The sequence below is a fragment of the Oncorhynchus masou genome, chromosome 13 (genome assembly GCF_036934945.1).
Source record: "Oncorhynchus masou masou isolate Uvic2021 chromosome 13, UVic_Omas_1.1, whole genome shotgun sequence".
Lineage (NCBI taxonomy): Eukaryota > Metazoa > Chordata > Actinopteri > Salmoniformes > Salmonidae > Oncorhynchus > Oncorhynchus masou.
In genome coordinates this window covers 60,174,560-60,307,691 of record NC_088224.1, presented here as the reverse complement: position 1 = coordinate 60,307,691, position 133,132 = coordinate 60,174,560, and the positions used below count along the sequence as shown (strand labels likewise).

General features: G+C 43.0%; 5 protein-coding genes across 6 annotated transcripts; 3 read left to right on the top strand and 2 right to left on the bottom strand.

The window, feature by feature from the left end:
- Nucleotides 1–18,741: 18,741 nt before the first annotated feature.
- On the bottom strand, nt 18,742–22,006 carry LOC135553363 (sericin-1-like). The gene is made up of 3 exons (XM_064985510.1): nt 21,961–22,006; nt 19,324–19,554; nt 18,742–18,890 (listed from the first exon to the last, which is right to left on the bottom strand). Exons 1-3 carry the CDS (start codon nt 22,004–22,006, stop codon nt 18,742–18,744), a joined length of 426 nt encoding a protein of 141 aa, XP_064841582.1.
- A 5,971-nt stretch (nt 22,007–27,977) lies between these two features.
- Nucleotides 27,978–41,433, top strand: LOC135552741 (coiled-coil domain-containing protein 9-like). Its single transcript, XM_064984553.1, has 15 exons — nt 27,978–28,079; nt 28,576–28,669; nt 29,053–29,157; nt 29,523–29,684; nt 30,798–31,163; nt 31,499–31,582; nt 31,704–31,871; nt 32,129–32,313; nt 33,320–33,378; nt 34,232–34,337; nt 34,423–34,534; nt 34,816–35,314; nt 35,497–35,652; nt 36,466–36,570; nt 39,783–41,433. Exons 2-15 carry the CDS (start codon nt 28,667–28,669, stop codon nt 39,785–39,787), a joined length of 2,115 nt encoding a protein of 704 aa, XP_064840625.1. The 5' UTR covers nt 27,978–28,079; nt 28,576–28,666; the 3' UTR covers nt 39,788–41,433.
- Nucleotides 41,434–51,666: 10,233 nt separating this feature from the next.
- On the top strand, nt 51,667–86,571 carry LOC135552742 (serine/threonine-protein kinase PAK 4-like). The gene is given in 11 exon segments (XM_064984554.1): nt 51,667–51,806; nt 76,378–76,599; nt 77,057–77,277; nt 77,400–77,832; nt 77,975–78,418; nt 78,753–78,886; nt 79,428–79,554; nt 82,235–82,360; nt 82,458–82,530; nt 82,533–82,591; nt 82,720–86,571. Coding segments are annotated over 10 exon segments (1,974 nt in total). The 5' UTR covers nt 51,667–51,806; nt 76,378–76,398; the 3' UTR covers nt 82,876–86,571.
- A 3,233-nt stretch (nt 86,572–89,804) lies between these two features.
- Nucleotides 89,805–96,466, top strand: LOC135552748 (sushi domain-containing protein 6-like). Of its 2 annotated transcripts, none has more exons than XM_064984560.1 (5): nt 89,805–90,044; nt 91,863–91,969; nt 92,575–92,781; nt 94,306–94,447; nt 94,930–96,466. In XM_064984560.1, the coding sequence occupies exons 2-5, from the start codon at nt 91,876–91,878 to the stop codon at nt 95,252–95,254; spliced, it is 768 nt and encodes a 255-aa protein (XP_064840632.1). In that variant the 5' UTR covers nt 89,805–90,044; nt 91,863–91,875; the 3' UTR covers nt 95,255–96,466. The 2 variants fall into 2 exon arrangements, with proteins under 2 accessions (XP_064840632.1, XP_064840633.1); XM_064984561.1 differs by having other exon boundaries at nt 89,806–90,044; nt 94,933–96,466.
- Nucleotides 96,467–98,967: 2,501 nt separating this feature from the next.
- Nucleotides 98,968–122,712, bottom strand: LOC135552743 (hypoxia-inducible factor 1-alpha-like). Its single transcript, XM_064984555.1, has 15 exons — nt 122,561–122,712; nt 115,528–115,715; nt 113,602–113,756; nt 112,251–112,335; nt 112,022–112,137; nt 109,129–109,316; nt 106,006–106,112; nt 102,621–102,768; nt 102,273–102,478; nt 101,861–101,997; nt 101,668–101,760; nt 101,348–101,478; nt 100,675–100,786; nt 100,421–100,544; nt 98,968–100,235 (listed from the first exon to the last, which is right to left on the bottom strand). The coding sequence occupies exons 1-15, from the start codon at nt 122,590–122,592 to the stop codon at nt 100,174–100,176; spliced, it is 1,884 nt and encodes a 627-aa protein (XP_064840627.1). The 5' UTR covers nt 122,593–122,712; the 3' UTR covers nt 98,968–100,173.
- Nucleotides 122,713–133,132: the final 10,420 nt, after the last annotated feature.

The following is a 133,132-nucleotide window of genomic DNA, read 5'->3' as shown; positions in this document are numbered from 1 at the left end:
GAAAAAAAGGTGCTAACTAGAACCTAAAAGGGTTCTTCGGCTGTGCCAATAGGAGAACCCTTTCGAAGAACCCTTTTTGGTTCCAGGTAGAACTCTACCTGGAACCAAAAAGGGTTCTCCTATGGGGACAGCTGGATAACTTTTTTGGAACCGTTTTTACTAAGAGTGTACTGGCTCTGTTTACCAAGTTGGTCCTTTCTGAAACTATAGGCCAACCTCTACAGCAGATCCCATATAGTATATCGCTATAACTTATCCCAGCAGTAAGCTTGGCTCATCCAGCGATATAAACTGATTCGTATTAACCATAGTGTGACTTACAGGGGATTCTACACAGGCCCCTCAGTACCCGCATCAAGCCATGCTGTCGAGCAGTTGAATTGCTCATTCTACTCTACCATGACCTTAATTGGAAGAAGTTGTACACACACATACAGGAGCCATAGCCTCTCCGCCAGGTAAAGCCCTCACGTCGCCACCACACCACACATCAGTGTGCTTCACAGTTTACAAGAAAGGACAGGAACACACACAAGCCCACACGGTCTGGGAGACCAGCCTGGGTCAGAATGCTTCATCAGGAGCTGTCCCAAAGAGAGATTGGAAAAAAAAAAATATATATATATACATATATATATATACAAGATGTACAAAAGAGACTAAACAAAAGGGGTTCGTCCGATCCAGCGGACTGAGTCCATTCTGAAGCAGTCTGTGATTGGTCCAGTAGGGATCTCCGGCATGTCCAATCCCTAGGGTCAGTCTATCTCAGTCGGTACAGAATGCTGAGGGTATCCGAGAGGAAGTTGAGGACTCCTAGACATAGGCCTCTCCAGTCCTGCCGTTGGGGGATGCCACCCTGAGAGAGAGCGAGAGAGAGAGAGAGGGGAAATTAGTCCTCAGCCCCAAAATAATTGTGGCCTTTCAGTCTTGACACTTGTTCAAATGATCATTTGTGGACAAAGTGACCTTGGCAAACCATGGATATAATGAAGAGTCTGACTATGAGACAGTAAATAAGGGATAGAGGTTACATTGTTGATGATTGCAGTGTAACGCCACACGGACATAAGTGACCTAACACTGAATTGACTTAGCTCTCAAGATATATTTAGAATAGCTTGGGTCTTTACAAACATCTGCAATTTCACCAAAAAATAAATTTAGAAATGCCATAGGATAGCATCCACTGTCCCCTGCTTTAAAAGAAAGCCTATATTATAATGATAGGATGTTGTGGCTATGTGCAACCACTATTACACAGTTTATTACTTTCTAGATCCCATACTTTTTAATGGCTTTAATATCCACTTGCTGGAACAGCTGAGATGTTATCGCGTGCGAGTCTATCTGTGTGGGTGTGTCTGTCTGTGTGTATATGGTGCACCTGGGTGGAGTTAGGCAGTCTCAGAAAGACACTGTCTGCAAAACAGAGCCAGGAGAGGCGACACATCGCCCGTCAACAGCAGCTTTGAGTCACTCACTAAAAATAACCCTGCTCTTTAGTAGGAGAGAGAGAGTGTGTGTGAATGTGGGAAAGAGACAGAGAGAAGTAGTGAAAACCAGACACTGACAGACAGAGAGAAGTAATGAAAACCAGACACTGACAGACAGAGAGAAGTAATGAAAACCAGACACTGACAGACAGAGAGATGCTAGCAGAGAGCTTAAAATACACAAAGGAATAGAGGAGAGTTACAGCTCAGACTCAGAGAGGGAGGGAGAAAGAGAGGAGAGTTACATCTCAGACTCATAGAGAGGGAGGGAGAAAGAGAGGAGAGTTACATCTCAGACTCAGAGAGAAGGAGGGAGAAAGAGAGGAGAGTTACAGCTCAGACTCAGAGAGAGGGAGGGAGAAAGAGAGGATAGTTACAGCTCAGACTCAGAGAGAGGGAGGGAGAAAGAGAGGAGAGTTACATCTCAGACTCAGAGAGAGGGAGGGAGAAAGAGAGGAGAGTTACAGCTCAGACTCAGAGAGAGGGAGGGAGAAAGAGAGGAGAGTTACATCTCAGACTCAGAGAGAGGGAGGGAGAAAGAGAGGAGAGTTACAGCTCAGACTCAGAGAGAGGGAGGGAGAAAGAGAGGATAGTTACAGCTCAGACTAAGAGAGAGGGAGTGAGAAAGAGAGGAGAGTTACAGCTCAGACTCAGAGAGAGGGAGGGAGAAAGAGAGGATAGTTACAGCTCAGACTCAGAGAGAGGGAGGGAGAAAGAGAGGAGAGTTACAGCTCAGACTCAGAGAGAGAGAGATGGAGAAAGAGAGGATAGTTATAGCTCAGACTCAAAAAGAGGGAGGGAGAAAGAGAGGAGAGATACTGCTCAGACTCAGAGAGAGAGGGAGGGAGAAAGAGAGGAGAGTTACATCTCAGACTCAGAGAGAGGGAGGGAGAAAGAGAGGAGAGTTACAGCTCAGACTCAGAGAGAGGGAGGGAGAAAGAGAGGATAGTTACAGCTCAGACTCAGAGAGAGGGAGGGAGAAAGAGAGGAGAGTTACAGCTCAGACTCAGAGAGAGGGAGGGAGAAAGAGAGGAGAGTTACAGCTCAGACTCAGAGAGAGAGAGATGGAGAAAGAGAGGATAGTTATAGCTCAGACTCAAAAAGAGGGAGGGAGAAAGAGAGGAGAGATGCTGCTCAGACTCAGAGAGAGAGATGGGGAGAAAAAGAGGAGAGTTACAGCTCAGACTCAGAGAGAGGGAGGGAGAAAGAGAGGAGAGATACAGCTCAGACTCAGAGAGGGAGCGAGAAAGAGAGGAGAGTTACAGCTCAGACTCAGAGAGAGAGAGGGAGGGAGAAAGAGAGGAGAATTACAGCTCAGACTCAGAGAGAGGGGGGAGAAAGAGAGGAGAGATACAGCTCACTCAGAGAGAGAGGGAGGGAGAAAGAGAGGAGAGATACAGCTCAGACTCAGAGAGAAGGGGGAGAAAGAGAGGAGAGATACAGCTCAGACTCAGAGGGAGGGAGAAACAGAGGAGAGTTACAGCTCAGACTCAGAGAGAGGGGGGAGAAAGAGAGGAGAGATACAGCTCAGACTCAGAGAGGGGGAGAGAGAAGGGGGGAGAAAGAGAGGAGAGATACAGCTCAGACTCAGAGAGAGGGAGGGAGAAAGAGAGGAGAGTTACAGCTCAGACTCAGAGAGAGGGAGGGAGAAAGAGAGGAGAATTACAGCTCAGACTCAGAGAGGGGGGGAGAAAGAGAGGAGAGATACAGCTCAGACTCAGAGAGAGGGAGGGAGAAAGAGAGGAGAGTTACAGCTCAGACTCAGACAGAGGGAGAAAGAGAGGAGAGATACAGCTCAGACTCAGAGAGAGAGATGGGGGAGAAAGAGAGGAGAGTTACAGCTCAGACTCAGATAGAGGGAGGGAGAAAGAGAGGAGAATTACAGCTCAGTCTCAGAGAGGGGGGGAGAGAGGAGAGTTACAGTGCAGACTCAGAGAGAGAAATGGGGGAGAAAGAGAGGAGAGATACAGCTCAGACTCAGAGAGAGGGGGGGAGAAAGAGAGGAGAGATACAGCTCAGACTCAGAGAGAAGGGGGGAGAAAGAGAGGAGAGATACAGCTCAGACTCAGAGAGAGGGAGGGAGAAAGAGAGGAGAGTTACAGCTCAGACTCAGAGAGAGGGAGGGAGAAAGAGAGGAGAATTACAGCTCAGACTCAGAGAGGGGGGGAGAAAGAGAGGAGAGATACAGCTCAGACTCATAGAGAGGGAGGGAGAAAGAGAGGAGAGTTACAGCTCAGACTCAGAGAGAGGGAGGGAGAAAGAGAGGAGAATTACAGCTCAGACTCAGAGAGAGAGATGGGGGAGAAAGAGAGGAGAGTTACAGCTCAGACTCAGAGAGAGGGAGGGAGAAAAAGAGGAGAATTACAGCTCAGTCTCAGAGAGGGGGGAGAGAGGAGAGTTACAGCTCAGACTCAGAGAGAGAGATGGGGGAGAAAGAGAGGAGAGATACAGCTCAGACTCAGAGAGGGGGGGAGAAAGAGAGGAGAGTTACAGCTCAGACTCAGACAGAGGGAGAAAGAGAGGAGAGATACAGCTCAGACTCAGAGAGAGAGATTGGGGAGAAAGAGAGGAGAGTTACAGCTCAGACTCAGATAGAGGGAGGGAGAAAGAGAGGAGAATTACAGCTCAGTCTCAGAGAGGGGGGGAGAGAGGAGAGTTACAGCGCAGACTCAGAGAGAGAGATGGGGGAGAAAGAGAGGAGAGATACAGCTCAGACTCAGAGAGAGGGGGGGAGAAAGAGAGGAGAGATACAGCTCAGACTCAGAGAGAAGGGGGAGAAAGAGAGGAGAGATACAGCTCAGACTCAGAGAGAGGGAGGGAGAAAGAGAGGAGAGTTACAGCTCAGACTCAGAGAGAGGGAGGGAGAAAGAGAGGAGAATTACAGCTCAGACTCAGAGAGGGGGAGAAAGAGAGGAGAGATACAGCTCAGACTCATAGAGAGGGAGGGAGAAAGAGAGGAGAGTTACAGCTCAGACTCAGAGAGAGGGAGGGAGAAAGAGAGGAGAATTACAGCTCAGACTCAGAGAGAGAGATGGGGAGAAAGAGAGGAGAGTTACAGCTCAGACTCAGAGAGAGGGAGGGAGAAAAAGAGGAGAATTACAGCTCAGTCTCAGAGAGGGGGGAGAGAGGAGAGTTACAGCTCAGACTCAGAGAGAGAGATGGGGGAGAAAGAGAGGAGAGATACAGCTCAGACTCAGAGAGGGGGGGAGAAAGAGAGGAGAGATACAGCTCAGACTCATAGAGAGGGAGGGAGAAAGAGAGGAGAGTTACAGCTCAGACTCAGAGAGAGGGAGGGAGAAAGAGAGGAGAATTACAGCTCAGACTCAGAGAGAGAGATGGGGGAGAAAGAGAGGAGAGTTACAGCTCAGACTCAGAGAGAGATGGGGGAGAAAGAGAGGGGAGATACAGCTCAGACTCAGAGAGAGAGATGGGGGAGAAAGAGAGGAGAGTTACAGCTCAGACTCAGAGAGAGAGAGGGAGAAAGAGAGGAGAATTACAGCTCAGTCTCAGAGAGGGGGGGAGAGGAGAGTTACAGCTCAGACTCAGAGAGAGAGATGGGGGAGAAAGAGAGGAGAGATACAGCTCAGACTCAGAGAGTGAGAGGGAGCGAGAAAGAGAGGAGAGATACAGCTCAGACTCAGAGAGAGGGGGGGAGAAAGAGAGGAGAGATACAGCTCAGACTCAGAGAGAAGGGGGGAGAAAGAGAGGAGAGATACAGCTCAGACTCAGAGAGAGGGAGGGAGAAAGAGAGGAGAGTTACAGCTCAGACTCAGAGAGAGGGAGGGAGAAAGAGAGGAGAATTACAGCTCAGACTCAGAGAGGGGGGGAGAAAGAGAGGAGAGATACAGCTCAGACTCATAGAGAGGGGGGAGAAAGAGAGGAGAGTTACAGCTCAGACTCAGACTCAGAGAGAGAGGGAGGGAGAAAGAGAGGAGAGATACAGCTCAGACTCAGAGAGAGAGATGGGGGAGAAAGAGAGGAGAGATACAGCTCAGACTCAGAGAGAGGGAGGGAGAAAGAGAGGAGAGTTACAGCTCAGACTCAGAGAGAGGGAGGGAGAAAAAGAGGAGAATTACAGCTCAGACTCAGAGAGAAGGGGGGAGAAATAGAGGAGAGATACAGCTCAGACTCAGAGAGAGGGAGAAAGAGAGGAGAGTTACAGCTCAGACTCAGAGAGAGGGAGGGAGAAAGAGAGGAGAATTACAGCTCAGACTCAGAGAGAGGGGGGGAGAGAGGAGAGATACAGCTCAGACTCAGAGAGAGATGAGGGAGAAAGAGAGGAGAGTTACAGCTCAGACTCAGAGAGAGGGAGGGAGAAAGAGAGGAGAGTTACTGCTCAGACTCAGAGAGAGATGAGGGAGAAAGAGAGGAGAGTTACAGCTCAGACTCAGAGAGAGGCGAGTGAGAAAGAGAGGAGAGATACAGCTCAGACTCAGAGAGAGATGAGGGAGAAAGAGAGGAGAGTTACAGCTCAGACTCAGAGAGAGTCGAGGGAGAAAGAGAGGAGAGTTACTGCTCAGACTCAGAGAGAGATGGGGGAGAAAGAGAGGAGAGTTACAGCTCAGACTCAGAGAGAGGGAGGGAGAAAGAGAGGAGAGTTACAGCTCAGACTCAGAGAGAGGGAGGGAGAAAGAGAGGAGAATTACAGCTCAGACTCAGAGAGAGGGAGGGAGAAAGAAAGGAGAGATACAGCTCAGACTCAGAGAGGGGGGGAGAAAGAGAGGAGAGATACAGCTCAGACTCAGAGAGAGAGGGAGGGAGAAAGAGAGGAGAGATACAGCTCAGACTCAGAGAGAGGGAGGGAGAAAGAGGAGAGGTGGGGAGAGAGAAAAACAGAGTAGAGGAGGACACGGGGTAAGAGAAGATAGAGAACCACTGACCACACAGAGAAAGAGGGGCACAGTAGGAGAGGTCACAACACAAGATACAGGGAAAAAAAGCCCTGAACAAGAGAAACAGTAGAATGGTGGTGAGTGAATGTGTGTGTGAGTGATTGTAGTGTGTTTGTAGTGGACTATGACCCTCAGGTGTCTGTGGTTTAGTCACCCCTCCCCAACCCCCACCCCCTCCTAAGCAGGCCTTTTGTTGTTACTTGCGCTAAGGAAGTCCTTTTAGCTAGCCTGCCTGTAAACAACATTTCCCAAAATCCCCTGTCCTTCCACCGTTACCAGACAGCAGGGCAAGAGCCAGTTTAACCAGGGCAAACAAAACATTACCAACCTGATCCACAGACCAAGGGCTTTATTATACTGGAATAAACCTGACAGTTTATTGTGTGTGTGTGTGTGTGTGTGTGTGTGTGTGTGTGTGTGTGTGTGTGTGTGTGTGTGTGTGTGTGTGTGTGTGTGTGTGTCTGTGTCTGTGTGTGTGTCTGTGTGTGTGTGTGTGTGTCTGTGTGTGTGTGTGTGTGCGAGCAAGCGTTTGTGTCTGCGTCACGCGGAAAGGGAATGTTCGGCTCGGCAGAGGCATGTGAGTGAGTGAGCGCTGGAGTAGGGTGAGGTCAGCTGTGTTTGTCTGCAGAGGGGGAGGCAGGTTGCCGGGTGCCGGGGGGGGGGGGATTACCCTGTGTTTACTCCTGCGGCTGCCTCACTGACTGGCTCCTCACGCGATACAGCCCAGCAGGGGGAGGGGGGGAGGACGGGGGAGGGGCAACTGGAAACTGAACTTCAGTCACAACACTCCCAGCTCATGGATATCAGATTGATCCATTTACACCACTGACACACACACGCCGACTTACACATGCACATTTAAATTGAAAACAACTAAACATTTATCAGAACTCACCAAACAATACACCATCTCATAAATGGATCATTCGTGTGGTCATTCGTCCTTACCATTCTCTGGAGGATCGTAGCGTTCAAGTCGTCGCCGATTCTCTTGAGCTGGTTGGCCACTCTTTCCACCACCTCGTTGTCCAACCGCGGGTCCGCTACTCCAGGGCCTCTGTGCTGGGGAGAAGCCTGGGGAGAGCGCTCTCTCTGGGGCAGCAGGTCAGGCAGGGGATCCCTGGCTGTAGTGTCCTGGAGCTCTCTGTCTGGGCCTGGGGAGAAAGAACAACACGCGCCATTACTGCCTCTGGCAGACAGCCGGACCTCCATAGCCCACCACGACCATCTCTGAAACACAATATCAACTAGACTATATCAAAGGCAGTGCAAACCAGGCTGAATCAGGTCAAGTTTCGGTAGGAGGCAGATTGTGGATAGTCTGCCGGCACATAAAACATGTCTCCTGTATATTGTTGTTAGTCTAGTAACAAGAATATGATCCAGAACATCCGCTCCGTCACCCCAAAATGTGATCCCCCCCCGTCCTCACTTCTCTGGCTCCATAAGAGTCTTAGGTGTCTAGAAACAAGCATGTCCTCTGGTCTAAACCATATAGACTACAGTCTTAATGGTGGCTAGGCTGCTTAGCAACACAGACCCATTGTTTACTGGGTAAACATGTACCCCCCCCCCTCCCCTGTCCCCCAAAGCACCCCTCTTTTGAAAATCAAACTAACAATGCAACCCCCCACCCCTGTCAGACTGTTCAGACTAGTCTTGAAGAGTTTTTTAAATCTTGGGGGTTGCCACCATCAACCCTGTATTTTCCCCTTTAAAAATTAGAATGTAATCTCCTAATCTGTTTAATAAGTCTAGAATACTTGTGTTTGTGTACTACAGTGTTTGTTAGAAGGAGGAGCTCCTGTCTACTCTGTATAGATTCAGAATAGGATAAAGCTTATTTGCATAGAGGTAAAAAAAATGCAATTTTATTACCCTCTGATTACTGCAACGCAAACCGACGACACTGAAAGTACTGTGCGCATCACTGCCACTACCGACCGTCATCGAGAAAATACATTTAAATCAATTCAAGTCAAGTTTATTTGTCATATGCACAGTATACATGGGTGTACACAGTACAATAAAATGCTTTAGTGACCTTATACAAACTGTTTTGCTGTGTCAAGATTCGAAGACACTTCAAATTAAGTGGAGGGAAAAAACTCTGTGCATCCTATGAACGGGTTCCGTCCAATTTCCTCCCAAACCCCACTGTGTTTGTTCACAACCCTGACAGAGAGCTCCACAGGAAGCAAGGCTCCTGGCTACAGCGGGATTTGTGTCGCTGTCATGAGTCTTTTCTGATCCTTAAGATGCAGGTGACTAGACAGCGAGAGGAGAGAGAGACAGACAGACAGAGAGAGAGCGAACAGAGCCTGACAGAGAGCTCCACAGGAAGCAAGGCTCCTGGCAGAAGTGGGATTTGAGTCGCTGTCATGAGTATTTTCTGAGACAGAGAGAGAGAGAGAGAGAGAGAGAACAGAGGAACTCTGGCTTGTTGCCAGGGTAACTATAAAATGGTGCTCCCAGAGATGGAATCAAGCTATTGGTGGACAGATTCAGTGGCTAGGCTGGGATAGGGTGGACAGGCTGGGGGGCGGGGTGGGGCCAGTCTGCCCGGGGACTGGGGAAGAGGCAGTGAGAGCCAGAGAGCGCAAAGGTGGGAAACACAAGGAAGGGGAGTGGCTGAAAGAGGGATTACAGAGGAAACAGAAATGGTTGAGTAGAAACAGCGGCGGGTCTAATAGAAGGAAACGGGGAGAGAGAGGGTAGGTTATACCAAGGAGGGGAACAGACTGCTCACTCTATGGGAAGCTGTGAGCAGGAGACAAGTCTCGACATGCCACAGAATTTGACTTACAGGCAGAAAGAGAGAGTACCAGAGAGAGATACTATTCCAAACTATTCCTTTCAGTTGCAAAGCCATGTGCTCAAAATGCTTCCCTCGCCCCCCAAGTAGCTCCGTAGCCCAAAGCCTGCAGCCCTAAAATCCTCACATGCACACCAATACCACACCACACCAGTACAACCTTGAACTCTTCTCTGACAAGATTCAGAGAAATAGCCTAATCCACACTTACCATTGCAATACATTACCGTGACAATACCCCACATACTGTAGCTTGTGTCCGTTAAAACATAGGCTAAACTTTCCACTCCTGTCAATGGACGTGAAGCTCCTATTCCAGATGCAATACTCTGACTGCCTTCTTCCAGGCCCCTCCCCTCATTGGTTTCCATCTCAATTGTTTAGGTTTGTTTACTCTTTCACAAGCATGGACACAGCAGATCAAAGGAAGTGCATAAAACAGCAGCAAATGTGTAACATTCGGTTGAGAGCTTTCTATCTGGGTTCCAAGGGCAAGCTTCTTAGGTCATACTAAAGGCAATCTAGGTAAAGCATCAATAGGTTAAGGCTATATAAGGGAGGATGCTTAAAGGGCGCATTTTCTGCACTGCTTGTATTTACATCCTACGGTGATGTACTTGGTGGAAAATTAACAGGTGAGGAACTTCACTTAGATGTACAAGCATCAATGAGTCGTACAAGTACAATAACAATCACATCACGTCTATTGCTTCATATGCAAAATGCATCTCTATTTCATCTACTTTCTACTTTCTACTTTCCTTTTCGATCGACTCACACATTCCATCACACAGTTGAGGGGGGAACTTTCCCATCCAATGCCACTGCACTGGCGTGCGAGCATGGTGTCCTTTGATTCTAGTATTTCCTCATAGCAGTAAGCTATTCACAGATACCACTTGTAATCCTATTCTAACATGACCATGGTTTCTGCCTCAGTGGTTTACCATTTAGGCCTATGCCTAAGAACTGTGTATTAGCAGCAACACACACTACATGAAACATCACAGTATCCAGCAACTAGTAGTAATAACCTACCTGTGCTTGCTCTTGTGGGGGTGTCCAGTGGATGGGTACTGGGGGGTGGGGAGGCTTCTCTCTGTGGCTGGGGGAGCAGAGAGCCCTGCCTGGGCTGGGTGTCCATGTTGGGGAGCAGTTGGCAGGACTGGTGGTATGCAGCCTGGAGAGGGTTGTTGCTGCCACCAGGCCAGGTGTCTGGCCGCTGGACCTCCATGCGGCAGCTGTGTTGTCTGCCCCGGCCATGGTGGTCCACTCCACTCTCCGTCTGGGGGCGGGCCATACCAGGTGCAGTCTGTTGATGTTTACAAATGCATAACAAAATTGTAATAGACATTGACTGATTGCCCCTTTTACAAACCGTTGACACCTGGTTACTATGAGCGGTGAATGTCTGTGTGTAAAGGCATTAAGCTGTAAGATAAGGCATCAACATTCTAAATGGTCATTCTAGCCCCAAGGTTTGCCAAAGTATACATCGTCTGGTCTTTTGCCTCCCGAAGTAAATAGCGTAGCCGACAATACACTCCTATGGTAAATGTGTTGTGTACAGCGTTCAGCCAAACAGGTTGCACCTGTCTGTTTTTACCCCTGCTGTACACAATGTCCAGAAGTGGCTAGCCACCCTGGCATGGTAGTGGAAAATTGTGTTTTATTAAGACCGTATACATATTTTTCTGGGGGGTGGGGGGGGGGGGGGGGGGGGGGGGGGGGGGGGGGGGGGGGGTTCGGCAGCCCTCATATTAAATGGAGTTGAGGAAACCGACGCCTTTGCAGCCTGATAAGAGTATGTTTATGTACGAACCGGTCACTGGGGACATGAGTGCATTACCAGCTGGGCTGATTGCTGTGACTGAAGGTAATACCAGTGATTTATATATACACTAGATGACTGATAGGGTGCGCTGTTTTAAAGCCACCATGTCTCCATCTTGGCACGCCCACATCGTTGTAATAATATATTTTGGAAGATATAGAAATGCATTTATTAATGTCTACATTCATTTTTTGCCACATGTATTCTATTACATACACCTTAATGCATACTTTAAATTGTATGAAGTGGGCTAAATATAAAATCAAAAAAATAAATATATATATATTTTTTTCGAGATTACTAATGTTACTGACTCTACTACAACAAAAAAAGACTTAAATAGATGTACTTTTGTTCTTGATGCATTTAATTGAAATACTGTAGAATTCCATTCATTCCTAAGGACTGTGGTGTGTATTCACAGATGCCATGCCAAGGGAAGGCAGGCTTCACCCAAAAATGTTAAAAAAAAAAAAGATAAAAACATATCTCTGTCTTCATAATTTTCCTTCAATCCGCAAGAGGCTGACTGTATCTCACCAGAGAAAGCACCCGAGCAAGTGAAACAGCGCCCCTCTGACTCTGTATGTGTTGGCCATCTATCTGATTCTGTCTGGTCATAAAGAGTATGACATTGTTATAGAGCAAACAACGCAATTATCACAACACATAGGTTTTAATAAATTCTGGCTTTTTTTCAGACTTGGTTTCACCAGTGATTTTTACTCATGCACCGCTACTGATGGAGGGCCAATATGGCAGACCGGTGTCTTCAAAGCCTCTCAATGACCAATACATAGGATCAGCAACCTAGGGTTTATATACAGCATTGGGTATGACACCACTCCAGGAACAACTATGCCCTAGGGGTTTCGGTGCTAGGGTCATTCAACATTTTACATTACATTGGGTTTAAAGGTATAAGCTTAAAATACCTAGTTCCACTGGAAATATAGGTTGCCTTAGCATATATATATATGGAGGTCCAGCGGCCAGACACCTGGCCTGGCGCCAGCAACAACCCTCTCCAGGCTGCATACCACCAGTCCTGCCAACTGCTCCCCAACATGGACACCCAGCCCAGGCAGGGCTCTCTGCTCCCCCAGCCACAGAGAGAAGCCTCCCCACCCCCCAGTACCCATCCACTGGACACCCCCACAAGAGCAAGCACAGGTAGGTTATTACTACTAGTTGCTGGATACTGTGATGTTTCATGTAGTGTGTGTTGCTGCTAATACACAGTTCTTAGGCATAGGCCTAAATGGTAAACCACTGAGGCAGAAACCATGGTCATGTTAGAATAGGATTACAAGTGGTAGCTCTGAATAGCTTACTGCTATGAGGAAATATTAGCATCAAAGGACACCATGCTCGCACGCCAGTGCAGTGGCATTGGATGGGAAAGTTCCCCCCTCAACTGTGTGATGGAATATATATATATATATATATATATATATATATATATATATATATATATATATATATATGTATGTATATATATATATATGTATGTATGTTTTCAAACAGTGACCCAAGGGTGGGCTACCTCTCAAAACATCGGTTTTTTCCTTCCCTCCTCGACAGACAGTTGGACCTACCTACCCATGTTAGTTATGTGTCCGCTAGATGGCAGCCGCTACGCCCTCGTGAGCACAACGGTTGTTTATAAACAAATCCAGCAGCCGATTGACACGCGCTCCTTCACACTACAGCGCGCGCCAAACTCTGTCAGTGGTAACACACAAAAATGTTTGTCCGCTTGTCATCCTCACTATTGCAACGCTTGATATATTTTTTTTGCTCAACTAATATTTGTATTTACGTTGCAACACGCAAATCGTATCATTTCTATCCGACTCAAAATACATACAACGTTTCACACGGAAATGATGAAGTATGGAGAAAAAAAAACATTGAAGGCGGATTGTGATTGCGCAGGAGAAACAGTTCCACGCAACACGGGCCTGCTTCGGTCTAAACTTGTTAAAATACTGCCTGTGACTGTCATGTAATTGAAGATGAAAAAACGCTCAACATGGAATAAAAAACATGTGAATTCCATATCTCTAAGTTGAACGTGGAAATGCATCACTGGGCTTCTGTCATGTGTTATCTTATCTGTTCCTCTCCTCCACACAACCACCAAAGTTCACACATCAAACTCATGACCGCCAAGTGTGTAAAACAAGACACCACAAAGGATTTTGCGAAAGCAGCAACCAACAAGAAGATGCCTCTTGCATATCACACCAACACACGTTTTACCTTACAGGAAAACCCCATCCGTACCGCTAACTCCTACCACGTCAATCATTTATTTTCAAAATATTATGAAATAGCTACAGTGATTGCGTCGAAAACTATCTTCTGAAACTACTACGATTACAATGTAGCATGCTAGCTATAATATCCTAATTTGACGTGTCAAGTTATTTTGACAGCTAGCTAAATCCACAGCCGAAGAACCCTTTTAGGTTTTTAGCATATTTTTGTCTAAGAGTGTGCTATAGCTAGCTATACATAACAGCTCTATCTTGATACGGTAGCTAACGTTAGAAGCCTGTCAAAAAATCCGCTGTGCTGTAGCCAAGTCCTGCAGCATAACCAAAACATTTGCTCATTTTTAAGACTTACTTGATGTATCTGATGATTCGTGATTACTGTAAATCTGTCTGTAGTTGAGGCACTGTCGATTGCTTGTTGACATCAGAATATGTGTCCAACAAGCTGTTTGACTCGCGACTTGTCCTTGCGTTAGATGTTGAAGAAACTCCACTTGTAGTTTGTGACATTCCACGTCTCCCACTACGATTGTCAAAACAGTCAGCACATACAAACCGTCTAGTCTTCTTTTATTCCACGGAAATCGATGCTTATCCAACCCGTTTTCACCGAGCTATGGTCCAAATGTTGATTACAGGGGAGACTGTTTCATAGTGGTATCACTTTGCTTTCACTCCCGCGGTTGCCTGTTTCGCCACGCCCTCTCCACCATGCATGACAACATGTCCTGACATGCACATCGACTAGAGAAATGCTGCTGCTCTGTTTCAATACCCCGGACAAGACTATAAAGGAAGAAACAAAACACCTTTTTGCCCAACCCTGCCCCCTTCCCGCCCCTTTTGCTTTCCTGTGAGTGTACCACATCTGTTGCAGCTGTTGTGTTATCGGTAAACAAAGTCTGGTTGTATAGTTGCTGGTGCCTCGAGCCTATGGGTGCAAGAATCTGTAATACATTTTAGCCTGTTTTATGCATACATTGGATTGTCAACAGCATATCAGTAAATCAGCAGCATCATTATCAATGCATGCCTTTGTCAAACCATCAAATTATTGTTTGTCTCTTTTGGTGTGTTGTGAATTTGAGATGAGGTATGAGGACAATTGACTGTATATGACAAGGGTTCAAAGTGCCTCTGCATTGCATGTTAATACCCGTTATACATGACATAAGTTATAACCTCGTTATAACCATGGGCTGAAAAGTACAATGACACAGAAGCATACATGAACAATTGTGGAGTGGACCTATTGGACAGTTGGTTGAATGACACTCATAACCTGTCACATTGTTAGGAGAGGTCACCCATTGAACACCTTTTCTTTATCAATTGCATGTTTGTTATTCGAGATTAGATATTTTTATGATCACACATAGGGGAACAATATACTTTTTTGTTTTTCTTACATCATGTTTTTTCTCTCTCAATTAATCTGATTTAAATGTGTATTTTTGTGTGGGGAAAAACTATGTTTTAGGGGAAGATTTACCACCAAAATGTATTTTTTTCCATTTCCCATTTGGATAACTGCATTGATGCAAAATGATGACTAGGCCTATACAGCTAATGCTTTGATGTTTTAAATAAAATCCTTAAATCCCCCCTCCCCCCCAAATAAACAAATACATGCCCAAATTATAATATGGGATTAGGATATGTTTTGTGAAAAACACTGAAATCCAGTTATGACAAATCGCCTAATCCGGGGATATTCAACCTGCTTGTTGATACTGGATTAGAGATATTCAATTGTAATCTTTCTGTCATTTTCAAATGACACCACAATATACAATTTATATAATTGAAGGCCAATTTTTTGTGCGGTTGTTTTGGTTTGTTTTTAAACATTTTGCAGAATTAGGATCTAAGGGTTTGTAGCCTAGGCTTCATTGAATGTTCAATATCATAGCCTATGTCTCTATAGCCTAATGCATTAATTTAACACGTTTAATTATGATAATTGGCAAGACATTGTAGCCTATACCCGCAGTCAAAAGAACCATAAACTGAGTATTGGAAATCCCCTTGTCTTGTCCTTTAACCCCAGATGTGAAACATGTGACTGTGCGACCATTGTCCCCAAAGCTCAGCTGCGGGGCGCCCACTGTGAGGGTTTTGTTATGGTGCCTAATCAGATGGAAATGGCAGATTGTCTCGAGACCCCCCATAGCAGAGTGGAAATGCCCCTTCCACCAAAAGGGAAATCCCCTCACAGGTACATGTCCGGGCGAACATCCCATCATGGGCAAATTTGCTTGACATCTTGGCAGTTTGCACGACTCATGAGACATACCACCAGAACAGAAGACAATAGACGTGATTGTCGCCCAACTCTCCCCACATTGCCATACACCTCGTTAAATTAATTGAGACATTATCTGTATGCATATCCAGGAATGAAATGCAGACAGATCTTAGGTCATCTCATGTAATTAAACATCGTAATTAATTGAACGCTGAATGATTTATTAATTTTGCCCCTTCTTGGTCAGTCATAATCATTGTGTATTCACACATGAGTGAATCCTGCTCTAGGGCTCTATTCCACTGATACAGACACAATGTGAACATTTTGACTGTGATGCACACGGAATGCTTTTCGGGAACTGAGACCTCATAATTAAATGTGACAACAAGCTGTCAACAATGTAATTGTAGGCCTATATAATTCTGCTGTATTCTGTGCGGTGCCACACTGATGAAGCCCATACCGGTAGATGTGATTGGTGTTCTGTTACAGGCTGCATCATGTGTTAAGCGAGGGCACGTAACTTGAGTGAGGCCATGCAACTCAAATGAGGGCATGATAGCACCACAACCACATGCGCTCATTTATCTGCCCTGTCTGTTTACCTGCACATACACACTCCCTAATAGGTAATTTACACCTCTGTGATAGTGACAAGCATGCAAATGAGATCATTTGCTTGGTACTGAGTTATCTTCCTGTTGTTTTCCCCAGGCCCACTCTGTTCTGTGCTTCATCATTGGGTCATCTTGACCCCAAGTAGACCCCCATGTCTAGACGAGTTACAGTTTATGTCAAATTGACATCCAAAGTTGTCCTCTTTTTCCATTTGAGCTAACCCTAATCTTAACCCTTTCCCTAATCTTAACCAAATTCTTCAAAACTGCAACTTTAATTATCCTATCCTGATGCGCAAATTCTCCTAAACTGCTACGAAAAGTAAATTCTGACATAAACTGTATACCATCTAGCCAAAACTCTGTAGGAGGGCCAGCAGTAACAGGTGTCTTAATGCGTCTTTGGGTCGCGCTATATAAATCCCATGTATTATTATTATTATTATTATAGGTGTTACAGGTGCTGAGAAGAAGTCATAAACTTTCTCCGTTAGGTGGGAGGGTGTCAGGGGGCAGCCTGCTTGAATGTCACAGCAACCAGATCAAGTCTGCCAGTCCCATGAGGAGTGTGTGTGTGTGTGTGTGATTTGTGTGTATTTGTATCAGGCTGGTAGTAGTAACCAAAACAGAAGGCCCCAGCACGTCTCCCCACACATTGTAAGCCGAGCCAATGTTTGCGTTGCCACAATGACATCATCCATTATCCCCCCACCCCTTCACACACACCCTCCCCTTTTTTACCAACTCAGATGGGAGACTGCAGAACCCTCCACCCCCCTCCCTCCCACCTCCATTTCACAAATTACTTTTCATTGCTGCTGCCTTAATTGGCTGCTAAACAGGCACAGTTGGGGCCAATGGGATGCCACGGGGTAAACAGCTGCCTCCACACGTAATGTAATGGCAGGGTGCTGAGAGACAGACCTGAGACCTGAGCAAACCATCAGCAGGTAGCACCCCTACCATGGGGTCACTGTAGCAACCAAGGACTGCACTATTGTGTAGGAGACAGTGCATGATAAACAGGCTTGCATAACTATTTAAGCTGGTGTTCCATCAATTGAACAACATTATAACAAGGTAATAAGATATAAGCTACTTATGTACCACATTCACACTTTGATTCTTTATAGGAAATCTTTAGCACAGAGTGTCATTTGAACATAAATGGTAGAAACTGTAAATTGAAGATAATGCAACTCCGTGGAAGGTCAGTTCCACTCCAGAACACGCCTTCGTTCATTATTTTCCATAGAACGTATAGCTCCTCATTGATTATCCCGTACATATTGTGTGTACCAAATGTATATGTTTTAGTTTTACAGATGCATAAACCACCTTAACAAATTAAACGTGTAGGCTAACAGAAAGATCGACAGGACCAATGACATCCTCTCTCATCCCAAATTAAAATTGAAATGGTGCATATGTCTGTCTCTGCAGTAACTTCATCAAAATCTTATCTTATTGGATAAGGTTGAAGAAACCATGGCCCCCTTGACAGCAAATACCAAATTCAGTTAGGCCCTATCAGAAACAAAACAGCTAAATCTATTCTGAATTTCTGTGTGAATTCAGTATAGTTCATGAGTATCAAATATACAAATATATATATATATTATTATAAATATATACATATTTTCTCTCTTTAAAATTGTATATACACTGGCAAAATTAGCAAGTGCTTGATACGGTCTGACCTTAGTTCCTTTGTTTTGTCTTTTGTTTTAGTATTTTTTGTTTTCTGTTGTGTTTCTGCACCAGCCAGAACTGTTTTCGGTCGTTTCTCTTTGTTATTTTGTTATTTCCGTGTTCATATAATAAATATGGACACATACCATGCTGCACCTTGGTCCTCGCCTTCTTCCACCGACGACGGCCGTTACAGAACCACCCACTAAAAAAGGACCAAGCAGCGTGGTATTGGGCAGCAGCGATCTCAGGACTCCTGGACATGGGAGGGCGTTTTGGATGGCAAGGGTTGCTACACATGGGAGGAGATCCTGGCTGGAAGGGATCGCCACCCATGGGAACAGGTGGAGGCAGCCAGGAGAGTGGAGGCAGCAGGTAATGGGAGCCAGCGCTTCGAGGGAACACGGCTGGCAAGGAAGCCCGAGAGGCAGCCCCAAAAATGTATTGGGGGGGGGCACACGGGGAGTGTGGCTAAGTCAGGAAGGAGATCTGAGCCAACTCCCCGTGCTTACCGGAGAGCGAGAGGGACCGGGCAGGCACCGTGTTTTGCCATGAGGCGCACGGTGTCCCCGGTGCGTGTGCATAGCCCAGTGCGGTACATTGCAGCGTCTCGTATCGGCCAGGCTGGAGTGGGCATCCAGCCAGGTGCCATGAAGCCAGCTCAGCGCATCTGGTCTCCAGTGCGTCTCCTCGGGCCGGTGTACATGGCACCAGCCTTACGCATGGTGTCCCCGGTTCGCCAGCACTGCCCAGTGCGGGCTATTCCACCTCGCCGCACTGGCCTGGCTACGGGGAGCATTCAACCAGGCAAGGTTGGGCAGGCTCGGTGCTTAAGAGCTCCAGTGCACCTTCACGGTCCGGTCTATCCGGTGCCACCTCCACGCACCAGCTCTCCGATGGCAGGCCCCCGCACCAGGCTGTCTCTCCGTCTTCTCTCTACAGGTGTTCCCGCCTGTCCAGCGCTGCCAGAGCCTTCCTCCTGCCCAGTGCTGCCAGAGTCTCCCGTCTGTCCTAAGCTGCCAGAGTCTCCCATCTGTCCTGAGCCGCCAGAGTCTCCCGTCTGTCCTGAGATGCCAGAGTCTCCCGTCTGTCCTGAGCCGCCATAGTCTCCCATCTGTCCTGAGCCGCCAGAGTCTCCCGTCTGTCCTGAGCCACCAGAGTCTCCCGTCTGTCCTGAGGCGCCATAGCCACCAGTCTGTCCTGAGCCGCCAGAGTCGCCAGTCTGTCCTGAGCCGCCAGAGCCGCCAGGAGCTGCCAGAGCTGCCAGTCAGCCAGGAGCTGCCAGAGCCGTCAGTCAACCAGGAGCTGCCAGAGCCGTCAGTCAGCCAGGAGCTGCCAGAGCCGTCAGTCAGCCAGGAGCTGCCAGAGCCATCAGTCAGCCAGGAGCTGCCAGAGCCGTCAGTCAGCCAGGAGCTGCCAGAGCCATCAGTCAGCCAGGGGCTGCCAGAGCTGTCAGTCAGCCAGGAGCTGCCAGAGCCGTCAGTCAGCCAGGAGCTGCCAGAGCCGCCTGTCACGCCGGCGATGCCGGAATCGTCCTTCACTCCGGCGATGCCGGAGTCTCCCGCCTGTCCAGCGCTGCCGGAGTCGTCATTCACTCCAGCGCTGCTGGAATCTCCCGTCCATTCGGGACCCGTGGCTAGGGTCCCCAGTCCAAGGTCGGCGGCGAGGGTCGCCGCTTTTAAGAGGCCACGGAGGCAGTTAAGGAGGCGGAGAAAGACTATGGTGGAGTGGGGTCCACGTCCCGCGCCAGAGCCGCCACCGCGGACAGACACCCACCCAGACCCTCCCCTATAGGTTCAGCTTCTGCGGCCGGAGTCCGCACCTTTGGGGGGGAGTACTGTCACGTTCTGACCTTAGTTCCTTTGTTTTGTCTTTTGTTTTAGTATGGTCAGGGCGTGAGTTGAGTGGGTTGTCTATGTTAGTTTGTCTATGATTTTCTATTTCTGTGTTTGGCCTGGTATGGTTCTCAATCAGAGGCAGCTGTCAATCGTTGTTCCTGATTGAGAACCATATTTAGGTAGCCTGTTTTCTGTTTTCTGTTGTCTGCACCAGCCAGAACTGTTTTCGGTCGTTTCTCTTTGTTATTTTGTTATTTCCATGTTCATCTAATAAATATGACACATATCACGCTGCATCTTGGTCCTCACCTTCTTCCACCGACGACGACCGTTACAGTGCTCTAATGTTGCACCCCTCCTCTATAATGTATCTCCGAATAAATCTCTTGCATGTCACAAAAAGCAGTGACTGACTTTTTTATGACTGTTTGTGTAGGCTAACCCAGACATGACTTTATGTTGAGGGCCTGTTGCATTGTATGACAATTCATAAAATATGTAAAGTGATGCTCCTGTTTGAATAGGGCTTTAGTGATAAAGAGGTGTGATGCTTCAGGAACAACCATTACCTCATCATCTTCGCCCAGGGCTGGCTGGACAGATGGCTCGTGGCCGAGGGGGGTCAGCTGTTCCCATCGTACCCTCATGTGACTCCTTTAGTCCTACAATGCCTTGTTATCTTAAGGCTGTGGAACACAATGTGAAGGAATGCGCATCTTCAGCAATCCACATGAGATTCACAGACTGCTTCCCCATGCGCTAGTAAGGCTGAAACCCAGGATTAGCAATAGAAACTAAATTCAAATGTCATCTTGTTCATCATAAATGTTGGATTTTATGCCACAAATTGATCAATAAATGTGTTCTCTCATAGTAAATATGAGTATGCTATTTTAATTTATCCTAAAAATGTGTCAGACAATAAAGATGTAAGATTGTAATTTGAGCCAGTTTGTTACCACAGAAAAATTATCCTGCAGCAACAGAAAATGTGAATTATTATGTGGATTTTTGTAGGGGTTGATACATTGTTCGTTAGGGCAAATCAAATCTGACACTTTAAAGTGGAAATTTCAAACTTCAGGAGCATTTTTAAACCTTGAGTACACTACAAGTTTCTCAGAAAAATTAGTGATCAAATTAAGACCCTACATCTGTATAGGCCTTTTGCTTAGTGTAGAACAAGATTACCCTATTTCTTGGATACTCAGCATCAGCAGCCCAGCAATGCAAACCACTACACTTTTTCCTCCCTCCATAGACTCATGGGTTTCCATATGGACTCTCAAGGGCCTGTTGTTTGCCCATCACAACAATTAGGTCATCACCAGGTCTCTGTTGGGTTGCTCTGTTTACAGATCTCAGAGAGGTGGTAGCCATTGCACAGCAGTAATAGGACACCCTTTCGCCAGTGACAGGTCCAGGGTCTTGGATCGTGGGTGGACAGACAATATTACAGTCTGTAACAGAATTCGACCAAACGTCATTGTCTGTGTCAACAGATCGGTCAATACAAACCTGTAACTGATTCCTCTCCTCCTCACTCTCTTGAAGTATTGACGCAGTGATACCAGGATCAAGTTGCATGGTGCCCTTATAAAATGATTAATACACAAATCTTGCACGCAGTGTTTTTTTTTTGCTTAACAATGGGATTGTTTCTGTGTGTCACACAGGGCGCTCACAAAACTCCAATTCACAGTAGATGAAATGATCAACTCACTTTTTTTAGCACTGACTTTGCTAATAACTACTTTATTGAGGAAAAATCTACTTACTATGACTGAGATACGTGGTTGTCCCACCTAGCTATCTTAAGATGAAGGCACAAACTAAACTCAGCAAAAAAAGAAACGTCCTTTGCAGGACCCTGTCTTTCAAAGATAATTCGTACAAAATCCAAATAACTTAACAGATATCTTCATTGTAAAGGGTTTAAACACAGTTTCCCATGCTTGTCAATGAACCGTAAACAATTAATGAACATGTACCCGTGGAACAGTCGTTAAGACACTAACAACTTACAGATGGTAGGCAATTAAGGCAATTAAGTTATGAAAACTTAGGACACTAAAGAGGCCTTTCTACTCAATCTGAAAAACACCAAAAGAAAGATGCCCAGGGTCCCTGCTCATCTGTGTGAACAAGCCTTAGGCATGCTGCACGGAGGCATGAGGACTGCAGATGTGGCCAGGGCAATAAGTTGCAATGTCCGTACTGTGAGACGCCTAAGACAGCCCTACAGGGAGAAAGGACGGGCTGCTGATCGTCCTTGCTGTGGCAGACCATGTCTGTAACAACACCTGTACAGGATCGGTACATTCGAACATCACACCTGCGGGACAGGTACAAGATGGCAACAACAACTGCCCGAGTTACACCAGGAATGCACAATCCCTCCATCAGTGCTCAGACTGTCTGCAATAGGCTGAGAGAGGCTGGACTGAGGGCTTGTAGGCCTGTTGTAAGGCTGGTCCTCACCAGATATCACCGGCAACAACGTTGCCTATGGGCACAAGCCCATCGTCGCTGGGCTAGACAGGACAGGCAAAAAGGGCTCTTCATTGACGAGTCGCGGTTTTGTCTTACCAGGGGTGATGGTCGGATTCGCGTTTATCGACGAAGGAATGAGCGCTACACCGAGGTCTGTACTCTGGAGCGGGATCGATTTGGAGGTGGAGGGTTCGTCATGGTCTGGGGCGGTGTGTCACAGCATCATCGGACTGAGCTTGTTGTCATTGCAGCCAATCTCAATGCTGTGCGTTACAGGGAATACATCCTCCTCCCTCATGTGGTACCCTTCCTGCAGGTTCATCCTGACATGACCCCCCAACATGACAATGCCACCAGCCATACTGCTCGTTCTGTGAGTGATTTCCTGCAAGACAGGAATGTCTGTGTTCTGCCATGGCCAGCGAAGAGCCCAGATCTCAATCCCATTGAACACGTCTGGGACCTGTTGGATCGGAGGGTGAGGGCTAGGGTCATTCTCCCCAGAAATGTCCGGGAACTTGCAGATACCTTGGTGGAAGAGTGGTGTAACATCTCACAGCAAGAACGGGCAAATATGGTTTCGTCCATGAGGAGGAGATGCACGGCAGTACTTAATGTAGCTGGTGGCCACACCAGATACTTTTGATTTTGACCCCCCCTTTGTTCAGGGACACATTATTCAATTTCTGTTAGTCACATGTCTGTGGAACTTGTTCAGTTTATGTCTGTTGTTGAATCTATTTATATTCATACAAATATTTACATATGTTAAGTTTGCTGAAAATAAACACAGTTGACAGTGAGAGGACGTTTCTTTTTTTGCTGAGTTTATAATTATTGTAGCTATGGATAAGAGTGTCTGCTAAATCAGTGGTTACCAAATGTCCTCTTTTTTTAAAGGAACTCAGTCCGTCTTTCAATTTACTCTTGAAAGTTATAATAGTAGAATGCACAAGGTGCAATTTCTAAATTAGGTAGTGCATCATCAGTTTTCCTTTGATCATGTCAGTCATTGCAGACCTTAGAGAGCTATTTATAACTTTTCAGAAATGTCCAGATCAACTATCCCATGTCCACTAATGCTTTTTAGCTCGGTGTTTAGGCACATAGATTTTGTTGTAAGGTTTGAGTCACTCAAAATATCACATGAATACACATTAGACATGGCAAAATGTATAAAATTGCAAGAAAATTAACTTTAAAAGTGCAAAATATTCACTGCACACCATGACAAATGTGTAGAATTGCAGGAAATAAGCTTTAAACCTGCAATATTTTCTCTCCTCCAACAAGAGGGGTGTGAACAGTTTGTGTCATGAACAATTCTTGTGCCCATAGAAATAGACCTGGCACGTGTGCCTCCGGATGTTCCCCAATACTGGAAGGAGGGCTTGAGTGAAAAAGTTTGGGAACCCCTGTGCTAAATGACTAAAATGTAAATATAATATTGGCATACACCCTGGTGTTCAGTGCATCAGTGCATGTCGGGTAAGATGGTTGATATGTTGTTATTAGGGGATTAACTCATTGGTTTCTTTGTAGGCTACACTTTCTTGACAAACAACTCTCTAACATATTGCACCTGAGTCATAGTTTCTGCCATAGAAAAGACCAGAGGCGTCATGCCTGTAGGGGCATAAATTGATCAAGATTGGGTTTAGCTAGCCTAGACAGGTTCCCAATCTCCCAACCTCATAAATAGCTACCAAGAAGCCATGTCAGCCTACCAAGTTAAAGTAGCTAGCTTGGCTAACTATCTTAGCTGGCATGCCTGCTGGCAAGGTAGACTTCTGTAAAGCAAGCAATAACTAAATGTACTGAATAAGACTCACATTCCTTTCAATATTTTACTCAGATTTGAGCAGATATACAGAGTAGCATATTTTGTTTCAACCAGTCAGGAGGATACATACAGCTCAAGATGCTTAGATATGCTTAGATATGCAAACAAAATATACATGTTTTTTAACATAGAATTAAGCATAATGATTATGGCTAGAGATTGCATGAAAAAGCTGTTTCAGGTGTTTGAATGCAATAGGCTCCAATTTATGGCCTGGGCGTAGCACCCCTCCAGACCAGCCACCAGACGTTCTCATGTACTTTGTGCCCCCTCAGATTTGTGGGGTGCATGACACCCCTGAAAAAGACCTCTGCTGAATGAATCTGCTGAATGCATCGCATTATGATTGGTAATCTCGAATTATGCGCCCCCCACAACAGCAAGCGAGTGAGAGAAAGAGGTACCATATCTCACCACGGATTGTTTTCCTTTGATAAACTCTTCTGCCCAGAAACAGGGTATGGGCATCAGTGGCAGGGAATGAGCGATTGGTTGGATCTGAGCGCGGCGGCAGTCCCCGCGTCCCTTGCCATAGAAGCTGTCTGCAATTTAACATCAACCGACATCAAGGTTTTCCATTTGTCTGCCCGCATATTCAGGGGATAGTGACACATGCACCTATTCTTTAATTGTTAAGGACCAAGTGTTTCAATTGTCCAAATTATTTCCGTTCTTATAGACCTACACATTATTGTTATTTAAAAATCGTATATTCCCGTTTCACCACAATTACACATTTTGTTTCCATAATTAATATTTGGCAACATGTGGCCAGAAGATGATCTCATATGTTCATAGGATCTATTTGAAGGAAGTGACATGTTAAGGGGGTGTTATGTTGCCCTGTCCCTGACCCAGTTAAGTAGCTTAATTATAATGCCACTGACTCTAATAACTGAACATGTATAATAACCATAATAAACTGATGTAGACTACCAGACAACCCAGGAATAATTTATGTATTTTTTTTATTTGGTAGACATTGTCGCCTCCTTGTGGATTTGGCAGATGTAGGCAAACTATCTGCATTTTCAGTAATGTAAATCATTATCAAACATAAACTGCTATCCATTCATTTTTTTCCAAGATATATAGGCAATTTATAGGCAATTTTGTATCCGATAATATAGCCTACATTTCAGGTCTATAGATAAGTTATTTTCAAGATTATGGAGACAGATTTTAAACCGTATGATATGCTTACTGTCTCTTTTAAAACGGTGAAAGTTTCACATTTTGCAGGAAGTTTATTCATTTATTGTTTTACATTGAACCTTTATTTAATTAGGCAAGTCAGTTAAGAACAAATTCTTATTTACAATGTTGGCCTATACCAGCCAAACCCGGACATTTGTGAGCCGCCCTATGAGACTCCCAATCACGTCCGGTTTTGATACATCCTGGATTCAAACCAGGGTGTCTGTACTGATGCCTCTGGCTCTGAGACGCAGTGCCTTAGACTGCTGCGACACTCAGGAGCCCTGTTATTACAAGAAAGTAATATACAACAGAGTGGGGGAGGAGGCAGTAGTTGTACAAATCCAGGGAAGCCAGGGAAGGACCCAACGAGGCCAACAAGCGATCGGCCAACAGCTTTAACATCACATGTATGTGAGATTATGGAACGCATGATTACGGAGAGGCTAATTTACTTCCTGGAGAGCAGGGGGCTAGTATCACCACATCAGAGTGGGTTCAGAACGGGTAGGGGAACTACAGACCCAGTGCTCTGCTTGGAAGCAGTGTTCAGGAAGGCTCAGGTGAACAAGGAGTTTGTTGTAGCTGTCTTTTTGATGTGGAGAAGGCATATGATAGGATGTGGAAGGAGGGGTTGATATTGATATATATCAGCTTGATATTAGGGGGGTAGGAGGAAGAACGTACAACTAGATAAAGGATTTCCTGTTTGGAAGGTATATTCAGGTGAGGGTGGGTCTCTATCAGACCTGGGTCTCTACCTGGTGGATAACGGTACACCGCAGGGGAGCATGATCAATCCTCTGTTGTTCTCAATTATGTTTACCCTCAGGTACGGCAGGAAGGTAAAGGAAGCAATTGATGAGGTAGAGTGGTGGGCATAAATGTAGGGATTCAGGTTCTCTGTAGAGAAAACTCAGACAGTGTTCTTTACCAGGAGGAAGGTGGGAGATGAGGTATGTTTGAGGGTATATGGGAGAAACTTGGAGAGAGTGGGGGCCTTCAGGTTCCTTGGGGTATACTTTGACTCTAGACTGATCTGGGCAGAACACATTGAGAGAGTGGTGGGACCGTGTATGTTGCACTGGTCCAATTTGCAATAGACTATGGCAGTATAGCGTATGGTTCGGCAGCCCGCACCTCATTGGAAAGGCTAGATGTCATACAGGGGCAAGGACTCAGAATACGTAGTGGGGCGTTTCGGACCTCGCCAGTTACTGCACTACAGGTGGAGATGGGGATAGGCCATTGCAGATTAGGAGACCGCCGCTAGCAATGAATTATTGGGTCAACTTACAGGGACATGGGGAGACTTATCCTGGGAAAGGGATTTTACAGGCATGCTGGGAACATGAGCAAAGGCAGAACACAAGCTTTGGGTCGGGGGGGGGGGGGGGGTAATATCCAGGCGAAGGAGATGGAACTGTATGAAAGGGAGTTTAGTCCAACAGTAGCTATTCCTGTAAATCCACCATGGCTACTCCCACCTCCAGTAGTTTATCTGGAAGTGTTGGATTGACTACAGGAAGATAGGGAGGGTGTTGATCCATCCGGAGAGACTACAGGAAGATAGGGAGGTGTTGATCCATCTGGAGAGACTACAGAAAGAAAGGGAGGTGTTGATCCATCTGGAGAGACTACAGGAAGATAGGGAGGTGTTGATCCATCTGATTGGAGAGACTACAGAAAGATAAGGGGGTGTTGATCCATCTGATTGGAGAGACTACAGAAAGATAGGGAGGGTGTTGATCCATCTGATTGGTTTAAGAGATGTCTGGATACAGTCTATCAGGATTTTGTGGCCGTTTACACAGATGGTTAAAAAGATCCAAGGTTAGCATTTGTAGTGATGGAATGGGAGTTGGCAGTCAGGAAATGTATTACAGATCATCTGGCTATATACCATATATACAGTAGCAGGGCTGATGGATATACTGTTGGCCTTGCAGTAGTTGGAGGAAGTCAAGCCAGACAGAGTAGTTATTTGCTCTGATTCATGTGCAGTGTTGATGAGTCTCCAGTCCTTTAGCTCACGTAGCAGACAAGACCTGCTTTATGATGTACTACAAACCCATGGCAGGATTAGACAAATATACAGATCGGATTTACTTGGTTCCCAGCCCATGTGGGGGTGAAGGGAAACTGACTAAACAAGCACTTAGTAGTGGGATGTTGATGTTGTAGTTATAATTAGCAAGGCAGAGGTAAACCCTGATATGGACAGTTATGGTGCAGAAATGGCAGGAGCAATGGAATAGAGATACCAAGGGCAGGCATTTATTTCAAGTACAGAGGAAAGTCGGGAGAGGAGGACGAAAGGAAGGGACTGAAGAAAGGAAGACATTTTTTACAAGATTAAGGGTGGGACACAGCTGGTTGAATAAGACCTTACATGTGATAGGAAAGCATACAACAAGAAAGTGTGACTATTGCCAGGAAACAGAGACAGTGGAGCATGTACTGCTCCAGTGAGGGTGGGCAGTATCCGAGGGAAAGAGAGAGGCTGAGATCTAGTTTGAGGGAGAAGGGGATACAGGAAATTAGTTTGAAGAGTATATTGAGTAGAACGTCATTAGATATAGTCTGAAATATATATATTTTTTTTTTAAGAGCAACGGGGCTGCCAGGTAGGATTTAGTTTCCCCCTGTCACTAGCCCACACTCCAGTACAGTAGGTGGCGGTAATGCACCATAACGTTGGATGCCAACCGCTGATAAACCCCACTGAAGAAGAAGAAGGAAACGAATATCGGGACACATTGTCGCGGAACTGGAATTCATACATTGTATTGAGCACACTGTCTGTAACCACAACGCATTTTGATAAAGGTAATCAAGTTCGAATACATTGTGATACTTTGTAACTTTACCCCAACCTCGTAAACAATGTTGTATATTTTAATGCAGTTACTTCCAACAGGGGGCTACGACTCTTTACGGATAGCGTAGACATGGTCCGGTGTGGTGCGCTTCAAGTGTCTAAAGATAACTTTTAAAACCAATGTTATTTACTTATTTAATTTGTAAAGGTAGGCTAATGTGTAAGTAATTTGCTATAACGTGAATTTGCGTGTCATACTAAACTACTTTCTAGGTTATGTGCTTTAACTAATACCCTTAAGGCTTTCTCACAGAACGCAGCTGGACTCGTGAAGGAAGTTTGAATTAACTTAGGCTACAACACCTTCGCTTTATGTAGGCTAAATAATTATCCATAGCCTGGCCAATTCCATGCTGGTACTCCGTTCATGCTGCAAATACGGCTGTTTCACATTTCACACTCTTTTTCCAGTGGTTATTGTGTAATGTGTGTACAACCTTCCAGGCTGAATTTCTCAGACTTTTAAAAAACCCACATCGCCTGGAAGAAGCAGGATTTCAGTCCACCACCTGCGCATAAGGACAGGCTAGAGGCCATGGTGAGCTTCGGAAATGCAATTAAATATTATGTGTTGTAATTTTGCAGATTGACTGTAGTTTAGGATGATATATTACTTTAGTCTTACTTCAGACATTGCCAAAATCATACATACTAGCTTCTCTGAGAGTGTGATTATGCAAACCAAACCACAATGGGAATCAAGCGTGCTGATGCTAGAATCACAGTTGGTTAACCATGACATGCAATACTAAAGCAATTGTACACAAGAGGGTGTGTTAAATTACTACTTTTTTTTTGCACGCTGTGCTGCAGCTGTGCTGCAGTCATAGGTATGAGGCGGAGCCGAGTACCGTAGATCAGTTTTGAACAACCCCGTTGTAGAATCTTATTCTAAATGCATGTACACCTTAAATGTCTCAGTCTACAGTGGTGGATCTCAAGACAAAGGAGGAGAAGGATGCAGAGCTTGACAGACGGATCGAGGCTCTGCGCAAGAAGAATGAAGCTCTGGTCCGGAGGTACCAGGTGAGCTCCCAAAGGATCCGATTTATAGTTCTGGTGTAGCAGCATCTGGGTGGCTCAGTTGGTAGAGCATGGCACTTGCAATGTCAGGACCGTGGGCCTGATTTTCCCCGTTGGGGCCACCCATACGAGTGTGTATGCATGCCCTATAAGTTACTTTGGATAAAAGTGTCTGCTAAATAGTATAACCTATTGTATTATATTATTAGCTTATATCACACAGCTAAATTGATGGTCAAATGATCAAATGATGGTCATCAGTCTCTTTTCTGTTGACTCTCCCAGAATTAATGCATGATTTGTCAGGTTAGGGTGAGACACTGATGAGACGATCATCAGCCAACCTTTATTTTGTTATCTTTCCACAGGAAATAGAAGAGGACAAAAAGAAGGCGGAGCAGGAGGGTATTGCCGTGAAGACGCACCCGCCCAGGAAGGGCCGCCCTCACGATGGCCCACCAGAGGGAGACCGATGGAGGACAGAGAAAGAGAGCTTCACTGTCACCGTAGACCTCTCCAAACCTGCAGGGGTGAGATCAGGATGAGGGCTCTGTCTCAGCACATACTGTAGTACCAGGCTATATCAGACCAAGCTGACTAATGACCAAATCAGTCATGTTCATTAGGCACAAAAATTAGATATGGACTAGTTACTACCTGAACTTGTCCAATAAGAACACACAATTTCCATTTTAAAACTTTTTATTAAGTTTGTGCCAGCTGAACAAACATGATGTAAGAAGACCAAAAACATGACAGTGTCCACACTTAAACACTTGGCCTCGAGATAACCTCCTGAGCTCTGAAAGATGGCCTCTACCAGAACAAGTCTTATAGATGGGCGCCTGCAAAAGTCTATTTGCCCGCTCACATCCAATTTCCTGTCAGTCAAATCATACATTTCCCCCTGCTCTGGCAGCTTGATGAGATTAGGGATGCCTAATGGAGGACATTGACATGAGGTGGACCTGAGAGGGCCATATATCTTACAGCAGCTGGGTGAAGTTATGCTAGCTGAGTCTGGTACACCTGACACAGAGCAGGGAAGTGATGACGTACACCATGAACAGAGAGATGTTTTGTAAATCTGGTTCCAACTTTATAACCCTGCTTCGGCTTGATGATTATAAATCTATGTTCTGGTGGGTAAAAGTTATATAATTAAATTCTGCGTAGGTGGAGGTGAATGCAAATCCCTGGCTATGGTTTTGTCCCAAGTGGCACCCTATTCCCTTCATAGGCTCTGGTCAAAAGTAGTGCACTATGGGGGAATAGGGTGCAGTTTGGGTAGCGCCCTGTATTACTACCTGAAGGGGATGCTCTCAAGCCATTCCTGCTCTTGAAGGTAATTCCAGTACGTGCCACCTCCTATCAGACAGCATGTTTTTTTTAATCAGCCCCCGTGGAGAGACGGGCTGGAGTGCATTTTAATCAAAGCCTGTTGAGATCATGTCCGGTCCCAGATGGCCCCTACATCTGTGATCCACCCCACTCTTCACACACTAAAGGTCACTCATCCAGACAAGAAGGGACTTGTTTAGGGTGCTGTGGTATTGCCCTGAATGTACGTATGTATGCCATGGTTTTTCCGGTCTCTCAGTGGGATAAAGCGGACCTAATCAAAACGTATGTTCTCCCTGCAGGAGAAACGGGTGATCAATGACTGGAAACAAGGGCCACCGCGGGACTCTGAGGAGGTAGACTACCCCAGACCCCAAGGTGAAAGCCCCCCGCGGAGGGCTTTGCCCGGGCGGCTCAGCAGGGGTGGACAAAGACAGGGAGGATCACGGCAGGAGAGGAGAGAGCAACACCCTGACAGATCCCTAGCAGACTCACGCCAGTCCCATGACAGACCACCAAGAGAGGGGAGACCACCAAGAGAGGACAGGGGTCCAAGCATGGAGGGGCCAGGAGAGGGCCCCGGCCGCAGTGAACGTGCCCCACGCGGAGGAAGAAGAGGAAGGGGAGAAGGAGGAGGACCACTACATGGTAGTGACAGGAAGTCTAAGGTCTGTGAGCAAAACCATGTCAGCACTAACAAGCGAGGCAATGTTGCTGTAGATGTGCCAGGTTGAATAGTTTCAATAGCCTCAGGTTTTACCAGAGGTATAGTCTCCATAATGAAGGTTCGACCTTTTGGTTGTACAGCATATCTTTGTGATGATGATGTAGGTTACTTTGCAATGACATGAGTAACGGGGAAGATGAGTACATACTATAGTAATGGGAGAAAAAGACCAGATTTAGCTAAAACATATGGGTGTGAAATGAAGATAATTGGGATGGCATCACTTCTCTCTTTATTCTTTCTAAAATAGTGTGCCTCTGTTGTGCCTCTCTGTAGGAGTGGGAGGAGAAAAGGAGGCAGAACATTGAGACGATGAACGAGGAGATGGAGAAGATTGCAGAGTATGAAAGAGGACATAGGGTATGTACAGGATGCCATTTTGTAAAAATCCGATTACAATCGGATTATTTGGTGACAGTTCAGCGTTGAAGACGTGAAATAGATGGAGTGTAAGGTTGCTGTCTTTGGAATCCTTCTGCAGCCTGCCGAGGGAGACAAGCCCATCCGTAACTTCCTGGATGACCCGCGGCGCTCCGGCCCAGTCCCGGACATGGACCGCAAGGAGGGCAGCCGCCGACACGTTCGAAACTGGGGCGGTGTAGACTTTGACAACGTGAAGACGAGATCTGAGCTGGAGAAGGAGTGGACAGTGAGTGCTCTGTTCTGTTTTGTGGAAGGCATGATCGGTCAAATGTTCTGTGTGGTGTGTCTTTTGGTTGAAACGATTCCTTTATTGAAAATTAGAACAAGGTTTGATTTATCGGTTTATCATGTCTTTCCTTTCTCTCCTCTGCATCGTTATTAATTCCCTTATCTCTTAAATCGGGTTATCAATCGTGTTACTTTCCTTTCCCCTTCTCTATCTCTCTCATTCTCTCTCTCTCTCTCATTCTCTCTCTCACTCAGAGTCGGAGACCAGGAGGCCCTAAGGGCTCCATGGATATGACCATGTCTATGACGGGCCGGGAGCGTGCCGAGTACCTCCGCTGGAAGAAGGAGCGTGAGGAGATTGACGAGGAGCGTCTAGCCAGGCACAGGAACGCCACGGGCCAGTGGAGACGGGAATGGGACTCCCAGAAGACTGACTGCTTGTGAGTGACTGACTGGAGGAGGACCACTGACACACTGATCACACTTCGCTCACAAATGTCCTCTGAGACCGCCATGGCTTTATTCACAAAAATACCACAACAGCAGGCATTCAGTGAACCAAACCAGGCAGTGCATGCTGAATCCCCAAGATGACAAAACTGTATCAAAATATGAATTTACCAGATGCCACACTTTATGTTTTAGATGTTGTGTTCAATTTACTAGAAGAAAAAGAAACACACACCTATTTAGGCGAGGTGCTGGCTAGCGGAGTAGAAAACTTGAAAATAAAAGAGAGCCGCACACTCTAGGAGCTCAGATGCAAAAAATTGAATTACCAACGTTTCGACAGCCAAGCTGTCTTCATCGGGGTATTTACTGAACATCCTGAGATGCGGCCGAGAAAGAGAACCACAAGAGAACATATCTAAATAATAGTGGATTAACATGAACCACATTCAACATCCCCTCTTTAGTTCGTTCTTTCGCTGTAAGAGCGTGGAGGCAGTGTGAGATTAGGAGGTCCATACAGGTGCATGTTGGGGAGGCTTGGCTGGGGGCAGGGTTTTGAGTTTATTTGTATTTTGACAGGGACCGTGCACATTTTAATCAACGTTTCAGTGCCGGGTTTTAGCCAGCTGGCTAATTTTCAAACTCAGTCCCTGGGCAGGTTATTAAAAACGATTTCAATAATAACAGATCAACAATGAGCTGTGAGCACATGTAGAGCAACACATAGCAGACAGAGCAATAGCACAAAAAGCAACACAACAAAATGCATAAAAGCAACAGTGTTTCCACACCTCACAAACTACAAACAGATAACATGGACAGCGCGATACACAGCTAGGAATTATGTTCACAAGTCGGATTGTCCTTTAGCCATGTCTTTGTTTCTTGTGACTGTGCAATAGTCGTGGGGGTGGTGGCAGGGACGGGTTGACAGGTCCTGTGGTGATGCAGTGTGACAGGGTGAGGAGGTCTGACCCTGTGGTGCTTTCACAGGTTCAAGGAGGACCCAGCAGTGGCTGTGGAGGGCATGCTGCCAGCCCAGGGATGCAGAGGCAAGTCACCCCCCCCCCCAGACTCTGACAAGGCGTTGTTGGTTGCCACTGTTACAGACAAGGACGGCAGACTTTACTCAACTCTTTCTCCCTCTCTATCCCAAACAATCACATTCACCCATTTACAGCAGTGCTTACTCAAACAGATCTTCTGCTATCATAGTCACTACAAACCTTTCCATTAGGCACAGCACACTCTCATTGATGCTTTGGGAAGGTGATACCGAGTCAGCTGCATTTAACCCCTCAGGTGGCTGCCTTAATCGACACCACATTATCGGTGCCTGGGAAACAGTAGGTTAACTACCTTGCTCAGGGACAGAACGCCAGATTTTTACCTTCTCACCTCTGGGATTCGGTCCAGCAACCTTTTGGTTTTTGGTCCAACTCTCCTACCCGCCAGGCTACCTGCCGTCCCTGGAGCAACACTCTAATTTTAAGAACACTTTTATCTGAGCCACGTTAACATGGTGTATTGTCTGTGTATGGTGATGTTGTGGTTGCCCTGTGTGTAGTGATGTGAGTGACATCACTCTGTGTGTGTCCTCCCCACAGCCAGGAGGCGTGGCTCCCAACCACAGCCTCACGGCGGGGCCTCAGGTTAACCAATGGCATGGGACTGAATTTGTGTGTGTTCAGTGTGTCTCACCCCTCCTGTATTCTGCTGTGTGAGAGCCCTATGGGTCCTGGTCAAAAGTAGTTCACTATAAAGGGATTATGATGCCTTAAGAGCAGCACTGCTGTGTCAGTACTGGGGCTGACATTCATTTGTTTTCAAGGTCTTTAATCCTGTTCTTCCACCCCAACCCCTCTAATTTGAACTCTCCTCCTCCCTCGTCCTTCACTTCCACAGACGATGTGAAGGGTCCTCCCAAGGCGCCCACATTCGGAGACTTCCTGGGGCAGGGTAGAGGACCCAGGGAGGGGGGGAAGGGACGAGGACCAAGACAGAGCTACAGGTACAGCTCCTCCAAGGCTTTAGAACAACATCTGTGTTTTCTGCTTTCGTTCCTCACCATTCCAATGACCGGATCTCTTTGACAGCATGCACGATAACCGCTGGGAAAAGGAGGAGAAGGAGAAGGAAGACAAACCCAAGAAGGAGGAGAAGACTCAGAAGGAGGAACGGAAGCCAAAATCTCCCTCATCACAAAAGGTATGTCGTCTGCCACCACCATGCACTGGGATCTGTGTTTTGGCACATTATATATATAATCTAATAAATGCCATTTAGCAGACACTTATCCAAATCGGCTTAGTCATGCTTGTATACATTTTACGTATGGTTGGCCCCAGGCAACGAATCCATCACCTTGGCGGTACAAGAACCATGCTCTACCAGCCAGACAGGACAATGTATACCAGTGTTGATTTTGAACATGATCTCTTTACATGAACCACGTTAACAGGTGACTTGCCTGCTTCTTTCCCTCTTAGATGGAGAAGAGTGGTGATGCAGATGAGGATGAGTGGGAGGATGCCAGCGACGAAGAAGATGCGGACGGGGATGACGACTCCGAGGGAGACGATGAGGTGGAGGAGGAAGGGAAAGACGGGCAGTCCACAAAGGCACCTCGCCCAGAAACCACTGCATTGAAACCCGCCGCCACCTCACCCCTTCCCTCCACTCCCCCCTCCGCAACCAGTCCCAAAGACAAGTGCACCCCAAGGCCCAAAGTCTACATCCCCTCCCCACAGGAGGCTCAGAACTCCTCCGATGGCCTCAAACCCCTCAGTCCCTTTTCTCCCTTGGATGGCCACCAGCCGGTCAGAGACTGGGGGGAGGAGATGGAGATGCAGTCACCCCGGAGCAGTATGGGGGAAAGCCCCCCAAAACCCCCCAGCACTGATGAGGGCCCTGCCCAGGTTAAGGTCCAAGAAGACAGCCGCAACTCCAGCCCCAGTCCCAACGAGAAGAAGAGGGACAAACGAACAGGTACAGATATTTACATACTGGTTTGACCGTTGTATTATATTGCAAGATCATATCATACATTTGGCATACTGTTGAATGTGCTTCTATTTTATATCAGGATAAACCAGCAAAGTTGATCATAGGTTTCTTCATCCACACTCATATCTCCCCCCTCCCTCTATTGTTCTTTATATAATTCTCAGTTGTGGTCACTGCTGCACCACCAGAGGAGACTCTGATCCAGGAAAGAACTTCTGTATCATCATTAGATCCTGTCTCTACCCCCACTGACCCCTCAGAGAAAGAGGAGACCACAGCCATTCCACCAGCCCAGGAGACACCTGCTACCCCCACACAGGGTAACTATCACACTGCAAAGCAGACGTTTTTTAAAATCTCAATATCAAATAATTTCTAGGTAACAATTAAGTACCTAGAAATAAGTACCTGTGATTGTTTTCAATTAAAATGGCTAGCTTCTTGGCAAAGAGCAATTTCTCAAACAAGAATTTAGCTAGGACTGTCTGGCAGTGGTCTGAGTGGGGAGGGGAAAACTAGCTGTTATTAGTAGAAAGGTTTGGAACTTTCTTGTTGGTCTATTAACAAATTTAGCGCCTGGTGATGTCATCAAGAAGGCAAAAACTCCTTCCTACCAAACCAGGCTGACATTTTAGGCGGTCTTTTCAAACGGCTCTTGCACGAAAAGGGCAGTATCGTCATTTTCAACATTTCACAGCATTATTCCAACCTCATAGTGTGGAAATGTATATGTAACACAAGAATTTCACGTTTTTGACTGCACTGTGCCTTTAATACTAGAAGATCCTGTGAGGCTGAATTACACACAGAATAAAAATTCAGGCAAAGCAGTATTGTTTTGGGCGGCACTGTAGCCTAGTGGTTAGAGCATTGGACTATTAACCGGAAGGTTGCAAGTTCAAACCCCCGAGCTGACAAGGTACAAATCTGTCGTTCTGCCCCTGAACAGGCAGTTAACCCACTGTTCCTAGGGCATCATTGAAAATAAGAATTTGTTCTTAACTGACTTGCCTAGTTAAATAATGGTAAAACAAATTGTTACAAAACGTTTTATTTTTATGACGACCTGAAGGTGGTGGTAAAAATAGAGTGATATCTGACTCGTTCTTCCTTCCCTGAACCATCTGACCCAGATGAGGCCCCTGCCGCCGCTCCTATCCTGGAGGCTGACCAGGGCCTGTCTGAGCCGGCCACAGCCCCAGAGACGGCCCCAGACACCTCAGAGCAGCCATCTTCAGGTGCGGTTCACATCAATGACTTTGAGACTGGGTTTCTCTATAAAGTCTCTGACTCCCACCAAGCACTAACCACAAAACACAAACCAACCTACTTCCCTCTCTTAGCCTCCTTTTTTATATATGTTTCTTAATTCGCCGCTCACTGCTCTCCTGTGTGTCCTCTCCAGCTGTCTGTCTAAAGTTGGCTGGCATGACCCCACAACCAACGTCTATTGGGCACGATCAAGGCTTGTCTGTCGCTCACTGCATCACGCGGCATTTTCTGGCCAATGGGATCCCTCTCTTTCCTCAATCCTCTGAAACTCCTCAGCCTTGCCATTTCCTCCTGGGGAACTAAATGTACTAACCTCCACCCTCTTCACGATGGCTACAACACCTCACTGTGTGTACCCCTGCTGTTTTACCCTTTGAACACATTCCTTTGGGTTCTCCTTCTCATTTCCTTGTTTTACGGGTTAATGCATTTACTATACATGCTGCCCACCCTGTCCCCAACCTCAAATTAGCAAAATCGCATATTTTCTGTTTTTCATGGGTTTGTTAATCGCATGACTGACACATGGATGATTAGTGGCTTGAGAAGATTTAGAATCAAATTAGCTCTTCCATTAATTTCTCCTCGTCATGCTGTCTGCTTCTTAAATTGATGTCTGTTTGGCTAAGACGTATCACTAGGCCTGAAATGGAATGATGAAAATTGTGCTAACCAGAACCAGACACTCATTGGATGATAACAGAACATGTTTAAATGGCGCATTACTCATTTGAAACCACCAAACAAACATGTGTGTTTTATTGCCCTGTGTTTATGTATTTTGTCTCAATGTCATCAAAATGCATAATTTAGCCTTTCCTGTAGTCTCCACTTTGACATGCCAAGGAAGGTTGAATAGCACCTCTGTAAAGCTCTTCAACGACAAACACAAACGATTCCCATGTTTCTCACTTATTTGCTACATCCATTTTTGGATGTCTAAATTAATGATGTACAGTATACTCATTTGATTCTCGAAGAATATAACTCAAATGCCTCATGAACTTAGTTCAACTGTCGTACTGAACACCAAATATAAGCTTGTTAAAACTATCCTCTTGATATCATGGCTGGTCAGTCCTTGCATCCATAGCTCTGTCTATGAATTTTAGTGGTTACATTTCTCCAGGCCCCTCCCTTAGCTTTATTCCCAAACAGAAGCGGGGTGACCACTTTGTTATTGTTTCAATTAAGGATTCTAGCTTTAATGTTTTCAGAAACCATTTTATTGCTTTCTCATGAGCTTAGTTCAATTTTTTTTAAATATATATATATATATATATATATATATATATATATATATATATGGAACAGTACATTATAAAATGTGGCTAATTAGCACAGTGTAAAATGCACTCTAAATAATTTTTTAACGATGTGTAGGATAATGTGCATTCATTGCGCTCCCTTTGTCTCTGAGGGCAGAGTGCTAAGAATTAGCCCTGACATGCCTTTTTAGAAGTGGATCATTTATTTATGACTTTTTACATCAGTCGAGTTTGTCTGTAACAGCCCAGATGGTATATTTTTGGGATACACAGAACAAATTATTGAGCATTTCTGTGGTTGCTACAATGCACTGCACTTTGACAAGGCAGCTTAAATGCCCATTAAATTAACATTATGAAGGTGGGATTGTAGATGTTTAGTCGTGAGTACTAAATGTAGAATCCATCCCCCAACCCTTATGAGTGTTCTGTTGTAGACCGATTGCTTCAATGTGGATTTGTTGTTTTTTTTTTGTGTGAATTTGACCCCTTTTTCTCACCAATTTCGTGGTATCCAATTGTTTAGTAGCTACTATCTTGTCTCATCGCTACAACTCCCATACGAGCTCGGGAGAGACGAAGGTTGAAAGTCATGCGTCCTCCGATACACAACCCAACCAAGCCGCACTGCTTCTTAACACAGCGCGCACCCAACCCGGAAGCCAGCCGCTTCAATGTGTCGGAGGAAACACCGTGCACCTGGCAACCTTAGTTAGTGTGCACTGCGCCCGGCCCGCCACAGGAGTCACTGGTGCGCGATGAGACAAGGACATCCCTACCGGCCAAGCCCTCCCTAACCCGGACGACGCTAGGCCAATTGTGCGTCGCCCCACGGACCTCCCGGATGCGGCCGGTTACGACAGAGCCTGGGCGCGAACCCAGAGTCTCTGATGGCACTGCAGTACAGCGCCCTTAACCACTGCGCCACCCGGGAAGCCCAGATTTATGTTTTTGTAGGTTATTGCACCTTTGACGCCATGACTTCACATATGACGTGATTGACAGCTGTATCTCGGTATCACAACATACCGTTACGACTGTTTTTCTTATTGAAGCCCTGGCAGTGAAAACTCCCATATAGTCTGCAGAAGGCTCTTCTGAGTAGATAAATGTTTCCTTGTTGTCTAGTCCTTGTCATCATTATTAGGCGTCTCCTTACAACCTGGTAAGTGTGTTTCTCTGGTGGTAATCACCACAGCTAATGGCTGGGGTGCATCCCAAACAGCGTCCTTTTCCCTTGATGGTGCAATACTCTATAGGGCTCTGGTCACAAGTAGCGCACTAATAAAGGGAATAGGGTGCCATTTGGGACTCGACCGGTGTGTCTATGCTTTGGCTGAATGAAGACGCTCACTACACCAAATCCGATTAGTCTAGTGAGAGTGGAGATCGGTAAAGTACGGGAAGAAGAGGCACAATTAATGTTGAAAGGCTTTTATGAGGAAATTAGCCGCGGTCTGACCGACATGATGGTGTGGATGTAATGGAAACCCTTTTGAACTCTGAGCCTGATTGAATAAAACCACCTCTCTTCAAGTTCTTTGATGTTTATGAGACTAATATTGGTCCATGAGAGGACTGTTACCCAATCCCACATTGAATAGGCAATCAAATTATAATTTCAAAAAAGGCCTATTTGGCTGAGGACACATACTGTCAATGGTGAGTAGCTTGGGTTACGTTCATTTAAGCATATTCCATATATCGTAGTACTATAATATCATGTTTGAGCATAATATAAATGTTTGGACAACCATTGGTACTTATTTTTCCTGCTGAGAGCTAACACCAGTCTGGGGCCATACCATGCTGTCCCATGCATGTGGTGCTGTGTTGGAGACACAGAGGGCAGATTAATCCAGTTCGCAGCACAGTGACCCCCCCTCTCCTTCTCTGTTCTCTATCAACAGGCTGAGATCTGCTCTAGGAAACTGACTTTTCAGTACTAGCAGTTCACAGATGATGGAAGGATGAGGGGATAAAAGAATGACAAGAGGAAAGATAACTGGGCCTCGCGCACCATGACTGGAGCAGCCATCACAGACAACCTGGAGGGATGTGGTAGGGCAGGAGGCCTCCAAACCGCTCCCTCTCCTTAACAATCAGACCACGTAAGTTCTGTTCTGTTTGACTAGGAGCAGCACCTTGCATAGAACAGTGATACATACTGCCGTTCATTTGAGCCACGATGGTAAATGGCTTGGGTTTTATAGTAGCCAATCAAGATGTAACTGATGTCAAGTCAACAAAACCCTGACTTGTTTTTACCTTATTTTATATTTTGTTATTGTTTTGTGTGTGATTAACAAATCAAACTATTACATTTCGCAAAGACTGAAAAATATTAAATTCTCTTACCTCAATTTTTCAACCTTTAGCATTTTTTTAAACCACCTCTTTTGGAAGGTCAAAGAGACTTGTCCCCTTCAACATAGCTAAACTGGTAGTGTCCCAAATGTCATGATCTCTATATAGTGCACTTCTTTTGAGTCCTATGGGCCATGGTCAAAAGTAGTGCACTATAAAGGCTATAGGGTGCCATTTGCAATGCAAACCTCTTTGTGAAGTGTGCATGGATAAGGATTGGCTTAAAATGTAATACTTTTCAGTTGTATTTTGTCATGAAACTGATAATGTGAACAAATATAAGCCATGGCATTGAAAAATGTACATTCGTCTCCTGATAATGTAACAAAGTTGGTTTACATTTCAGACCCCAAGAGGAGAATAATTAAATGTTATTTGTTTATTTTTAAGTGGGGTACACTGTACTTAAATACAGGCATCATGTGATCCTGGCAATTATGTTTGTTGATAACCATGACAATCCAAAGCTTTCCTTTAATTTCTTATTTGCAATAGATCGCTAGTGGTGTTTCTAGTTTTAATTAAGAGGTATCAGAACATGTAGCTCAACAGACCAAGCTTTTGGTTAGATGTGTAATATTGTTGGCTTTTTTAGCCTACTCTTAGTCATGAACTCAAACTCTGGCTCACCTATAATGAACAGGAGCACAGATATTGAGCTATGCTTTAATTTTATTTCTCAAAGTAATAAGGTGAGATGAGAAGTCAAGAACCCAAGGAAATGCAGTATGTAGCCTATAGTATTTTGAGTTCAACAAAACATTCCAATGTTTTGTGTGGGGGGAAAAGGCATCTATTTTTGTCATTTGCATTAGTACATCCTCGTTTTCCGTTTCTGATGACTTAGTGATTGTATTATAAGCAACGAATTTACTGCAATTTATTCGTTTGAATATAAAACTGCGTTATTTGGGTTTGTTTTTGGAGTGGAATGTAACTGGCCTATCTAAACTATTTTGACCCGAAATCGAATATTTTTTTTTTCTTCTGTTCATCAGTTGATAAACATTATTTTTTTTATTTCCAAGATATTGACACTTCAATCAAGAAGGAGATTACAATTGATAGCTTTTTGATTTGTCAAGAAACTCATTGTTTCATATGCAACTGTCAAATTTTCAGCATGAAATGTATTCTGTTTTATTTTGCTTCTTAGTTTTCATATCAAATAAATGTATGGTGTTCCGGTCTCAATTATGTTTCTCGTGATTTACAATAAGTGCAACCTCAAACAGCAGACTGATATATTTTACGTCTCTTGTGCCTATTTGTAGGGATTATGTTTTTGCCAGTCGCACAAAGTGAATGGAGTGTCCAAGCTTTTAGTTTATGATTTTGCTCGAGCGAATATTTTTTTTGTGATGCTTTTATAGCTATTTCACCATCCACGAGACTATAATTATTAAATAAATATAACTAGATGTTTTATTTTTTAGATCAAACCTCATGGACGTAATTTTGATAGACGTCTGTGCGATAATCATAGGGACATGCACCGACCATATTTCTGAGACGTAGGCTAACTGTTAAACTATAATCCAATCTTTGTGCTTTTATAGTCTTTGACCCGCCCTATTTCATCCCATTAAATTGTAAACTGTTCTGTAGAGCTGGTGCGCTCTCGACGCCCCGTCCTGTTCATAGAGAGGGTTAATTAAAGCATCGTCCCATCAGGAGCAGTGACAGCGTTTCCACAATGCCCACCTGACTTGAAGGGGAAAGATAGAATTTGGAGGCTTTGGACACTGACAAAGAAACAGGCTACATTCGACGCCAGAAAAAGGATATAACAATTGCAGAATGAAAGCCAACAAACAAGTTACCACCGTGAAGCAGAACGGGAACATGAACAGAAGGCCGAGTTATCCGGGCGACCAGCGGGTGAAGCATGCCAACTTAACCACAAAGATTTGGGTTAAAGTGGCGATGGCGATTGCTTATTTTCTATGCGTGTCAATAGCTGCCTTTATTCTGGCAATCTACTATGTGTTCTTTTGGAGTCCGGATCCTGGCAATAGCCCGGCATCTGACAATGTCACCATCCCGTCAGTAACCAACAACACAACGTGCCAGCCGAGGTTATGACTGCGTGAGATCGGTAGGCTATCCTCCGCGGTGATAGCCCGCGCAATGGTTGAGACTTTTTGGATCCGCTGTAGGACAGACACCTGGAGAGAACACCGGCACACGCAGCAACGGTGTACCGCGACAGAGGGGATAGCATGACATTATTTGAAGAAGGATATTGGGATTTTTGCAGCAGTCCGCTGAACTATTCAGGTTAGCCTATCGAGGAATCAAATTATAGAGTTTGACAACCGAAACACTTGTGATTGCCTGTAGCTTTTCGGATGCAGGGGGATGGACATTTAATCAGTTAACCCATCCACTCAGATTCTCTCTGTTACGTTCTAAACTGTCTTTACATGTCTATCGTAACTCCAGACAAATAGTTAATCCACAGTCACCTGAAACAAACCCCTATAGATGATCTGTTTTCTATTATGTGGCACTGTACCCCCCCCCCCCCCACCCATTGTACTATTTAAATAGGTGGTATAACAACGTGACTGTTTTTCATTATAGACATTTCGTTTGTAAGTACATAATAAACATTCACAATGTATGTTTGAATTTAATGATTCTCTGTGTGTAATATGATATTCTCAAACGACAGTCATTTAGAATCGGGCAGATCCCTCGTGAAACTGACTATCCTACCGATCCTCGATTTATATCATCTACAAAAAAGCTTCCAATACTCTACTCACATCTACAAGTCCATGCTGGGTAAAGCTCCGCCTTATCTCAGTTCACTGGTCACGATGGCAACACCCACCCGTAGCACGCGCTCCAGCAGCTGTATCTCACTGATCATCCCTAAAGCCAACACCTCATTTGGCCGCCTTTCCTTCCAGTTCTCTGCTGCCTGTGACTGGAACGAATTGCAAAAATCGCTGAAGTTGGAGACTTATCTCCCTCACCAACTTCAAACATCTGCTATCTGAGCAGCTAACCGATCGCTGTACATAGTCCATCGGTAAATAGCCCACCCAATTTACCTACCTCATCCCCATACTGTTTTTATTTATTTACTTTTCTGCTCTTTTGCACACTCTACCTGTACATGACCATCTGATCATTTATCACTCCAGTGTTAATCTGCTAAATTGTAATTATTCGCCTACCTGCTCATGCCTTTTGCACTCAATGTATATAGACTATTTTTTTCCTACTGTGTTATTGACTTGTTTATTGTTTACTCCATGTGTAACTCTGTCTGTTCACACTGCAATGCTTTATCTTGGCCAGGTCGCAGTTGTAAATGAGAACTTGTTCAACTAGCCTACCTGGTTAAATAAAGGTGGAGGAAAAAAAGCTGCGTCCTTTTGTTACTGTTCCATGGAGAACAGGCACAGGAATTGGCACACTACATCTGCCTCTGTATTTTAATGAGGCAAGTGTCTCCTACGATCCTACATGCTTCATTGTTCACAATATTAATGAAAGAGTGCAATTTGTCCTAAGGGCCCCCGGTGTTTGTAAACTCATCTTGATGTCCAATTTTCCTATGTGTGTATATCTTTCTTTGTTTAGACAAACCTCAGTTGGTATATTGCCAAGAGAAGTAAACACTTAGTAACCTACTATCCCACTGCTATCAAACATCACAATTATTGTTACAATTGAACAGTCGCTGTACCTCGCTATACTCTCTCCCTATGTCTCTGGGGCATATGGGCGAAGCGGGAGAGAGCTGCAACACTCCATTCAATAATTAAATTGCAGAGGAAGTTGTCAGGACCCGTTCCTTCTCCCAAGCTGCCTTGCTTCCATCTCCTCTCTCTGAGGCGAGACCAATGTATGACTCAACATGTCATGCTTTTTCAGCAGCTGTGATGTGATTGCTCCTATAAAAACCTTTTAAATTAACAACTTTATTTTACCAAACTTTTGAATAAGCAAGGTGGGGACAATCCTGAAAGAAGATGAGAGGTAAGAAGGGAACTGAGGCACCCATCTGAGCTGGATCAGACTCCTACAAGGCTGTCTCCAGACATGCCCCCTCAGCTTCCTGCAATCAGGATCAGCTCTATTGGAGTTCTGCCTTCTGGGTAGGGATATCAATATTAACCACACTGCTGTACTTGATATTAAACAGTACACTACAGCACTGATTTGAAAATGACATTGGTGCTCTACAATGCCATGGTAGCGCTGTGCCCCAATGTTCTCTCAGTACATCCACTGCAAACAAGATTGGACATGTTCCCTGTCTCCATAGCTGCTATTGTTTAATATTTCCACAATAAATGGTATCATTTCCTTAAAGTTCGTAGTTTCATTTTAGGGAATTCTCTTGATAACAATATCCACTCCGGATTCAAGACTGTTGGACCAATGGAAATTCAGTAAATTCAAGTCATTAGAAAGGTAGAATTGTCTTTTCTATCATTTTGTTATCAATTAATAGAAGAACAGCATCAATAATAATACACATAATTGCATTTGTTGTGCTCTAATAGAACACTGTAAATGATGTGTAAAACGTGTGAAGTCAAAATTTTCAACCATTTCCCGTTCAAAACAATATAAATGAGGGAGAAGATACCTATTTCACCACTAGGGGTCATTGTTATATAGAAAGTACGTGAACTATCATATGCCAGTCTTCTGTTCCTATCTAGAACCACAGTATCTGTTGTCCTTGGTGACCTTCCAAAAGTAATTATATACTAATACATCCAGTTGCAAATGGACATTAATATTGTATTTTGACGTAACGGAAGCACACAAGTAACATTGTATACAGTTGAATTCGGAAGTTTACATACACTTGGGTTGGTCATTAAAACTAATTTTTCAACCACAAATTTCTTGTTAAACTATAGTTTTGGCAAGTTGGTTAGGACATCTATGTTGTTCATGACACGCGTAATTTTTCCAACAATTGTTTACAGACAGATTATTACACTTATAATTCACTGTATCACAATTCCAGTGGGTCAGAAGTTTACAAACACTAAATGTGCCTTTAAACAGCTTGGAAAATTCCAGAAAATGTCATGGCTTTAGAAGCTTCTGATAGGCTAAATGACATTATTTGAGTCAATTGGAGGTGTAGCTGTGGATGTATTTCAAGGCCTATCTTCAAACTCAGTGCCTCTTTGCTTGACATCATGGGAAAATCAAAAGAAATCAGCCAAGACTTCAGAAAAGAAATTGCAGACCTCCACAAGTCTGGTTCATCCTTGGGAGCAATTTCTAAACGCCTGAAGGTACCACGTTTATCTGTACAAACAATAGTACGCAAGTATAAACGCCATGGGACCACGCAGCCGTCATACCGCTCAGGAAGGAGGCGCATTCTGTCTCCTAGAGATTAACGTAACTTGGTGTGAAAAGTGTAAATCAATCCCAGAACAACAGCAAAGGACATTGTGAAGGTGCTGGAGGAAACGGGTACAAAAGTATCTATATCCACAGTAAAACAAGTCCTATATCAACATAACCTTAAAGGCTGCTCAGCAAGGAAGAAGCCACTGCTCCAAAACCGCCATAAAAAAGCCAGACTATGGTTTGCAACTGCACATGGGGACAAAGATCGTACCTTTTGGAGAAATGTCCTCTGGTCTGATGTAACAAAAATAGAACTATTTGGCCATCGTTATGTTTGGAGGAAAAAGGGGGAGGCTTGCAAGCCGAAGTACACCATCCCAACCGTGAAGCATCATGTTTACATACACTTAGGTTGCATCAGGAAACTTAGTGGTTAGAGCGTTGGACTAGTAACTGAAAGGTTGCAAGATCGAAACCTCGAGCTGACAAGGTAAAAATCTGTCATTCTGCCCATGAACAAGGCAGTTAGCCCACTGTTCCCAGGCCGTCATTGAGAATAAGAATTTGTTCTTAACTGACTTGTCTAGTTAAAGGTAAAAAAAATATATATAATAATAATAATAATAATGTTGTGGGGGTGCTTTGCTGCAGGAGGGACTGGTGCACTTCTCGAAATAGATGGCGTCACGAGGTAGGAAAATTATGTGGATATATTGAAGCAACATCTCAAGACATCAGTCAGGAAGTTAATGCTTGGTTGCAAATGTGTCTTCCAAATGGACAATGACCCCAAGCCTACTTACAAAGTTGTGGCAAAATGGCTTAAGGACAACAAAGTCAAGGTACTGGAGTGGCCATCACATAGCCCTGACCTCAATCTTATGGAACATTTGTGGGCAGAACTGAAAAAGCATGTGTGAGCAAGGAGGCCAACAAACCTGACTCAGTTACACCAGCTCTGTCAGGAGGAATGGGTCAAAATTCACCCAACTTATTGTGGGAAGCTTGTGGAAGGCTACATGAAACGTTTACCCCAAGTTAAACAATTTAAAGGCAATGCTACCAAATACTAATTGAGTGTATGTAAACTTCTGACCCACTGGGAATGTGATGAAAGAATTAAAAGCCTAAATAAATCATTCTCTCTACTATTATTCTGACATTTCACATTCTTAAAATAAAGTGTTGATCCTAACTGACCTAAGACAGGGAATTTGTACTTGGATTAAATGTCAGGAATTGTGAAAAACTGAGTTTAAATGTATTTGGCTAAGATGTATGTAAACTTCCGACCAACTGTATTTGCTAATTTTCAGCCATCAATATTTTCTTGCTAGTTTTAATAATTCTAACATTCTGTAAAGTACAAAACTAGATATTATAGTAACACAACTCAAAAATTCAACATGGACAACTCACATTATCTTGTTGGCATTCCAAAATCTCTTAGTCTCAGACTGGCTGACAACAATTCACTCTATCTCGGTCTAAGTGTATTCCTCAGAAACAGTCTCTTCCAGATCAGTGTCAGACCCTTCCCTTTGGTAGTTCAACTCCGGGGATATGTGGCAGCGGAGTCCTCGGAACTGTCTCTATCTCATTAGGCAGCCTGCATCGTTTGACCCTGTTCTGTCTCCCATACCCTGTTTGTAGAGAACCATCTGTCATCCTACTCCCAACATATCCCTCCTCTAGAAAGCACCAGTTTTGGAGCACGGTGGCTGCAGATGCTTAAAAAATACATTATTTCACCTTTATTTAACCAGGTAGGCTAGTTGAGAACAAGTTCTCATTTACAACTGAGACCTGGCCAAGATAAAGCAAAGCAGTGCGACACAAACAACAACACAGAGTTACACATGGAATAAACAAGCGTACTGACTGACTGCGTGTATTGGTTCCTGACTTACCTGAAAAGTTGCATATTGTGGGGACTATTCGATGCTAGTGCAGTCCGCCACAGGATTTTTTTGTGCTGGTCGAGGGCAGTCGGGTCTGGAGTGAACCAAGGGCTATATCTGTTCTTAGTTCTATATTTTTTGAAAGGGGCATGCTTATTTAAGATGGTGAGGAAATTACTTTGAAAGAATGACCAGGCATCCTCGACTGATGGGATGAGGTCAATATCCTTCCAGGATACCTGGGCCAAGTCGATGAGAAAGGCATGCTCGCAGAAGTGTTTTAGGGAGTGTTTGACAGTGATGAGGGGTGGTTGTTTGACCGCGGACCCATAGCGGATGCAGGCAATGAGGCAGTGATCGCTGAGATCCCGATTGAAAACAACAGAGGTGAGTTTGGACGGCAAGTTGGTCAGGATAATATAGGATAATATCTATGAGGGTGCCCATGTTTACGGATTTAGGGTTGTACAAAAGTGGGTTCCTTGATAATTTGTGTGAGATTGAGCGCAACTATCTTAGATTTTAGGACTGCCAGGGTGTTAAGCATATCCCAGTTTAGGTCACCTAACAGAACAAACTCAGAAGATAAATGGGGGGTCTATAACAGGCCGCAACAGAGAGAGACTTATTTCTGGAGAGATTAATTTTTTTAAATTAGAAGCTCGAACTGTTTGGGCATAGACCTGGAAAGTATGGCAGAACTTTGCAGACTATCTCCGGAATAGATTGCAACTCCTCCCGCTTTGGTAGTTCTATCTTGACGGAAAATGTTGTAGTTGGGTATGGAAAGTTGGGTATCAATTTTGGTGGCCTTCCCAAGCCAGGATTCAGACACGGCAAGGACATCTGGGTTGGCGGAGTGTGCTAACAAACTTAGGTAGGAGGCTTCTGATGTTAACATGCATGAAACCAAGGCTTTTTTGGTTACAGAAGTCATCAAATGAGAGTGCCTGGGGACACGCAGGGCCTGGGTTAACCTCCGAATCACCCGAGGAACAGAGGAGGAGTAGGAGGAGGGTACGGCTAAAGGCTATCAAAACTGGTCGTCTGGTGCGTTGGGGACAGAGAATAAAAGGAGCAGATTTCTGGGAGTAGTAGAATAGATTCAGGGCATAATGTACAGACAGGGGTATGGTGGGGTGCGGGTACAGTGGAGGTAAACCAAGGCACTGAGTGATGATGAGAGAGGTAGCATGGATGCACAAGTTATGCTGGGTGAGGTCACCACATGTGTGGGAGATGGGACAAAGGAGGTGTCTGAGGCATGTTGAGTGGGACTAGGGGCTCCGCAATAAACTAAAACAATGATAACTATCCTTAACAACAGTATACAAGGCATATTGGCATTTGAGAGAGACATTAAGCGAGGCATAAAGCAATCACCGGTGTTGATTGGGAGAGCTAGCTAAGACAACAACGGGTAAGACAACAACAGCTAATCAGCTAAGACAACAACAACAGATAAATGTGTAGTGGGACTCCAAGACTGAGGTGGTGGAGGAAGACACATCTTGTAGAGGATTGTAGTTTTCTGAGTGTGGCTCTGGAGAGGTGTCAGTCAGAGGGATGTGAAGTCCAGGCCTAGCAGTGCTCAGCAGCAATCGTCTGGGTGTCATCCATTTCCAGCAGCTACCAGGGGGTTTGGTGGAGTTGACCTCTGTGGGAGGCTGGTCAATAGGTGAATGTGTCCTCTCTTCAGCCAGCTAGAGATTCACCTACTCCTGGGCATTTCCCCTGAGCCCTGTGGTGATTGGTAGGTTGAGAGTGGCAGACATACTCCCCTCTGGCTCCTGACTGGCAGAGCAGAGAGTTCTGGATGACCTGGTCAGTCAGTGGCTGGAGGAGGAGTGTGGACATAGCTGAACAAGTGGAGCAGTGGCCACAGCTCATTCTACTAACACACCTATCCCCAGGCTCCTCATCCAGGGAATAGGGGTTGCAAATCACATTGTCAACCAGGAGCAGGTCACCCACAGTGTTCTCACAGAGAAAGTAACCCATGTCTTTTGGTGGAGCGCTCAGTCTGGTCTAGAAAGAGCCATTACCTGACCCTTCAACATCTGCAGTCTCCATAAGGGGGCGGAGGTGGAACGGAGGTGGAACATAGAGACAACAAACTTTCTCTGCCAACCCTGTGCTCCAACTGCTGAGGGTCCATCTTCTGAGGGTTCTCTAGGCCCTTCTGGACCCCCTCTACCCCTCCCTGGAGATCCTCCAGTGAGTGACCATCATATTCCTCTTCCTCTCCCAGCAGCCATGTCTCTTCCCCCATAGACTTCTCCCCCATCCCCTCCTCCCCTTGCTCTTCAGATCTTTCACTAGGAACTTGACCACGGCACTGTGGCGACAGCGGGCAGCATAGGCGAGAGGCATCCTCATCTGGCTGTCTGAGCTGCCTGGGTGTGCCCCATGCAGGACCAGGAGGCGGACAGCATCCAAATGACCGCATTCACTGGCCAGACTGAGGGCGGTGCGACCTTTGTTGTCTCTACGTTCCGCCTCCGCCCCCTAGCAAGGAGCAGCCTCAGGAAATGGGTGTTATCTGCGGTCCGTGGGAGTTTTGCGGCACACATCATTGGGCCCTGTCGTCATCCCATGCTGTTCCTCTATGGTGGCATTTACCGCAGCCTCACCCAGTGCAGCTAGGATGAAGTGGGCCATCTGGACCTTCCCTTCTTCCATGGACTGGAGGAAGATTCCCACGCCAGATCGCTGTTTGATCAGACCACCTGGTGCATCCATGGGCATCATGTCAGCAGGTGTGCCAAGGTGTGAAGAAGAGCTCAACACATTCACTCTCTTTCCATCAACACTCACTATAACATCCCATAATGTGGATTGAGTGTGCATGGTCAGTCTGTATTGCAATGTGCCCAATAATTGTTAGGAATTTTTATGAATAATGACTAAACAATATCTACATTTTAAATAGAACTATAACTAATGAAACTTATACTCTGTTTTATTATATCTGATTAATAATATTAATTCATAAGGGAGGGATTGTGGAGCATGAAACAGGGGGTAATTAAATAAAATAAATACCATTCCAGCCAGGTTGGAGAGGACTGGAATTGTGGGTTTTTAAGTAAGCAAAAAGGGTCATTAACCTATGGTTGAAGCGACTCAACTTAGCTCTGGGATGTTTAGATAAGGCAGAGAGTGTTTTCCTGGGTTTTCCATTATCTGGAACTGTCTTCTAAATAGTGATGGATGAAGGTGAAGATTCCAGAAGTTAATCTAGATAAGTGTGTGTCTGGAGTGAGCAAGCTAGTGGGTTGGAATAAGCTTTTGAACTGTTCGGTTGATAGGGGGAAGGGCATTTTATAACCTATGACGTCATATTTTGTATATAAACTGTTGTTTGTGGTTTCAATGCAGCACGCTCAGAGAATAAATACTATTATCTAATTTTGATAAGACTGGTCTCTGTCTATTTTATGCAAATAGGAATCTTACAAATTCTTATAAAATAGACTGAGTGATTAAAATAATGTACAATTATAGGAACTATGAAATTCCAATGACAATAACACATTGATTTGATGGAAAGACCCCCCAGCTGTCAACACTCTCCATTACTGTCCCTCCCTCCCTCTCTCTCTCCTTCTCTCTCTTTGTTCTCTCAAATATTTGATGCCAATGAGCCTTTAACCTTTTTTTTAACCCATGTAGATATATTTTAATACCATCATCCTTTTGTGGTGCTGATGCTCATTCAGTTTATTGGAGGTGGTATGTTGCTATGGTGACACTAAAAGCACATGACAGGTAGGCTCTTTGTATTTTGGTAAGGGGAACGTGAGGGGGAGTTAAAGGGCTCACCTTCCATTATGTTGAGATGTAACATACCCAGGGCATTATATTGAGGTTTGTAGCATACCCTGGACAAAAAAACATGTTCAGTGGTAATTCTCGATTGATCATGGTTTGCCCATAGAGTTGCATTTACGGGGTTACCCAGAGCTGTATATTTAGATACATAAATGGCTCTGGGGCAACCATGCTGAACTTCCAGTCATTACCCTCCTTTTAGTGTTAAGCCAACTGTGATTTTGGCAAAGTTAATAGTGAACGGTTCCTGATGTCATATCAGTCAAATCAAATATATCAATAATTCAATCAATCAGTATGATTGTATTTGTTGCTACGGAGCTCGAGCTTGTAGTCGTAGCAGTTCCCCGGATGTAGTGTTACCACCAGCAGCCTCAACATGGCGACAAGAAAGTGATACTTCGTCTAATGCTACTGAATTTTGGACAGCTTATTTTATTAAGCGAATCAATAAACTATCGTAATTTAAGCGGTGCGCGAAGGAAATTTAAGGTAATTATGACACTAATAATTTATTTCATTCATTCAGCTGCGCCTACTGTTAGCTAGCTATCTATCTTAGCTAGCCAGCCCAAACTAAGTTAAGCTAGCTGGTTGCTACCATTACTAATAGCTAACAAGTGGCTAGCTAAAGTGAAATTGTTTGGATAGTTTGGCTAGTGAACAAAAAACGGACTTTTCTAGAATAAGAGTACCTTTATGTAATAAAGTAATTGATGATGGACCGGGAAACCCAGCTAACCCAGTGAAATGAGTCACAAGAGATAACGTTAGGCTACTCTTATTGTAAAAATATACAGCTACCATAACTAACGTTAGGCTACTTTTTATTGTAAAAATATAGCAGCTACTATAACGTTAGGTTACTCTTATTGTAAAAATGTACAGTTACTATAACTAGCTAGCAGCCAATCACAACCTCTAAGCTAGTTTAGTGAGATGACATATCCAACTGGTAAACTATCATTACCTTGGTTAAAGTTAGTTATAGTAATCCACTGCTATAGCTAGAAACCTTGCACCTCAAAGTACTATAGCTGTAATGCTGAGAAACAATGATTTTGTTAGCTACCTCTAACGATTCAAACACGCCCTAAAGTCTAGGGGAGCTAAGTGATGTGCGTTGTCTCTGCTGTAACGTTAGTGTAGTAGGACTGGGAGGAGCAATTACTTTGTTTGGAAAGTCGAGATTTGAGGTTCTAAACTTTGTTAGATGCAGTCTATTCTAGCTATTTGCTCTACTGAAGAATTCAGGCCTTGTATTATGGCCTTATTTAATGTCTTGTAAGAAGAACAGGTCTGCAGGTAGCCTAGGGGTTCAGAGCGTACGGTGAACAATCTGTCTGTGCCCTTGAGCAAGGCACTTAACCTTCATTGCTCCAGGGTCGCCATCAATAATGGCTGTTCCCTGGCCGTGACCCCATACCCAGCCGTTGTCTCAGTGGGATATGCAAAACAAATGTCTAATTCACACACAATACACATTTGTACATGTGACATAGGACAAATGTAAGCACTCACCTAATTATTATTTATCTGATCTATGAAATCCTGAGCTCTAGCCCTGTACCGATCCTGTGCAGGGGTTGTTATGTGGTCTGCCACTGCGAGGACGATCAGCTGTCCGTCCTGTCTCCCTGTAGCGCTGTCTTAGGCGTCTCACAGTACTGACATTGCAATTTATTACCCTGGCCACATCTGCAGTCCTCATGCCTCCGTGCAGCATGCCTAAGGCATGTTCACACAGATGAGCAGGGACCCTGGGCATCTTTCTTTTGCTGTTTTTCAGAGTATGTAGAAAGGCCTCTGTAGTGTCCTACGTTTTCATAACTGACCTTAATTGCCTACTGTCTGTAAGCTGTTAGTGTCATAACGACCGTTCCACAGGTGCATGTTCATTAATTGTTTATGGTTCATTGAACAAGCATGGGAAACAGTGTTTAAACCCTTTACAATGAAGATCTGTGAAGTTATTTGGATTTTTCCGAATTATCTTTGAAAGACAGGGTCCTGAAAAGGGGACTTTTCTTTTTTTGCTGAGTTTATATTCAAATGCCAGTATGCATTCTACAAATGGTGGAATAGGCTAAATATGATAACATAACAACTGATGGCATTAGCTAACCTTTGTAGCTAGCTAGCAAGCAACGCTAAAGCGATTGCAAACCGGTTAACATAACTCTTGCCAAACACCTTTTTTCCCCTTCTAAATAATAGCTGCCTGGGTAGCATTTATGATGCCAGCATACACATTCCTCACATATTACAATGAAAAGGTGCCTCTCAGAGACTTGTGGGAGGAGTGCTGATGATGTTGCCCACAGTACGTGCTTTCGGGAAGCCTGATTTGCGTCTAGACTGAGGAGAAATCTGCACACAATGCATACCTGACTACCTCCTGAAATGGTCAGCCGGATCTGAACACAATCAGACCACTTAGCGCCTTTTTGAGTCTATACCAGTCTTTTCAACGGGATCTTCATATTCTGATAGCAGAAGTTGCATGTAAGTGTCAAGTGGAGACACACCCCCCCCGTCTTTTTTTTTCCATCCTTACTTTTAGAGACTTAGCAGCTGATAAGTGTATAGTGCTGGTGTGACAGGGTGCAAGTAAGCAGGGTTGTGCAACATTCCTGGCATGTCTGAGTACTGATGAGGGTCACACAGACGGAACCCCTGCACTCTACCCACTCAAAGACCTACACTACACCCAGTCACCCCCAATACCTCAATCTGTAGCACCAAGCCATCTCTGTTTGTTAGGGATGGGTGTTCGAGATCAACAGACACAGTAATAAGCTGTAAGGGGTTTTGGAATAGTCATGACTAGTGTGCTCCACCACCTAGGCTATGTGTCAAATTATTAAGCTCTTCAGTTTTGTGCTGTTAGGACATTGACAGGGTATCTACACAGTGCCCAGAAACAGACTGGCAGTTTTAGTTTGTTCACTGACAACCGCTGTGATAGGTGGCTATTTATCAGAACCAACACGTTTCTGATAAGCATTTTTGTGTGGCATAGGCTAATTTTGCCCCATGAATTTGGAGAGTTTGGCAAGGAAGAGAATAAAATAGGAAGCAAACTCTAGGATGCCTGGCCTATGCTTTCGCTGGTGGTCAGTAGAAAAGCTGTTTTATTACTGCTCTGTGCTCTCAGATGTATTTTTTTGGTGATGGTTATTCAGAGAACTCCATGTCCAGACCATTCAGGTAACCGATAGTTAGGCTTATAATTGTAACTCTCTAACAGGAGGCTTCAATTAGCCCCGTCTCTCATTTCCCTTTTTTTCTGCCTGCATAAATCCCCTTTTAGTAGAGAGCGGAGTGGTGCAGCAGCGTGGGGTTGTAGTGGAGACACCCTAGATCAGAGGCTGCAGCCACACTGGGTTCACATGATCACGGGCGGCATGTTGTCGTTCTTTTGATCTGAGCCCTACGGTTGCCTCCATAGGGGAGAAAAACACAGCTGAATAAATCAGACAGAGAAATAGGAGGCATCAGTTGCCTCTAGTGCTGATTTATAGAGGATTACTTACATGCTTTCATTGGTCACGTTTGTAGACCACTTACGAACGTGTGGATGAGTTAAACCTGAACATGTAGGGCATAGACTAGGCCCAAAACCAGACTTCCAGTGTATGTTCAGATGTTAATGCTCATTGTGTGATATCTTCTCATCATTTTAGCTACCAAAGTAATGTAGGCTAGCCGATAATGTGGTGTGTTTTTTTTCTCCCCCTACTCGCTAATCCAGACCCTGTAGGCCTACTTACAGTGCATTTGAAAAGTATTCAGACCCCTTGACTTTTCACATTTTCTTACGTTACAGCCTTATTCTAAAAGTATTTTTTCCTCATCAATCGATACACAGTACCCCATAATGCCAAAGCAAAAACAGATTTTTTACATACATTTTTTTAAATGAAATATCATATTTACATAAGTATTCAGACCCTTTACTCAGTACTTTGAAGCACCTTTGGCAGTGATTACAGCCTCTACTCTTCTTGGGTATGACTCTACAAGCTTGGCACACCTGTACTTGGGTGGGTGTACTTGGGGAGTTACTCCCATTCTTCTCTACAGATTCAAGCTCTGTAAGTTTGGCTGGGTAGTGTCGCTACACAGCTCTTTTCAGGTCCCTCCAGATATGTTCGATCAGGTTCAAGTCCAGGCTCTGGCTGGGCAACTCAAGGACATTGAGACTTGTCCTGAAGCCACTTTTGCATTGTTTTGGCTGTGTGCTTAGGGTCGTTGTCCTGTTGGAAGGGCAACCTTTTCCCCAGTCTGAGGACCTAAGCACTCTGGAGCAGGTTTTCATCAAGGATCTCTCTCTACTTTGCGCTGTTCAACTTTCCCTCGAGTCTGACTAGTCTCCCAGTCACTGCTGCTGAAAAACATCCCCACAGCATGATGCTGCAACCCATGCTTCACTGTATGGATGGCGCAAGGGTTTCCTCCAGACGTGATGCTTGGCATTCAGGCCAAAGAGTTCAATCTTGGTTTCATCAGACCAGAGAATCTTGTTTCTCATGGTCTAAGGGTCCTTTAGGTGCCTTTTGGCAAACTCAAAGCGGGCTGTCATTTGCTTTTTACTGAGGAGTAGCTTCCGCCTGGCCACTCTACCATAAAGGCCTGATTGGTGGAGTGCTGCAGAGATGGTTGTCCTTCTGGAAGGTTCTTCCATCTCCACAGTGGACCTCGAGCACTGTCAGGGACCACTCTGTTCTTGGTCACCTCCCTGACCAAGGCCCTTCTCCCCCGATTGCTCAGTTTGTCCGGGTGGCCAGCTCTAGGAAGAGTCTTGGTGGTTCCAAACTTCTTCCATTTAAAAATAATTGACACTTTGTTCTTGATTCCAACAATACTGCAGAAATGTTTTGTTATCCTTCTTCAGATCTGTGCCTCGACCCAATCCTGTCTCGGAACTCTACGGACAATTCCTTCGAGCCCATGGCTTGGTTTTTGCTCTGACATGCACTGTCAACTGTGGGACCTTACATTGACATGATTTTGGAAGGCACACACCTGTCTATCAATTGAATTTACCACAGGTGGATTCCAAGGAGGAGGATCAATGGAAACAGGATGCACCTGAGCTCAATATCAAGTCTCATAGCAAAGGGTCTTAATATTTATGTAAATAAGGTTTTTCTTATTTTTGGAGAAAAAAAAGTTTTTTGCTTTGTCATTATGGGGTGTTGTGTGTAGATTGAGTGGGAAAATGTATTTTTAATCAATTTTAGAATAAGGCTTTAATGTAACAAAATGTGTAAATAGTCAAGGAGTCTGAATACCTTCTGAATGTACTATTTCATGTTTTTTAGGGGCCCTCCCTCTCTCTGCCCCTGACAAAAGGTGGAGTCAGCTTTTCATTTGAAGGGCTTTAGCACAGCTACTGCTATTTTCACAGCATGCCTCACTATTTGTCTATGAAAATGCTTTCATCTGCCCTTGACCCAGGGAGGCGCCTCACTTTCCAACTTTCAACTAGATGGAGTCTATCCCTCGTTCAGTCTTTAACTCACTTTCTCTCTCTGTTTTATAATTTTATAAACACAGAATCTAATGGACTTTCTCATCAGTAGCGCTTCTCTCTCTCCCTCGCTTGCCCATTCCTGTCTCGCTTTCTCGTTCACTGAGTCCGACCTCACTGTCTTCAGAGCAACTTAGTATCACTGAGTGGAGAGTCCTGAATATGTGAAGTAGACTGGTCATCTCTTCAGCCCTGGCTTCACATTCTCATTCTCCTGCATTTCAGTTTTACATTGCCTTTAACCAGTGATTGCAGCTGGCTAGCGTTGTTTTCAGACAAGGCTGATGTCACTCTGTGGGTAACCGTGATGGCATCGTGAATCTCTTGTCATCTATGTCTCTTAAACAAAGCCCTCTCTGTATAGGTCAGCCTGACTGTAATATAGGCTCAGTGTAGTAGACTATAGGCTACACACAGTGCAGTGAATTGTTTGCAATGTGTAATCGTTTCAATCGGAGAGGTCCACAATCAAGCCAGGACCTGCTTCCCTGGCAATAAAAAGGTCTTGTGTACACAGCTTGGCAGGGGATTGTGGGTAATGGGCTGGCCGCATTTCACCTCTGCTTTAACTGTTGCACAATGAGAGAATAGAATAATGAATTGTGGGTGCAAAACCAGAAGAAAAGGTGCTGTTGTTGCATTATGCAGGCATAACCCTGGAATATTCTAAGTGAATGAGGCAGTGTTTTTGTTCCTGCTGGTGAATAGGCCCTGCCACTGTAGGCATGAAAAGAAGAGCACTGAATGTACAGACTGAGCAAAGACTTAGCTTTGACTGCCATTTTTATATTAATATCATACAAAAATAAATGTATTTCACACCAACATTTCCAAGCTGCTCTGCACAAGCTAGATATTAGCCCAGGGGGCCAACTTTGACTTTGTTTACATGTGGTCATACAAGTGCTTGACAGTATGACTTCATTTTTGTTTTGATAATGGTAACATATCATAGGCTAATTACAGGGCTAAGCACTGGAACATTACCTTGCCAATTACAGTGTGTAAGCTGAAGCTATGTGATTCGTACATCCATGTTCTCCCCCAAACGGAACTTCTTTGAAATTGGAGACTGGGTTGACGAATACGGTTTATTTTTTCATCTGTACTGTTTACTGTGATTTCTCCCAGGTCCTTTGTGATGTGTGGACCTACTATGTTGAGATGCAGCCCTCCATGGGCTGCTAGGCTTTGTGTGGTTTGCTGTTTGCACTGGAGAGATGGAGAGAGCTCTAGAGCAGGGATGGGTCACTCCAGTCCTCAGGGGCCAGAGTGGCGTGACACTTTCCCCCCATCCCTAGCAAACACAGCTGATTATGCTAATTGCATTCTAAACTGAAGGTCCTGATTAGTTGATTATTGTATTCAGGTGTGTTAGCTGGGGCTGGTGCAAAAGTGACATAAATCAGACCCCCAAGGACTGAATTTTCCCATCCCTGCTCTAGAGGCTGACCAAGACCACTAGTTCTTGGGCCCAGCAGCACAATAGCATACTGTGACATAAACTGTGTTTGAATACCCATACTGTATACTACATACTTAATGAGTATATACTATTAGGTAATTTTAGTATACTGTAAACGAATGGTATCGTTTCAGTTGAGGGTACTAGCGCTTCGCCTGTCTACCGGAAGTTGATGCTGTTGCTATGCAACTTTTTGCTAGCTCGTTAGCATAACAAATGACTAGCTAAACATGTTACGATTTCGGGTGTGTTCGGGTGTGTGCCAGAGTTCTCCCTGGGCGTTCGTCAATCCAGAGTGTTGTCAGATTGACCGTTCATAAATTCAGTGTTTTCGCTCTCGGGAGTGGTCAGAGAGCACACTGGATGCTCTGGCAGAGGAGTAGGGTTTTTCCAAGTGTTCAACAGCAGTCAAGCACCCAAGCTAACTGGCTAACGTTGATTAGCTACTTCCAGATTCAAATGAGAAAACAACCCAATCTGACCATTTTACTCACCCTAGCAGAGCTGTATAGGCTGTTTTTATGTTATCCAGAGAGTTGGTGACTAACTGTGCTGTTACCAACAATTTAATTATTTTTTTTGCCAACGTTTACTGATGCCGGCCATATTCAACGGGTGTTGAGCGTTCGTAAATTCATGAGTTATTCTACGCGAGACTGCTCTGAAATCGGAGGAGAGATCCATTGAATCGCACGACTATACTACTTAGCTCAGAGTTATGTAAATAATAATGTCAATAAATGTTGGGTAGTTAGTTAATATACTATCTGCTGTCTGGCAAGTTTGATGTATTAGTAGCCAACTAATATTAGGTAACTAGCTAACATACTGACACATACTGCTGTAATGCTATGCGGTTTGTAAGGATAGCGTAGCTTACAAATTGTCAGCCAATGTGTAACAACTTATTTGAAAAGGCATTACTTTATTACTTAACATTTGTCATAATTAATTCAATTAAATCAATGAATTTGTATCCAATCTCGTCCGACTTCGGCTGCATGTTTTCCGCCATTTTTCTTAAAATCTGAAAGGTTAAAAAGCCACGCCCATTATGGGCATTATGGGCCCTAAATGCATGGAAATAGTGCATGGAAATAGTGTCCACTGCATGTATACTTCGTATTTTGGTGAATTTAGTACGTCATCTGGGAACTTTTGGCATACAACTATATCCATACTATGACCAATAAGCATACTATGTACTCAAGTCACAAATAGTGCAGTTAGTATGAGTATTCGAACACAGCTATGGATTACCTGCGCATGGGTATGCATCACTAAGCTACAACGTGATAGCAGCCAAACAAAAACATGAACTCTCCTAATTTGAAATGTAATTGTTTTGTTTTTCAACTGAATCAGCATAGCTTGATATCTCAAACATGCTTGTTAGCTTAGTTTGACAAGATGTTGGAATAGCCCCAGAGTCGTTATGCAATGTAAGTCCTGGCTTGTAAACCCCTGCAGGCTCAACTAAGGAGAACCATTATTACGACTATTGAGTTGCAAGCTGGAAGTTAATCTCATGGAGGGCAGGTAGCCTAGTGGTAGGAGCGTTGGACTAGTGACCGGAAGGTTGCAATATCGAATCCCCAAACTGATAAGGTCAAAATCTGTCGTTCTGCCCCTGAACAAGGCAGTTAGCCCTGTTCCTAGGCCATCATTGAAAATAAGAAATTTTGACATTATATATAGTTCTCTCTTTTTCTTGGCCTATGTGACGGCTTGTATTTTTGACGACAATTTTAGGGAGGCCCTTCTCATTGACTGTAATGAAGTCCAGACAGATTATTTCAGATGTAGTGCTGGCTATCAAAGCACTGACTCCTGTATCCCAGTTAAAGCTCACATTCCATCCTTTATCATTGACCTTTCCACATTCCTCGGCCAGACCTGGAAGTCTGCATGGATTGGCCAAGGCAGCAAGGGCTTTGTTTGAACCCAGCTTCTGGATTGGTTAGTATCTGACATGTCAAGCCCCATTCAATTCACACTGTATTGTTAGGGTGTTTTCACATATAGAAAACTGTTATTTGTATCTATGCTACCCTTGCCTTTGAATGAGGACTCAACTCTTTTGACAATTCACTTAAAATATTTTGTCGTCTGAGTCATCTTTGCTTTCACATTGCTAGGTTTAGAAAGGAACCAAGTAATTTTTCCAACATTCACTCAATGCACAAGCCATTCCATCAGAATGTTTTTTATCGGACAGTTAGATATCTACTTACATTTTGGAATCTAATAGATTGCATTTAGTTAAATTATGAGACATATTTGTAATCAAAAGATACTATTAATATATAAATGTTATTGGTAACAGAATAAATGTCAGAAGAATAACTGCAGATTAAATAATGTTGTAATTGAAAATGTATGCTCCTGCCCCTTTCATAGTGTTAGGGGTCAAAATCAAACGTTGTTTCTGGTATTATCTTGTATTCCATGGTATAGATCAGCATATCAGGACACTGAACACTTGAGTTTGAGGTTAGGATTTACCATTGCTGAGATATTATTTTCATATGAACAGAAAAGGTCAAAAAGGTCGTGGACAGGTCAATGATAATCCCTGAAAAAAGGCAGCAAATCATCTTGTCTGAATTCTTAATTTCAACACGTTTAGTCCAATGTCTTATATAGTGGTCAAAATATTATGACATTTTCAGGGTTGATGTAGAACATAGGGATGATTCATATAAAATGTTTATGAAATTAATATGCAATATTATGTAAATTGGGCACTTAATATGCATGAACTTAAGCCCGATCATTTAAGGTAGGGTGGTCATATTAACACATTGTCATGCTTTATGCAAAACAACAGAGTTTGTAACAATTTCAAAACAAGTTATGAAATTAGAAAACGTTTAATACTACTTTATGCAAATGAGATGTGTAATAATATGATAATTGCTTCATTGGAATTATAAAATACAGCATGTTAAACCCATTTAAATTCAGGTTGTTATGTTAACATATTGCTGTTTTATGCAGAACTGGTAGTCTACACTGAGGGGTAAAGTGCGCACACCAGGTGTGGTAACAGAGTAACTGGGATTACATGATCATGAACAGAAAGGAAACACTTAAACAACACAATGTAACTCCAAGTCAATCACACTTCTGTGAAATCAAACTGTCCATTTAGGAAGCAACACTGATTGACAAATTTCACATGCTGTTGTGCAAATGGAATAGACAACAGGTGGAAATTATAGGCAATTAGCAAGACACCCCCAATAAAGGAGTGGTTCTGCAGGTGGTGACCACAGACCACAAATGTGCATGTGTCTGCTCAAAACGGTCATAAACAGACTCCATGAGGGTGGTATGAGGGCCTGACGTCCATAGGTGGGGGTTGTGCTTACAGCCCAACACTGTGCAGGACGTTTGGCATTTGCCAGAGAACACCAAGATTGGCAAATTCGCCACTGGCGCCCTGTGCTCTTCACAGATGAAAGCAGGTTCACACTGAACACGTGACAGACGTGACAGAGTCTGGAGACGCCGTGGAGAACGTTCTGCTGCCTGCAACATCCTCCAGCATGACCGGTTTGGCGGTGGGTCAGTTATGGTGTGGGGTGGCATTTCTTTGGGGGGCCGCACAGCCCTCATGTGCTCGCCAGAGGTAGCCTGACTGCCATTAGGTACCGAGATGAGATCCTCAGACCCCTTGTGAGAACATATGCTGGTGCGGTTGGCCCTGGGTTCCTCCTAATGCAAGACAATGCTAGACCTCATGTGGCTGGAGTGTGTCAGCAGTTCCTGCAAGAGGAAGGTGATGCTATGGACTGGCCCGCCCGTTCCCCAGACCTGAATCCAATTGAGCACATCTGGGACATCATGTCTCGCTCCATTCACCAACGCCACGTTGCACCACAGACTGTCCAGGAGTTGGCAGATGCTTTTGTCCAGGTCTGGGAGGAGATCCCTCAGGAGACCATCCGCCACCTCATCAGGAGCATGCCCAGGTGTTGTAGGGAGGTCATACAGGCACGTGGAGGCCACACACACTACTGAGCCTCATTTTGACTTGTTTTAAGGACATTACATCAAAGTTTGATCAGCCTGTAGGTTGGTTTTCCACTTTAATTTTGAGTGTGACTCCAAATCCAGACCTCCATGGGTTGATAAATTTGATTTCCATTGATAATTTTTGTGATTTTGTTGTCAGCACATTCAACTATGTAAAGAAAAAAGGATTTAATAAGAATATTTCATTCATTCAGATCTAGGATGTGTTATTTTAGTGTTCCCTTTATTTCTTTGGAGCAGTGTATTTACCAATTAGTAACAGTTAGGCTGTATCATAGTTATATTGTCCTCAGTAGCTCAACTGATTAGGCCGAGAGTGCCAAAATAATACTCCCAAGCCAACTGTGTGTGTGTGTGTGTGTGTGTGCACCCAGCATCCCCACCAGCACCGACAGAAACTTCTCACCAAGTCTGTACTGCGCTAGTCTAATAACAGTTTACAGAGCCTTCAGAAAATATTCACACCCCATATTCCACATTTTGTTGCAGCCTGAATTAAAAATGGATTTACATTTTTTTTCTCATCCGTCTACACACAATACCAAAAAATGACAGTAAAAACCATGTTTTTTTAGATATGTTTGCAAATGTATTAAATGAAGTAACTAATATTCATAAGTATTCACACCCTTGAGTCAATGCATGTCAGAATCACCTTCGGCAGCGATTACAGCTTTGAGCCTTTATGAGTCTGAGATTTGCAAACCTGGATTGAACAATATTTGCACATTAATATTTTTTAAATTCTTCAAGCTGATTGATCATTGCTAGACACCCATTTGCGAGTGTTGCAATAGATTGTAAAGCTGATTTTTAAGACAAAACTAACTAGGCCACTCAGGAACATTGAATGTTGTCTTGGTAAGCAACTTGTGTATATTTGGCCAGTGTCTGTTGGAAAGCAGACTAACCCATGTTTTCCTGTAGGATTTTGCTTGTGCTTAGACCTATTCAGTTTCTTTATCAAAAACTCTCTTGTCCTTGCCCATAACAAGCATACCCATAACATGATGCAGCCACCACCATGCTTGAAAATATGAAATGGTACTCCGTGATCTGTTCAATTGGATTTGCACCAAATGCAATTATTTGTTTTCAGCACTTAAAGTTAATTTCTTTCCCCAATTTTTTGCAGTTTTACTTTGGTGCCTTTTTGCAAACAGGATGCGTGTTTTGGAATATTTGTATTCGGTACAGGCTTCCTTATTTTCACTCTGTCATTTAGGTTAGTATTGTGGAGTAACTGCAATGTTGTTGATCCATCCTCAGTTTTCTCCTATCACAGCCATTAAACTCTGTTTTAAAGTCGCCATTGGACGCATGGTACAATCCCTGAGCGGATTCCTTCCTCTCCTGTAACTGAGTTAGGAAGGACGCCTGTATCTTTGCAGTGACAGGGTGTATTGATACACCATCCAAAGTGTAATAACTTCACCATGCTCAAAGGGGTATTAAATGTCTACTCTTTTTTTCAAATTTGTACCCATCTACCAATAGGTGCCCTTCTTTGCGAGGCATTTGAAAATCATCCTGATCTTTGTGGTTGAATCTACGTTTGAAATTCACTGGTCGACTGAGGGACTTTACAGATAATTGTGTGTGTGGGGTACAGAGATGAGGTAGTCATACAAAAATCATGTTAAACACTGTTATTGAATAGAGTGAGTCCATGCAACTTGTGACTTCTTAAGCATATTTTTACTCCTGAACTTATTTAGGCTTGCCATAACAAAGGGGTTGAATACATATTGACTCAAGACATTTCAGCTTTTCATTTGTAAAAACATAATTCCACTTTGACATTTTGGGGTATTGTGTTTAATTCATTTTAATTTCAGACTAACCCAACCAAATGTGGAAAAAGTAAATGGCTGTGAATACTTTCTCAAGGCAATGTACTTAGGTAGGCCTACACCTGAGTTTGGTTACATTATAATGTTGTTTTTGGTGTTGAGTTACTCTAGTGTTGGGAGACAATTAGCCTAGGCTCAGATGAGACGGTCAGTGAGCTGCCAGCTGCACAGCAAGATGGGACACATTTTCAATTAGCTGGTATTTAGCTATGTTTTTGTCATTTTTCAGGGGCTGTAGCCACAGAATTCTGGTAGTTTTCAATTAAAGGATAAAACCATTAATCACAAAATTCTCCACTGGCACAATTACAGCCAATTCCGCTCAGCGCTGCCTCGCACCACAGTTGCCTCGCACCACAGTTGCCTCAGCGAACAGCGTCAACCACTCCTACACAGCTAGCAAGCTAGCACTCATTATCAAAATGGGGTTGGCGGAATGTGAATTTGGCCCAGTCCCTGACAACCCGTACATCAAAACATAGCTGCAAAGCTCTACTTTGTAACTTTAATTTTTTTTTGTCCCTGATTTTTTTCTTTTTTTTAAATGAGCCCCCCAAAACGTTTTACCTTGCATTTCAGTCCAAGGTCCTCCAACGACGGTGAAACACCCTCAGGACTTTGCTATACAATGTCACATCGATCTTACTCTGGTAGGTTGAGGAATACCTTCTGCCAAGAGAATATATACACACTGAGTTCAGTTTTCACAAATTTGGCTGTCCCAGTGTTGAAAGTTCTTAGCATGGCAGTTGCGTTACATTTGGGCTCATGTCGCATACATTTTAATTACTTACAGTATTGGGATTTTTAGACATTGGTTACAACTGCCATATTCATGTTTTCAAATGATTTATTATATAATTTCAGGGGTGGGAATAGTACTCAATTGCCATACCTGAGTAAAATATACCTTAATAGAAAATGACTCAAGTGAAAGTCACCCAGTAAAATACTACTTGAGTCAGTCTAAAAGTATTTGGTTTTAAATATACTTAAGTCAAAGGTAAATGTAATTGGTAAAATATACTTAAGTATCAAAAGTAAAAGTATAGATTGTTTCTTATTCCTTATATAACCAGACGGCACAATTCTCTTGTATCTATTTATGGATAGCCAGGGGCACACTCCAACACTGACATAATTTACAAATTAAGCATTTGTGTTTCGTGAGTCCACAAGATTAGAGGCAATATGACCAGGGACGTTCTCTTGATAAGGGTGTGAATTGGACCATTTCCCTGTGCTGCTAGGCATTCAAAATGTAATGAGTACTTTTGGGTATCAGAGAAAATGTAAAAGTACATTGTTTCTTTAGGAATGTAGTGATGTAAAATGTGTCAAATATAAATAGTAATGTACAGATAAGTAAAAATACTTTGAAGTACTAGTTTGATTAAGTACTTTACACCACTGCATATTTTGACGACCACATTGACATTTAGTGAAAATGGATTTGTTTCCTGCTGCTTTTTGTAGAATTATCGCAGAGCGTCCATCGTTTGTTGCGTCACCTAACACCCTACCTTTAGGATAGAAAATCTATTCTAGCTCTTATGTTGTGATTCTCACCAAGTATGCTGTCTTCTCACACTTCAAACCCCACAGTTGAATAAACAGATTATGAAGTTTTCTTAGCATATTTTGAACTAAAAACTCAATTTTGGAATTTCTGTGCATCCTTGGAAATCGCTATTTAATATCCCCAAAACATGTTTTTTCTGCAAACCATATTCTCTCTTCTGTGGTACCAATATGAGGGTTATGGCAGGGGAAACAGTGTTGCACTACTCGTCTAGTGGGTGGTGCACGTTGGCCTTAAAAAAGGAACCGGATCACAAAATTCAAGCAAACCTAACTCAAATCAAATCTCTCAATGGTCTCAGTTCGGTTTGCTATTTTCAGTTCGGTTGGTCATTTGAGGGATCTGAGTTTGAGTGTTCACCCAACAAAAAAATTGTCTGAAAGGGACCAAGTGAGAACATCCTTACACTCCTGGTGTTACTATGTTATTGTCAGGGTTGGACCCAGTACGGGGAACAGAACAGAAAACGGTAAAATAACAATTTTTAGATGAACAGAATCTGAGCTAAGAATGAGAAGTGATCCATACTGTTCCAGAACATAACCTTTATTTTTAACGGATAGAAGTCGGTTAATAAAGTTTTTTTTTTTACATTACGGAGAGAGAAAAATTTCAGTCCCACAAACGCAATAAGGCGCATATGCAAAGCCCTCACTGTCACGAGAAACGTATTCCAGTGTCTGCCTGCCGGCTAAAAATCTTTGTGTGTAAACAACCTGCTCCTCCCCCTCCGAAGCATACTGTAACCTACTGACATTTCAGCGGGATTTCAGAAATTAATACAGATTTTTAATGGAGAAGAATGGATTACATTTTTCAATGCTAGTTACGGATACCATAGTTATGTTTCACATTGGATTTGTTAACGACAAAAAGGTATCCTGTTTTTAATTCTGGTGGTTTTTGCCCACACACGCTTGTTAGCTAGGTAGCATTGGTCCAACGTTAAGCCAACTCTCAGTTCAGAGATAATCAAAATTCCTCCATAGAAGCTGCTCCTCCATAAGTATAATTCTGTGGGCCTAATTCAGAAAGCTAATGCATGCAATGAAATGCCAGCGCTTCAAGCCTAGCCACCTCCACCTTCTCTCAACCTGCAAAATTTGTCACATCTTGCGCCCTATACTTTTTTGTTTTGAATTTGACCCCTTTTTCTCCCCAATTTTGTGGTATCCAATTGTTTAGTAGCTACTATCTTGTCTCATCGCTACAACTCCCGTACGGGCTCGGGAGAGACGAAGGTTGAAAGCCATGCGTCCTCCAATACACAACCCAACCAAGCCGCACTGCTTCTTAACACAGCGCGTATCCAACCCTGAAGCCAGCCACTTCAATGTGTCGGAGGAAACACCGTGCACCTGGCAACCTTGGTTAGCGTGCACTGCGCCCGGGCCGCCACAGGAGTCGCTGGTGCGCGATGAGACAAGGATATCCCTACAGGGGAAGCCCTCCCTGACCCGGACGACACTAGGCCAATTGTGCGTTGCCCCACGGACCTCCTGGTCGCGGCCGGTTGCGACAGAGCCTGGGCGCGAACCCAGGGTCTCTGGTGGCACAGCGCCCTTGACCACTGCACCACCCGGGAGGCCACCGCCCTATACTTTCGTAAACAATAGTGCTGAGCTATTAACCAACATTTAATTTTTTCATTATTTAAACAACTAATTGATTAACTTTGGTCAATTTATTTGGGATTACATTTTTTTTCTGTGAGCATGATGTGTAGTGTATGTAGAGATAAATTAGATGAAGCCTGAACTGTGCGATTTAGTAGGGAGTTGTAATTTCCAACAGGCCAATATTCTACATAGTGTAGTGCAGAATACTTGGTAATTAATTACAATGACCATAATCCATTGCGCACCCGTTTAAACTTGTCCGGTCTGTGTGGAGCAGACACCAAGAAGAGAGAACGCACAAGATGGAGAGGAATCGAAGCAGTTGCTTCGCGAGCCTGAAAATACATGATCTAAGTGATTGATGGTCGGTATTCAGCAGTCATAAAAGTAAATAAGGCATTATTTTAAGAACTACTGAGAGTGATTTTGTCAGAGAGCATAGGCAGCAGCTCTATATTGATAATTTGACTTGGAATTAAATAATAGTAATCAAATAAAATAAATATTTGATTAAAGTACAGTGGAACGGAACAAAATAAATAGGGGTTCTGTTCAGAACGAAACGATTGGAAAATGACTTATGTTCCAACCCCTATTTATAGCATACTGTATTCCCTTGCACATTAGCAGCAACTCATTATGATGGAAGTCAAAGGGGATCATTACAAATCTCCTTGGTGACATTTGCTTCATCAGCATTATTTGTTTACGTTTGCTTACACTATGAACAGTTTTGATGGAGGAAGCTACTATGCATGTTTTTGTTCTCTTTTACTGTTTGCTTGTGTTCATCCGTTTACAATCCTGTTCAAATTAGCAGTCCCTGGGTATTTCACAAGATGCCATTTAAAGCCTTCATAAAAGTGCTATAATAAATAAGCGAGTACATTAGTATTTACCAGTAGTTGAACATTCCAGTTTCCCACTACTGTGGCAAAGTGAGTCAAGTTTTCAGTTTGGTCGTGTCATATAAAAGATAATAATATCGAGAATGATTTGTCTTGCTTTTCAACCACAATGAATAGTTCGAAGTTATGATCATTGAACAGACACACCACAGCTAAAGGCAGTAGGCATTCCTGGTTTTGAAAGAGTCTGACGTGACTCTTTTTACCCCCTTTTCCCGGTGACGTCATGATTCTGGCCAGCATTTGTGAAACCATCGGAATGCGACAAAATTGATCTTCTAAGAGATTTACAGTTCTGTTTCCGATTAAGTTATTTATAACTCGTTCTGTCATAAATGTGCCTTTGGCTAAATACGGCGTGTGCACTAACCGCAGCTCTTTATCGATTTGAAACGCTGCGGAAATAACTTCTTTATCTCACTTTGGGGGAGTCTTCTCACAGAGCGAGGCTGCCTGGATATTTTTTTTCCTCGTTTGTTCTCATGCGTGACCGTGAAATGATATCAATTGGATTGTTTAGCGTTGGATAGACATTCTGGTAAGTAGATCGTAACCAACGTGTTGCTTTACTGTAGTTATTCATTGTTTTCATACGTATTCTTACGTCAAAATAGCGAATAGAAGCTAACCTAAAATGCTTCTCGACCGTGAGAAGTTTAATCTCCGCTGAAAAATGCATCTTTACTTCTGAGGTCTAAACACATTCATAGGATTAGCCAGCACGTTATTCAAACAAGTTATTATAGCGGTCAAATCCAACATTCGCTATTTACAGCCATTACATTATTAATAAACACAGTGATTTCTCGCTACACAATCTTTACCACCAGCATGTGGTATTCCATGCGTAACATCTGGTATCTATTCACTCCTCCCACCAGACGTTTGCTTCGTAAACCTGCTGACGTCTGTTATTTTTCAATTAATGTAGTTGTATTTTGCTAAACAATAATGAAACACTACTTCTCCAGTGTTTCTTCACATGTAAACAACTGTCAAAGTCATCAGAATCAACGGGATTGCACTCAGGAAATTGAGGGAGGTAGGCTACACCCTGAAGTAACAATATTTTTCAGACTAGCTTTCATCTCTTTGGTAGTGTGTTTGCAAGCTATAGCCTAACTCATATGTTTGATGTTTGCTTTTTTTCTGAAAGTAATGAAAGCAATGGTGTAGTAGTAGTAATTTAGTTGGAGCTGACACTGTCAGTATAGTCACAAGCACTTGGGTTACTTACAGTATGGGAAGCTGGTATTCTTATCTTAATTCCTACATTTACTGTAATTGCTCACAGACCTACTCCTCGTTTGTTTTACAGCAAATTGCAGCACAACACCAGGCTTGGTAAACAACAGATAGGCAAGACTGATGAGAAGCAATCTGGCTGGAATTGGGGGCCGGTTCCAAGGTCACACTGTGTTTGCACTGCACTTTGTAAATCTGCGAATCTCGGAGGAAGAATTCAGTTAGTTTGCACTTCTGACTCAACACTGGGCAGTAACCTCAAATGAAAGAGGGCAATAGTAGAGCACACCCACAAACATCTAGACTAGGCTACATCCTGATAAGTTGACAGAATTATTGATGCTACAGGCAGAGTAATGCCTGAACTCATCTCCTCTGAACCCAGGTGCAACTCGGCTGCATAGTGTCCGAGATGACCCAGCCTACTGATTTTGCATTCAGGAGAGAGCACAACACACTGAACATTGCAGAGAGAAATGTAATGAATATAGTTGGCATGCCATGATTCATGTCAAAGGCTTGTGTGTGTTGTACTATACAATATAGGCATATTCCTGTATGAACACAAGGTTTTGCAATGTTGAACAATAGTGAGACCATTAAGCCAGGTGTGTACTCTTAGACTCTGACATAAACATGTGCTTTTGTGATTAGCTATGTCTGTCTCAAACAGTTTCATACAATCTCTTAAGTATCCCTGGAAATGAGTCATCACCTGAATCTATCTTTGGTTTTGAAATGTGTTTACATGTCCTTTACCCTCCCAAGTGTTGTAGTTCAAAAATTGTATGTGAGGTATGCCTACATGGGAAAGAGGAAAACCCTTTTGAGTTGGCAGAATAAGGCAGTTGACGAGTAGACGTGCCGTTGTCCGGGTCTGTGTGGTGACAGTGGAGTCTGAATGATGAGGCGTTTTCCTGTTAATGGCTGCTGCGTCAGTCATGCCTGACTGTTTATCCTCCAGAGTGGGTCTGCCCTAAGCACAATTGTTTTGATGTTAACCGGTTTGACCGAGAGCCCGTCTTTAACCGATCAAAGAGCTCAAATTGGGTGTTTTTGCTTTGCTACATTACATACTTGACACACGTGGCTGTGCCTAGAGTCTGGTGGAACACCCCTTGTGCTTGGACAGACAGTAGCTCTCTGGCCATGACCCATCTGGGTCTTCACTGCCACAGAACTGTCTTTCTTACTGCTCACCAGTGCATAATAGAATATTGTGAGGGACTCCATAACCGGGGAGAGCATGTTTTGAACTTTAAGTTTTTTGTTCACTTTGTGGGAGGTTGCAGCTCTACTCTCTACATACACAGAGGGAAATTATTCATGAACGGTAGTGATATATAAGCTATGCTTTATGACTGCTTTACTGACCGACAGGAAGAAGAAAATGGAGTTAATACATTTGAAAATGTGACCATCCTTTGTTTTCTCTGGGCCTCTTGTTTCCTGTATCTGTCTAGTCTGAGTGCGTGGACACCTGTCTCTCGCTCCCCCTGCTACCTTCTCCATAGGGGGAAGTGTAGAATACGGAGGAGAGAGGTCTGTGTCCTAGGGCCTTCTGGGGGAAGTGCTACTACACCTGCTGCTGTGACTCTCAGCTGGGCCTCACCTGTTCAAACCTGTCTCACCGGTGCACTGCCTGCAGACTGCTGCCTGAGCTCCACCATGCAATCTGTGCTGCTCTCCACTTTCATTCAGTCACTTATCCTGGGGGAAGGCATTGTTTTGTTGCTGTTTTCGTCATCTCTAATGTAATTTCTGATGGTATTTGGCCTTCTGGCATTGAATAATCCTTTTTCCTTGGCTGTGTTGAACTATTTCCCCCATCGTTGCTTGGCTCCAATAAGACAGGGTTTCATAGGAGCAATCGAATACTTCAGCAAACCACTTTACAAGCCTGTCAGCAAGATTCAGTCGTGTGGGGCTCTGTGGTTGCTGCTCAGTATGTTTCCCATTCAATCCGTTTTTGTAGACCGATAATTCATCTCGCAGTTTTTGTAAACAACTAAATGATCTAGCAGTACTGTCAGTAGCCGCTGCCTTATTTGATATAGTCATCATGCTGACTTGTGCGTTCAACTCTGACCAGCAGTAGTGGCTTTTAAATAGTTAATGGACGGCCCATGTTGACCTCTCATTTGTGACCCTTTTTGTACAGGTTAGTGCAGATGGGTGGATGATCCCATTACACTTCAAACATTCGTTGAGTCAGTTCTGCTTTCTGGGCCAGTCAGGCAGTATTCCTCAGCCCCTCGCCAAACACCCCTTCCCTGCAGCGTGGGTGGATCTAGGATCGTGGTCAGGAACAGGCAGTATATCGCAGGCAGGCAGCCCAGCACTTGGATTCAGGGATAGCCTCTGATATCTAAAGCAAGAGAAGGAATCCGGAATGTAAAAGGTGTGTGTGTGTTTGAGTATAGAGAAATACGCTAGAGGAAAAATGTGCTAGTGAAGGAAAGGTGGAAGTAATTTTTCTCTGCAGCTAGGGGCCTGTGTCCCAGGGCTTCAGAGTATTACCTGACTAATACAATTCTTGTCTCTGAAGAAAATTGCTGCGACTTGTATAAGCTATTTGTCTTTATGGGAGGTCTCCCTACAAATTATATTGTCATTTTCTAATGTCAACTTGTGTAGGTTATGTACACGGTTGTGTACTCCGATTGTTTCTCTCTCTGTGCATTTGCCAAAGGACATTCACTCAGTGTGATTGTGTCAGTCTACATTAAATGGTTTTCAGAGATGCTCTCTAGTAGACGTCGACCGATTTTATGATTTTTCAACACCGATACCAATTATTGGAGGACCAAAAAAGGTCAATGCCGATAAAAAAAAATAAAAAAAAAGATGTATATTGTTTTAAATTTATTTTTTTATTTTTTACTTTAAAATATGTGTAATAATGACAATTACAACAATACTGAATGAACAATGAACACTTAATATAATACATAAATACAATCAATTTAGTCTCAAATAAATAATGAAACATGTTCAATTTGGTTTAAATAATGCAAAAACAAAGTGTTGGAGAAGAGAGCGTTTGCTAAATGACTTAAATGTAAATGTAAATGTAAAGTAAAAGTGCAATATGTGCCATGTAAGAAAGCTAATGTTTAAGTTCCTTGCTCAGAACATGAGAACATATGAAAGCTGGTGGTTCCTTTTAACATGAGTCTTCAATACTCCCAGGTAAAAAGTTTTAGGTTGAGGTTATTATAGGAATTATAGGACTATTTCTCTCTATACCATTTGTATTTCATTAACCTTTGACTATTGGATGTTCTAACAGGTACTTTAGCACTGCCAGCCTAATCACTGGAGTTGATAGGCTTGAAGTCATAAACAGCGCAATGCTTGAAGCACAGCGAAGAGCTGCTGGCAAATGCAGGAAAGTGCTGTTTGAATGAGTGCTTACGAGCCTGCTGCTGCCTACCACCGCTCAGTCAGACTGCTCAATCAAATCATAGACTTAATTATAATATAATAACGCACAGAAATACGAGCCTTAGGTCATTAATATGATCAAATCCAGAAACTATAATTTCGAAAACAAAACGTCTATTCTTTCAGTGAAATACAGGAACCATTCTGTACTTTATCTAACGGGTGGCATCCATAAGTCTAAATATTGCTGTTACATTTGTCGTGTTGTTATCTATGCCAGATTAAGTGATATGACCTGCTATTCTATAAAATAAAATTAATAATACCTGATTTAAGCTAATCAGGTAGATAATTGACTAGAAAGTGGAGGCACCACAAAATAATGTTTATAGAGCAGTTATTTTCCAAATAAACTCTTAAAGACCTGGTAACCTTATTCAATCTCAACCAAGAATTTACCACTTTCAGATATCTTCACGAACCCTAGCTAACAAGTTAAATCAGCAATACAAATTGGGTTGAATTGTTTATTTACTAAATACCTAATTAATCACACAGAATTACATAAATCGACTAGATAATACATTGATTACAAATTGTCATAAAGAAAGTCCCTGGCGGACGGAGCCGACATGGCAGCTCGCTACACAAAGAAAGGGGTTTGAGTTTGATTGAAAGAGCGGGAAGACTGAGGAACAAAGGGAGAAGCTATGCTATCGTAAATACAGGATCTCTTGCATTCTAAATTACTGCCTATTTGGAAAAGGGAAATGCAATTAATATTTAGTCTGAGTGCTTCAATAGGTTGGTGGTAGATGGAAGGCCAAGTTGCCCAAGAGTTCTTCCATCCTTTGAAGAGCGTCTCTGGTGGTAAACTGTACCCGTTTTAGTAACGTCGTTGTGTGGTAGACGGTATACTCTGTCATTTCCCAGTCCACGCTTGGCGGCTGGAGTGAATCAGAGTTCAAAGTTCATACCCCGTTGCCATGCTTATATGCTCATGCTATATTCTGGCTGGTATTGTCGAAATTCGACATGTCGATTGTCCTCTTCACGTGGGAATTCAATGCTAATTTCGTTAGGTAGCTGAGATTGGCTTTGCTCTGTAGGTGTCACCTGTCCTTCTAACGTCAAGGCCGTCGCCTTCATGTCCCCGGAACAGGAAGTTATATTGTCGTCAAGGCTTTATATAGGAAGGGAGAGGAGGGCGTGTTTCATAGTTTATAACCAATGTCTCTTCACGTGGGCAGGCCATTGAGTCGTGCCTAATTCACTCATGAAAACCCAAATCTCACATTTTAGAAGCTAAAATCACATTTCATCCCATCACAAATAATTTCATATTCAAACATTTAAATTGCACAACAATTCCATGTGAATCAAATAACTAGACTTTCCACTGTACAGTTTGTCATCCTATCATTGATGAGAATGTCTCAGATGACGACCAAACTGACATCATATTCATTAAGTACCAACGCATATGTTCAACTGGTTGGATTACCAAAATATGGTTAATTTCCCTCCACCTTCTGATATTCCCAGAATCTCTATGTTAACCAAGTGATTTTCAATAGTCACATCAGTAGGGTAGAGAGAAGAAAAAAGGGGGTAGAGGTATTTATGACTGTCCATAAACCTACCCCCAGGCCAGTGTCATGACACATTGCAAAACCTTCAATGTTATGTAATAATTCTGTAAAATTCAGGCGGCCCAAACTGTTGCATATACCCTGACTCTGCGTGCAATGAACGCAAGAGAAGTGACACAATTTCCCTAGTTAATATTGCCTGCTAACATGAATTTCTTTTAACTAAATATGCAGCTTTCAAAAAATATACGTCTGTGTATTGATTTTAAGAAAGGCATTGATGTTTATGGTTAGGTACATTCGTGCAACAATTGTGCTTTTTTCGCAAATGCGTTTTTGTTAAATCATCCCCCGTTTGGAGAAGTTGGCTGTCTTTGTTAGGAAGAAATGGTCTTCACACAGTTTGCAACGAGCTAGGCGGCCCAAACTGCTGCATATACCCTGACTCTGTTGTAGAGGTTGACCGATTAATCGGCATGGTCGATTTTAATTAGGGCCGATTTTCAAGTTTTCTTAACAATCGGAAATCTGTATTTTTGGACACCGATTTGACCGATATAAAAATAATTTAAAATGTAAAAAGAATTCTACCTGGGAATATTGAAGACTCATGTTAAAAGGAACCACCAGCTTTCAGATGTCCTCATGTTCTGAGCAAGGAACTTAAACGTGAGCTTTCTTACATGGCACATATTGCACTTTTACTTTCTTCTCCAACACTTTGTTTTTGCATTATTTAAACCAAATTGAACATGTTTCATTATTTATTTGAGGCTAAATTGATTTTATTGATGTATTATATTAAGTTAAAATAAGTGTTCATTCAGTATTGTTGTAATTGTCATTATTAAAAATACATTTAAAAAAATGCCCGATCAATCGGTATCAGCCTTTTTTTGGGGGGGGGGGGGGTCCTCCAATAATCGATATCGGCAATAATCGGTATTGGCGTCGAGAAATCATAATTGGTCAACCTCTACTCTGTTGCACAGAGCGCAACAGAAGTGACACAATATTCCTAATTAAAATAAATGAATGTTAGCAGGCAATATTAACTAAATATGCAGGTTTAAAAAATATATACTTGTGTATTGATTTTAAGAATGTTGATGTTTATGGATAAGTAGACATTGGTGCAACGGCCATGCTTTTTTTGCAAATGCGCTTGTTAAATCAAAGTAGGCTGTGATTCAATGATAAATTAACAGGCACCGCATCGATTATATGCAACGCAGGACAAGCTAGATAAACTAGTAATATCATCAACCATGTGTAATTAACTAGTGATTATGTTAAGATTGATTGTTTTTTATCAGATAAGTTTAATGCTAGCTAGCACCTTACCGTGGCTCCTTGCTGCACTCGCATAGCAGGTAGTCAGCCAGCAAGCAGCCTCCTCGTGGAGTGCAATGTAATCGGTGTCCAAAAATGCCAATTACCGATTTGTTATGAAAACAACATGAAATCGGCCTTAAATAATCGTCCATTCTGATTAATCGGTCGACCTCTACTCTCTAGTCTGAAGTGTGTCAATGGCCGATTGGCAGATCAAGTTTTCATGTGTTAGCCTCTCAGCGCTATTGAAAAGAAGCAGGACATCCTTGATGTTATCACTTATCATCATGGACTGCTGATGTGTTTAACACTGTTCCACTGCAGCCCCCAAAGTCATTCCTGGGGTGTATTCAAAAACAGAAGCAAACAGACCGAAACGGGTAGGGAGCAACCTGAAATTGTGAAATAAGAAATTTTGTTTTTCCTTGCAAAATGTTTTGCTATGGTTTACTACGGTGTGCACTAATGAATACACCCCTGTTCTCCTCTCTGTGTTCCAGGTCTGATGCCCAGCTGCTGCTATGTTCACCAAGAAGAAGAAGCCCCGCGTCCAGATTTCGGCACCTTCCAACTTCGAGCACCGCGTGCACACAGACTTTGACGAGCAAGAACAGAAGTTTGTGGGGCTGCCGCGGCAATGGCAGTCTCTGATCGAGGACACAGCCAAGAGGCCCAAGCCCTTCATCGACGTCACCGTCATCACCACGGTGGAGCCCCGCAAGGTCAGGGTTCGTCACAAAGGGACGTGGGAGGAAAGGCGTGTGTCATAAACAGGAAGTGATGTTTTCACTGTAGGGTCATTCTCTGTTGACAAATTTTGATAAGTTTTTATTTGTATTATTCTCTTCACTGCATCAGGGATAGCGTACACAGACGTTTCTCCTTTACAGCCTTCTTCAGTGTGTAGGTCATGGGGAAAGGGCACCAAACTATTACTGTCTCAGATTACTGTACGTCAGATTCGGATCACAGTCTGAATGCACAGAACCTAAACAGTAAACATGATTGTCTTCTTCCCGAAACAATAAACACAGCAAATGCAAAAGACATCACTGAAAATAGAATCTACCTGTCATCATATCTATTTTTAGAATGAAGCTGTGACAGTCCAGGAAGTCTCTCTTGTCCTGACTGGTCTGATCTCAACCCCTCCTTACTTGGTGTCTCTCCCTCCTGTAGACCATAGTGCGGGGTAGTAAGATCGCTGTGGACGGCTCGCTGACATGGCTGCTGGATGAGTTTGACACCATGTCGGTGACCCGCTCCAACTCCCTGAGGCGAGGCAGCCCGCCGATCCAGCCCCGCAGAGACTCCGGATCCTCTGGGGGAGGAGGCCATGAGAACGGGGACCTGGCCCATCGGACACACCACCACCCAGATCACTATGGAGACAGAGATAGGTACAGTGTCGGTAGAAGGGGGGCCAGGAGGTTTTCAGAACTGTTGTAAAGTGGCTCTTGTCGGAAAAGTTTCCACCACTCCAGAGAGATGTAACCTATTTACCGTGTCTCTGATGCACTAGGGAGCGGCCTGGGCCGGACCAGTTAGCTGGTGGAGACCCCCGGCAGCCCCAGCGGGTACCCCGCTCTCAGAGAGAGGACGGCCGACCACAGCAGCAGCCCCGGGGCCAGGAGCCAGGCAGCAGGCATCGAGAGAGGGAGCGGCCCTGCCCACCCCCTCCCCCGCCAAAGCCCAGAGACATGGATCCACGGGACCATCACGACCAGGTAGTCCGCAGGGACGGGCCCAGCGATAAGAGGCCCAAGTCCAGCTACACAGGCAGGGACGGCAGCCCCCAATCGCCCCGGGATAAGAGGCCTCTCTCGGGGCCCAACATCCGTATGCCTAACCTCCCTGTCACAGAGGGGGTGATAAAGACAGCACAGCAGAGCAGTAGGCCGTTCAACACCTACCCCCGCGCTGACAGTGAAGGAGGAAGAAGCCCCACCAGCCAGGTACTGACATGCTGTTAGGAGAACACCAGAATGTTGGGTGATATGGAGAAAATGGAAACCATTGTAGCTAATGTTTTATCGACAGACCTCTCAGACATAAAGATGTTGTTCTTACAGTGTCATCATTTTGTCTCCGTTCTAGGAGCTGAAGCCAGCCCGACCACACGAAACACCGCGCCACAGCGGTCCCTCTAGTGGCCGCAGCGGGGGTAAAGCCCCACAGCAGGGCCAGCTACGAGGGGACCCCCACCACTCCTCCCACCCTGTCCTGGGCCCTGAGCCCCCCCACGGCTACCAGCAGCTGAAGGCTCCCGTTCCCCGCCCTCCGGCCCCTGCCCTACCACCACAGCAGGCCCTCTCACCCCAGAGGGAGCCCCAGCGGGTGTCCCATGAGCAGTTCCGCGCCGCACTACAGATGGTGGTGGACCCGGGTGACCCACGCACCTACCTGGACCACTATATCAAGATCGGAGAGGGCTCCACCGGCATTGTGTGCATTGCCACCGTCAAGAGCACCGGCAAACTGGTCGCTGTCAAGAAAATGGACCTGCGCAAGCAGCAGCGCCGGGAGCTGCTATTCAATGAGGTGGGGACACTGGTCACTGTAATGGACTTGGATGGGGGTCTTGTTTTTGACCCCGTCATTGACTTACACAGAATGCGATTGAGATGATACAGGTTTTAAGATTGTGGATATTTAGGGAATACAGACCATGAATTTATAAGTTATTAGTTGTGTGATCCAAAACCTTTTATAGTGGAATTGGCTATTACAGAGCTGATTTGCTGACATTTGTAAAAATGCGTCCTTCATGGAGGGTGAGGTTGACGCATATCTTTGCAGGGGTATAATGAGTGATGTCATATGATGTGTAATTTCCCACAATCTCCTCAGTAACTCTGGTTTCTGTGATCTCCAGGTGGTGATAATGCGGGACTATCACCATGACAATGTGGTGGAGATGTACAACAGCTACCTGGTTGGAGATGAACTCTGGGTCGTCATGGAGTTCCTGGAGGGAGGGGCTTTGACTGACATCGTCACACACACCAGGTGCGTGTGTTGATTGGTGGTTAGTGCTATCCGGAATCCTTGGAATGTCCCTACCCTAAACTCAAACCTTTTTTAAATTTCGACTTCAATGGGGTGATGTCGGAGTTGGACGTACCAAGGATGCCAGATAGCAATGACCGTTGATCTGCTTCTCTGACAACTGACTAGCAGGACAGAAGACTATGGTAGGGCTGTCCAACGCTCTTTCTGGAGATATACCATCCTGTAGGTTTTCAGGCCAACCCTAACCTATCATACCTGATTCAGCTAGTAAAAGGTCTTGGTGAGTGGTTAATAAGTAGAATCAGGTGTTTTCAATAGATTTGGAGTGAGCCTACTGGACGGTAGATCTCCAGGAAGAGGCATGGGCAGCCCTGGGCTATGGTGATTTAAGATGTTTTTTTGTTTAGTTATTTGTTTCACCACTAGGTGGTAGTGTCGCATAGCTACACCATCACGTCACTGCAATGCGACCTGTACTGTGTGTGTGATGTTATTTCTCTGTCAACTCGGAGTGCTAATGACCGGTGTGTGTGTCCAGGATGAATGAGGAGCAGATAGCCACAGTGTGCCTGTCTGTGCTGAAGGCTCTGTCAGTGCTGCACACCCAGGGCGTCATCCACAGGGACATCAAGAGTGACTCCATCCTTCTCACCCACGATGGCAGAGTAAGTACTCCGAACTCCAGGGGTTAAAGTTCTCCATCAATGCGACGGATTTCTGTCACATTGGGGAGTTTGAAAATGACACAGCCTAATACAGACAGAAGCATGTCTCTCCTACAAAATATATTCCTAAATAAATGTATTCCCAAATATTTTATTTTCCTCTGTTACGCTATGTGCACTGAAATGACATGTACTGTATGATTGTTGATGACACGCCAATGTTCAGATGAAGGGAACGAAATGGTCTTTAATGCGAACCGCAGCAGCGCTCAGCTTAGACAGCACTGTCTTGCCTTCTGTAGCTACTGGCAGTCATTCAAAGCCTCTACTTCATCATTCCGGATGGAGCTTTCCAGTGACACAATTTTTGCCATGTAATGTTATTAAAACAAAATCAGACAACCTGATTATTAGGATAGTTTACCTAGTTGGCTTGTTGCGTGTTCTATGTGAGAGAAATTATTCCTCTCGAGGCACATTCAAGTTGCTAGAGTCATAGGAGGGGAAACGTATTCTGACAAGCAGTCAATGCACAACTATTCTTCATGCAATCACGGGAAAACACTTTTGAAAGCTGGGGGGTCGCAGTTTTACGTTGCTACCACGTTTATTTCTGTACTCTTTCAATTCCGCATGGCATCGTTTTACAAATGCAGTTGTACAATTGGAGTCTCAAGCATGGTTTGCACAACAGACCAATTTAAAGGAGCGTTGTCGTTTTTAAAGGGCAATGACATACTTTGTAATAAAAACAAAAAAAATGTCATTTTTTTCGAATGAATAATTTATATACAATTATTAATAATGACAGTCAGGATGTTGTGTCCAGTGGGGTAAATGGAGGTGGACAACCCTCATGCTTCAGCCTATGTAAATTGTATAGCCTCTATGCTCATCAGTTGGGCGACAGGTGATAATGCTTATTAGTAATAGCACATCTGATAATATAGACCATGCATTGGTTATATGCACATGCTCCAATATGTTAAAATAATTTATACCAATATGTTATTGGGCCCATTTCTGAAATTTTAGATGGCATCATGTGATTTCCATTCATTTTGGAATAGAATGTCCTTCCAAAAGATTTACCAGAACTGACCTTCTCAGTCCTTGATGATCCTGGGGTCCTAAGCAAGGGGACTGGAATTGGTCAAACATGATTGTCATGACTTTCTTACTTGAAAGGGAGGTGAACTTGACCCCAGACAATTGATCTGAGATCGACTTCAAGTGTCAATCATTGGGATTATTTTGTTGCTTTAACCCCTGCCTAACTCTGACCCCAGCTCTGCATCACTACCTATCCATCAGACAATTATAAGACGCCAAACTCTGACCCCAACTCTACATCACTACTTCCTTCATAGACACAAATATTATAATTTTCCATGGCAAAAAAAGAAAACACGAGACAGTCTAAACTCTATGGACCTTGAAAAACCTGCTGTTTGATATAAAATATTTTGTGATATAGGCCTAGCTTTGGGAAATAACTGAATCTGAGTGAATAATAAGGCTGTGTGTGAAATGTCTGATTCATGTTTTGTTTATTTGATATGATATTCTTCAGATTATTGTGACAACCCTCCCCATACCACCCAGTCATAACAGGCTTTCATTTTCATATTGAAACGAAAGTCTGCTTTAAAACCATCTGTCAAAATGTAGATATGGGAAAAAAGGAACTTGTTTGAGTCATGTTTGTTCCCAAAGTATTGTAATGCAGTACCAGTCAAAAGTTTGGACACACCTACTGATTCAAAGATTTTTCTTTATATTTACTAATCTCTCATCAAGGCAAAGTGTGGCTACTTTGAAGAATTTCAAATATAGAATTTATTTTGATTTGATTAACACTTTTTTTGGTTACTACATGGTTCGATATGTGTTATTTCATAGTTTTGATGTCTTCTATTCTACAATGTAGAAAAATAGTACAAATAAAGAAAAAGTAGGTGTCTAAACTTTTGACTGGTACTGTATATGAGAGGTAATGGAGGGCTTGAAGCTCAAGCTGTTAATTTAGTTTTTATTTACCCGACAACAGTTTGCAGATGATACAACAGTTTCATGGAGCCCAGGTGTCAACCTCAAGCCCCACTTGTGACTTGTAGCTGTCATGGTTAGCATGCTAAGGGCTGCGCTTAGCTCTTATTGTGGTTGACCCAAAGGGAAGTGTAGTCAGTCACCCTCAGCTGTTTCTGGGCAGACGAGTGTGGGTGGGTGCATGCGCGAGCTTGTTCACTTGCGTGTTTCATTTCCCCTTACCAATTCAAAGCATGCTTTAGTCAGTGAGCCCTGTTCTTCAGAGGTCACAATTGGCAGACAGGATATTTATCCACCCGGGTATTGCAAAGGTTTTCTCAGAAAACTGTGGGAGTTATTCTGCTGTGATGTGTAGTACTGTAACGCAGCATATTGCTAGATAGAGGATTGTTCTTTGAACACAAAGGGTTGAGCCTGTCAATCTACAACACACAACTTCCATGTCAGCTGAAAAAGTCTGTCATTTGCAAAGATACATTCTAAAAAAATACTGCTATGTTTTTAGGTAGATTTTAAAAGCATTTGATCAACAGTTACTCAGGTTGTCTTAATCTCAGCGGTGACATTATTTTGAAAATGTCCTGTGTGTGAATTGTAGTGTGGCTCTGACCCTCTTCTCTGCCCCCCCCAGGTGAAGCTGTCAGACTTTGGCTTCTGCGCCCAGGTGTCTAAAGAGGTCCAGCGGCGCAAGTCCCTGGTGGGCACACCCTACTGGATGGCCCCAGAGCTCATCTCACGACTACCCTATGGGCCTGAGGTAAGGTACCGTTAGTTGTGTCTATGCATTATAATTCTAAACTATCGTTGATCACTGTGTGTATCACTGTGTGTATATACAATATTCTACCCTGTAGGTGGACATCTGGTCCTTGGGGGTGATGGTGATCGAGATGGTGGACGGAGAACCCCCCTATTTCAATGAGCCCCCCTCAAAGCTATGAAGATGATCCGTGACAACCTACCACCCAAACTCAAGAACCTACACAAGGTACTAGGCACACCAGAAAGAGCCCATCTCTCAAAAGGCCCCAACATGGTTAACTATGTCCCTGCTATTCAACATTTTGAAGTCGATACTCATTCTTTGATGTTATTTTTCCTTCTCTCCGTTCCCAGGTTTCTCCTCTCCTCAAGGGCTTCCTGGACAAATTGCTGGTGCGAGACCCTACCCAGAGGGCCTCAGCCAATGAGCTGCTCAAGCACCCCTTCCTGAGCAAGGCTGGCCCGCCCTCCTGCATCGTGCCTCTCATGAGGCAGAACCGCATGAGATGAGAGTGAGCAGAGGCCTCTTCCCCACTAAGTGGTAGTAGTCACATGAACCCTGAAACCCAAGCTCACACCTCGGACTCGCACTGATCTGGAGCGGGGGGAGGGGGGGGGACAGCGGAGAAGCACTGCCCAGTTTGTATTAGCATTTTTGTTGGTCAAACATTGTTTTAACGCACCTTTTGAAATGAAAAGGAACTCTGTCTGTCCCTTTTTTCCTGTGGGGGAAAAACATTTGGACACTATAAGGATTTATAGCTTGAGCGGTTTGGTGCAGAATGAGACTTGGAAAGTGTTGTGGGATCATTAGAACCTAAGCTACCTGCTGGGGAGACTCACAAAAAGCACTGTTGGCATTCTAGCTGAATGGTCTGAAAAGCATGCTTCCACACTACAGGACTTCCTCACTACATGGCCCAGTCTCAACTCTATTGCAATAGACAGGACATCATAAACTACTACTGAAGGAGGACCATGCTTTTCTCTTACCACACGATGAGTACAAGTCTGAAAAACACTTGGTCCCTGTTACAAACACTAAGAAAAGGTAAACACTGGAGTTGTGTTAATTTTAGTTATTTCTTTCTTTATATTTCTTGTGTAAGTATGATGAACATAGAGATATATCTGCTTTGTTTTCTCTATTTTATGATTTTTGTTTAGGTTACCGTGAGATGATTTTAAAGCACTCTTCTCTGATAGAAGCTGCACTCCTGGTTGATTCCAATATAGCGTCTAGTTCTTTAAATCGTTCAGTTTTTTAATTTACCTGTGTTTAATAGAATATCATGGTGAAGTGAACATCAAGGCAGTTTTAGCTGTTATTTTTACTTTAGGGATTTAGCCGTGTAGATTGTGCTCTCTGTAACCTCTCGATCCGCTGCTGTAGACCTCAACTGTTAGTCTATAGTAGTGACTACTAGGTCAATGTAAGGACAACCCTTATGAAGCACCCCTTCCACCATTCACGTGTTTGTGTGCGTGCGTATGTGTGTATATACAGGAATTCTCCAGATCGGTTAAATATTTCTTTTTTTTTTCCTAAAGATGCATTTCTTTATTGCCTGACCTGGACATGGGTCTGGACTATATGAATATAGTGCTGAGCCACAAACAAGCTCTGCATTTAAATATGGAATCTGCAGTAGGGTGAAACAGCGCCACCGACCGCCCCCAACCACTGTTGTCATTTGTTTTTGTTGCCGAGCTAAGGAGCGTCGCGCAGCATTAAAAAAAAATATATATATATATATATATATCCGTTTGCGATATTACCTTCAACAAAGGTAATATCGCAAACGGACGTGGCTGTTTCACCATTAAGGATTCCAGATTTAAGGGCTTATTACAACAAGAAACGGACACACAAGGTGAACATCCGTGTTTAGTTTAATGAAGTGTGCAACAGCTGCTAGAACTGCTGAACTATTGTGTCCACAATGTAGCAACGACAGGAACTGTATGGCAGATGCAAACAGGGGCGGCAGGGTAGCCTAGTGGTAAGAGCGTTGGACTAGTAACCGGAAGGTTGCAAGTTCAAATTCCCGAGCTGACAAGGTACAAATCTGTCGTTCTGCCCTTGAGAATAACCCACTGTTCCTAAGCCGTCATTGAAAATAAGAATTTGTTCTTAACTTTATTTACCTAGTTAAATAAAGGTAAAAAAAACGCAGTAGTAAACTCTCACCGCAATTACCTACACACACTTCATGCAGGGCCCAACAAAAGTCTGTGATGCGGGTGGAATCACGAATTCAGACCTTAAAACGGAATTCAAAAATAGGAAATCAACTAAATGTATTACAAAATGTATTTTGCCAAGATTATCATAAGACATAAAATTGCATTAGTGATTTATATTTTCCTTTATCTCCCTATCAGTGTGCAAGGTTGCCCCTTTGTGTAGCTTTTAGCAATGATGCTAATGATAACCGTCTTCTGATACTTAAAAAAAAAAAAAAAGTTTGGCAAACTGCATTCACATGTGCGCCACAGAAACACAGATACCCAAACAAGTCTCTTGGCTGGTGCACGCTTGAATTAAAGGGTATCTATACCCAGAAATGTGATTTTCCCAGGACCTCAAAAGTGCTCACCTGGTATGTTTTAACCATTGTTGTGAAACAAGATTTAATGTTCTATTTAAAAAGTGTGATCCTGGAGAAACAAAACCGATATTATAGGGCCCTATTCATTGTTACTTCCCATTTTTTTTCTCTAAGCTTCCCCCCCAATTCTAGAGTAGCAAGATCAAGTCGCACATGTACCATAGAGAGCATCCAAAGACCACGAGGCCTTAGTGCACAGCAAAGAGTAGCCAATGTGTCTGTTCTGAATTTCAGTGGGGAAATCGGAACAGACTGTCCATAAGTAGACACTAACACTACATTGTGAAGTATTTGTATTTAGATACAGAATTGAAGTGTCATAGCAGAGGTTAGTATACTGTTTTAACATTCTGTCTCAAATGTACTTGCTTGTAGCAAATTGGAGTATTTAATATAGATTTAACAAATTGTTTTACAATAATATTTTATTCATCGCTCACTTAATCCATTTCAGTACTTTTTACTGATGCTCAAAAGGTAGTCAGTCTGGTTGAATAGTCTGGTTAGTCTGGTTAAATGTGAGACAATGTTCCATATTTACAAAAGACAAGTGGAAGTCTGTTTTAAAGTGACAGGATGGTTGGCATGCCTGAATGTTCTTCCAGTTTAGTAAAACTGAGTGAAAAGATGGGCTGAAAGAATGACAATCAAAGTTAATAGGAGTAAATAACTGTCTGCTTTTGCAACAATATTCTAAACTGATCACTTTTCATTGCTCACAAAGTTTTGTAACTATAATTGTATAGCATTTTGACAACACAAACAAATTTTCTAAACAAATCCTATTTTGATACTCATTAAATCCATCTTTACATATGTATATTTTTAAATCACTTAACTAATAAGGTCCATGAAGTGATGGCACACACTTGGTATTTTGTGTTTTTTATTAAATACTGTACAAAGATGAATGCAAAAAAAAATCTAGAGACTTATCATTCCTCTAACTACAGAATTGAAGCATCTCATTAACCCCCACATGTTACATAGGAGTTCAATCGCCATTGGTTTCAATCACTTCTACCACAGTTTTCAGTGGCTGGTATGAAACCAATCACGTACATTTTTCAGTTGGTATTTGACATTCCTGTACTTCCTACTTAAATGAATGGCTGTCAAGGTTAGAACGGCTTAACATAGTTTTATTGGTTTTTGTGTGTATTAATGCCTTAACGTTCAGAAGAGTAACATGATTTAATATGATTCCCTTTCTTTACAATTACTGTTAATTGCAAATGTACATTTATTATATTACTCATCTCAAGGAGTCTAGTGCCTCTGCGTAAACTTATCGTTGTTCTCGCTGGTTTGTGTTTGTTGAGGATGCTCAAATTCCAATTAGGAGCTGTGACGACTACTGACTGGCCTACTTGGTAATATATTTATGTGTGAATTTCTCCAACTTGTCTGTATGATCATTTTTCACACTTGTACGCTAAATCATTATGCATCAGTATTGTCAAGTTTGTCATAGTTGACCATTTTTCTGAAGAGTCCAAACCCCCCTGGATTTTTGAATTTCCACTGGTTATTAAAAAAATAAACGTTGCAGATTTTTGATATTTTTTGCAAATACAGTTTTTCTAAAATGTAAGTTTTTTTTGTTGTCATGCCCTGTCATTGTGTATTGTGTGACCATTGATGTCAACCATTTCAAAAGTTGTTACAGCAATAGCCTTTGTCTCCTCAGATGGTACTAATTTGCTCATTGCTAAAACACTAAAGAGCCAGTGTCAGCCAGTCTGCTATATCCAAAAACATCCTGCAATATTGTAATAGTAAATCGAGGGGTGTGGCTTTATCAGTGACTGAAAAAAGGAAAATAAGGAAGGGAAAGGGGATACCTAGTTAGTTGCACAACTGAATGCATTCAACCCAAATGTGTCTTCTGCATTTAACCCAACCCCCTATGAGGTCCGCACTCAGTATTCACACTGAAAAAATAACATATTCCATCTTTAATGAGGGATGTTGTGCCCAACAGGGCTTCATCCTACAGATCGGGTTACAACATAATACAGGCGTAGCCCTAACAGGTGGTGAGAAAGGATAAAATGAGGAACATAGTCACTGATATTTTATACTGTGTAGAGTTTGGACTATGGCTTGTACATGCCACTCCCAGTGAGGTACCAGGAATGAACTTGTTTTGAAGTTGTGCTGTCTTATGAGAAATCACAGGTTAACTTGATGACGTTACAGTTAGTTAATAATGGTCTTAGTGACATTAATAGTTGCATCCCAGTTATTTTCAGTGTAGCACATATGATGAATGCTGTTAGACTTGACCTTTGGCTATGTGAGGATTTAAAAATATATATATATTATTTCACCTTTTATTTAACCAGGTAGGCTAGTTGAGAACAGGTTCTCATTTGCAACTTCGACCTGGCCAAGATAAAGCATAGCAGTATGAACAGACAACACAGTTACACATGGAGTAAACAATTAACAAGTCAATAACACAGTAGAAAAAGTCTATATACATTGTGTGCAAAAGGCATGAGGAGGTAGGCGAATAATTACAATTTTGCAAATTAACACTGGAGTGATAAATGATCAGATGGTCATGTACAGGTAGAGATATTGGTGTGCAAAAGAGCAGAAAAGTAAATAAATATAAACAGTGGGGATGAGGTAGGTAAAATTGGGTGGGCTATTTACCGATATACTATGTACAGCTGCAGCGATCGGTTAGCTGCTCAGATAGCAGATGTTTGAAGTTGGTGAGTGAGAGAAGTCTCCAACTTCAGCAATTTTTATTTTTGTATTTTGTGTTTTTTTATTTTTTATTTTTGTTGTTTTTTTGTTTGTTTTTTGTAATTCGTTCCAGTCACAGGCAGCAGAGAACTGGAACAAAAGGCGGCCAAATGAGGTGTTGGCTTTAGGGATGATCAGTGAGATACTGTTATGTACTTGAGTGAAGACCCAAAAGCGGTTTTAACAGAAAACAGAGTTCTTTAATGAAAAAACAGGAATGGCATAAAACCTCTTCCGACGTTGTCAATGGAACAAAAAGAACGTTAGTATAGTGCAGGATGCACCTGCCAGGCAGACTCCGACAGGATAGGACAAGGTGGAAGCAAACGAGACGACAGCTTGCTTCTGGCATGAAAAACACAAACAAGAATCTGACACTGAAAGTAGCAGGAACAGAGAGAGAAATAGAGACCTAATCAGAGGGGAAAGAGAGAACAGGTGGGAATGGGTGAATGAGCTAGTTAGGGGAGATGTAGAACAGCTGAAGAGGGAGAGACAGAGAAGGTAACCTAATAAGACCAGCAGAGAGAGACAGAGTGAAGAGAAAGGACAGGAACAGACATAATAAGACATGACAGATACACCTGCTGGAGTGCGTGCTACGGGTGGGTGTTGCCATCGTTACCAGTGAACTGAGATAAGGCGGAGCTTTACCTAGCATGGACTTGTAGATGACCTGGAGCCAGTGGGTCTGGCGACGAATATGCAGCGAGGGCCAGCCGACTAGAGCATACAGGTCGCAGTGGTAGGTGGTATAAGGTGATTTAGTAACAAAACGGATGGCACTGTGATAAACTGTATCCGGTTTGCTGAGTAGAGTATTGGAAGCTATTTTGTAGATGACATCGCCGAAGTCGAGGATCGGTAGGATAGTCAGTTTTACTAGGGTATGTTTGGTGGCATGAGTGAAGGAGGCTTTGTTGCGGAATAGAAAGCCGACTAGATTTGATTTTAGATTGGAGATGTTTGATATGAGTCTGGAAGGAGAGTTTACAGTCTAGCCAGACACCTCGGTACTTCTAGATGTCCACATATTCTAGGTCGGAACCATCCAGGGTGGTGATGCTAGTCGGGCGTGCGGGTGCAGGCAGCGAACGGTTGAAAAGCATGCATTTGGTTTTACTAGCGTTTTAAGAGCAGTTGGAGGCCACGGAAGGAGTGTTGTATGGCATTGAAGCTCGTTTGGAGGTTAGATAGCACAGTGTCCAAGGACGGGCCGGAACTATACATAATGGTGTCGTCTGCGTAGAGGTGGATCAGGGAATCGCCCGCAGCAAGAGCAACATCATTGATATATACAGAGAAAAGAGTCGGCCCAAGAATTGAACCCTGTGGCACCCCCATAGAGACTACTGATTGTGTTGATGAATGATAACATTTGGCTGTGATTATGGTTTTAAATCGTCATCTATTTGAAAGTAAGGGCTGGAGCCCATGTACTATATAGGTGGTTGACTGATAAGAAGTCAGTTATATTGTGTCTTAGGTAGAACTAAACGTTTGTCTTTTCATATTTATCAACCTGATACATTGGGGAAATATGATGAGATCAAATATGACATCATACAATAATGTATCTCCGGGAGGAACTAAATTCGGTTGCATTAGCACACTCGGCACTATTTTTAGCACTTCTGTCTAGTCATTCTATCAGATGTTATTCTGTATCGGGCCTGGCACTGTATACTTTTTTGTTTGTTCACTTCACTCATTTTAGCAGGCGACCATGGTGGGGACAGTTTTGTTTTTAACAGGATTTGTAAAAAGTGTGGTCGAAAACACTGACCGCTCATTACACTGCGGTGAACTGAAAGTTACATTTTCACAGCTCTGCGAAATTGAGCTTGAATTTCCAGAATGTGAAGGTCCAGTGGACGTTTGCTCCAGGGCGGGGTTTTTGTGTGAAGATTCAATGGTTACTGTGGTGGAGTTCGTGTAGCATGGCCCGGTACCCCGGGTTGTGACGAATATTTTAAGGACCCATGGAATCGTCTAAAATAAGGCAGCTGCGCCCACCCGTGGCACCAGGCCATGTAAAACGAATCGACAAATGTCAGCAGCGCGCGTAGTCGGGACGGCAGCCTATGATAAATCTCTCAGTTCCTGTCAGAAACACAGCTGAGCAATGATTCAATTGTCAGCGGCTGTGAAATAGATCCACTTGTTGCTATATGCCACATTCATCTGGAGGAGATTTGTCGAATAAAAAAAACGAGCGTATCGTACATCAGACAGACGGAGAAGTATTGCTTTATTCCATTTTGGACTAAACCTTAGACAGAATATTCCTATATCTAGATTCTAGAGGTGAGTAGCTTTATCCGTGAGATGTTATTTTTAGGCAAGTCATTTTTTTCCAAAATGTAATCAGTTTAACCCCAATAATATAACGTGATATATGTAAGATATGGCTAGCTTGTAGGAATCATTTTTTAATGATTGGGAGTTGAGTTTAGTCGGCTAGAGAAATTGTGATTTTCAATTAGTGGTTTGATATAATAGCATTCTGGATATGGTATAAATGCGTCAGCTTTGGCATTTGTTATTTATTTGGGGGTATCTGGTGATTTCTGGGTTTGCACCTGTGCATTCAGCTCCGTTGCGCATTTATGTTCAGCGAGCGCTGATAGGCTATTTAGTTGGTTTCTCATGAACGTTCCACAAACACTAGCCTTATTTCTATGAGCCTACCTGCTTTTGACGAACACAATAGCTTTAGCTTACCATATTCTGCCGTAGTCTACAAAGTCCTTATCATTTGTGTCTTAATAGGACACACAAAAACACCATTGATTGCATGTCCTAATTTCCATGACAACACAAAGACAAGTAGCGCGAGTCATATTATAATGGTTCACTTATATGGGATGTGGGTGTAGTCACAGAAGGCGCACATATTCCTCATGGATCAGTGGGATGGCAGGAAAAATGTCACTGTGTCAGTCCTCAATGTATTACACTAACAGGAACATCTCGAAAGGATGCAGCTGAGTAGTTTGAAAGTCAGAGCAGAAAGTGCAAAGTACTGCATAGCAAAGTCATGAAACCAATAGGTTAGTTAGTCAGTAATAACCCATCAAACATGGGAATCCTTGTTGGCACGCAGAAGATGAAACAGTTACCAAATCCATACAGAGGAGAAATACATCCATGTTTTACTGGACATGTCCAAATGAGTGCCTTTTATTGATACATACTTATTTCATTTTATGGAGTCGCATTTTAAAGTAATGCATTATAATGGAGCTGGAGAAATGTGTAATGGCATACTTCACAGCTTGCGCAGAACAGAAGTTTTAATATGATGGTGAGTAATATGCCACCCTCCTACATTGTGGTCACAGCTCACTGCCTGATAGATACAGGTGTAGGATCTTCATTTGATCACCCTGTTGCAGGAGAACCTTCCAGCAATGCAGGAAATGTAACATTCGTAGTGTATTTGAGGTTTAATAGATGGGCTTCATAGATAGGCTTCGGAAGATTGTAATTTCCATTTAAAAATGTCAGATTTGGTTTTCCCTTACGAAAATGTTATCAACCCCTACTAAAATGTCCATTATAATCCACATAATTCACATTTCCTATTGCTGCAGGATTATTTTCCTGCTGTAGCAAACTGCCTCAAATGAAGATCCTACACCTGTAGGTTGTGTGAGAACAGCACACATGGTGTTGGCAGGGACCTCCCCCGCTGCTCCAGAGATGACTGGCACTCCAAAACCCACCACACCATGGCATTTGTGTTCGTGTTCGTGCCGTACCTGTGTGCCAAGTAGATTGCTAACACAGGAAATATGGACCCGGTGAAAAAAGAAAAACACTACCAGTCATATAAGAAATGTCAGGTGTTAAACAATAACCCAAGTTTAGTTTCAGTTTTGGGAAATGAAAGGGCATTGATTCGCTCATTCAGGGTCAGGCTGTCTCTGTTTATGGTAGCTGCAGTTGTGAACTGGTGTCCCCTGCCTTTATCACAGCAAAAGGGTATAATTTCCATGTGCATGATTAGATATTTGTTGGTATTTAACAACTGTGTGTGTGTACATGCATGCTTGTGTGTGTGCATAAGTGTGTGCATGACTATCTGCAGGGCACTGAGTCCTCTGTTTGTTGTGTCTGCAGGTAGACTGTTTTGATGTCTGCGCGGTGGGGGTCTTTATGGCTGCGTGGACATGTAATTCTGAGCTACGGGCTCTTTCTCCTGGTCGCCCTTCCAGACCTCACCACAGGTATCCATCTCCCTCCCTAACCACCCACAACTGCCCACCCACAGTGATCACCTCTGCTAGGGATCCACGTTGCACCACCATGCACTAGTTGAAATAGTCACCACTGCACCCGAAAGCTGTAATCCATAGAATTAGTGAACTATCTGGACATACAACTGACATCACAGTGCATTGACTCTCAGCCCTCTCCCCTGACCTGCAAGACTCCTCCTCCCAGACACCCCCTGTCTTACCATCCAAACTACTGTCTCTAATAAAAACTCTCTTAACGAAAGCTTTTTCCCCTCTTCAAAGCAACACCTCACAGCACAGCGCCTCTCCCCTATTTGACCTAGATAGTTTGTATGTATTACTATGTAGGCTATGTGTGCCATTTTTAAATTTATGTAGTTCTGTCCACGAGCTGTTCTTGTCTATTAATGTTCTGTATTATATCATGTTTTGTGTGGACCCCAAGAAGAGTAGCTGCTGCTTTCGCAACAGCTAATGGGGATCCTAATAAAATAGCAAATTTCAAACCTGAATCACAGAGCTTTGAGATGCAATAACTGCAGGTTAGATTCAACAGTGAGGTCAAACAACTGAACTGTATGCCTCATCTGCAGGCAGGCAAGGGAACTGCACCTACCCACTGGTGCCAGAACACGGAGGCTTCCGCTGCGAGCCCTCCCCCTGCCGAGGCTTCCCCCAGAAGAGCTTGATTTACTTCTTCTGTGAGCCCGGCTATGCCATCCCAAAGGAGATGGTGCGCAGCTTGCGCTGCCGCCAAGGCAAATGGATCCCCAGCGTGCCCACCTGTCTCGCCATGCGAGGTGAGTGTCGTGTACTGAGTCACCACGGTCAAGGGGGAGGAGGGGGAAACCTTTGCCCATAGTGTAATGGACTAGAGCAGGGATGGGCAACTTTGATGGGGGTAGGGGCCACAGAATCGGAACTCATCATTGGGGGCTGCAGTGGCTTTCGGATCTGCATACCCACATCCTTACCCACGAATGCAGTCAGAGCCAGACGTAGCCCCCATCTTGTGAGCAAAATATTTTAGTGGCCACCCTCTTGACAGAAAAATTGAAGTTTTAGAGTTAATTTCCTGCAATTTTACACATTTTGCCATGGGGTGTAGGGAATATTTTGATATCTGAGTGAGAGTGACTAACAAAATCAATGGTGGCCCCCCAGTCAGAAATTCTACCTTGATTATACGTTTAGATAGCTGGCTGTTAGACTAATTTACCAATCTAAAACTTTGTAGGTGACATGGGGTAATTGAGTGACTATCAGTGATTGAAATAACACGAGAAAAACTGCTGATGCAAACAAAAAAAAATGTGAAATTGGACCTTGTGTTTATTGTTATTTTTGGAAATGGCTCCACGGGCCTACAAAAGCATGTGTGTGTGGAGTATGTCCATGAGTGACTGATATGAGATGAGTGTTAGGTAAACTACAGTCAGGTCAAAGGTTGCAGTGTGATTTAAGGTAGGCCCTGTACTCAGACTCACTGACTTGGTAAATGCATGAACTCGGACACCTAACACTTATTACTTTGCCTGGTTCCTGGTTGTCTATATGCACAGAGGTTATGGGTGGATGATGTAAATGTTACATAGTCATCTCATAAGCTGAGTAATAGCAATGCTATGAACACCCCCCTTCATTTGTCCTCTTATTGGATGTGGAAGAGGCAGGTGGAAGCATGCACTCTATCCACTCTGTACCAGTAGATTTAAAAGCTATAATCCTTATGTAAGCATGACTTTTTTTTCTTCAATGGCCGTGAGTATAGCCTACATAGGCATTGCATGGCACTAGAGAGGAGCTGAGCAGTGTTTTAGGGTGCTTAACAGTATGGTGTGTGTCCTGCTAAGTGCTGACATTAGACTGTTGTGACTTCCACACAACATAGGTCAGTGATCTACTTGGTGTATGTTCGATGCAAAAGCCGACAGAGCAGATTCTAAACATCTTACTCTCAAGTCATAGAGCCGAGCCTCGTGCTTCCTCTTTCAGGCCTGTGCTGCATCGAGGCAGGAAACCAACATCAAGAAACGGGAAGTGAGCAAAGTCACCAAACTAACCAGTCTCTTTCCTCTGCCCTATTAAACCTCACGGAAATGTACTGCATCATGGATATAAGAAACCACACCTACAGATGCATGACTCCCTTTGAAAGACCCTGTATCATACTGTCCATATGAGTGTCAGTAGTGTGTTTCATCAAAATTATGTGTTTGTCTAGTGTGTTGTAGCTCTGGTCCAGGGTGTTAGTAACGCCTTGGACCAGAGCTAAGTGTGTTGTAGGTGTGTGTGTTGATTGTTTGTGTTGTGTTTTCTCTCAGACAGACATGTTAACTATGAGGACCAGATGGCCCACTCACTCCCCAGCGTTGCCACGACGGCGGTGGGCGTGTCCATATTCCTCCTCACCACCACGGCCTGCTTGGTGATCAAGTCCCGCCTTTTCCCCTGTCACTCACACAGGTAGGCAGATATGATTGGCTCTTATCCCTGTCACTCACACAACTATATTCATATGACTGGAGCCTCTATAGCAGTGTGGTCACTACTAACCCTGGTCCTGGTGCGTTATAGTGTATGTAGATTTTGTTCCAGCCCAGGACTAACACACCTGATTCAGCTAATCAAGGTCTTGATGTTAGGTTGAATCAGGTGTGTTGCTCTGTAGGGATGGTTGCAGCACTGTAGTGGCTTTGGAAAGTAGAGGCTTGGAAAGGCATCACATCCTGTAATGAAAGCCCCTTTATAATCTGATGAGTGAACGCTGAAAGACTTTTAAGAGACGGAAGAATTTAATTCAGTTGTTTTTGATAGTCATCTTGTTATCATCAATGGTGGGTGTTTCAAAGCTGTAGTGTCTATTAGATTGTAGATAACTCCACCCACTGTGTGAGTGCTGTGTCTTGTCTCTGAAGTCATCTGATCATCTCTCAACTTTTGTTCAGCAGGCGCTCCTCTGACCAGATGGATCTGATGGTGGATGGCCTGCCTGTGTCTCTGCCCAGCTATGAGGAGGCTGTCTATGGGAGCTGGGGGCAACGCCTACCACCCTGCAGAGGGCCCACCCAACTCTTACTTTCCCAGGCGGCTCCAGGTCCATCATTAGAGCACAACCTATCAGATTCCAGTTACCGTGTCCATCCATCCAATCAAAGCCCCGATATCCTTCCGCCACCTTACGAAGAGATGGAATCCCATCCCAGAGAGGGTCAGAGTGAGGGTGACGTGCAGGCCATACAAGTTGCACTTTCCGATGACAAGAACATTTGAGCGACTGTTGTATCACCCACCAATGATGTACTGATTTAAAAAAATAATGTGCTCAGGCACTTATATAGATTCAAGCCTACCAGCTTTATCAGGTTTAAACCTTATACATAGCACACCAGTTCTGATTGGCTGTTTGTGATGTTATGAGGTGTATCCTGCCATGGAGACATGGTTTATATCCCATCAGTGATGGGGCCTGAGCCTCGTTTGTTGGGGTGACTTTGGTAATGCCATTACTGTTCCATCACAGGGACCTGTGTGTCTCTATTGTGCACTGTGGGTCAACCCAGCTGGTGAGAGTAGAAATGGAGGTTACTGCTCTCCTTTCCTTGTTGAATTATGATTTCCGATGATGGCTGAGTTGTAGCGTCGATTATGGAAACCAGCAGGTGACTGAACAGTGTACACAGAGATCACGTGATGTCAGTTTAGGAGTAAAAACTGTGTTCTCCCTCCCCTGAAACATATTTTGAGCTTCAGCTACAACCCCAGTCCAATTTTGACTGCCGTTTTTGGGAGTGGTGACTGACTGACCACATGGAAGTGTTTTCACCACAGTGGTGGGAAAAGTACACAATTGTCATACTTGAGTAAAAGTAAAGATACCTTAATAGAAAATGACTCAAGTGAAAGTCACCCAGTAAAATACTACTTGAGTCAAAGTCTTAGGTTTTAAATATATTTTAATACTCAAATGCTCAATTTGTAAATTGTGTTTAGTGAGTCCACAATAGAGGCAATAGGGATGACCAGGGATGTTTTCTTGATAAGGGTGTGAATTTTCCTGTGCTGCTAGGCATTAAATGTAAAGAGTACTTTTGGGTGTCAGAGAAAATGTAAAAAGTACATCATTTTCTTTAGGAATGTAGTGAAGTAAAAGTTGTCAAATATAAATAGTAAAGTACAGATACTCAAAAAAATGACAAGTAGCACTTTAAAGTATTTTTACCAAAATACTTTACACCATTGCACTTTCTGCACGCACATGAAACCCTCCACCATGCCAAGTGTACCCCACGCTGAGTATGCGCCAACCACCTCTCCTCTATCTGCTTCAAATGATTGACCAGAGTATGGGGAGGGTCGGGGGCAGAAACCCCCAGGATGTACTTATTGAATGTAGTTTTTCTTTTCAATAGAAAAAATGAAATTATGTAATGTAACATTTTATATTGTATTGCACAGAAGATTAAAAGTCATCATTGTTTCTAATTGTTAAACCTCTTGGCCTTACTCGGTTATGGTGCTCTCTGGGATGAATTAGTCAAAGGAAAGTAGATCACATGGTTGGGGTGCAAACTCGGTCTTATATACACTGCTCAAAAAAATAAAAGGGAACACTAAAATAACACATCCTAGATCTGAATGAATGAAATATTCTTATTAAATCCTTTTTTCTTTACATAGTTGAATGTGCTGACAAATCATCAATGGAAATCCAATTTATCAACCCATGGAGGTCTGGATTTGGAGTCACACTCAAAATTAAAGTGGAAAACCACACTACAGGCTGATCCAACTTTGATGTAATGTCCTTAAAACAAGTCAAAATGAGGCTCAGTAGTGTGTGTGTGTCCTCCACATGCCTGTATGACCTCCCGACAACGCCCGGGCATGCTCCTGATGATGTGGCGGGTGGTCTCCTGAGGGATCTCCTCCCAGACCTGGACTAAAGCATCCGCCAACCCCTGGACAGTCTGTGGTGCAATGTGGCATTGGTGGATGGAGCGAGACATGATGTCCCAGATGTGCTCAATTGGATTCAGGTCTGGGGAACGGGCGGCCCTGTCCATAGCATCAATGCCTTCCTCTTGCAACAACTGCTGACACACTCCAGCCACATGAGGTCGAGCATTGTCTTGCATTAGGAGGCATCCAGGGCTAACCGCACCAGCATATGGTCTCACAAGGGGTCTGAGAATCTCATCTCGGTACCTAATGGCAGTCAGGCTACCTCTGGCGAGCACATGGAGGGCTGTGCGGCCCCCCAAAGAAATGCCACCCCACACCATGACTGACCCACCGCCAAACCGGTCATGCTGGAGGATGTTGCAGGCAGCAGAACGTTCTCCACGGCGTCTCCAGACTCTGTCACGTCTGTCACATGTGCTCAGTGTGAACCTGCTTTCATCTGTGAAGAGCACAGGGCGCCAGTGGCGAATTTGCCAATCTTGGTGTTCTCTGGAAAATGCCAAACGTCCTGCACGGTGTTGGGCTGTAAGCACAACCCCCACCTGTGGACATCAGGCCCTCATACCACCCTCATGGAGTCTGTTTCTGACCGTTTGAGCAGACACATGCACATTTGTGGCCTGCTGGAGGTCATTTTGCAGGGCTCTGGCAGTGCTCCTCCGTGCACGAAGGCGGAGGTAGCGGTCCTGCTGCTGGGTTGTTGCCCTCCTACGGCCTCCTGATGTACTGGCCTGTCTCCGGGTAGCGCCTCCATGCTCTGGACACTACGCTGACAGACACAGCAAACCTTCTTGCCACAGCTCATATTGATGTGCCATCCTGGATGAACTGCACTACCTGAGCCACTTGTGTGGATTGTAGACTCCGTCTCATGCTACCACTAGAGTGAAAGCACCACCAGCATTCAAAAGTGACCAAAACATCAGCCAGGAAGCATAGGAACTGAGAAGTGGTCTGTGGTCACCACCTGCAGAACCACTCCTTTATTGGGTGTGTCTTGCTAATTGCCTATAATTTCCACCTGTTGTCTATTCCATTTGCACAACAGCATGTGAAATGTGTCAGTGTTGCTTCCGAAGTGGACAGTTTGATTTCACAGAAGTGTGATTGAGTTGGAGTTACATTGTGTTGTTTAAGTGTTCCCTTTATTTTTTGAGCTATATATTATATAATATATATATAATATATATATAAATTATATATTATATATATATTATATATATAATTATATATATATAATATAATATATAAATTATATATTATATATATATTATATATATAATTATATATATATAATATAATATATAAATTATATATTATATATATATAATATAATATATAATATATAAATTATATATTATATATATATATATAATATATATATATTATATATATAATATATAAATATAATATATATATATTATATATATAATATATAAATATAATATATATTATATAATATATATAATATATAAATATAAAATATATATATATAATATATAAATATAAAATATATATATATATAATATATATAAATATAAAATATAATATAATATATATAAATATAATATATATATAATATATATATATTGTATATATTATATTATATATATATTTATATATTATATATATTATATAATATATATACACACACACACACACACACACACACACACAGCTGGATTGGACCCATCGGACAGGACAATCCTGCTCTAAAGTGCCAGTTACTTTGTAGCTATGGTGAAGTATTATGGGTGTTATGGTCATGGCACACACTTGGAAAATGTTCCACTTCCCCTGAATAAAACAAGGTCAGAAGTGCCCTAATCTCGAGACAGACAAATGTAACATAACAGATTTTAGTTCTGGGTTTCCCGATATCAGTTTGCCCTGATAAAAGGAGCATTATTGAATATCAAGTAAAGCAACAAGATGCAATCCGAAGTCAGGCAGCAACCTAAATATGAATCTACCATTAACACCATAAGATGGCAGTATTTCTTTACATAATAAAACATGAATTTGTCTTATCAGTTTATTCAGTCAATAACACATCTTTGAAAATGAAAGTTATGATAAAAGGCAAATGTCTAAATGGAACTAAAACATTAAGATCTAAATGCAATCTTATAAACATGCAACTAAAATAAATCCTGTGTGTGTTTCAAAACCAATGATCTTTTCTCCTAAACGATAGATTCATAATAAAAGACAACAACAGGGGAGTATTGACAAGATGTTAAGTAATCATTTCTACTTGGTGTGAAATGAATACGCAAAAGGCGTATATCAGATATTTATCCACTGGATTTGCAAAATAGCAACCATATTCCGAAAAGAAATAATTACTGATTAAATGATAAGGTGATCATCTGGCGCCACCTAGAAATACATGATAAAAATAAGGAAAACACTGCGGTTCATACAATAGTAGTCTTATAAGCGAATATAAAAAACATTATTTTAATACATCAAATTGTTCTAAAGTCTAGCATGTAAAGTATATAAAAAAAGACGAGGTAAAAAGATGCCTGAAATAATTTGTCAGTTTGGTTGGAAAGAGATGGCAGTCAAAGAGCCCTTGTATGACAGTCGAGTTTGACCTACAGATTATTTGTTGAGGTAACAACTGCCTGAGTACTGCATCCAATTGGTCAATAGCAATGGCTTGTGTTGATAGTAATTCATTTGATCTTTTCTTATAAAAATGACCCATATATGCCACTGACGATCGTTCTGAGGTATTATTGGGAGATATTATAACCGTTGTGCGTTTGTTACAAAATAATAATTAACCTAAATGTCCTGTACAGACTGTCAGGTCCACATACCGTACTAAACAACAATAGACCAACTGAAGGGTCATCACTGTGTCCTTAAACACCACTTTGTCAGACTTACTGTACGTATGTTTTTTTTTCCTGTTCTGACCTCGGAAGCACCATGGGGTCAAGTGTAGTGTTTAGACTAAAGTCTACAAGTGTTCACAAAAATAGAGGAGAACACTTATCAACCCTGAATGAGAAGGGGGGGGGGGTGAACCTAGTACTGCCACCTACTCTGAGACATGAAAGAGTAGTTCAGAGAGAAAAGAAGGATAACCATAACAGGCTGTTGTTGTGAACATGGGATGGCAAGAGTGAGGAAGTCTCTGAGTTGGAGGTGCTGGTGTCTGGCTCTGATCTCAGCACTCCCCAGCTGGCAGGGGAAGATTGGCAGCTGCTTCCTCAAGTCAGAGAGGAGGTCAGGGGGTCAGGTGGGCGGGACAAGAAGAGGTCCTTCATCAAGGCTGGGGGAGAACATGAGAGAGAAGGGGAAGGGGTGGAGAACTGAGGTGGATTGGTCATCATCACCTATTTCAGTAGATATTAGCTAAGTTGAATTTGGTAGGTACAGTATGACAGGCTTCATGTCTGGCATTTGCATACTAAATATTTGCCCAAGATACAGTAGTACCATGACGTGTGTTTGTACCTGCAGTGTCACATAGTCCCTGGGCTTCACCGAGGATGGGGTCTCTGTCCGTCAGCAGTTGGCTCCGCCTGTGGGGGATTGGCCCCAGCTCCAACTCTGGGTTGTCTACATCCTCCAGGCAGTCCTGAAACAAACAAACCATTTCAACTTAAATAACACATCATTGTGCATGAAGTCATTTTAATGATACCTTGAACAAATGTTATCCACTGTTCCCAACCCCCTCCTCCCACAACCTTAAAGGTCCTCCTCACCAGCAGGGCGTAGCTGAGAAGCAGTTTGTGCTGGATGGGGGACACCAAGTGTCTCGGTCTCTTGTCCTGACTCATCAGCTGGGAGGGCATGTCTTCATCCTGCTCATGACTTCTGTGGAAGTTACAGTTTGGAACGTTCAGCAACACTGTCACTCCAAAACAGCCAACCACCGCCGTCTGTCACTCCAAAACAGCCAACCACCGCCGTCTGTCACTCCAAAACAGCCAACCACCGCCGTCTGTCACTCCAAAACAGCCAACCACCGCCGTCTGTCACTCCAAAACAGCCAACCACCGCCGTCTGTCACTCCAAAACAGCCAACCACCGCCGTCTGTCACTCCAAAACAGCCAACCACCGCCGTCTGTCACTCCAAAACATCCAACCACCGCCGTCTGTCACTCCAAAACATCCAACCACCGCTGTCTGTCACTCCAAAACATCCAACCACCGCCGTCTGTCACTCCAAAACATCCAACCACCACCGTCACTCCAAAACATCCAAACACCACCGTCACTCCAAAACATCCAAACACCACTGTCACTCCAAAACATCCAACCACCACTGTCACTCCAAAACATCCAAACACCACTGTCACTAAATCCAACCGGTCGTCTTGTCTCTCTCACTGGTGTGACCCAGACAGCAGTGGGTCAGTAGAGTAGATGGTTACCGTTTCCTGGTAGCAGTGGGGGGCTCTGGGGAGGGGCTGTCAGGGGTCTCAGGGAGCTGTACGCTGAGCAGGAAATCATCATCCATGGAGATATACGGAGCCAGCATGTCCAGATCAACCACTTCCATGTCCTACCAGCACAGGAGACAGACTGCTCAATCCCAGGTATAGGCTCCCTCTTACTAATGTCCCGCTCTCAAAATAGTTTGAGGTATTGAGGAAAGCACTAGAAATCCAGCTCTGTTGTGTGTGTGGTCTAGCTAGGTAATTGTGTGGCGACCATGTACATCATTATGTGTTCAGCTGTATACTGCATGTACCTCAGGCTGGTTTCTCTTCTGCACGCTCTCATCTGGACAGACAGCAAACAACTTCGCCACCTTGTCCTCTATTGGCAGCTCCTCAATGGGGATCTGACGATGACAGATATATAGTGGACTCCTCATCAGTGAGAACACTAGACTCTAGATACTGTATCTTTACTGACATTTAAGAATCAACTAAAGTTCTTACCAGCGCTGGTGCTGATGAGGTGAGCTTGCTGAATATGGGTGAGAGGAGCGTCCACAGCTCAGGGGTGCACAGTTCCTGAGGGAAATCTGGGGCGGAGTCAGAGCTTGATGGAAGACCGAACGCCGGCTCCGCAAAGTCTGCAGAAACACATGTCAAGGCACAAACATAAAAAGCCCACTCAGCACTCATGACAGTGAATTAATTTGTAGTAAGTAAGCTTCGTCTGAGCCAGAATGGCCCATAGGGCAGGAGGCAGCTTGATCTACTAGTACACTAGTCTATCGTAGGGCCTCAGGCCACAGAATCTTTTGGTATTCCACCGGGGAACAAACTCCCAACCTTCCAATCTCAGGGGAGACACTAACCACACATTACTATAGTACTAAGGTGTGAATTAAAGTTTGAGGATGACCTGTGAGGGGTACGATGGGGTCTCCTGAGACAGGGGCCAGTTGGAGGAGGTCCTCTGGGTTCTCCTTCAGCTGGAGGGAGAGCTCTGCACTGCTGCTGTTGTCACTGTCACACACGGTCTCCTCGGAGGCCTCAGAGACAGGATCACTCTTCAGCCCACAGCCAGTCTGTTCTACTGAGAACACCACATCCGCCTGCTCCACCACACTGAGAGAGAGAGAGAGAGAGAGAGACAAAGACAGACAGACAGTGACAGATGATAAGTATGGAGAAGATGTAGGTTAGGGAGAATGGAAAGGGATGAACATATGTGTCATGAAAAAGTTGATGAGAGGAGATGAGGCATTACCTGAGGATAAAGTTAAGACAGACCACAGCCTCTGGTTGAGAGGTCTTGTTGTTGTAGATGACTGTAGCCTGGGTCTCTGCCCACACGAAGCCCCCACTCTTAGCCAGGAAACGGTATAGACTGGTGCACACCTGGCCTTTGGACAGAACTGAGATGGGGGAGGGGCAGTGGGTAGGACAGGTCAGTGGATGACAATTAGAAATGTACACATATAAATGTACACAGATTACAACATGTGTATACACCCACCGGCACGCACGCACACTTCCAAGTTGACCACTTCACTGTAGCACTCCTAAAAGCTAGTAAAGCGCATGCCCCGCCCACCTCAGGATTCCCCTTTCCAGCCATTACTTCCCTGTTTTTTGTGTGGTATAAAATAAATTTGTAAAATAATTGTTGCTGGGTCGATTTGTTTGAAAAGAAAATCAATGCCCATTCCTTGCTTGTACAATGCAAATTTTACTGTAGATTTATTTGTTTGCGCTAATGTCTGTCATGACCGCTCAAACACATGCTGGTTCGCTTCAAAATGTCAACAGCGATATGAAGATTTTGATCAGAATCTTTTACAACGCCGACACTTGGATGGAGATTAAAATGCACAAAGACAATATTTATACCACAAGACAGAGGAGAAAACATCTTTCTACAGGTGAGTGTTCCTTTATGGGCCAGTTTAAAAAAATGTAATGATTAAATAATTTGAAATGTTCACAAAGTAACTCACCGGCAATGGAAGCCACTCCTGAAAAGGAACAGCCAAATCTCCCAAATACGGGTTTCGATCTTCCACACAATGTAAACTATTTGTGCGTTGGTAATTTATAGAGCACAGCATTTAGATTATAAAACTGGGGGTTATAATTTTCTTAAAAAGATCGTCACCACTTAATGTTGAATATACAAGAGGATTTGACAAAAAAACAACAACCATGAATATGAGTGGAATCTACGGTGAAAGCTTTAGGTTGTCACAAAAGAACATTATATGTCAAAGGTGAAACCTGAATTTCCACAAAACTGATGGATTACATACATGTGTCTTATTATACAATTGTTTCTCATATAATTCAGTCAACATTTGATGGATATTTTTTTTTTTAAATAAAAAAGCTTTGAGTATCTCGCTCCATTACGCAGCTGTTACATTTATCAGAACTCTATGATGATTGTTGCTACTCAAAGCCTCAGTGGTCTGATGATAGACTATGGATGTTTTTCAAAATGCATACTACCATGCCGGTCTAAATCAAAGTATGCGAAACGGAGCACAGAGGGCACTTCTCGAATGCATACTCCCGTTTGAATGTATTTTGAAGCATGCATCGATACAAGCTTCAACGGAAAGTATGCACAGATATATGAATCAACCACGTAAAAGAAATACGCACATTTCTTGAAAATCAATGGCAGCCATTCTTTGAGCTGAAGCAGAGAAAAATAAACTCAGACTTTGGAATTAAATGTTGCCCATTCACATCTCATATGTTGTCAGAATACAATATTATATCTTGAGACATTAATAAATACATGCTGTGTTAATTTAGGGATGTTACCCTGCCTACAATACCCACAGTATTGTGCGTAAATTGCGAGCCCAGAGTAACAGCGTTATTGCATTTTGGTACACCAGAAGTTCAATTCATATCCATTGGAATGCTACGTTTGCCTTGCAGCGTTGCGTTGCAGAGGCAGTTGCAGTGCGTTCTGTGTGGTACATACATTGTATTTATTGAACGTAAGCGTCAAACTGTCTGGTAGACGGCTTGACAGAAATGGTAGCAGAAGGCGAATGTTGAACTTTTGTTGGACACATATCCAGATAATGCTGCTTACTATTTCGCGTAATAAAACTATCGGTTTGATCAAAGCGTAAGTCAATAGGTCTAACTGGCTAGCTAACAATTATTTGTGGCCAACTACCCACGAAGAATTGTTTAACTAGCTGGCTAGCTAGATTATAATGATTCACATTTATTAAACCTTTATTTAACTAGGCAAGTCAGTATAGCTAGCTGATAATTATGAAGTAAAATGTTTGCTTTGTTTATATCTTGTTTGGTCTCCATTGTTGCCATTACCCTGGCTGGAAGAAGGTTCAGTGAATGGGGAGGTATAGTGTGAGGTTATACAGTAGGGGGGAGTGCGAGTGCTTCTTAAATGTAATGTTTTATGTGTTCTCCACACTCTCATCCTCACAAGAACATGCTCAAGAGAGCATGGGAGAATGCACTCAGAGCATGAGATTGTGGAGCATGGTAGTATATGCATATTGAGAAACACCCCTATGCATTCGAGCAGAGCCTAGCAGTAGCTCTGATGTCTTTGTTCATCGCTCTGTTCACACTGATCAGTCTGCTTCCCACATGCACCCAGGAGGAAAGGCTGAACAGTAGCATATCAAGTCTGCCCGACAACAGCTGTCACAACAACACCTCCTCCCCAATACTCACAGTGTCAAGTTACTTATGCATCACTCACAGGCATAACACGTTACAGTGTCACAGACTCCCATAGTACTGTCATTTGTCACATGATAAAGTTACAAAGGAGACTAGGGCTGCAGTCCAAACACGTTATTTTGACCCCCCTCAGCCCTCGTGCTAGTCACTTTCCCTTGGGGGAAATCCCAGTCTAAACCGGATGCAGTTTGGTTGACAGCGTCATGGCATTTTGGTACACCAGAAGTATATTCATTTTCTTGCAGCACTGCGTTGCAGAGACAGTTGCATTACGTTCTGTGTGGTGCAGATGTTGGATTTATTGAACGTAAGCGTCAAACTATCTGGTAGACGGCTTGACAGAAATGGTAGCAGAAGGTGAATGTTGAACATTTGTTGCACACATATCCAGATGATGCTGCTTACTATTTCACACAATAACATTATCGGTGTGATCAAGACGTAACGTTGCCCCCTCAGCACTTGATTTTGCTCAAGGGAGCGAGTGAAGAACTAAATCACTTGTGGGGTTTGATATGACCCACAATTCAATGCCAACTGTAGTCTGGTCATACTTCGGTGGCCGCAAAGTTTCACATTTAATCAAAACTGCTGCATTTTTGGCATGTCAGACAAAATTATGAAGCTAGCTTGCATTAAAAAAAAATATATATACAGATTACATTGATTTTATCATTGGCAAATTGCTTAGTGTCTTAATGAGGACCCTATAAAAAGGAGCTAGCTTCATAAACATGTTTGGGAATTCTGAAATGTATTGGAATAAATGACCAAACTATAAAACTAGCTAGCCAGCTGTAGCTGAGGGTTTAGGGCCGAGGGCTGTCTACTTTGAATTTGGACTGCGGTCTAGTTCATTGAAAACAATGTTTTAGCATGGGCCCTTCCACCTACAATCCACACTGCTCTCAGAGACTCACGGATGTGCAGGCTCTTGGTCACATGATCTGAGTCCAGGGCATGATGGAATTTGTAGGCAGATTTGCCAATCAGATCTTCTGGCTCGTATCCTACTAGCTCTGACACCCTGGCAAGACAGTGGAGACAGAAGGAGGTGTCAGGGATGAGAGGTCAGCTTGGAGTCAACAACCAGAGATGATGTAGTATGGTAGTATTGCAAGAGGGAATGGTATAACATGGTATCTTAATCTGCTGGGGTAAATTAGTTATGAGTTATTGTAATTCTATGAGCCCCGCTGAGAGTGGGCAACAATGGTTATTAACTTTCCCACGGTATGGGGATGACCACCTCCAGCTGTCTGTCTGTGTGTAGTGGGAAATTATTTTATTAAATTATTTCCTGTATTTGATTTGTTAATGATATGTTATAAATATAATTGTATATGTGGAGAGACCCCGAGGGAGACATTCCCCTAGGAGGTGAAACTGGAATTAGCCATGCTAATATCATGTTAATTTTATTTTAATTTCACCTTTATTTATTAACCAGGTAGGCCAGTTGAGAACAAGTTCTCATTTGGAACTGCGACCTGGCCAAGATAAAGCATAGCAATTCAACACATACAACAACACAGAGTTACACATGGAATAAACAAAACATAGTCAATAATGCAGTAGAACAAAAGAAAACAAAAAGTCTATATACAGTGAGTGCAAATGAGGTAAAATAAGAGAGTTAAGGCAATAAATAGGCCATGGTGGTGAAGTAATTTCAATATAGCAATTACACACTGGAATGGTAGATGTGCAGAAGATGAATGTGCAAGTAGAGATACTGGGGTGCAAAGGAGCAAGATAAATAAATAAATACTTGTATGGGGATGAGGTAGATAGATAGCCCATCTGTAAACAGCCCATCTATGTACAGGTGCAGTGATCTGTGAGCTGCTCTGACAGCTGGTGCTTAAAGCTAGTGAGGGAGATATGAGTCTCCAGCTCGTTCCAGTCATTGGCAGCAGAGAACTGGAAGGAAATACGACCAAAGGAGGAATTGGCTTTGGGGGTGACCAGTGAGCTATACCTGCTGGAGCGCGTGCTACGAGTGGGTGCTGCTATGTTAATGACATGTTTGGTTAAGTAGTTTTCTGTTAGTCTATAATTATCTGTTTTAACTGACTACTGATATCTTTTAACTTCTTAAAAACAGACCTTTGACCTGTTTAAGTGCCGATGGTATACTTTCTGGTAATCTGTGCCGACGGTGGCTAAGGCCACTGATTTAGCTGCAGTCTGAGAATATTTAATGACCTTGTTGACAGAACAGTTGTCTGCTGATAGTGTATGAAGGTCCTTATCCAAGGAGTCCAGGCAGACTTTTTCTATGTTGGAGGTCGTCTCCCTGTTGCAACATGTATGAAATCTAATTGATTTATGATTGGCTATATCGGCAACTGCTCCTCTTTTATTCAGGGGTTGGGAACCAAAATCATTTTCCAATCATTCCGTTCTGAACAGAACTCCTATAACATAATAAAGTTCTGAAACGGGTCAAATCCACCCAAAAGTAATGGTTTATTTAGTTCCTTTTAAAAAAAATTTAAACTTGTGAAATCAACATTATTTTACATTCAGCTCATTAATTTACTCCACCAATTAGCGTGGATAGAGAAGTTTGCTACGGAACAGGTGAGCAAGTAGTTTACATGTTGTTTGATTGGGCATACAAGTGCAGGTGCGACTGAAATTTCATGAGTGGTGAGAGAGTGAGAAAAAGGGGTGAACTTTTAGGGGGCTTGAAGTTCTGAACATCATGGCATGACTTGGAATGTGTTTAGGCTATTACTAGCATCAGCACTTCACTGAATTACATCATTATATATATATTTTAAACAAAAAATATTATTAAACGGTTCTCAAGATTTGAAAATAACGGTTCTGTTCCGGAACACTGGAGATTGAACACTTTCGTTGCCGGTTCTGTTTCCGTTCCTCAAAAAATGTTGCCCTTTTACGTTTTTTGGTGCTGTTCCCTGAACCGGTTCCAACCCCAGCTTTTATTCACTTGACAATCCCCTTTACAGTGTGTGTGTGTGTATCAGGGTTTCTGTTCGGAAAATGTGACAGCGGACATTTGACCGGCAACATTTTAATATACCAGATATTTGAGAAATGTACCGGACCAATATGCACTAAGTGCGTAACCTGATTAGGGTGTCTACCCACAGTGCTCAGAGTGACAGAAACCACTTTTAGAATATTGTAACTCGTATTAACAGAACATCCAAGTCGAGGATGCAGCGATGTGCGGTCCTTCTTACTGAATTCTGAATGCAATTAACAGGAAAACTTTTGTTTTGAAATTTGTTTTGAACAGTCATCCAACTCAAAATTCCAACGCGGGCCTCTTGCAAGAGTTCCGACTTTCAAATCTGAAGATCACGGATGTCATGTTTGACCTCGTATTTTCAGAGTTCCCAGGTGAGGCAGCACCTCTTGCGAGGTCTGACAAATTTTCCACTCAAAGGCTCTGTATCTGTATGCAGGTGATAAATAAGATACAACGAATATACTGTACACCTACATAATGAATATACTGTACACACGCACCAATTACATTTCACTAGATTATGCAAATTAACCTATAGACAGATATGCATGCCCAGTCAAACATATTTCCATCTGCAAAAAAATAAAATTAACTTGTTCGAACAAAAGCCTGCTATTACCGGCTAACGGAAACCCTGGGGTGTATGTGAGGGAGGTTTCTGTTGCTGTGTGTGTGTGTACTAGCCTAAAAGTGAGCGTTCGGTCTGGTTTAATCATGGGTGTATTCCTTACGCTGATTCTGTTGCAAAAAAAAATTGCGTCTGGAAGAAGTTGGAAGTGACCCCAGGACTTCCCTCCACTATCAAGCAGGGTTTCCCAAACTCGGTCCTGCCCCACCCCATTCATTTATAGATGGGCAGCTGGAGCCAAATACTTTTCGGATTGGAATGGTAACGTGTGGAAAACATAACATTTAAATCAACTACAACTTCCGTTTAAAAACCCAACATATTTTACATCACGTTGAAGAAATATTTTGCAACAGAACCAGCACAAAATAATACACCCCGTGTGTGTGTGTGTTCGCTCAGCCTCACCTGCCATCGCAGTGTGTGAAGCACAGGTCCATGCTGTGTCGAGTGAGGAACGTGCTTCGGTCCAGGGGGAACTCCACACTAGATGGATGGGGGATGGGCTCACACAGCACTGTCATGAAGCTGCTTGCAGGAGGTGATGAATCCTCGCCACTGCAGCACACACGCATGTGGCCTGTACAGTGCAGCACCTGGGGGCCACAGACTGCAGTAAGATAACAATGGCTATCCATATATACTTACAGGGCACATGAATGGGCATCAGGACCCATGTGAATGTTGTAGAGCAGGGATGGGGGACACAAATCTGAACTCATCATAAGGGGCTGCAGTTGCTCATTTTATTTAGTGTGGGAATTGATACGAGGGTCTTTAAACTAAAAAAGGGGGCCATGTGTAGCCCATCTGTTGTAGCGTCAACTCAGGGCAGACGGACTATGTTAAGCAACATTCACAGTGGGACTTGAAGCAAGACATGCCCTGTGAGAAGAGTGAAAACATTTAAAGGATTCTTCAATAGAAGAGTAAGGCTCCCATCCCAAATGGCACCCTATTCCCTATAAAGTGCACTATAGACCAGAGCTCTGGCGCAGACCAACTAACTGAAAGATGGAGAGGTACTGGAATGACAGTGTTAAATTGGGATGTGGCACCCTTGTAACATGGCCAAGAGTGAGAACACAGACTCACCCCAATAACACACCTCTACTGGAGTCCAGAGCGTAACTGGGTCAAGGCTTTCTGACCATCATGGTCTCTGATGGACCCCTGCCCTGTGTGTCGGTGCACGTGTGTGTGTGTACACTTGTTTTCCTATCTTATCAGTACCCCAACGTCCTAACAACTCACCCATATGTCCTGACAAGGTAGGAAAACAACTTTTTTGAAAAGTCAGGACTTCTTTCATGTCCTGAATTTGTTCACATGCGATTTTAAGCTTAAGGGTTAGATTCAGAGTTTGGGGGTTAAGGTCAGGTTTAGGGGTTAATGTTAGGGGTTAGGAAAAAATATGATTTGTAATGGTCAAAATGTTTACTACACAAAAAGTCCAGAAATGTTAAGAAAATAAAGCTGTGTGTTATCCCCTGGATCAACTTCGATGCTGGACACCGAGCCAAGCAGAAATGAGAGACGCAATAGGGGACACCATCTATGCTACCAATGATGTAGGCAAGCCATAGTCACTCCAATAGGAAAGAACGTAAGGCAGGCTTGATTAAATAGAGAACCAGACTCATAAACCAGAGAGACATGGTTACTTCCCCACGTCTCATCATTAGAATATGATTGGAGAGGGTACAGACAACCCCTGATATCTAGGCCAGCCAGCCAGTCCTGCCAGAGATACCTAACCTTTCAGCTGGATCAAGTGTCCTGGCCTTCATCTCATGTTAATTGACGTTTCTCTAATGTCCTAGCAATGTCACTGGAAACAGCAACTTGGGCTACATATGAATCTCACTGAATGGTGAAAGACGGCCCTAATAGGGTTGGGCGGTGTCTAGATGTTACCGGGGTATTACTGCTAGCGCCCCCTTGTGTGCACTATTTCTCTCCATAGCGGACACAAGCTAAATGTTAACAAACGGACATAAACTAGTGTTCCAGCTCAACCAACGTTCTTTGGCCGTTTTTCAGCCTTGGGTGAATTTTGACTCGTTCTATTGTCCAGCCTAACAGCAGGAATCTTGATCAAGGAGGGGACTCGTCTCTACTGTAAATCTTGCAAGCTAGCAACTTAGCAAACCAAATGTATAGCTGGAGAAAATGTATTTGGCACATCCTAGATAGTCAAATGTATAGTTAGTTATAAGATAATTAGCTAGCAAACAGTTGTGAGTTTCAAGTGTAACTTGATCACCTCTCTGTGGATCGATCAGCACATCACAACGCTTCCATTTGCTCTGTGTGCTCTTTGCAAACCAGTATACCACATGACTGACTCAATCAGCTGCTTGGGGAACGACTTCATAATGAAACAGGCAAAATGAAGAACGCCATCTGCTTCATATATTAACCTAGTGCACAAGTTGACAGCAGGTACAGTGCATTCGGAAAGTATTAAGACCCCTTGACTTTTTGTTATGTTACAGCCTTATTTTAAAATGGATTAAATAAAATTTGTCATCAATCTATACCCCATAATGACAAAGCGAAAACAGATTTTTAGAAATGTTTACATAAATATTCAGACCCTTTGCATTGAGACTCAAAATTGAGCTCAGGTTCATCCTGTTTCCATTGATCATCCTTGAGATGATTCTACAACTTGGAGTCCACCGGTGGTAAATACATTTGATTGGACATGATTTGGAAAGACACAGACCTGTCTATATAAAGGTCTAACAGTTGACAGTGCATGTCAGAGAAAAACTCAAGCCACGAAGTCGAAGGAATTGTCCGTAGTTCTCCGAGACAGGATTATGTAGAGGCACAGATCTGGGGAAGGGTACCAAAAAAAATGACTGCAGCATTGAAGGTCCCCAAGAACACGGTGGCCTCCATAATTCTGAAATCTAAGAAGTTTGGAACCACCAAGAATACCTAGAGCTGACCGTCCGGCCAAAACTGAGAAATCGGGGTCGAAGGACCTTGGTCAGGGAACCTGATGGTCAATCTGACAGAGCTCCAGAGTTTCTGTGTGGAGATGGGAGAACCTTCCATAAGGACAACCATCTCTGCAGCACGCTACTAATCAGGCCTTTATGGTAGAGTGGCCAGACGGAAGCCACTCCTCAGTAAAAGGCACATGACAGCCCGCTTGGAGTTTGCCAAAAGGAACCTAAAGGCTCTCAGACCATGAGAAACACGATTCTGGGTCTGATGAAACCAAGATTGAACTCTTTGGCCTGAATGCCAAGCGTCACATCTGGAGGATTCTTGGGGGCAAACGTACCTTCCAGGTGGCAGACTTTATGTTGACAGTGCGCCCTCTACTAGTCAGAGTGCTCTTCATCCTAAGGAAGAAGTTAATCACTGTGTGTTGCTGCGCTGGTTTCTTCTTGGACACACCTGGGTTGGAGAGATGGTAGAGTTGGAACCTATGTGAGCATGCATGATGAACATAGACACACACACATATGCATGAAGTCACTCACACACACACAAAGGGTGGTTTGACTCACCTGGCCGAGGCGCCAGGAGATCCCGTAGCTCCTCTTGGTCACATGGGTGGACAAAGTCATACACACTCTGACCAAGCAACTCCAGCTAGACAACATAATAACAATATAACCATGTCAATACAATACCACACAGGCCCCTTCCCATGAATTACAGATTCTGAAAAGCTGCAGTGCAGGTTCTCTCAAAATACTAAGTCAGAGAATATCACACCAGGTGTTTTGTAGCTTGTATTTGCTAACTTCTACAAACAGGATGATGTCTGCATTTTCTTGGCAATCCAACCAGACTCTTAGATTTGTTCTGCAGAGTAATCTATGGCACCATTAACTTTTAGCTCCCACTTCACTATTGTGGGATGATTATTTGTAATGACTGTTGATTGTATTATTACATGGCTACACTTACATTAATGATTAAAAAAGAAATTACATACATATATATTTTCCACTTTTCTTAACACATATATATATATATATATATATATATATATATATATATATATATATATATATATATATATATATATATATATATATATATATATATATATATATATATATATATATATAAAAATAATTCTGTAGAATTTGAGGGTTCTCAGAGACAACCTATTCTGAAAGAAGAAAAGGAAGCACGTATATGGAGCTTGGCCCCTTAGTTCCACTGAAGGGACATTAACGCTACAGCATACAATGACATTCTAGACGATTCTGTGCTTCCAATTCTATGGCAACAGTTTGGGGATTTCCTGTTTCAGCATGAAAATGCCCCCGTGCACAAAGCGAGGTCCATACAGAAATGGTTTGCCAAGATTGGTCTGGAATAACTTAACTGGCCTACACAGAGCCCTGACCTCAACCCCATCAAACACCTTCGGGATGAATTGGAATGCTGATTGCGAGCCAGGCCTAATTGCCCAACATCAGTGCCTGAACTCACTAATGCTCTTGTGGCTGAATGGAAGCAAGTCCTTGCAGCAATGTTCTAACATCTAGAGGAAAGTCTTCCCAGAAGAGTAGAGGCTGTTATAGCATCAAAGGGGCGACCAACTCCATATTAATGCCCTTGATTTTAGAATGAGATGTTCGACGAGCAGGAAGTGTATCATGTCTGCATTCTACCTGACTATACTCAATAGAACTTTGTGGATACAGCCTGATTGTAAACACACGGGAACAACGCACAACAGTGGAATTGTAAACGGCTATAGTACTACTATATGCCATTAGGCAGATGCTTTTTATTCAAAAGAGATTTACAACAGTGAGTACATTCATTTTCATATGGATCGCCCCAATGGGAATCGAACCCATGACCCAGACGTTTCCAGGAACATTGGGCTGTATGTACCTGTGGGATGCCCAGGTGTTTGCTGACGCTGTCACCCAGGTAAATCATATCCCCCTCCTCGGTCATCACCAGGATGAAGCCTGCCAGTGCCCGGGGGTAGAACCCGTCCACCGTGTCCTCGTCCCCATCTGTGACGCGCTCCTCACTCGTGTCCCCTGCAATGACATAAAACACACGTCATTAGAAAACACACCCCATGTCATATCAGAACCTGCTTGGCCTGGACTACCACCATTTTGGGAGTTAGTTACTACTTGGAAAGTAATTAAGAAAGTAGGCCTGGCTCTCTCAACCAGTACAGGACATGGACATACAGTGGGGCAAAAAAGTATTTGGTCAGCCACCAATTGTGCAAGTTCTCCCACTTAAAAAGATGAGAGGCCTTTTCATCATAGGTACACTTGACAGACAAAATGAGAAGAAAAAAAGATATCCAGAAAAATCACACTGTAGGATTTTTTTGTGAAATTATGGTGGAAAATAAGTATTTGGTCAATAACAAAAGTTTCTCAATACTTTGTTATATACCCTTTGTTGGCAATGACAGAGGTCAAACATTTTCTGTAAGTCTACACAAGGTTTTCACACACTGTTGCTGGTATTTTGGCCCATTCCTCCATGCAGATCTCCTCTAGAGCAGTGATGTTTTGGGGCTGTTGCTGGGCAACACGGACTTTCAACTCCCTCCAAAGACTTTCTATGGGTTGAGATCTGGAGACTGGCTAGGCCACTCCAGGACCTTGAAATGCTTCTTACGAAGCCACTCCTTCGTTGCCCGGGCGGTGTGTTTGGGATCATTGTCATGCTGAAAGACCCAGCCACGTTTCATCTTCAATGCCCTTGCTGATGGAAGGAGGTTTTCACTCAAAATCCCACGATACATGGCCCCATTCATTCATTCCTTTACACGGATCAGTCGTCCTGTTCCCTTTGCAGAAAAACAGCCCCAAAACATGTTTCCACCCCCATGCTTCGCAGTAGATATGGTGTTCTCTGGATGCAACTCAACATTCTTTGTCCTCCAAACACGACGAGTTGAGTTTTTACCAAAAAGTTAGATTTTGGTTTCATCTGACCAAATGACATTCTCCCAATCTTCTTCTGGATCATCCAAATGCTCTCTAGCAAACTTCAGACGGGTCTGGACATGTACTGGATTAAGCAGGGGGACACGTCTGGCACTGCAGGATGAGTCCCTGGCGGCGTAGTGTGTTACTGATGGTAGGCTTTGTTACTTTGGTCCCAGCTCCCTGCAGGTCATTTATTAGGTCCCCCCGTGTGGTTCTGGGATTTTTGCTCACCGTTCTTGTGATCATTTTGACCCCACGGGGTGAGATCTTGTGTGGAGCCCCAGATCGAGGGAGATTATCAGTGGTCTTGTATGTCTTCCATTTCCTAATAATTGCTCCCACAGTTGATTTCTTCAAACCAAGCTGCTTACCTATTACAGATTCAGTCTTCCCAGCCTAGTGCAGGTCTACAATTTTGTTTCTGGTGTCCTTTGACAGCTCTTTGGTCTTGGCCATAGTGGAGTTTGGAGTGTGACTGTTTGAGGTTGTGGACAGGTGTCTTTTATACTGATAACAAGTTTAAACAGGTGCCATTAATACAGGTAACGAGTGGAGGACAGAGGAGCCTCTTAAAGAACAAGTTACAGGTCTGCGAGAGCCAGAAATTTTGCTTGTTTGTAGGTGACCAAATACTTATTTTCCACCATAATTTGCAAATAAATTCATTAAAAATCCTACAATGTGATTTTCTGGATTTTTTTTCTTTGTCTTCTTTATCTGTCATAGTTGAAGTGTACCTATGATTAAAATTACAGGCCTCTCATCTTTTTAAGTGGGAGAACTTGCACAAGTGGCAGCTGACTAAACCCTAACCCTAACCCTTTTTTGCCCCACTAACTGGCCAATGGGAGCCCACCTGAGCGGAGGTGGTGCATGCGGAGGAAGCTGAGCGTCACCCTCATGATGGCGGCCTTGTCCAGGTCGGCGGAGACTCTGCGGGGGAGGGGCAGGGTGTGGGCCAACTTGTAGAACAGCTCCGTCTCCAGACTCCGCCTGCAGCGCGCCGCATCCCGGGAACGCACCTTCCGCTGATCCGTACTTGACCTAGATAGAGGGAAGAGGGAGAAGAAGAAAAAATGTGAGGAAGTGATAAGATAGAAAGAGAAGTAGAAGAACAGACCAAGGCATACTGAGGAGGTGTTCATTCAGGAAGATAAATCCTTTGAGATTTCTTGACATCCCTGCGCTCACAAATGTAATCGTATTTTCTGATGTGTGAAATTCTAACCAATAAAAGGACTAAAACCCGTTAAAACAGATTTCAATATATTTTTTCTGTGAAGTCAGTCATTGGGTCCACAATGCCAAACTAGATATTGAACATCCACTTCGTATCTACAGTGTAATATCCACTTCCTTCTCAGACACCAAACAAAATTCTAATTTCAAACATTGGTTTAATACTCTTCATTATCAAACTTATCTGACCTTTTTACTCTCGCTATCACACCTTCATAACCCAATAAGCAAATATGGAAATATTCAATCTCACACAAACAGATGGAACCAAATGTATTTCCTAAATTGTTTCCGCTTTGATTCAGCATGTAGGGGCCACCATTTGTAGTGTACGTGTTCACCAAGTCACACTATGTCTGGGAGGGAGAAGGGAAACGATCCTACCTAAACCACAGCCCTCAATCTCCTCTTACCTCCCTCCCCTGATTTCCTCCCTCGCTTCACGGGGACACAGGCAGGCTCTGTTAACTTGTTTATGGCATCTGACCCCAATAGTCTCAAAGAGCTACTGAGATTGTGCCCACTTCTTTCCCCCTGGCTTTTCACAGGAAGTTTAAAACAGATGCGATGTGTATCTAGATGTATGACTGCAGGCTGGGTGAAATGGTTCAGGAATTCTCCCCAATCTGTGTTTATCCAAAGAAAATGTCATTGATTATATAATAACTGTAACAGATCCATACCAGCTGAGGTAATATGAAGTGAGTCATGAGTTTCGTCATTGGCCAGGGTGTGACAGAATGTGCTCGGTTTGATTTGAACATGGTCAGATATGTGTTCTCAAAGAATTAGCCTAAGGGCACATCCACGGCAATGGAATTGCACTGAGATTCAGATTTTTCACATAAAAAGGTATGCTAAACTAAAAACATTGATTTCAAAGTTTAACAAACAACACCATCCACAATAACTACTTTTAACAATTTACACCGAACACACAAAAAAAAAACATTACTGGAAGAACTGTGCAGATGCAACGTTTGGTAACAGAAGTTTGGTAAAATTCTCCCTTTTTATGTGACCAAGTTTTTCAAAATAATTTGCTCCGAATTAAGATTCAAAAGGTGCAGAACTACAGTAAGTGGTAACAGAAATGCGGTAACGGAATTCCATCATGGGTCCCTGATCTGTACCACACAGAAATGCATAATTACGGATGCCATTCTCTTCATGGCGAAGCATACTAAATATGTACACAAAAAAGGTAGAAATGTGCAATATCCTCCTTCACATATTTGGGTATTATTCTACACACTGGCTATTATTTATTTTTAAATTTTACACCTTTTTCTCCCCAATTTCGTGGTATCCAATTGTTGTAGTAGCTACTATCTTGTCTCATCGCTACAACTCCCGTACGGGCTCGGGAGACGAAGGTTGAAAGTCATGCGTCCTCCGATACACAACCCAACCAGCCGTACTGCTTCTTAACACAGCGCGCATTCAACCCAGAAGCCAGCCGCACTAATGTGTCGGAGGGTACACCGTGCACCTGGCAACCTTGGTTAGCGCGCACTGCGCCCAGCCCGCCACAGGAGTCGCTGGTGCGCGATGACACAAGGACATCCCTTCCGACCAAGCCCTCCCTAACCCGGATGACGCTAGGCCAATTGTGCGTCGCCCCATGGACCTCCCGGTCGCGGCCGGTTACGACAGAGCCTGGGCGCGAACCCAGGGACTCTGATGGCACAGCTGGCGCTGCAGTACAGCGCCCTTAACCACTGCGCCACCCGGGAGGCCCACTGGCTATTATTTTAATGCCATCCGCTACCAAACAAATATGGTTGGTCCAGACCGGACAAAATCTTAACCAATCATAGAAGTCTCTGTTTCACAAGTTTGGACATCAAAGTACAGCTCAGTAGAATACAGTACAGGTTGGGACTGATATCTTCGTTCCGCTCAAGCTGCTTTTCATTCCACGCCCGCCCGCTCCCACTGATGTCTAGTCCGACTCCCACCTCCTCCCGCAAGAACTGGTCCTGAACCCGACCACAGTCCCACAAAGTTATTTTAGGTGTATGTGAGGCAGCTTGATGAGCAGTCCTGGTCTTTAGTTTTGAACAGTTTGGGCTACAGATGAGCGGTTTTCTGCATTGTTAAGGTGCAACCAGGGACACAAACCATGCTCCCTTTGTTTCTATAGCAGAGGCTATGCCCAAAGCCATACATAAAGAAATAAATTACTTTGGCTAAGCCTAATCAGACTTTCCTGTGCTAATTGTTTTCAAAGACAAAGTAAAATAATCCAAATGACTCATGATGTGTGCCCCTCAAATGATACATTTGTAACAGCCTAAGCGCACTGGACCTGAAACAAGGATACAGATGCAACCATGTGCCATTTAATGTATCTGACCGACACTTGTGCTCCCAAGTCAAAATTCCATGTGCATCCGTCTACAAATGAGTTTCTTCTTCAAAAAAAAAAAGTTTAATCAAGATTAGGAAAAGTTTCATGGCACACTTAAGAGTTACTCAAGGCACACCAGCGGGCAGCGGAAAACCGGTTAGGAACCACCGGCCCATCATACCTAGGAAGTTAATTTCCATGGAAAAAGAACCATGTGATTCTCCGCCCATGCATATAGCCTACAGCAGGGCTTTCCAACCCTGTTCCTGGAGACCTATTGGAAGGTAGGTTATAGCTCCAACCCTAATCTAGCGCACCTGATCCTAATCAATAGCTGGTTGATAAACTGAATCAGGTTAGTTCCAACTGGGGTTAAATCCTACAGGAGGGTAGCTCTCCAGGAACAGGGTTGGAGAGGCCTGGCCTAGTTATTTAACTGAGAACATTCATGTGCACATTTGATCTTGCACACCAAACACAAAAACAGAGTTGATGTAAGCAACTGAACTTAAAGAATAATTATCCTATGAGAGTTTGTGAATAGTGCGACAGAGGTGCTTTAATACAATCGATTACACACAAAAAATTAAACATAAAGACTCCCGTTCAAAATAATCTGCAGGACTAAAAAATCTGATCATGCCAAAGTTGTCCGTCTGACCACCCGCTCCCAGCATGAAAGAAATGCTACCGAATGGCAATGCTCTCTGTAGGGACCCGTAGGTCCCGTGGGATTCAACGCTCTACAGTACAGCAGGGAACAGAACAGTAGAGTTCAATTCAGTCAAGTGGAGTATAGTTCAGTAAAGTACATTAAAGTTCAGTACATTAGTGTACACAACTCTAATGTACTCTTGTGTGCTGTACTGAACTCTACTCCACTATTCTTCCTTACTGTACAATACTAAACTATACTTTTTATTACTATTACTAAATGTAATTTACTGTACTATACCACACTGTGCACTACTGTAATGTAATGTCCAAACTTGTGAAACATAGACATCTATGATTGGTTCAGATTTGGTCAGGTCCAAATTTTAACCAATCACGGACTTCTAGATTTGGGGCAAATTAAAACCAGTCAGGTCCTTAATTTATCAACCGTGTGTAAATGTCTTCTGGCGTACGTGAAGATTCTAGGATTTTCGTGTGCCACAAATTGGGATTTATCAAACTGTCATGTGCAACATACACGCATGTTTTCATTGATTAATCAGAACCATATTATATTTGTGCTCTTGTGAACGAGCGTTACAACCCCCCCTGAAAAATACAACCCCCCTGAATAATGCACCTTTTATGGTAAGGAAAACACCCTCATTTCCTGTATGATTTGGAAATGTTTGAACTAGGCCATGTTACTTTCTAAAATAAAGCACAATGGCAAATTTGATTACATTTCTGATGAGGTGTGGCCAGAATGTTTTAATATTTTACAGTCACCTTTCCCAAACACACTGGCCACGCATTTTGCACGATTGTTTGAATAATTGAATAACAATCAATTTAAAAGTAAATGCTACAGCCCACACTATACAAAATAACATTTTGTTTGTCAATAGATGATTGTGTTTCCATCTTCTGCCTTGGTATACGCTATGATGTCACACTTGTATCTCACAGCAATACTGCAGCCGGCCCATACTGTCCCATAATGTACTTGTTGCTGTTGAAGTAACAGTTGTTGTGTTGAAGGGGTCAGAGTGCATTGCCTGCAAGGCCCTGACTGCTGATTGGTCAGTTCATTGGAGCCAGATCCTTTTAACTCCTGGGATCTTTATAGCTCAGTGGCTGGTATGCTGGGGTGGGGGAGGGGTATTTGAGTGAGCTGGAGCCTCTCAGCCAGCCTGTTTGTCAGCTTTTTTTACATGATTAAAGAGTGCAAGATATTTTGTGAATCTGTCTTAAAACATAATTGTATTTGTAGGGGTTGAAAAAACAGTCTATCAAAGAATGTCATTTTGGCCATAAAAATACTGTCTTAAGTTACAGGAATTAAAAGATTTTATACAATTTGATATGAGAGATTTTTGACACCTAAAGAACACTTGGGCCTTGTTACAGTTAAACAATTATACAGACAGATTGTTATGAGATATCTGCTCCCTTTTCTGCACACATGTTGACAAGATGTTGGGGAAATCACTGAAGTGGAATATTGACCCACTGAGCTTGCCTTATGAATTTTTCCACTGCTCTATGTTCACTACATACTTCAATTTGAGACTACCATCGTTGAAGTAATTTGTGGTGATGTCAAAAGGAGGGGTATTGTACAAAACAAAGTAATCAGCGATTGGATCATCTCTAACCAGAGTATCAAAGCCAATGACAAATTTACAAAATGCCGCTTTATCCACGTGTGTTCTTGCTCTGGCCCAACCCATCGGTTTCTGGGACCAATCAGAATGGTTAGAATGTTTTTGTGTTCTAGAAATCGTTGGGGAGGTACTCAGATCCAGACTCATTGCGGAGAAGAAACTAATGTCCATGGGTGTGCAAGGAGTGGGTAGCCAGGCAACCACTGAGCATTTCTGAATAGTCTTTTCATGTACAGCTCAATAAAGAAACAAGGCATTTTGTTATATTTCAATGTAATATTGGGATGTAAACTCAAACTTAAATACATTTAAATTTGTATTTGACATGGTATATGTGTATTCAATTGAAGCCCATTCTGTGTGAGATGTATACTTTTGAAAAGGTAAAGATTTGTTTAAGACCACCAAACACTGTGAACCTGTCTAAGCCCTCCGCAGAAACACGATAGAGTCCTATAAAAAGGTGTTTAGTTCAGGGATAGTTCAGTCAAAATGTATATTTGGGTCTAATTATCCTGACATTGAGTTGTGTCTGAAGGCCCATGGTGAATCTACAATCATATATTTATTACTTCTGCCACAGCCAGCATGGCCAAATTTCATGAATGTAAACAACCAAACCGATGTTAACAATGCTGCACTGCAAGCTGAACCCCCCCCCCCCCCCCCCCCCCCCCAAAAAAAAAGATTGTTGTGGATTTGTCACCATGGGCTTTCAGTTCAGACAACTCAAGGTAAATCTACCCAAATATAGATTTTGACTGAAATCGGCCTCTCTTTAACCTTTTGAAAAAGATTTCTCTTCGATATATATATATATAAAAAAAGTTAGCTTCCAAAGGGTTCCAAAACCATAAATTGCAAGCGAGGGGTATCAACATTTAGATAGAGCATTTGGGATCAGACCATTTCCCACACCCGGCATATAAGTAGCCTACATGGAATGACCCAATGCAATGCAACTGGAATCATGATAAGGGCAGGATTGATGATATTGAGGTGTGTGAATTGGGTAGGCTCATTCCTATCCTGAATTATAGTTAATCCCTCAACCAAAACTATGTATCAAAATAAATACTTAAATATGCTCAATGTGTTCTACAACAAATAAAATAAGGTTGTCTAATAGTTGTTGGACTATTTACAAAGCCAATATCTAAATGCAGTGACAAATAGGTGTCATGGCCATTGGGGGGCACAAGCCCCCGCAGTTGTCATGTGTAAAAAAAAATATATATATGCCATAGTTTTTATCAAGTTGGCTTTAGCTAGCCCAGATAGGTTCCTAATCTCCCAACTTCATAACTAGCTACCAAGAAGCCATTTCAGGCTATCAATCAAGTTAGAGTAGGTAGCTTGGCTGACTATCTTAGCTGGCATGTGTAAGGGACATCACGCTGCTTGATTAGCGAGTACCACTTCGGACAATACCTGGAGCGAGCTCAGATCCTCTGCCTTGCTAGCTAGCACAAGTAACCACTCTCCTGAAGTCTTACCAGTCAACGCCACATGAAAAGATAGCTGAAGCCTGAAGTGGGGACCCTTCAGGCTGAGGAGTAAGTTTCACACATCCCCATCAGCTACACATGCCTGTGCGGCAAGGTTGGTAGACTTCAGAAATGCAAGCAATAACTAAATGTACTGAATAAGACTTACATTCCTTACCCAGATGTTTGTCCCTAAATAGCAGGAAAAAGCAGTTCCTCCTCATGGACTTTGTGCCCTCTCAGATTTTGGGGGTACATGACGCCCCTGGGAGACAATACTTGAAAAATGGAATAAGTGAATTGTACTTTAAAAAAAAATGTTTTAAAAATGTGTTAAACATTTTGATATTTCGGATGTGTACATGGGTGCGCATGTCCAAGTTATTTTGGAGTCGACAGACAATAGGCTACGAGAACACTTGGAATACGTCGTCGACGATGTCTAACTGAAAACATAGATGTAGAACTCATTTAAAAATGTCTTACCGTTTTCCAACAGGCTCTTCTTTCGTATCCATATTCAAATCGTAAACGTTAAATCTAACACTTCAGGTTTTGTTTTATTATTGTTTTATTCTATACTGACTGTTCTGTTCTACTCGAGAAAGATCTAACCACAACGCCTCGTACCGCCTGCCTTCCGCCTTTGCAGACATTATAGCCAATGAGAGAGCAGATTCCCATATGAACAACAGGGCTGCGTTCAGTGCGAAAAAAAGTACGGCAACGTTCAATTAAAGGGAAATGGTGCTGTTCTAAACGACCATTTGAAAAACTGAGATGGTTTGGGGTTAGAGAACGCTCCGCTTTCCTTTAAATACGTACCTTATTCCTTCAAGCAACGGAGCAAACGTAACTCAAAGTCTGTTTAAGAACGTTTTGAGCTAACGTACCGTTCGGTACAAACGGTCACGCAACGTAGCAAACGTTCAATCGACCTGAAGGCACCCCAAACACAACTTTGATCTATTGGGCTCTTTCGATATTGTAAGGCAGAAGCAACGACTGTAGAATAAATTCGAGGAGTGAAGTCGGGTGAGGTGCATTTGCGACAGCCTAAGTCGGACACTAACTAATGTGGTTTTCCAACAGCAAGGCTCATATCAGCATGGCAGGGTCATTGTTAATGAACGTTTGTCTTTATAATGTCGAAATGAATATGCCTCCAACCCCCATATCACACACTCACAAACCTATATCAAATGTGTGCACATTGTACATTCAATTAGTGACGGTCTCAAATATCACATTAATTTGTATATATCTACTGTGTACATGAACGGCAGCAAAATTGATTCCTGTTTCAGTAACGTCTTTGATCACGTTCGTGTAGGTCAGACAAACACATCCTAATGATTGGTTGAACTTGGTAAAGAGCAACTGCAGAAACTAACAGTTGACTGTAGTCAAAACGTCATGAAATCGGATCACATGATCTATGTAAAGTGCATGCAGTCGACATGAAGTTGCAGGTCAGGCAATGTGTGTCCCCATAATGCAACAGACATTGGACGCCGGCGACTGTCAAAAGTGATCAGTTTGAGCACGCCCATAATCCTTCTGATGGATGCGTTTCGCGAAATAAATGTCAAAGTGTGTTGCGTTATAGGAAGAAAACAAATCTGACTTGCATCTACATGTACACTACGTGAACTTTGCAAAAACATGTGATCAAAGGTCATGCATTTTTTTTATGCAGTCACCTTCAAGTCACTGCAGTTGTTTGTCACCGACTGCACCATGCAGTTAGCCTACCAAGTGGGAGGCACTATTCATTGCGTTTTTTTTGTTTGATCCACGCAAATGGGACCAAAGACCTGACTGAAACAGGGACCACCTTTACCGTTACTCATATGTAGCCTACACAGTGGATATGTACAATTTAATGTGATATTTCGAGGCTCTCAGTCTCACTAATTGATAGTAAAATGTACACATATATATGTACAGTTTGTGAGTGTGTGATATGGGCGTTGGATATTGTCACGAGAATTTTCAATCCCAATGATAATAGCTGACAATCAATAGCTCTGACCAATCCCGAGACCTGTAAGACCATGGGTTTAATAATAATTAGTCAGACTCATTTTATGCAAAAAGATAGTACAGTTTATTCACGAGAATGTTCTGAAGTCCATTATATATACAAAGACATTCATTTTATAGCTGTGCACATACTTCCACACAAACAGTAGATATCCTACGCACATACATACAAGTTTAAATCTTAAACTACGCCTTGCTCAGACAGTCTGTGTTTTTCCAATTATACAGATACATTGTTTAATCTGCAACATGTTTCATAATTTTCTGCAAGCCTAACAGTGTCTCCCCTCCAAAGGGTGGAGACAGAATGTCCTGTAAGGAACACAGTAGTCCAGCTTGTCTGTTGATAGCTCCTCGTATCATTTGTTCCACACTTGCACCCTGCTTACATACTAAAAAGGAACAAAAGGTCCTTGTTCTAATTCTGACTAATACTACACACATCATCAGATTATAGTTTTATGGTGCTAATAAATTTCATACAATTATATGGTTTCAGGGTGGAATACTCTAATCATTACCTTTAAGCATATAATTCCCTTATCAGATATATGTTTATTTCGACATTACAAATAACCCTTATAGACAATGGCAACACTGTCATGCTGCTGGGAGCCTTGCTGTAGGGAAAAGGCTGTAGGACACTCCTGACCTGCAAACCGATTCATTTCAGAATTTGTAAAAATGAGGTTAGGGTCTAAATCCCAACTTGGCCCTAATTTGAAAGCTTTTGGAAGCGCGATCCAAGTGGGAAGATAAACACACTAGTACAGTCTTTCTTAAAGTATCGGTCGCGACGTGTCAGACTATAATGATTTAATTCATTACTGGAACTGATTTGGCCAGGTTCAACTGCGTTCTCTTTTCAATGCATTCTGCCTAGCAGCCGTGTCTCTGCTCAGTTCCGCAGCTGCGCGACTGGGAGGGAGATGCCCGTGTGCTTTCGCGGTTCATCGGATCTTTTTTTCTGCAGTTTTATTGAAGATCACTCCGCGACCCACATGCTGCAGCTTTGTCAGACACTGACTTGTCATTCTCACTCGCCACCATCAAATGGACTCAAGCTATCCTCATACAGTGATGAGTTCTTGGTTTCATACAAACTTTGAGAAATATCGAGGGGCGCCCACAATGTGTTTTGTGCGGGGAAGTGCTTAGTATTGAGTCTCTCAAAACGGACATATTAAAACGACACGCACTGACCAAACATCCACAGCATGACGGTAAACCCAGGGAGTTATTTCAGAACACCTGCAAAGTGGTTATGAACAACATCAATTGCCCAAAGTGTAATTCGTTTATTCTGACTTAAATGATCATCAGAGGGCACCCGTGCTTTACTCCCATCATTCTCCTGATCCTTAAACCAGAGCTCATATGAGGCTGATGTTTCTGTAGATTTTTTTATTCAACTAGATATAGGAAATATAGTTTAACCAAAACATTAGATTGTGATTCTAAAGACAGGGCAGGTTGGAGTCCTCTTATCCACCGAGAGAAGTATGTTCTGTGATACTGTTTCCTCAATCGGATCCCTCATTTTTTTAGTTGCTGCAATTATGTTCCTATTTATCATTTGAGAAGCCTTTGCTGCCAAACGGGAGATCGCATTAATTGAACTGACTTCAACAAACGTAAGAGTGGCTGCACGGGAAGGTGCAAGGTGATAAGTAGGTGTTCACGGGTGTTGGTAGGTTCAGACACTCAAAAATGAGGGGTTCATCTTGAGTTCTAATTCCATAACGTTAGCTAGCTACTTTAGTTCAGAATAATTCATGTAAACGTTAGAAAGCCGGGGTTGACCGTTGTATGACCTACAGTAGCTAGTAGTAACGTTATGTTCTAACTAGGCAGAACTAGATTTGTATTATTTACTGAACGACATTCTGCCCCATATATTTTATATATCGTTTCCATAAAGCCAACATGGCTTTACAGTCATGAACTTAAGTTTCCAATCTAGAGAAGTTCTCACTTTTGTGAGAATGAACTAGTTAGCTTCGTTGACGTTAGTTGGCTAACTAACTACTGTAATTAAGGATGGTGAGCTGTCACGACGAACTAAATCTGGCTTCATTGTTAATTTGTTAATCTTTCATGGAAGATTCGTTATCCATAAAATGAAGTGGCCAGAGAACAAACCCATTTTCACATTTAAGATAGAATTTAAATATTATTTTGAAATGATCAGTAACTGTAAAAACAAAAAAGAAATAGGCACCATAAAAGTATTTAACTAATTGAAAATTAATATTGATATGTAATACCTTTGTCTGTTAGGTTTATGTATTCTTGTTTGTATATTTAAGTTTCTTTGTATTTGTGTGTTCATAAACATTTTTTAAATCATTTTTAAAAAACGAACTAAATATGCCAATGGAGGGCTTCCTATATAGCCTACTGGAGCATGAAATGCCATGAACTCACAAGGGGGCATAACATTACATGTACAATACTATCCCATTTTTGAAAACGTTACATGTATGCTCCCTTGTGGAGGGAAATTAATAGCTTAATGGTAGTTATGCATGGGATTCAAATGCATAATGTTAAGGAAATTAATAGCTTAGATGGTAGTTATACATGGGATTCAAATGCATAATGTTATTAATACAGTGAGTGAGTCTTTGGTGAGTTGGTTTTGGTCATTTCATGGGTATTCCTGGTAGGGACATGTGGTACCTTTGCTTAGCCTAACTGGACTCTGGCATGAAACCTGATTCTGTTGTTTGTTTTCAGAAATTCTGAAGTATCTGGATGGTCAGTGGAGGATGTCTGCCAGTGGCTTCAGCAAAATCAGTTGGCGGACTACACCTCTCCTTTCCAAAGTTTTTCATTTAAATACATCAATTGCATGCAAGATCCAACCAAAACCTGATTCCGCTTTTAACCCAACTACCGTGTAGCTCTTGTTATGGGGGTGTTTTAACTGCCTTGCTCAAGGACAGAACAACAGATTTTCTCACCTTGTCGGCTAGACGATTTGAATGCTTTAAATCTTAGGCTACCTGCCAGTCAACACCAGTCAAAATGCTTGCTTTGTATAACTGCCTAATATGGAAAAAGCATTTCTTTTTTGCTCATAAAACAGATTTGCCACATTGGTCTGTATCACCAGAGTGAGCCAGGGTTCCTGTTAACATGTGGACTTGGAGGTTGCATGAAAACATGTAAATGCTTTGCGTTATATAGGACACATATATACAGAAAACACAATCATTTGCTGACAGATAGGCCCTATGGTTCTGTAATCCCTGTGCCTGACTACATTAAGGAAAATGTGAACGACGATGAGTCTGATCTCGTGTGGGCACCTGACACTAATGTTATTGTGTCCATGGACTTCAAAACTGAAGACTTCGTTAGATGCCTTAAGAGAAACCTCTGCCTTTTTATGTTGGAGATCAGAGAGAAGCATTGTGTTCCTGGGACTGTGCAGAGCAGTATAGTGGAGGATCTTCATTCTATATTTGATTAATGAATGTCCCACTACAGCAATGCCTTGAAATTCCATCTTTGAAACATTGACATCAATATAGATGAGGACAATAACTTGTGTGAGCTTTTAAACCGGATAAAGGTTTTTGAGGAGTGATGCATGAGAAGCATCAACACAGAGTGGATACTGGAGCAATACTGCTGTAAAGAAATGGGAATGGTTCGACTGAGTGAGATACATCTGAGTGGTGAAGAACAGGACAGAGGCAGTTTTCAATACATCCCACTTCCTGACCTTTTGAAGAAGGTGGCGCAAAATGAAGATGTTTTTGCGAGCTTAAATAGAGAAGAAGAACATGCCAATGATAAAATCTTGAGTGATTTCACAGATGAGGGATTTTTCAAGAGTAATCCCTTGCTCACGCAAAAACAAACAATGTGGCTTCATTTTTATATATATGAATTTGAGGTTGTCAATCCACTTGGATCAATAAAAGGAAAACAATATTTCAGCTGTGTACAGTTGAAGTCAGACGTTTACATACACCTTAGCCAAATACATTTAAACTCAGTTTTCCACAATTCCTGACATTTAATCCTAGTAAAAATTCCCTGTCTTAGGTCAGTTATGATCACCAATTTATTTTAAGAATGTGAAATGTCAGAATAATAGTTGAGAGAATGATTTATTTCAGCTTTTATTTATTTCATCACACTCTCAGTGGGTCCGAAGTTTACATACACTCAATTAGTATTTGGTAGCATTTCTTTTAAATTGTTTAACTTGGGTCAAACGTTTCGGGTAGCCAACCACAAGCTTCCCACAATAAGTTGGATGAATTTTGGCCCATTCCTCCTGACAGAGCTGGTGTAACTGAGTCAGGTTTGTAGGCCTCCTTGCTCGCATGCTCTTTTTAAGTTCTGCCCACACATTTTCTATGTGATTGAGGTCAGGGCTTTGTAATGGCCACTCCAATACCTTGACTTTGTTGTCCTTAAGCCATTTTGCCACAACTTTGGAAGTATGCTTGGAGTCATTGTCCATTTGGAAGACCAAAGACCAAGCTTTAACTTCCTGACTGATGTCTTGTTGTTGCTTCAATATATCCACATAATTTTCCTACCTCATGATGCCATCTATTTTGTGAAGTGCACCAGTCCCTCCTGCAGCAAAGCACTCCCACAACATGAGGCTGCCACCCCTGTGCTTCACGGTTGGGATGGTGTTCTTCGGCTTGCAAGCTCCCCCCTTTTTCCTCCAAACATAACGATGGTCATTATAGCCAAACAGTTTTATTTTTGTTTCATCAGACCAGAGGACATTTCTCCAAAAAGTACGATCTTTGTCACCATGTGCAGTTGCAAACCGTAGTTTGGCTTTTTTGTGGTGGTTTTAGAGCAGTGGCTTCTTTCTTGCTGAGCAGCCTTTCAGGTTATGTCGATATAGGACTCGTTTTACTGTTTATAGATACTTTTGTACCTGTTTCCTCCAGCATTTTCACAAGGTTCTTTGCTGTTCTTCTGGGAATGATTTGCACTTTTCGTTCCAATGTACATTCGTTTCTAGGAGACAGAACTTGTCTCCTTCCTGAGCGGTATGACGGCTGCGTGGTCCCATGGTTTTAATACTTGCATACTATTGTTTGTACAGATGAATGTGGTACTTCAGGCATCTGGAAATTGCTCCCAAGGATGAACCAGACTTGTGAAGGTCTACAATTGTTTTATGAGGTCTAGGCTGATATCTTTTGATTTTCCCATGATGTCAAGCAAAGAGGCACTGAGTTTGACGGTAGGCCTTGAAATACATCCACAGGTTCACCTCCAATTGACTCAAATGATGCCAATTAGCCTATCAGAAGCTTCTAAAGCCATGGCATCATTTTCTGGAATTTTCCAAGCTGTTTAAATGCACAGTCAACGTAGTGTATGTAAACTTCTGACCCACTGGAATTGTGATACAGTGAATTATAAGTGAAATAATCTGTAAACAATTGTTGGAAAAATTACTTGTGTCATGCACAAAGTAGATGTCCTAACCGACTTGCCAAAACTATAGTTTGTTAACAAGAAATTTGTGGAGTGGTTGAAAAATTAGTTTTAATGACTCCAACCTAAGTGTTTCAAAGAGAGCCTTAATGAGTTTCCTGCACTGCTTCACTGCAGCATTGTGAGTTAGCTCACACATTTGCTATTTATTAAGTATGTGAATTAAGTTAAACCTCCAGAAATACAACGTGTAAAAATTATGTTTTCAGATCTTCTCAGAAATTAAGCAAGAACATGGAAATAGGCAAAATGATATTTCAAGGACTCCGCAAGGCTAGTGGCAAAATGATAGCAGAGGTAGAGAGGCGAGGCAGGGGTGAGGACATCATCCTGCTATTTCGACAGTCCCTGAAGGACAATACAGAAGAGGCACACAGGTATTTGCTCTTATTCCTTCCCTTTCTGTAATGTAGCCTATACATAGTACATTAAAAATGTGTGTTTTGTTATATAATTAGCAAGTGTAGTAAGACCATTGCTTTACTTTACTAGGACTCGACACCATAGCAGCAATCCTGCTCTTGCCCTACCTTTTCAATGAGGACCCGAGTGGCCTTTACAGTATATCCGTGACAAGGTATGCCTATAAACAAATAATCTTTCTTCATAAACACAAGTGTGCATGCTTATATGAAACTACAGCTGAACATTTGTTATGTTCTTTGTTAATTGTATGTGTATTAATCTTTTCTTACTTTTGTTGACAAAGGTGGAAATCCATTTCACCATAAGAGTGAAATCCCGCTGGCCTTTGATGGGGAGAACATGCACGCCCTAGAGGACGTCCCCATGGGACTTGGGGACTTTTTTTTTCTTCAGTTAAATTTCCCTAAAATGTCAGAAAAACACGTGTGTTTTAAGTTACTGTGTTCTGGGGATAAGAGAAGTTGTGGTGAAGTTACCAGGGCGGTCATGAAGATGGCAAACTTCCTAACATAACTAAGATGTTGTTGGGCAAGTGATTTTTGGACACACACACTAAAGCAAAAAATGTACAATCTGTACTTGGCGTCAAGTCCACAAAAAGTTTAAGAAACCCTGCACTTGTACACTACAGAGTACATGTAATATCTGCATAAGTATAATGTAATTACTAGGTGTTACACATGATTTAGCTAGTTAAAATGAAGTGTATCTTGAGGGGTACATAATTGTTATTCAATAATAAATATGAGGGCAGAGCAAGCAGAGGAAAGTATGAATTTCAGCTTTTTCTCTGTGAGAATCTCTGGGACCAAAGTACTTAAGGATTTAGTTCTGGGACCAAAGTAGTTAAGGATTTAGTTAAGGTTAGAGTTAAGCGTCAGTTTTAGATTTCGGTTAGTCATGTTGCAGGTCAGCAGTATCCTTATAGTCTATCTCTTGCTGTAGGTAAACCGTGCCCCTCCCCGACTTCACTGGTCGACTTTCGTCTACAATCGGTTGCGTTAAAGCCTTACTTACACCCGATGTGTTTATTGATCACTCTTTGGAAGTCATCCTCGAGAGTTTCGTCAGCAACACGTGACCACGTAGGGCCCTGCGAGTTGGCATGGGTGAGGGGCTGGTTCGGGATTCACAATACAAAAACACCCTAATGATTGGTTGACAAATAGTGCCTCCCACTTGCCAGGCGATGGCTGCATGATCATTTGTCAATTTATTGTGCCGTGGAATCTACGTGAAAAATATATTGGATTTGAAAAAAGTAATCAACTGTTGTTTTGGGGGTTACATTTCAGTCACATGATGATGTCATCATGGTAACCAATTTTCAATATAGACACATTTTGTATAACATATGTTGAATTTGTATCTTTGAAACAATGTCAGATCTTCAATGTAATATCCACAATAAGAAAAAAAACTATAGGCTGGGCAGCACCTACTATAGTTATTTCTTCAGTCGCCCATGCAGGGTTTTAACCAAGCTTTGGTATTTGTCATTGACTATTACCAATGTGCTATCGTGAGAATGATTGTTGAGAAATCTCCACTTAATAGATTCACTGTTGCTATCGAAGTCATTCCAAAGGGTCGGATCAACAGAGCAAATGAAATGTAACCATCCATTATCAATCATGTATAATCAATGATACTATTTATACCTATATAGCATTTGGGAAGTCAGCCCAGGATTCAACTAGAAATAGACGATACATATAAGCCTAGACTTTCAAGCTTTGGTTGATTTCAAATGGAATCTACAAGTTATGTTGGATTCACATCTACATCTCAACCAAAAAATAAAAGTTAAAGAATAGGATTAAATCAAATCAAATCAAACTGTATTTAAATGCATTTTAAGTTTGAAATTATTTAGTCCTATTCCTCAATTTAGATTTTTGGTTGAAATGGAGACGTGAATCCAACGTATAATTAAAGCCAGACTCAGTGGCATAGATGTCGCTATCCAAGCAGAAGATTAATCTTCTTCAAATGTTTATATTTGGTTGCGTTGACAACCAAACACAAGTTAATAACTTGAGATAATGTAAATAGCCTATTAACTTGTCGACAAGTTAAAAAATGATATGTTGGATTCAAGTCTCCATCTCAACCAAAAATAAAAGTTAAAGAATAGGAATAAGCCAATGCCTCAGATGGAACTGGCCTTTAAATGTTGATTTGTTTTGTCAACCAAACACAATTCAATATGGCTTTTGTAAGACAATAAATAGCCTAATGTTAAGGCTCTCTTACAAACAAATAACACTTTATTTATTCAAACTTAAAATAAGGAACCCATCCATGGACACATTGGTTACTGTAACAATAAATGTATTTTATTTAAAACCATAGAATGCGTGCATGTTCAGGGTCGCAGGTCTGTGGAAATCTTCACAATTGCTATAATAATCTGCACAGAATCTCAAACGGCATTGATCACTAGCACCATGTACTTTAATGGCATCTCAACTAATTGCAATCCAGGTCATTTGGTTGTGCTATTAGATCAAGAACAGTGATTAAACAGTCAGTTGTACTTAAATAAACATTTTAGACATTGACTTTCCATTAGTTGTGCTTTTAGATGGTTGAAAGCAGAGTGATAACACATTGGGAATTCAACAAACTTTTTGCTGTCTTTTTGAGTGGGTGAAAATAGGTTGGAATATGATCGATTCAACGTTTCTACCAAATATTACCCAATTCAGTGTTGTGTTTTCTTTAAGTTATTACCCAATTCTCCACATTGAAATGTGTGTCCAGTGCGAATGTTTTCATCTGATTAGGCCACTTGCACACGTTCGCCCACTCCAATATAATTCCAGTTTTCGAACTGATGAATGGAAAGAGATATCCGCTACAAAACACCTACAGTTTTAATAACATTCGGAGATTGTCAAGCCAAGCCTTCGATACTTGGTACAAGGTAGGGAAGGATGTATTTTGTCTTTGTCGAGATTGACATACCGTAGTCTATTTGATTGTGGTGTTGTAAACGCAAACCATGATTTTGAAGTGCCCAAAGTCGGTCATCGGTATGCATGACTATACTTTGCATATTGATTTTTTGGTGCACTGGCGCAGAAACCTGTTGGT

What these genes read in the sequence shown, in the direction of transcription:
- LOC135553363 (XM_064985510.1), bottom strand. Translation starts at nt 22,006, where the DNA reads ATGGTCTGCCACAGCAAGGACGATCAGCAGCCCGTCCTTTCTCCCT. An exon ending in GCAGCCCGTCCTTTCTCCCT is followed by an intron (nt 19,555 to 21,960) that starts GTAGGGCTGTCT and finishes GCCTCTTAAAAG; the next exon opens with CGGCGACCCTCGCCGCCGAC. An exon ending in CTGGCTGACTGACAGCTCTG is followed by an intron (nt 18,891 to 19,323) that starts GCAGCCCCTGGC and finishes CTGGCAGCTTAG; the next exon opens with GACAGACGGGAGACTCTGGC.
- LOC135552748 (XM_064984560.1), top strand. Translation starts at nt 91,876, where the DNA reads ATGTCTGCGCGGTGGGGGTCTTTATGGCTGCGTGGACATGTAATTCTG. An exon ending in CACCTGTCTCGCCATGCGAG is followed by an intron (nt 92,782 to 94,305) that starts GTGAGTGTCGTG and finishes GTTTTCTCTCAG; the next exon opens with ACAGACATGTTAACTATGAG. An exon ending in TTCCCCTGTCACTCACACAG is followed by an intron (nt 94,448 to 94,929) that starts GTAGGCAGATAT and finishes ACTTTTGTTCAG; the next exon opens with CAGGCGCTCCTCTGACCAGA.
- LOC135552741 (XM_064984553.1), top strand. An exon ending in GCCAGCCCAGGGATGCAGAG is followed by an intron (nt 33,379 to 34,231) that starts GCAAGTCACCCC and finishes TCACTTCCACAG; the next exon opens with ACGATGTGAAGGGTCCTCCC. An exon ending in GAAGAGGGACAAACGAACAG is followed by an intron (nt 35,315 to 35,496) that starts GTACAGATATTT and finishes TATAATTCTCAG; the next exon opens with TTGTGGTCACTGCTGCACCA.
- LOC135552743 (XM_064984555.1), bottom strand. Translation starts at nt 122,592, where the DNA reads ATGGATACGAAAGAAGAGCCTGTTGGAAAACG. An exon ending in TAAAGTCTGCCACCTGGAAG is followed by an intron (nt 109,317 to 112,021) that starts GTACGTTTGCCC and finishes TGTGGCCCCCAG; the next exon opens with GTGCTGCACTGTACAGGCCA. An exon ending in CCCACTGCTACCAGGAAACG is followed by an intron (nt 100,787 to 101,347) that starts GTAACCATCTAC and finishes TAACTTCCACAG; the next exon opens with AAGTCATGAGCAGGATGAAG.